Source organism: Lichenostomus cassidix, chromosome 15 (assembly GCF_008360975.1).
Source record: "Lichenostomus cassidix isolate B80296 chromosome 15, HeHo_3.0, whole genome shotgun sequence".
NCBI classification, from domain to species: domain Eukaryota; kingdom Metazoa; phylum Chordata; class Aves; order Passeriformes; family Meliphagidae; genus Lichenostomus; species Lichenostomus cassidix.
The window spans coordinates 12,858,583-12,999,765 of NC_139496.1; the positions used below are offsets into that span (position 1 = coordinate 12,858,583).

At 53.5% G+C, this 141,183-nt stretch overlaps 1 protein-coding gene and 3 long non-coding RNA genes across 4 annotated transcripts in view; 1 reads left to right on the forward strand and 3 right to left on the reverse strand.

Annotated features, from left to right (window-relative positions):
• Nucleotides 1-27,574: 27,574 nt before the first annotated feature.
• RTN4R (reticulon 4 receptor) lies at nt 27,575-107,826 on the reverse strand. Its single transcript, XM_085076298.1, has 2 exons — nt 107,205-107,826; nt 27,575-29,630 (listed from the first exon to the last, which is right to left on the reverse strand). The coding sequence occupies exons 1-2, from the start codon at nt 107,224-107,226 to the stop codon at nt 28,204-28,206; spliced, it is 1,449 nt and encodes a 482-aa protein (XP_084932424.1). The 5' UTR covers nt 107,227-107,826; the 3' UTR covers nt 27,575-28,203.
• On the reverse strand, nt 85,699-91,264 carry LOC146430492 (uncharacterized). Its single transcript, XR_014855376.1, has 3 exons — nt 90,026-91,264; nt 88,951-89,033; nt 85,699-88,629 (listed from the first exon to the last, which is right to left on the reverse strand). It is a non-coding gene; the product is annotated as an uncharacterized LOC146430492 (long non-coding RNA).
• An 8,096-nt stretch (nt 107,827-115,922) lies between the features above and the next one.
• Nucleotides 115,923-122,612, forward strand: LOC146430493 (uncharacterized). The gene is made up of 3 exons (XR_014855392.1): nt 115,923-116,030; nt 121,801-121,924; nt 122,065-122,612. It is a non-coding gene; the product is annotated as an uncharacterized LOC146430493 (long non-coding RNA).
• Nucleotides 122,613-138,390: 15,778 nt separating this feature from the next.
• The window catches only part of LOC146430494 (uncharacterized), a 6,091-nt gene continuing 3,298 nt past the window's right edge, over nt 138,391-141,183 (reverse strand). The window contains exon 2 of the long non-coding RNA XR_014855390.1: nt 138,391-138,715. This is a non-coding gene — a long non-coding RNA (uncharacterized LOC146430494). The remainder of the gene's footprint in view (nt 138,716-141,183) is intronic.

Consider the following 141,183-nt stretch of genomic DNA (forward strand, 5'->3'; position numbering starts at 1 on the left):
CTTGAGGTTAATTAAAAAAGGAGAGAGAGAGAAGAGGATGTCCCAGTTTTCAATTAAAATGTTTGTGGTTTGTCAAACTCATTTTCACTTGAACCAAAAGAAATTCTTCTTTGAGTTTTTGCTTTTCCGAAAATTTCGGTTTGGCTTTAGCTTGGAGTTGAGTTCTGTGATACTGTGAGAAATCTGGGTTTGTACAGAATTCAAGTTGCCACCAGATCCTCTCCTTTTGTGTTTTCCAGTTCCTCAGTGTGCATCCCAACTTTGGGGAGCTTTTGTCTTTAATTGCTCCAGTCTATTTTAATAAATACTCAGTCAGCAAATCAGTCTGAGGCTCCTCTCCTTCCTTTCTTCTTCCTTTCATCTGCCAAATCCAGATGAGATCTGCAGCAGGGCTGGGAACTGAAGGGCACAGGAAGGGATATTCTCCATTTCCAGCTACTTTTTCCTGTGAAAAGCCCTGGAAAATTGTCATGTTTGACATTTTGGCATTTGCTGGGGACGGGCCACGTGTGGGTCATTGTCCTCCCTCCCCAGATGTTCTCACCATCTCCCTGTGCTTAGAATGCTGGCCATGGATGGACCAGAGCTCATGGGACATCCTTGGGCCTTCCTGGGAGAGCCGTGGGGGTGAAGGGAAATCCCAGTGGAAAATGGGAGAAAGCAGAGGTTTTGGAGGAGGAGGCCAAGGAGATGAACACAACAATTCCCAGGAGCACTTCTCCACGTGCTGTTCACTGAAGAAACACCACAGCCAAGCCATGGGAGAAGGCCAAGGGCACTGGGACCACAGCATTGCTCCCCAGCATCCCTTGGTTCTCCTTCCCAGGCAGGAAGGATGGAGAGATCCAGACTGTGGAGCACAGCAGGTGCCTCCCAGCTCTTCCCCTAAGATTTCCATCACCCAGGAAGGCAAGAGAGTGTTTCCATTTCCTGGGCAGATGGTAATGGAGAAGAAAAAAAAAAAAAAAACAATGGAAAAAAAGAAGGAAGAAAGTGTGTAATGCCTGAATGAAGCTTCTGGAGTTTATCCTACATTTATTGTGGGAATAAAGTAAATATTTCTTTTTCCCAGGATCAGACAACCTTATTCATGCCCCCAGTCCTCCTGACAAAGCTGGATTTCGAGGTGGGAAATGCAAAGTCATGGCTGGGATTCAGTGGATTGGCCACCAAGGAGGAGAGGAAGACAAAGAGCTCCCAAACCACGGCTCCAGGGGCAGATTCCAAACCCTGGCTGCAGGTGGGATTGTTTTGGGGCTGGAGCTGTCCAGTGCCTTTGCTCTGAGATCCTCACTCCTTTGACAGCTCCAGTTTCACCTTGCAGAGACCAAGGACAGCCTGAGAGGACGGATTTGTGACCTGGACACCAAGGCCACTGCAGGCTTTTCCTTCTCAGAGGAGTTTCCCTCTCTCCTGACATCCAGCTGCTCTCATTTCTTCTTGCTTTCCTCCTTTTCCAAGTTCAGCAATTCTCAAACACCCGAGTGTCTGGTGAGGTTGGCACAACCCTGTCCCTGTGGCTGCCCGTGGTGGCTGTGTCTCACGGCTGGGGAAGCACCACAAAACATCACTAAATCCTTGAGTTCTAGTAGCTGAGGCAAATTCCATTTCCCATTTTATTTGTGAGGAGCTGCAGGTGTGAAGCTGGAGTGGGACAACCTGGACAAGGAGCACAGAGCCCCCCAGGGATGTGGGATGAGCTGTGCCACTCACCCTCCACCCAGGGAATTCACCAGGGCTCCTCCAGTCCTGCACCTGCTCTTCCAGGAGTAAACTGGGAACTGGGAGTGGGGTAAGGAAAAGAGAAATTTATCAACCCCAATTTATCCTTCGGCAGCCTCTGCCCTTGGAACCAACTGCAGAAAAATCCAGGTTTCAGCAGGAAAATCACAGCTTTTCCCTACACAGAGATCTCCCTGCTGGCAGTGCTGAGGGATTGATGGATCCCTGGCAGGGAGGATCCCTCACTGTTGACCAGGATGGGACTCTGATCATTACTGGGATGGAGATATCTCCACTCTGCCCCGGTGTGTGTGCAGGCAGACCCTGCCAGGCTCCTGATCCCTCCCACACCTGTGGGCAGCCAGAGGGACCCACATCCTCCCACTGTTGGAAGGGTCACATCCCATCCTTCCTACTGCCCTGCTCCCCATCCCTGTTCCCAGAGAAGCTGTGGCTGCCCCTGGATCCCTGGCAGTGTCCAAGGCCAGGTTGGACAGGGCTTGAAGCAGCCTGGGACAGTGGAAGGTGTCCCTGCCATGACAGGGAGTGGTACTGGATGGGATTTAAGGTCCTTCCAACCCAAACCATTCCATGACTCTGTGCCTCTTGCCCACAGCTCAGGGTAGGTTGTGTCCATGCAGCCTCTGGGTTCCCATCCCAGCTCCATCACAAGCCAGGTGAGCAGCTGGGACTAAAACTCCCCCTATTCCATAAAACCCATTAAAACCAACTCCCCCAGTATAAACCAAGCCCTTCTTTTCAGAGAAAGCTTTTCATTTGCATTTTACCCCACCAGGAGCAATTTCACTTCGCCAAATGACTGACTCTTCACTCTGTCAAGTCATAGTTTTGGGTCAGCCTCAAACAATTATTTTTTTCTGGATTGCTGACCAAATCCAGGGAACAATTCCTTGCAGATCCCTGCTCCTGACAATCTGACAAGGCAGCCTCACTCCCCATCTGCAAACAGCAGGAGGAGGTGGAAGATCTGAGCTGTCACCACCACACCCAGACTGCTGCCAGCTCCCTCTCTCAGGGCCCGCAAAAACAAGGGATTTTACAGGAAAGTGAATTATTTTCTGAGCTCCTTTGCCCAGAGCAGTGAGGGCGGGATGGGGCTGTGATTCAGGGAATGGATGTGGTTTGGAGATTCATGGAAAAGCTGGGGTGAGGGCAGGGAAATGAGATACAGCAGAGCCCCACGTCAGAGGCAGCATTGATGTTTCCAGGAAAGGAAGAGCAGGCCTCAATGAAAGCCCAGCACCTCCATTCAGGGCTGTTCCCAATTAGACTGGTTACAGAGGGGATCTAATCATGACGGATTCTGGCCCAGAGCTGTCCATAATTAAATATTTGCAGTTTCTTAGCGACATCCTGGGGATTTTTTCTGCTGCAGAACAGCTCTGTGCTTGTTGCTGCCATTGCTTTCGGCCAACAAGAGCACATAAATCTGAGAAATTCAGGAAACAGGAAGAAATGACATTGTGAGTTCTACAGAACAAAGGAGAAACCTTTTCCAAGGCTTTTAGCTGCAGATTCCAATCCTTTTTCTAGCAAATCCCACACCTCTCCTTCCCATGGGAGGATTCCCATAGGCAGAGAGCACAGAGGATGCTCTATGTCTGTTCAAGCCCCATCACCTGCAGAGTGATGATGGGGATGCAGATTCCAGGCAGGATGGATGGAAAGTGAGTTTTCCTCTTCACTCGTCATTCTTGGATTCATTTCCCATGGTTTCCACTTTTTCCTTGGGTTCTTCTGTGTCATTTCCATCTCCATGGAAAGGGGCAGTCTGTGGAACCAAATCATGTCTTGGAAGGATGGACTGACTCCAGCAGCTTGTTCTTCTTTGTCCTTGACTTTTATATCCATGATCAGGAGCTAATTCCTCCTGGTTCGAGGAATGCTGGCAGCAGGATGCACCCGAAATATTTGGGATTCAGAGCGAGGGAAGCAGCCTGGCATCCGACACAGCTTGACCTTGCTCCTTGTGCCTGAAATGTGAATTTATGGCAGAATTCCCTCCTTCCTTGAGCAAACTGAAGGATTGGGGTCCACCAAGACAACACCCAGGAACACGTGGGTGGCCCTGCCTCGGGCTGTAATTCAGGAATATCCAAAATTTCCTAAAATGCCATCTCAGGCTGCTGCCTAAACAACCTCTCACTCTGGGCTTTTTGTAGCCCCAGGGCTCTGGATTTTTATGGAAGATCCAACCCTTCCAACCTGGACCCCACAGTGCAGAGTGTGTCTAGTTTTTAGAGGTTCCAACAAAAGAACCCGAGCTTTTTAAAGCGTTCCTGTTATCAGGAATGGAGCCTGTGCGTCATTCCCAGCCTCAGCCTCCCATGCCTGCAATTTCCTACCCCTGGATCTTGATCTGTGCTTATCTGCAAAATTAGACATTGTTTTGCTATCAGGAATCTGCACCCTCTGGGGGGATTTTTGTGCTTTGCTATTATTCACCAACTTCACTTTAATAAACTGAAGGATGGAGCTGCTGCTGTTTGGCACACTCTGGTTTTCCAAGCCTCGACTCATCCTTGCCAGGCTTTGTCTCCCTTTTCCAGCTTGACAACGTGTTTGAACAATGGGGATATCAGCTCGAGGGGCACAGTTTATCTCTCCCCATTGTTGGACGCAGAAATCACAGAACCTCTTTCTCTCCACTTGGCATTTCCCAGTGAATAAATTCCTGGCTCCTGTTCACCATCCCCATTTCCTTATCTTGGAGTGAGCTCCTGTTAAGCTGTTATCTCTATTCATCTCCCAGTCATTTGTGGGGTCATGGCTTTATCATTTCTCATATCACAAATCTGATCTGTGCTGTCTGTGCTGTGATTTAGGCTCTGGTGTCTGGTGCATTTGGATGCACATTGTTCATGGAATTACAGAATCATGGAATATCCTGAGCTGGAGGCACCCACAGGATCACCCAGTGCAGCTCCTGCCCTGCCCAGACAGCCCAACAATCCCACCCTGTGCATCCCTGGCAGTGCTGTCCAAACCCTCCTGGAGCTCTGGCAGCCTCAGGCTGTGCCCATTCCCTGGGGAGCCTGGGCAGTGCCCAGCACCCTCTGGGGGAAGAACCTTTCCTGATCTCCAGCCTGACCTGCCCTGGCCCAGCTCCAGCCATTCCTGGGTGCTGTCCTGTCCCAGGGAGCAGAGATCAGAGCTGCCCTCGGGAGGAGCTGCAGCCCCTGGTGAAGTTCCCCCTCAGTCTGCTCCAGATAAACATTCCCAGTGCCCTCAGCTGCTCCATAAGGAATTGACCTTTCCCAACTGACCTGGATTTTCCAGTGTTTTTCCTGTAGCTCCCTCCAGCTCATCTGGGGAGGAGTTGAAAGGTTTGGGGCTGGAAACATCCCCAAAGCAGCAGAGGGTGGGGCAGCTCATAGCTAGAGCTGTGCAGGTCTGTGGGGATTTGTTACATCAGATTCCTGTATGGAATGACAGCTTGGGAAAGAAAGTGACTCCTCACCCTCTTCCTCAATGAGAGGAGGATTTTAAGTGATTCCTGTGTGCATTGAGAAGAAACTGTCAATTACTCATATCACACTTTTCTCCTGCCCTGCCCTGTGTTTTCCATCATGGGTTTTGCCAGGATGCTCCATCCTTCCCTTGTCACTGGAGAAGAACAAGTCCCAGGGCTCCTGGCTACTTTCCTCATGGCATCCCAGGCTTCTGGAGGAGGAAGGAGGCACTTGACAGCTCCAAATTGACACCCAGGCCCTGGTGCTGCAATCTGGTGCCTGTGGGGCTCCCAGGGAGCTGCTCTTTTGCCAGGATAAAGCCATGGGAGCCTCAGCATGGGCTCTGCTCCTCACCCAGACCAGGACAGGGCTCTGCGTGCACCACAGCCCTAGGAATGCTGCGCAGAAAACCCATCCAGCAGCTGCAGAAATTCCAGAGGAATGCCTAGCTTTGCTCCAGGGGGATATCAAGAGTGGCTGTGCAGCTTTGCTGAGAGCATCACCCCTGGGGTTTGATGAATCTCCAGCTGCGCCCAGGTGGGCACAGAAACACCCCAGCAGTGCCAGAACTCTCCCAAAAACTCCACATCAGCCAGCTCTCCTGAATTACCCCTTGGAAAGAGGCAACAAAACAGCACCTCCCTGGGAGAGGTTTTTGCAGGAACAGCAAAGGGGAGGAGAGAAGGGGTAAGGCATGCAGGAAGGGCAGCTCTGTCCCTCCAGCTGCAGCACCCATGCAAACTCAGCTCTCGAGACCAGAAGCACACTGGCATAATATTTAAATCTTAATCCCATCACATTAGGGAAGATTTTTGCTTTTAAGCATAATAATGTGCTTTAAAAGAGAAGAGAAGTGATTTGCAAGAGACCCCGTGGCCAGGGCCAGGAGCAGCCCCTGCCCTGCTGGGTGAGCCACGGCTGGGGCAGCAGCTGAGGGCAAAATCCCAGCAGTTTGTCCCTCATGCCAGGGCTGCTCCTGCCTGGCATCTGCCAGAGGAGAGCAGTGAATGGAGTGTCTGTGCTCCCTGTCACGGATTCCTCCCAGAGGGGACACTAATGCTGATCTTTTCCCGTCTCCTGCTGATCACCAGTGGCCATCCAGACCCTTTTTATGGCTCTGGGAGAACAGATGTTCCAGCAGGATGTTCAACCTTCCCCTAAATGCTCTGACTGCACAGAATCCTCCACCTTTGGAGGCTGGGGATGAACTTGTTCAAGGGGGAGCTCCTCCTCTCCTGCTCTTTGCTGCTTTGAGGGCCACTCTGTGCCCCCCAGAGCTCTGTCCTGGGTGGCAGAGACACCCCAAAACCCCCACGGCTCCTGTGCCCAGGAGAATTCAGTGCTGTGTTCCATTCCCACTGAGCTTTCCTCACTTCCCATGATTTCCAAGCGCTCTTCTTCCAAAGAACCCAAACCAACAAGTTTCCTGCTCCCTGCCTGCTTCCCATCCCTCCCCACACAAATGAGGCCTCACGAGCCTGTCTAATTCCCATGAATAATTTATGCAAAGGAAGAAGTTCCTGATAGCAATAAACAGAATAAATACAACTCCCAGAGACCACATTACGAAGCAGAATTCATTTTTACACAGATATAAAACTGTTATGATTGAGTAAGGGGAGAAATAATCTCCATCAATAACATTCCCTTATTTCCTCATTGTTTTATTTGCACAGGGCTCCATTTCCATGGAGTGGCCCATCCATCCAGCTGTCCTAGGGATGCCTAAGAAGCTATTCCAGCCAGGATTGGATTAATCATTTCTCATCAGCACCCAGACAGTGGTGGAGGCTGTTCTTGTTTCCCTCACAACATTAGATTGCTTTGAGACCAAGCAGGGTGAGACCTAAACTTATTGCCCAGGTGCTGAAAACCAGCCTTATTTATAAAAATCCATATTTTCCCGGTTAATTCCACACTGGCAGTCACTGCACAAGACATAAAACGTCATTACTGGACAGCAGGAGTGCTTGAATTCTGAGCTAAAAGTCACTGGAAATGCTCAGTGTCACTGGTGGCTTGATTAGATTTTTGCAGATGGGTTTTCCCATTTGGGTCCAGATTATCTTTTCCCATTATTTCCCAGCTTTGGCCATTTTATCATTCACTGAAGGGTTTGAGAGGCTCAACAGACACCTTTTGGGGCAGCATTTACTTAGCAGTGGCTGCATCCTGTGGACAATTCTAATATCCTGCCTTTCCGAAACAACCATTCCCCTCAAATGGATGTGGGAAAAGAGGCCTTTCCTGGGTAGCTGCTGCTTTTCCTCATGCTTTACCTGATTTTCTAAACTCTGAAAAGCACAGACTGGGCAACAATCACCTGAAATTTATGTGCTTTCATATTTTGACAGGGATTTGGGACTGGCAGTGGATAAAAAAAAATCAAAACCAATTTAATACTTTGCAACTTTTTAGCCTGAGCTCGGATTCCAGCAAGGACAACATTTCCTAATCAGCACAAATGAGCTCCCTCAGTGGGAATCTCTCTCCTGCTCAGCATGGAAAACATCAGGTCCCTTCGGAGGGGAAACACCTACCTCGGCAACTCTTAATTGCCACTGTTAATTGCCGGGCTGGAAGCACTGCCTGGCTGCGGATGATAAAGGCGAGATGAAAAGAGAACAAAGGCAGCGGCAAAGTGCAAAGCCTGGGAGCTTTGGGGGATGGAGCTGCGGGGACACAGCTGGGGACACAGCCGGGGGACACAGCCCATCCTGCCAGGCCCAGGAGGACTGGGAAAGGCAGGAGAATCCGCGTGGGAAGGCTGGGTTTGGAGGCAGAGGGTGAAGTCCCAAAGCATCCGTGGGGCTGCAGTTCCTGGGCTCCCTGCTGTGTCCTTGTCCTTTCTGCGCCTCCGAGCAGCAGCTCTGGGACCTGCTCCACCACAGGTTGTTGTGGGAAGGTGAGGAAGATGTTGGTGACACAGCCCAGCTGGTTTTGACCCGACAGGGGATGGAATCGCAAAATCATGGAGTCCTTAAGGCTGGAAAAGACCTCTGAGGTCATCAAACCCAACCTTCAACCACTGACCGCTGTCCCCAGGTGCCACCTCTGCTCATTCTTTGGACACCTCCAGGGGTGGGGACTCCATCCCTGCCCTGGGCAGCCCCTGCCGAGGTTCAGCCACTCATTCAGGGAAGGAATTTCCCCAATATCCAACCTGAGCCTCCCCTGGCCCAGCCTCAGGCTGTTCCCTCTCCTCCTGTCCCTGTTCCCTGGCAGCACAGCCTGACCCCCCAGCTGTCCCCTCCTGTCAGCAGTTGTGCAGAGCCACAAGGTCCCCCTGAGCCTCCTTTGCTCCAGGCTGAGCCCTGGAATTGCCCAGCTCTGCTCCCTGGGTAATTCCCAGACCACCCTTCCCAGGGTTTAATCCCACTGGAGGAGAGATAAATCTGATTTAATGCCCAAAGCTGTGGTGCCAGGGCAGGCTTTTCCCAAAAATAAAGGATTCCATAGCAATTATCAGGGATGCCTATCAGGAAACCTGCAGCTCACATTGTGCAGATGTTGGGAATAAATGCTGGGAATAAATTTGGTTTGTCTCCATCAGGAGTCAGAGAAAAAACTTGGAAAATCACTCAAAAATAATAACACTAAAACTGATAAGAAAACCAAGGTGGCCTCTGATTGGTTTTTTTCAATTTCAGCATTTTCAGGAAGAAATCTCTTTACAATTCCTTTCACAGGAAGATTTCATTTTCCTGTGTGGAGTTTGGGATATTCCTTCTCCTTTGAACTTTGCCCAGTTCAAAACCATGGGCAAGCAGAGGAGAGCTCCACATTTCTACAAAGTGATGCTTTGGGTTTAAATATTCACAATTTCATAAAGTTACCCTTGGAAAAAAGCTGATTTTATCAGGTGGGAGGTAATATTCACATGGGAGAACCTGAGTTTTCTCCATTTTCATGGGGTTTTTAGTGGCCAAAGAGAAGAACAATTGCCACACTCAACAAAATGCACTTTCAAATTCTTGCGAAATTTTGTTTCTTAAGCGTTTTGCTTAAAATAGAAGCACAGAATGAAAAAAAATAATTGAAAATTAGTGTCACTCCCTCAAAGCAATTTCCTCCAGAGAAACACTGGTTCTTGAATAAAAAAAGACATTTATTTTGGGAATTTTTTCATGCTTCTCCGATTAGCACCATCTAAACAAACACTTGTTTCTGATTTCAGGACAAAGCAGGCAAATCCACAACTACTGGATGTTTTACATTCCTACAGCAGTGGATCCTGCTCCTCTCTGTCCTCAGCCACTGATTGAAAATCCCAAGGGCATTTGCCTGGGGGAGTTGGGTTTATGACCCACCTCAAACCAAAGTTCTGTTCTTCTGGGATATTTCCTGATGCCACAACTTTTCCATGCAGAGCAGGGATGGATTTACAGCTCCTGCCAGGAATCTGTTCCCAACCCTTCACATTTGCTTCCCTCCCATCCTGAGGAGCTCAGCTGGGCACTGACCTTGGGTTCCTCCACAGCAGGATTGGATTCTGGATGGTTTTATCTTCAAATAGGGCCTAAGGTGGTTGGTCTGTGTTGTCTTCTGGAATGTCCTGGTGCTTTGAGCTCCTCTGGCAGGAGCAGCTCATGTTTTTGTGGCACCTTTAATTTCTCACTTTGTTAGCAGGCTGGGAGAGCTGGGGGTGTTCTCCTGGAGAAGAGAAGCTCCAGGGACACCTCAGAACTCCTTCCAGTGCCTAAAGGGGATCCAGAAGAGCTGGAGAGGGACATAGGACAAGGGATGGAGGGACAGGACACAGGGAATGGCTTCCCACTGCCAGAGGGCAGGGATGGATGGGATATTGGGAAGGAATTGTTCCCTGGGAGGGTGGGGAGGCCCTGGCACAGGGTGCCCAGAGAAGCTGTGGCTGCTCCTGGATCCCTGGAAGTGTCCAAGGCCAGGCTGGACAGGGCTTGGAGCAACCTGGGATAGTGGAAGCTGTCCCTGCCATGGCAGGGGGTGGCACTGGATGGGCTGTAAGGTTCCCTCCCATCCCAAACCACTCCAGGATTCTGTGCTGTGGACGCTCCACAGATCTGTCTGAAAGGCAGGATGGTAGAGGTGTCAGTCCCTCTCCCTGGACAGTCCCAACCTGCCCAGGGGTTCTGCCCCAGGGTGAGCATCTCTCCCACAGCCCCTCCTGGGATCTGCTTTGCAGCAGAATTCAAAGCAGCTTTTTTCACTCTCCGAAAGGATGATCAAAGCCTCCCTCCCCTGAGCTGATTCCAGCAATATTCCTCATCAAAAAGCAAGGCAAGAAAAAAAGAACATATTTGCCTGTGGTTGTCTTCTAAATAAATCCCCCTCTCTCAGGAGGCTTGGGGCTGCTGTCTCACCCCCAATCAGCTCAGGGGCTGCTGCTAAAATTCTTCTTTTCTCTCAAGCACCTCCAGAAAAAGAATCCCCCTATTGTAGGAATGGGAGATGTTTACATCTGCTTATCTTCCCTCTGATCTCAGGATCCCTGTAACATTCCAGCTCCCTCTTTAGCTGGATCATTAGTTCTGCACAGATGACTGAGAAAAGCCTCCTTGCAGAGCTTTGCCTCTGAAACCAGCCCAGCATCCCAGAGCATTCCCACCTTCCTCTCCTCTGCCCTCAGCTCCCTTTATTTATTTCTCTGGACAGCCTGGGAAAGGATTCCCACCCTGAGCAGCTCTGGTGGCAGTGGCTGCAGCCAGACCCTGTTCCTCCTCTGTCACCTCTATGGCTGCATGGACAGATTCTGCAAAACATGATATTCCTACTAAAATTCCTCTTTCAGAGGCACTTGCACTGTTGGTTTTCCAGGCACCTGCCTGTGCTGGAGCCCTGCATCCCTGCAAATGGCACTTTCCTTCCATCCCCGTGCTGATCAGGCAGAGGAAGGTCCAGCACTGGCCTCAAAGCTGAACAAGCTGTGCCTGATGTCACATCAGCTCCCTCCCAGGACATTTGTAACCTGCCACGGAGCAAGAACAGCCTTAAAACACAGAATTACAGGGCCCCTGGGACACAGCTTCAGCCAGGGCTGTTCCTACTCAGGTGTAAAATTGAAATGATTTAAATGCAACAGAGCTGAGACAAAATAGATCATCCCAAAGCCTCATTTAGGTCCCTTAGACCCAAAGCCATTCCATGATTCTATGATGCACTGAGGGACACTTTTAGAGTTATCTGCACCTGCACCATCAGGCTGGAGCATTCCCAGCTCCTGCTGGTCCTCAGGGATCCCACACTGGTGTCCACTGGGGTCCAACCTGCACACAGCCCTTGGGAAGGGAAAATGAGCTGAAAAGTTGTGTTTGGCTCTTCTCTGTTTCCCCAAGAGGACCAGAGGGAGCCCAGAGCTGTGTCCCACAGAGGGCTCTATGTCACCCAGTGGGGACCAGTGCCAGCCTGGGGCTGGGAGAGGTGTCCTGGTGCCTCCAAGCCAGATGGAAACACCTTCAGTGGTCCCATGTCTGTGCAGGGTACCCTGAGTGTTCCCTGTCACACAGCCCAGCACCAAACAGCCCTCCAGGGCCTTCTGGCAGGGATTTGGGGATTCAATCTCCCTGTCATTTCTGCCTAAGGGGATCTGCATCACCCCAAGGGCACAAGGAGCTGTCCAAAGCAGTGGCCCAGTTTGGCTGTGAGCTGCCAGCACCCTGCCCACCAGTAACACCAGTTACAGCCCCAGTTCATCCCACAGCATCAATATTCCTTGGAACTCTCTAAGCAGAGAGTACCAAAGGAAAAGCATCTTTCTACCAGTCCCAGCAGTGCCTTGCATAAAGCCAAAATTCCCTTTTCCCCCCTGTCCTGGATGCTGTGCAATCCCACCCCAAGGTGCTGTCCTGGCAGTGACACCCAGCACTGTCACTTGCCCTGCTCCCTGCCAGAGCTGCAGCCTCTGCAGCTGCAGGTGCTCTGCCCCAAACCATCCAACACTCATCTGCTGGTGAGAAAACACATTTTAATGGAGCAGCCCTGCTCCCGGGAATTATCTCAGGCTGCAGAGCTGCCTGCTTTTATCTGTACATCCATCCTGCCAGGCCTGATGTTATCTGCAAATTTTGCATTTATTTTTAGATAATTGATAGAAAAGTTGAAAAGTACAAAGGCTTCAGTGTTTCCTTGCGATCCCAACAGAAATGTCCCCATTCAGTGACAGTTCTGTGTTGATTACTCGTGTTCTGGAGTCTGTTGTCACTTCCCAACCCATTTCACATGGATTAGGTAATGCCCAATATTAATGTTTAAAAACAGAGGATGATGTCAGGTCCCTTTCATGGTTATATCTGTAAGCACCAAGCTGAGAGGGACTTCAGTGGCCTGGAGTCCAGTATTGTGTCCCTGTGTCCTGCTTTAGTCACACACAAAGGTCCTTGGACCTCACAACAGAACAGAAGCAAAAATCAAGGTCCTGGAAGTGTCCAAGGCCAGGCTGGACAGGGCTTGGAGCAGCCTGGGCTAGTGGAAGGTGTCTGTGCCCTGGGACAGGGTTGGAATGAAACGAGCTTTAAGGCCTCTTCCAACCCAAACCATTTGGGATTCTCTGATCTAAGTCCAGCCATTAATTCTCTCTGCCCTGAGGACTGGAGCAGAGCATCTGCTCCTCCTGAAGGAATTCTCATGGTCCCCCTGCAGCAGCACAACCTTTCTGCAAGACCTTGGCCTGTCCCTGTGCTTCTTTCAGCACGGTGAGTGGGTTATCCATGGGGAACAGGGAACGGAGCCCTGCAGGGATTGCACTCGGCAGCTCCACTCCTGCCCTGCCCCCAAAGTCACCCTGGCCTTTCTCCTGTCCCCAGAGTCCCCCTACAGCGCTGCAGCCCTGAGTGATGCCTGACACATCCCTGCATCCCTGGAATGATCCCCTCCTGCTGCTCAGCTCCCTCTGCCCATCCTGCCCACCCAGCAGGGAGCAGGGATGAGGCAGCTCTGCTGGGCTTCCTCTGACAGCTTCGTCTGCCTCACTGCAATTATTTCTCCCTGCTGTCCACCAGCTCCTGGAGGTGTAAACAGGGGCTGTGCCAGTGCCTGGCAGCGCTCCAGGACCAGCTCCGAGTGTCAGGATGCAACAGGGGATTTTTAGTTTTCTTCTTTATCGTCAAGCTCAGCTCCAAACAAAACCTTTAATTAATTCCTCCATGAAGTTCTGCTGAGCTCGTGGCCTCCAATTCCTCCGGGCTGCTAATTAACCTGATCTTCTCCCTTCCCTGCTTCTTCCTCGTGATTGTCAGTTTGCACTTGTTGAATCCTAATGCCTTTCCCTGGTGCAACAATCTGCTCCTGTTCCCCAGACGCCTTCGCCCCCGGAGCACAGGCTCCACTTCTATTTTGCCTCTATGAGCTCATGCTCCAGCTGCCTGAGGAACAGCAACAGCTCCCACTCCTTCGCAGCAAAATTCTACTTTCTTCAACATTTCCCCTTAGCGTTGGGAAAGGAAGTCACCCAGGACTTGCAGTTTTCCCCTAAAATTTTCATTTTTCTAAAGCTGTTGTCTTTTGGGTTGTTTTCAGTGACAGTTACAGTGCTGTGCAATCATGGAATCATGGGATAGTTTGGGTTGGAAGAGGCCTTAAAGCCCATCCATCCCACTCCTGCCATGGCAGGGACACCTTCCACTATCCCAGGCTGCTCCAAACCGTGTCCAACCTGGCCTTGGACACTGCCAGAGATCCAGGGGCAGCCACAGCTTCTCTGGGTACTCTGTGCCAGGGCCTCCCCAGCCATACAGGGAAGAATTTCTTTCCAATATCAAATTTAAATCTCCTTTCCTTCAGCTTAAAACCATTCCCCCTGTCCTGTCACTCTGTGCCCTTGTAAGAAATCCCTCAGCACGTTCCTGTTGCAAATATTTCCTGCATAAACTTGAGGAAAAGGAATCCAGACTCTTATCAGATTCACAGATGTCCACTGGCATTTTGGGCAAAAGCCTATTTTTTGGGGGGGAGGGGCAGATTTTTCCCTCAGCTCCATCTTGACCAAAAGCCTATTGATTTCAGGCAGGAGGCACCCAGATTGTTCTCAACACGCAAAAACATTTCTTGAGGCTGAAAAAAAAAAAGCTCCTGAAAGGAACTGAAATGTTTTGGAGACATTTTAATCTTCATGTGACTCAGTTCCCTGAGATTGATGTGGCAGCACTGAGCCTTCCAAGCTTCCATGTGTGGTGACACTGGGCACAAAAATGTTTGTGAAGCTGCAGGATTTCAGGGGAGGTTCAGGCTGGATATTAGGGGATATTTCTTCCCTGAAAGGATGGTCAGACCCTGGCACAGCTGCCAGGGTGGAGTCACCACCCCTCGAAGTGTTAGAAACATGAGGCGATTACTGGACATGGTCAAAGGTTGGACTTGATGGTCTTGGAGGTTTTTCCGAGCCTTAATGACTCTGTGATTGTTTCCGAGATTCAACAACAGCCGTGGGCATCATGTGGCCATGGCAATGCTGAGGGTGGAGCTGTGGGGGTGCAATTTGCACCCCAGGACCAGGGAGTCCATGTGGGACATGGCACCAGGGGACACTGAGGCACAGACCCACTTGTGTTCAGTGTGGAGGGCTCTGGAGAGAGGCAAGGCAAGGCCAAGGTGCAGCAGAGGCCCAGGGACAGGCAGGAATGCTCCCAGCAATATTCCCATGGGAAGAGCCTGGCACGGTGCTGCAGCTGGGGACAAAGATCCCATGGAGGAGGGAGCTGAGGGATTCCACACCAAGCCCAAGGTGCACCACAAGAAGAAGCAAAGGGGACTCCCTGGGACCTCTCCTCCCCCGCAGTGTCCCCTGCCCTGTCTGGCCACCGCTGAGCTCTCTCCCAGAGGGGCAGGAGCAGAGCAGGGAGGAGAGCTGTGTCCCCACCCTGGGCAGAGCTCCCTTGGGGACAGGAGGTGCCTCCAGCTGCCTCTCCCAAGGATTAGCACCTCAGTGCAGGCTGCTGGTACTGAGCTGCTGCTCCCACTGTCAGACCTGAAATAGAACCAATCCCACAGCTTTCCTTCTGTTGAACACACAGTTTTTGTCTTTCCAGTCCCCCTGAGGCAAAAAAAAAAAGTTGAATTTGGAAAAACGTTGATATTTCCATTGGGTCCAACTCTTCTGGCCTCAAGGATTACTGGGGTGTTGGGTGGCTCAGCTCCCTGCTGAGATTGAGGCAGGAGCACTGAGCTTTCCAAAGTGCCCCAGAAATGGCACTGGGAGAAAATATGCTAGATAAGCTCTGTGCACTGTGAGTGCCATGGAAATTCAGAGGGTTGGTGTGGAGTCCAAATTCAGGGAATGAAGCTGCACCCCAAAACACTCTGATTAGAGACATCTGCGGAATTTGCCCAGAGAAGCTGTGGCTGCCCCTGGAGCCCTGGCAGTGTCCAAGGCCAGGCTGGACAGGGCTTGGAGCAACCTGGGATAGTGGAAGGTGTCCCTGCCATGGCAGGGGTGGCACTGGATGGGCTTTAAAGGCCTCTCCCTGTATGCTACATCTCCCAACTCAAACCATTCCATGATTTTACAAATGCTGCCTGTTAGCTGAATGTTTGGGATGGAAAGAAATATCACAATACTGAGGGTTTGGTGTCTTTTGTTATCCCTGTGTGTTTTGTTTGGTTCTTTTTAACTTGTATGTCATTCCCAGAGCAGTCCAATCATGGATATTTTGTTTGCTGAAGGGGAGGAGCTTGGCAGCAGCTTCCTGGCACTTTGCTGCTCTGACAACCCAAACCCCTGGTGCGTTTTGGAGCAGATGAGAGGTCACCGGCACCCAACTCTCTAAGCACCTGGGAAAAAGCACTGCCTACAATGCTGAGAAAATAACCTCCCTATTTGACAACATTTAAAAACCTTCCTGGCTGGCTGGGAAGCGCTTAGATCCCACAGCAATGAGCAGCAGCCCCATTTTTAGTGCTGTATCCAGAGCAGGGCTGGGGGAAAGAGGCCACACATGAAACGGTGCCTGTGGGAAGCAGAACAGAGCTGCTCTTCCACCCCCGGTGCTCCCGAGGTGGAGTGAGGTGAGGCCACAGGGGAAAGGATGAGATCATTCCTTTCCTCATCTGAAGGAATGTTTGCCAGCAGTCTGACCCCATGAAGGAGCAGGCCTGGAATTCCTGCCTCATGCCACCGCAAGGTCATTCCCCAAGCCAGGCTTTCCAGCTCCAGCTGCCCATCCTGGGGGGGAAAATATCACCAAAATCCACTTATGCCTGATACATTCCTCTGAAATGAATGTGAAACATGAGAGCAAATGCAAAGGAGAAACTGTATAGAAATTAATTTGTATATTTTATATATCTGGGAAAGATGCTGATTGTTGCTCAGCTTAGGATTTAAATCCTGAATTTTATTTGAGCCCTTGATGAAAAGGCAGCAGTTGGAGCCCAAATCCCACTTCTACTCCCACCCTCTGGGGCCACCTGGGGCATTTTACCTACACAGAGCCTCCATTTCTCTGAGCAGTGACAATAAAGGGCTGAGGCCTTCCTGGAGGGAATGAGGTCTGGCAGAGCAGCTCTGCCTCTCCCTGTGACTCCTGTCACGCAGGGCTTTGGTGACTCTCTGCTTTGGCTCTTGCAGGTGGAAGAAAAGGTGCCAGGAGCCCTCATGGGTGCAAACACCTTCCCTGGACTGCTCCCATTCCCCAGGGAAGCTCCCATGTCCAGCACAGCACCTGGGCTCCATCCCCCAAAGCAGGAGCCACACCCAGGGGGAGCTGCCACATCTCAAGTGGGCCAACGCAAGGCAAAGCAGACCTGGAGCAGGGGAGAGGGGGAGGACAGACTTAAAATAAGATTCTTGGGGAAAGAAAAATAAAAAAGAAGCAAAAAAAAACCAAACCACCACGCCCCCTCTCCAACTGAAATGCTTTGGAAATGTGAGAGTTTCTCTGAGGCTGAGAGATGACAAAGAAGCAGCTCCAGGGAGAGGGGCTCGATGGGAAGGAGAGAGCCCCATGGAACAGCAGGTCTGGGAGATGCAGGGGGGTGCCAGTTATCCCATCACAGCACATTGAGCCCTTTGCTTCCGTGTTGTTGTCCTCCTGTTGCTGCAGCCATTAAAAGCAGCCTCTAAATAGCTCGGCGTGGTGATTTCCTAATTGAGTTAACTCGGCTGTGCTGCTGAGGGATGTGGCTGGTGATTAGATAAGAGCACTGCCCCTGCCAAACGAACACCCCATTAAGGGGTTTTTCTAGGTCAGGCCAGGCTGCTCAGCAAGCTCTCGCAGAGCCCAGAGCCGGTGGCCCCAGCCCAAGACAGACACTCATTACAGCTAATGAAGGGCTGTGCTCTCCTTCTCCCGGCGAGCACTGAGCCGGAGTGCAAAACAGCAGCACCTGCAAGCTGTAAGAAGTGTCCTCTGCCACAAAGTCCAGCGTGGAAACCTCAGGGTGCTTGGATTTTCCAGCTCTTGCTGGGCAGGTGCTGAGTGAGGGATTGCTGTGCTCTCAAGGGCTCTGAATTCCCCCAGGATCAATCCCTGGTCCTGCTGGGCAGGTGCTGAATGAGAGGTCCCTGTGCTCTCAGGGACTCTGAATTCCCCCAGGATCAATCCCTGGCCATGAACCTCAGTGCAGAGCACAACCCTAGAGTGGGATGGTTCTGCAGGGCAAGCCCTACTGCTCCCTCCCCTGCACGTCTGCTCAGTTTCTCCCCAGATGTGCCAGCCCCACACTGACCCCGGCCAAAACTCTTATTCCAGGAGCAGCAAACCCTGGGCCAGATTGTCCCTCCCTGGGCCAGATTGTCCCTCCCTGGGCTAGATTGTCCCTCCCTGGGCTAGATTGTCCCTCCCTGGGTCACATCCCAAATGCATCTCCCGGGTTGTTGAGAGCCAGCACAGATCCACATCAGGAGGACCCAAAGCTCCAGGCAGTCCCAGTGGTGCAGGACTTGGTGTCCAGATTCCCTGGGATGCCCAGAGGAGAGTTGGAGTTGTTGGATCATGGAATCACAGAATCATGGAACGGTTTGGGTTGGAAAGGACCTTAAAGCCCATCCAGTTCCCCCCCTGCCATGGCAGGGACACCTACCACCATCCCAGGCTGCTCCAAGCTCCAATGTCCATCCTGGCCTTGGACACTTCCAGGGATCCAGGGGCAGCCACAGCTTCTCTGGGCACCCTGTGCCAGGGCCTGCCCACCCTCACAGGGAACAATTCCTTCCCAATATCCCATCTCTCCCTGCTCTCTGGCAGTGGGAAGCCATTCCCTGTATCCTGTCCCTCCATCCCATGTCCCAAGTCCCTCTCCAGCTCTCCTGGAGCCCCTTTAGGCACTGGAAGGGCTCTGAGGTCTCCCTGGAGCTTCTCTTCTCCAGGTGAACACCACCAGCTCTCCCAGTCTGGCTCCAGAGCAGAGGAGCTCCAGCCCTTGGAGCATCTCTGTGGCCTCCTCTGGACTCTCTCCAGCAGCTCCAGGTCCTTCCTGTGCTGTTGGCTCCAGGGCTGGAGGCAGCTCTGCAGGTGGGGTCTCACCTGAGGGGGTAGAGGGGCAGAACCCCCTCTTTCCTGCTGCCCACGCAGGGGGCTCAGCCCAGGGCTCAGGGGGTTTCAGGGCCAGGACAGATCTGGTTCCCTCAGACTCAAACACTGACTGGGCATGGAACATGAAATAAAACCCTTTTAACAAGAACTGAAAGTTTTAAAGAGCGAAATCCTGTTTTCCCTGTCAGCCCAGAGCTGGAATTGGCAGCACATGAGCACCTGCCAGGGCTGGGCTGGAGTCATTAGCAGGATCAGAGCCCTGGCAGAGCAGCAGGAGCCTGGACTCGCTGACCTAATTTGCGTCCCTTCCAGCTCCGAGAGGCCTGTGATGTATTTTTAATGAAGCACACACAATAAACTGCTAACATAATATTAGAGGCTCACTTCAAAGCTCCACCAGGCAGGGAAATCAAGGTGAAAATTTCTGGATTCATCATTATTATGTGTCACTCATCTTCACTATGACAACCCCTGGGCACACCAGATGCTTCATTTCCAGCCTTTGGAACGTGGTTTGGAGCCCACTCTCCTCCTTTTTTTTTTTTTTTTTTTTTTTTCCCAAGCAAACCAAAAATAACTTGGAAAGTAGAAATCTTGACTACATACCTCTTATACACACATGCATTGTTCCAGCACCACAAAAGGTTTTGCAAGCAGCAAAATTTAGCAGCTCGGGAGAAGGCTGAACCACCTTAGATAAGTTTGAGGCCACCTGGGTGGCTTTTTGTTCTGCTCAGCCTTTCTGAGCTGAAGTCTGTGAGGTTTGTGAGGCTGTTCCCTCTGGGAAGGACAGGATTAGGATGCCACGACTGGAAAAGGCTCCTCCAGCCACAGCTTGTCCCACAGGACCTGAGAGAGGAAGCAAGACCAAGGGATGGTGGCCAGGCCCAGCCAGGAGTCCACCCAGCTCCAAGGGGAAGCCAGGGAGTCAATCCAGAGGTCAGGACAAGGTCAAGTAGGATCACAATGAGGTGACAGCTCCAAGCTATGGAATCACCCCATGGAGTGGCCAAGAGGGACATGGCAATGGCCACTGCAGACCAGCACAGGCCAGTCCCAGACCTGGGACTCCAGTGTGGCTTGGAGGCACCAGGGTGGACAAAACTGGAGCTCCTGGGCCCAGGGTTTGGTGGAGACACCAAACCAGGCTGGCCAGGACCAGGAGCAGCCAGAGTTACAGCAGAGCCCTGGCATGGGGGGAGCTGTACCAGGGGCACCATGGAAAATGGGGCTTCTGAGGGTCACTTTGCTCCTCCCCAGAACTCTCAGGCCACTTTTTTCCTCAAATGCTTTCTCCCACAAAGCCAGGCACAGTGTGGGATTGCTGGGGTGTCTGTGCAGGGCCAGGAGTTGGGCTGATGATCCTGGTGGGTCCTTCCAGCTCAGGATGTTCTGTGATTCTACAAAACCTCCATTCCTTCTGGGATGGCTCTGCTTCCCCCCGTGGCTGGAAATCATCTCTGAAGTTGTTTAAAGCCCATAAATCTGCTCGAAATAAAGGATGTATTCCAAGGGTGGGAACAAATCAAAAACTGAAGGGTCCTCTGACTTCACCTAAATATTCCTGACCCCTCCAGCTGACAAAAGTTGGCCAAGAAAAAGGTGGTCAAAGTCCAAGGCACCTCGCAGGTCCAACCCAACCAATAATTTAGAACTTACCCACACGGAGCGTGGAGGAAACTGGTATTGAACCCCTCTGGTGAGCTGGAATTGCTGGAGAATTCCTAAAAGTGACACACAAATTAAAACATACAGAGCAAAGTTAAACATCCCAGGGTTTTTCCACTCCCACCCCTATTTCACACAAATTAGGGGTGTGTGGGAATGCATTCCCAGATTTCAAGTTGCTTCTCCTTTGTCCCCACAGTCCCAGCAAGGTCAGTCTGGCAGCAAGGCAGGAAAAGAGCGAGGAAAAGGCACTTAGAGAAATACAGAATGTAACAGCCTTGCTCGGAAACCTCGTTAGAATTCCAAGTTTCACTGCCCAAAGCAAACGGGAACATTCAGTCCCGGAGTCTTGAAGTGAACTTGGAATTCGTGCGAGCGCCTTCCGCGGGGTGAGGAGTGCCTGCCCAGCCTGCCGCACCCCTCATTGGCATGCAGAGCCTCTCAGGTACCCCGTGCTAATTGGGGAGGGAGGCGGGGATGCTAACGAGGGAGCGATAGTGATTGATTCCTGTCTCGCAGTCAGGACACCGAATCCCTGTCAGGAAACACGGGAATGTCACAGGGATTTGTAAAGCGCTTGTAACTATTATATAAAGCACTCGGAGTAAGAATCACATAAGAGAACTTTCCGAGCCCGCTGCTCTGAGAGGGTGTTCATACAACCACCGGCTCTTCTTGACATTTCTGCAAACAGCTCATAAATATTCCATGGGAGCGGCTGCTCCCGCTGCCGCTGTTGTTGTGGTTTGAATGGAAATAGCGGGGAGGAAAGAGCAGTGCTGCCCTTCTTTATCAGCGTGCGGCTAAATGGGAGTCCTCAGGCAGCCACTCCAGGGCTGGGCTCCGGTGAGAACTGAGAACAGCCGAGCTCCTGCCCTTCTCCTGCTGCGGAGGGGCTTGGATGTGTCTGGAGACCCAATCCCACCGCACCCAGACGGGCCCTGGGAAGGGATTCGAGGACTCACCCAGGTGTGCAGGTGACACTGCTGGAGGCTGCAGCGTGTCGCCGGCTTTGCCCCAGGGCTCAGAGGCAAACGGAGCTCCTCGGGATCATGTCTGGGGGCAGCTCCACGTGGATTTGGGCGCTGTCCATGGTGCGAGCTGTGAAAGAAACGTGCTGGGCCCCTCCTGGCAGCCACGGGCGCAGCAGTGCCCAGCACAGCCCCTGCGCAGGGCAGCGCCAGGGTCCCCAGCCTGTCGGGCACATGCTGAAAGGTGCTTCTGTGCTCCTGCTGCCCGTCCCAGGAAACTCCTGCTCCTTCTCCAGAGGTGCTGGATCAGCCTGCACTGCAGAGGTGCAGAAAGCAGAGCAGGATGGCCCAGCTTGGCAGGGAGCTGTAGGAATTCCAGTTTAAAAACCCCAGCAACAAACACCACCACCTGAGAGGTGCAGCTGCACTGCTTCAAAACGTGAGCTGCCCACTCCCACGGAAAAGTCCAGCACTCCCTCCTCTCACCAGAGTTTGCAGCTTTTCCCTTCCTAGTTGGGATTCCAGGGATAACATTTCAGACCAGCCACGGAACAGCAAATGTAAGTAGGACCCAGCCCAAGCAGAGAGGAGCTGAGCCATCAGCAAACCACTGCCAACATGCCTGACCCACAAAGCAACCTCTGCACATGGATCTGGACACAAACAAACCCCTGCAGGTGGACGCTGACACCAGTGAAGCCATGCAGGTGGACACTGAGACCAGCAAATCAGTGCAGATGGACCCTGAGACCAGGAAATCAGAGCAGATGGACACTGACACCAGTAAGGCCCTGCAGGAGGACCCTGACAGCAGTAACTGGGTGCAGATGGAGCCGCCCACCCGCGAGAGGCTGCGAAGGAGCCCAGCCCGTGAGTCATGCGAGCAGCGCCCGTGTCGCTGCCGTGTGGAGTGCAGCAGGCTATCCAAAGCGATGATTTCATCCCCAAAAACCGTCCTGGTTTTGTGCTCGATGACAGCTGGGCCTTTTTGGTACCTGCTGACCTAGAACAAGTCTCTCCAACAGCACCGAAGGTGGGTCACTGTGGGATTTGAAGTGCCTCATCCTTCAGTGAGTGGGCAGGGTGCACCGTTATTTTCATTGTGCCTCTTTTTGCCAAGCCTCTGTTATCCCTATTTATAGATACCCTGGGATGCAATTCCAATAAGTCTCACCTGCCTCAGCAGTTCCCCCTGCAGTGTCCTACTTATGGCACAAATCAAGGGGGCTCTAATTAGAGTTTCTGGCCCAAGCCAGACTCAAATATTTGACTTTGGATTTATAGGAAAGGTTTTCACAGATTCCTTGCCCTTGCCGTGGTTGTAGGCAGAGTTCCTGCTGTCTCCAGAGCTTCCCACGAGCGATCCTGCACTGTGGTCCAATATCATCCCTAAAAAATTGTCTCTCCTGTCAGTTCTCTGCTCTCCTGCCCACCCCCAGCTCTCAACGACTCCAGTTTTTTTTAATCCTCTTCTGATTTTGAGAAGGAGGCAGAACAGCAATAACTCTACTCCCTGACTGCCTAATGATGGGGAACTAATCCAGAAACACAGCTTGGAATTAAAAACCCTTCCAGCCTTTATTATTTCTATGCATCATGTTTGTTTGGAGTGAAACTCAGCAGCTCGGATAATCTGCTCCGTGTCAGAGCAGAGCTGTGGAAACACAGCTTGCTCACAGAGTTATGGGGAATCTCTTTAGGAGTAGAGATCTCATCCCTGTGGAGTCACAGCCAGCTGGGAATTTGCCCCAGAATCATCTTTTGGGGAAGGCTGGAACAGAGATGCCACCTGCCTGCAGCCCAGGTGTCCCCACAGACAGGAGCCTGCAGAGCTCCCTGACTCAGCACTTCCAGCTCTTCTCCCTCCTGTGGGATTTGGGGTTTCTCTGTTGGTTCTCTGCCTTGCAGGAGGAGTGGGAGACTCCAGCCTCAGATGAGAAAAGCCTGGAAAAAGGACTCCAGGCCCAGAATGCAGCTAAGATGGACTTGGATAAGCTTTGTTAAAAGGAGTTGATTTCAGCTCGGGAAGCTGAGCAGGGGGAGAATCCAAGTGCTGCTCTTGGGGGAACTGCTTGGAAATGGGAGCTCCCTGTCCCAGGGGAAGGGCAGGAGAGGGAAAGGCAGCTCCTCCCACATCCAGAGGTGAAAGAGAGGGAAGTGGGGAAACAACATGTCTGAGGCAACTGTAGATTTCTCAACTCTGAAGCCAAGAGACATCACCAGAGCTGGCGAGGTGACCAGGACAGGACCCAGGAATCCTCCAGGACCCTGGAGCTGGACCAGGGCAGGGTCAGGCTGGAGATCAGGAAAGGTTGTTTATCCAGAGGGTGCTGGGCACTGCCCAGGCTCCCCAGGGAATGGGCACAGCCTGAGGCTGCCAGAGCTGCAGGAGTGTTTGGACAGCACTGCCAGGGATGCACAGGGTGGGATTGTTGGGGTGTCTGGGCAGGGCAGGGGCTGGTCTCCATGATCCTTGTCCCATCCAGCTCAGCATATTCCATGATTCTACCATTCTGCATGGAGCAAAATGCCTGGAACAGTCCTGGGAGCACAGCCTGCTGTGGGCAGTGGATGGAGGATGTCCCCCAGTGCCTGCCCATGGTCCCTTTGGCTGTCCCCTCGTGCTCCCAGTCTCTCCCAGTCACCTCCTGGGCTGTTCTCAGCAGAGCTGACTCAGCAGCTGCAGCCATGAGTTCCAGTCCCAGTCCCTGGTGCAAGGTCACTGCCCACACTCAGGTTGTTCAGATTCAGATTCCAAAGGCTTGGAGGGGCTCTGGACAGGGAACAGGGAGGAATCCTCAGGAGATCACAGCTTCCGTTGGAACTGCGTGAGCCACAGGAGTCAGAGCCACTCAGTCCTTCCCAATCCATGGCAGGATATACCTGATGAACCAGGCCATTAGTGGGGCTTCTTCCACGCTGCATAATCCCTCCCTTGCCTCCAGCTTTGATGGGAAAAGTCTTGCTGATGGAAATGACATCAGAGCCACAGCATCCCTCCATGAAGTTTTGATCCCGGTGAATCACAGTTATCCATTAACAAAGGGGAAAAAAAGCTGTCAAAACCAGCTGGATAAAATAACTTTTCCATCAAATTTTTCCACATCAGGACTTGCAGCTCGGCAGCAGAGATGGGGTCCCCTGTAGTGAGGGTCACCACACCTGTGTCAGGGACCCCATTTAGGATGGGACAAATCCCCACCTGCGCAGGCCTTTGGAATCCCCTTCCCCATCCAGAGGCAGAGGAACAGTCCATCCCCTCTGCAGGAGGATGGGAAGGTGGAGGGAGGGGCAGAGGATAAATATCCTTCCCAGTGACCATGACAAGGAGGGACACAATCATCTCCTTGCCAGCTTGGGTTGTCCTTCCAGATGGACCTGAAAACCTGGAAAAAGGGTTTCTCTTTTGGCTCTGTTCCTGCTTGGAACTACCAGCAAACAATCCCTGGAGACAAATTCTGGAGCACTAAGGATGAACACGATGTGTTCCCAGCACTGCTGGAGGCTCTGTGGTGCTGCTGCCTCTTCAGCACTGCCAGGGCTCTGCGTGGTGACAGTGCCAGGGGACAGTGGGGGCTGAGTGCTGTAGCTCTGTGCTGGTGATGGGGAGCCCATTCTTCCCAGGGAAACTTGGATCCCATCCCTCATCCATCCTGGCTCCTTGGTGCTGACTTTGTCTCTTTGATTTCCTTGCTGCCATCAGTGACAGCAGAGAATTGAGTGTGACTTGCACAGGACAAAGGAAGGGAAAGAAAAGATCCTGAGATGGGGAGCAGCCAACAAAGTCCTGAGCCCTGCTTGGTGAATCCCACTCAGCTCACTGACATCTGAGTGTAAAACATGGCTGGGAATATCCAGAAAAGTTGTGCCAACCCCAGCAAAGCACAAGGCAGAAGAGAAACTCCCTTTATTGGAACTCCCTCCCTGCCCTCACCAATACCAGAGCTCAGCCTTTCCCTCTTCCAAGCTCCTATGGGAATTCCTGCTGCCCACTGCATCCCCTTCTTCAATATTTGTCATTCCAGTGGCCTTCTAGTGCCTGTAAACACAGGAATTGGCATCTGGACAGCAGGAAATCTAGGAAATTAGCACGAGGGACTCTTCTGGGCTTGTGGCCAATGTATAGTCCTAGGAGCCACTGAAAGCACGGCAGAGTTGAGCTCTAGAAAGCGGGAATGGTGTCACTGGGTTGGCAGAGTGCAGCTCGTGCCCCACTCAGGATAAGTGACAGGAATTCCTTGTCTGCTTTGCATTATCCACAGAGAAAAAAGCTCCCCAAGATCCTGACTGGGGCAGGGCAAGCCCAGCTCCCATCAGCTGCTGGGGGAAAAAGCCACAATGGTCTCTTTTTTTCTCTATTTTTTTCTTTCAGGTTCATCCTGAATTTTTGTCACCTCTTCTGGTTTCCTTGTACCCCTGGAGCAGGAATTTGGACCAAAAGATTCCCTAATTACTGTACAAGGGAGTCCCTGAGCCTATGACCCAAACAGGAGATTCCACAGGAGCCTGTCACAGCATCCAGCAAATCTTCCGGCTTTTCCATGGACCTTGAGGCGGTGCTGACCCCTTGGGCAAGCTGCTCTCTGCTGCTGAGCTTTGGATTCCAGTGTGGGTGTGAATCCTTCAAGAGTCTCAAGGATGCTCTGGGGTGAGTAGGAGAGGACCGGGAATGCAGGACCTTGGAAAATCCTTGAGTGCTGGCTTGATGGGACAAATCCAAGCAGGAACGGCAGGAAGTGGCTGGGAAGGTCCCAGTGCCTGGCCTGTGAGTTGGACATGTGCACACAAAGCTGGGCACACAGCAGGGCTGGCAGGGCTGGCCAGATCAGCCTGGCACTGTCCCAGCACAGGGCACTGATTTCCTGCTCCATCCCTTGGGCAGGACAATGAATTTGCCCCACAACACACCTGGATCCTGTGCAGAGGCTGCTCATGGAGCTGGGCTGCCAGGAGTCAGAGCTGCTGGGATGCCAGGGCTGTTCTGCAGCAGCTCCTGCCTAGCTGGGCTGGACAGACCTGTCCCCATCTCGGTGACACCAGGGAGCTGCTCCCTCCCAGGGCTCTGTGCCACACCTTCCTGGCAGGCCCAGGGGTGGATTTGGAGACAGATGAAGAATGCAGCACTTTGGACACTCCCTGTCACTCAGCCAGGTGGGAACAGGCTGTGGCAGAGGTGGGAACAGCACCCAGGTGGGAACAGAGATTGGGACCAGCAGCATCCCTGGAGTGAGGCCCAGACCCTGCCACGCTGCCCCACAGCACCCCAGGGTGAGACACTGGCCATCCAAGCATCCTCCTGCTCCTTCCCATGGTCACTGCTCCTCCTCATGAGCCATCAGGCCTAGGACAAGGCTGGAAGGAAGTCATGGCCCTGCTGATGGCCTTCACTCCTGGCTGGCAGTGCCTCCCTCCTTCTGGGAAGCTCAGCACCAGTCCCAGGGCTGGGAATCCCAAGGGCTGGTGCAGCCTGGAGCCCCTCAGTCTGATTTCCTCACATAATCCTGGAGTCCCTGTGTCCATGGTGGCCCTGCCTTTCTCTGGCCCCCATCCTGTGCCACCTGTGTGACACACTGCTCCTGCCTGCACAGATCTCCAAATTCCAACAGCAGAGAGTGGAACTGGAGAAACCCTGGAGTTGGATTATCTCCTGATAATCTCTGTGCCCAGACCTTCCTAGCCTGGCACAGGGGTGGCTGCAGGGCCAGGAGGGCACAGCCACCTCCACTTTATGGCCCACTGGGTCCTATGGGGGTGACATCTACCGTTTGTGGCCACGAGTGGTTCATTTTTCAACATCCCAAGGTCACCCTGGAGATGAAGGCAGTGGCATGGTGACCCCAGGGATGGACATCTGAGCTGCCAGGCTGGGGGCTGTGGTTTTGGGGAGAGACCCCCTATTTCCTAATTCCCTGAGTGCTGCTTCACTCAGGATCTACCACAGAGCTGAGCCCATCTGTGCAGAGCAGGAGAAAAATGAGCCTGCCCAAATCTTGGGATTGTTTCTGACATTCCTCCCCAGCTCTGAGGGGCTGGGCCAACATTTCCTTCTCTTCTGAGAATCCTGGAATTGGAATGATGCTGGGAGAAGGTGGGACAGTTTGAAGGGAAACAGGAGCATTAGCAGGGCATGTTTCACACAAGCAAACCCTTTGCTGGCACCAGTTACAGGTTGCATAACCATCCAAAAATGTCTTATTTATCACTGTTGTGTTCAATGCTCAGATCACACTCCACATCCTTTCAAATTTTCAGCTTTTCAGCTGCTCCGAGTCCTTCACCCCTCGCAGATGACAACCACTTAGGAAAAAGAAATCTTTATTTTATAGTTTTTTTGTATACTTGTACACAAGTAAAATAAAATGCATATCTATATATACTGCAATCTTGTGAAGGGGAAGGCAGCATTCTTTAACAAATGCTGCCCATAAACGTGGTGTGAAGGATGGAATGGAGACGGAAAAACTGCAAGAGTCATCAACATAGGATTAAAACAGCATCAAATCCATTACCTCTGCAAATGGGAACCTGCAACATTGTTCAGTGTGATGGTGAGTTACAAACAGATTTTAGACATTCTTTTCAGAGCATTTCTTACACTTCTTTTTTTTTTTTTTTTCCTGTAAATAAACCATATTTCTTTACCATCTGCTGTAGCAAAAGCTGCTTTGTGGGCAAGTGCAGTTCTGAAGACCAAAGGTATAATTCACAGGTTTCAGGACAAATAAATTATGTACATCTCGGTATTTGTCTTTTGTTTTGATTTGTTTTTTGTTTGTTTGTTTGTTTTTTTAATAAAGGCATCCAGTTAAGTTTTGTGTAACAAAGCTTTCTCAGGGTGGATGGGAGTTCTGCTTTTGTTTGCAACATTTACGGAGGTCAGCAAAAGTCGAGTATTAAAGTGTCATCAACCCAGGAAAAGAGTTAATTTTAGCAGAATAACAGTAAGCTCCACACCAAGGGGGGGATCAAAAGGCTTAGGCTGAGCTGTAACGTGGAGCTGTTCCCCTGCTGGGTGAGGCGGCACTGCGCCTTTGATCTGTTCTTTTTAGAGCAGCCCTGCCTCTTTTTGGTTGGGACTGTGGAAGGTTCAATGGGCTCTAGAAATTCGGGTCTCAACTTGGTCAAAGGAGGGTCTACAATGCTGGGGAAGGTCCCAAAGGGGGAATCGTTTATCTGCTTGTTGCTGCCGTTTTTGGAAGGGTCCGTCTCCATGTACTTGGGTCTGGACATGTTCTCCTTCTCCTTGAGGTGGTTGTTGGACGAGCGGCTGCTGTGGGAAGAGGGCCCTGCCTTGCCTTTCGCTTCGTAAATGAAAGACTTGTCCATCTCGGGCTGGCAGCACTTGGAGGAGCCGTCGTGGGAGCCCAGAGGGGGCAGCCCCGTGGGGAGCTTCCCCAGCCTGGTTTTGGTGCTGAAAACGCTGGTTCGGATCTGGTTGAAGGAGTCCACGCAGCCCTCCAGGTCGGAGCTCTGCAGCCTCTTGAGGTCCCTCCCCGCCAGGCGAGGGGGGAGGTGGCACTCCAGCTCCGAGGAGGATCCTTTGAACTGCTTAAACCAGTTCCAGAGGGAGCGGGCCTGGCAGTCGCAGATCCACTGGTTGCCGTTGAGGCGCAGGTACTGCAGGGACACCAGCGGGGCCATGGTGTCCCCCGTGAGCACGGTCAGGTTGTTGTTGAACAGGTACAGCGTCAGCACCTTGCCCAGGTCGTGGAAGGCGCGCCGGTGCACCAGGCTGACCCTGTTCTGGTGCAGCAGCAGCCGGTCCAGGTTGATCAGCCCCCGGAAGACATTCTCCGACAAGCTCTTGATTTTGTTCCCGTGCAAAAACAGGTACGTGAGGTTCGCCAGGTCGATGAAGGTGTCGTCCAGCAAGATCTGGAGGTTATTATCCTGAAGGTAGAGGTACTGCAAGGAGAACAACCCTCGGAAAAGCCCTGTGGAGAGCTCCAGGAGGCCGCAGCGATCCAGGTGTAAGGTGTGGAGGTGCACGAGCCCCCGGAAGGTGACGGGGTTGATGGATTTCAGGTTCGTGTTGTCGCTGAGGTCCAGCTCCTCCAGTTTGGTGAGCCCGTAGAAGGCGCCGGGCTCGATGAGGCTGATGTTGTTGGAGTGGATCCACAGGATGGTCATGTTGCGGCAGGAGGTGAAGCTGGTGGCTCTCACCAGGGTGATCCTGTTGTTGTGCAGGAAGATGCGCTGGCTCTGGATGGGGATCTCCGTGGGGATGGAGGTCAGCCCCTGCTGCTGGCAGCTGATGGTGATCTTGGGTTCACTGTAGCATACACACGCCCCGGGGCAGGACTCCACTGCTGATGGGATGTTCAAGCAAAGCACCAAAATCAGCAGTTTGCTTCCTGAGGAATGACAGAAATGGGATGGGAATTAGGTGGCATCATGGAAAGTGCTTCTCTCTGCAGAGGAGCCTGAAATCCCCCCTGCAATGTGGCACCACCAGCCACAAGCAACAGATGCCAGGGCAGCCAACAATTAAAATGCAGGATTCAAAATGTTCTACCAATTAACTCAAGAGCTTAAACCACTTTCACTTTTAGAGATGAAGTCTGGGCACCTCCTCAGCCCTGAACCCTTGGGAGGTGAAAGAGAGGGATCAGCGCCATGGATTTGCACATCCAACAGCAGCCTTGTCCCCAGGATCTTACCTGTGAGCACAGAGACCAAATTCTGGGGCATTTTCCTCTGCCATGGGCACACCTGGCACAGCTCAGCCACTGGAAAAGCACCTGGGATGTACCAGGAAACTCCAGATCCCATCCCAGCAGTGTCACCAACTCCTTCCCTTTCAGGGTCACTGAACAACTCTTCCAAACAAGCAGGTGTCCCCACACTGCTCTCAAAACATAACTGACTTTCCACAAATAATTCTGGACTGATTTGGTCTTCCTGGGAGAAATAACTGTGAGACATTCCCAGAATAACTTCCAGGTCAGATCTGCCTGGAGAAGTCTCAGGGCCAAGAAGATCCTTTCCTTCTCCTGGTCAAAACTTTAAGCCACCTATTCCTGCTTCCTCTCTACCCATTTTTTTTTCCCCTTGAACCTGTGCAGCGACCAAGGAAGAGGAGGAAACAGCAGGATTTTCCACTGGGGTGGTGCTGTTGTAGGAGAAAGTCAGGTGCAAGGTTTCATTCAGGGATCCCACAAAGTTTGCAAGGCAGGAGCAGATTCCATGTGTCCCAAACAGGCAGGCAGCCTCATGGGGCTGAAAAAACCCCTGAGAGGAACAGCTTTTCCTGGTGATGCCCAGGAGCTGCACTAGAATCACAAGGAAGCATTTTGGTTCACCGAATTCCCCAGCTGGGAAGGGGAGGGACAGGAGGGACAGAAGGGACTGGAAGGAGGGCAGGGAGGGCAGGGATGGACAGAGCAGCACCTTCTGCAAAGGGAGAGTGGAGATCCCACTGAGAGACCTGAGGAGAGCCCTGCTGTTCCCTGCTCCCGGTGGGGAAGGAAAGCAGAGCCAGCAGTGCTTTCCCAGCAATTAGCAGCCAGTAATTAGTCTGATTCCTCCAAATGGGAGCTAAATTGAATGGGCAGCAGCCAGAGCAGCGGGAGGCTCCATTAGAGAATGCCTCATGTGAGCAGGGACACTGTGTCCCCTTCCCAGCTGGTCACAGCACCCCTGGCAGAAGGACACGTCCTCCCCACGGCTGGGGATCTCCAGCCCAGGGACAAGAGCAGCTTTGCCTCTGTTGTGGGAGGGTTTTTCCTTCTTTGAACCACTCAGAATATCCTTCAGGAATGTTGATGCCTTATTGCAAAGAAAGGCAGAAAAGCAGAGTTCAGAAAGTCAGGCAGAAAAGCCCAGTGGTGCAGAATGGGATCAAGTGGGGAGACTGGAGCTGCATCCTGCCTCGCAAATTCCCAAGGGAGAATCCAAAGGCAGCAGCTGTGCTTCCCTTAGAGCCTGGCAGGTGCTCATGTGGCCAATGGAATCACATCAAACACCAACAATTACAGATTAAATCACATGGAAACCTCATCAAATGTTTTCTGAAGGAATAACAATTGGAAAAGCTGAGGTGGGAAAGTCGCTTTCCTGCAAAGACAGGCCAGGATCCCAGGTTTGGGTGTCAGTCTGGTCAAAATGATTCACCACATGTGGTTAATAAATCTGCTGTGATCCAACAGGCCAACACAGGCAGGAGACTCCCATCTATCACATTCCACATGGGAGAAAAAGCCCAGCTCAGCATGCAGAGATAATTGGAGCCTGATGTTATCAGCTGCTGAGCAGCCCTGCAAGGCAGAGTTTGAGTGCAGTGTTGTGACACATTTTGGCTGCCTTGTCATGTTTCAACGTGTCACGTCCCATTGGATGAAGCACAGCAACACGAGACAACTGAAATTCCCTGCTGGAGCCATGACACACCAAGAGGAGCCTCCTGGGAAATTAAAACAGTGCTGGCGACTCTCTGGCCATTTGTCTGCAGCTGATAATGAAACCCCATGGGCACAGAAATGGGACTTTCTGGAGCCTCTTCCTTCAGCTCCATGATTGGGATGATGAGGACAGGGTGACACTGGGGCAATGGGAGTCACCTCCTCATGCAACACCTCCCACTACAGCAAAACAGCTCAGACTGGGACCTTGTCCCCAGCTGCACCTCCCTGCCAAGGCCTGGGGAAAACCCAGCCACAGCCTGAGTGCATCCCACATGCCCTAGGAATATATGGGAAACAGCAGAAGGGATGCAAAGACCCATTCCCATGCAAGAGCAATTGCAGTGACAACATTCCTGTCCCAGCTCCAGCCAAGGGCACCATGAATCCATGTAAATCCATGTAGACACGGAGAGAGGAGAGGACAGGAAGCAGCTGGCAGAGGATGAGCCATGAACATGCCCAAGAGCCTGCCCTGTGCCACCCATCCCAACAGCTGAGTGAGCACAAGGGATCCAGAGGATCTCTGTTCCCATGGGAAGCTCCTGGGCCAGCAGTGAGGTCCTGTCTCAGCTCCTGGCTGTGCCCAGAGCTGGAACACTGCGGCTCCTCCCAAACACAGAGCAGGAGGGAAGGGGCACATCCTGCTCTGCTCCTCAGCACGGCTCTCCCTGTCCCACTTCGATGCCCCGGAGGCTGCCAGGAGCGGTGAGTCAGTGGCACCAAGAGCGCTGCCAGCCAGCAGCACCGGGAAATTAATTACAGCGGGGCCAGGCTGTGCGCTTTAATTAGGGACCTGGTGTTCATGAGCTGCTCGGATTAGCTGCTTCCACCGAGACAGTTCTGTCAATCATCCCCCAAAGCCTTTTTCCACTGACTTTCCCACCGTGCAGCTCAGCCGTGTCCTGACTGATCCATGACAAAGCCTGGCCGCTGTCATTCCCCACCCCATTCCCCAGGGCAGGGCCAGAGGGAAGGGCAGCAGTGGATGAAGCTGTGGGAAGGCAAGGTGACCCTTTTTGTCCCCAGCCAGGCTGGGTGTGCTGAGAGCCCCGAGGGACCCTGCTGTGGCTTTTCTGCTTCTCCAAAATCCTTCTCCAGCACCTGCTGTTCCCCCAGCAGCTGTGCCTGCTGTCACTGTGTCCCACACCCCAGCAGCCAACGAGTGCCATGAGCTGCCCAGACCTTGCACCAGGATATTTTCATTCGTTTGTTTTCCTGGAGCACTGGGTTCAGCTCAGCTCTGGGCTCCTTCCTTTTTCAGGAAAAACACGCTCTGTCCTTAGGCCAGAAGTACAGGAGATATTCAAGGCCAGGTTGGATGGGGCTTGGGGTAACCTGGGATAGCAGAAGGGTTGGGGTGGGGAATGAGATGAGCTTTTAGGTCCCTCCCAACCCAGAGCATTCCATAATTCTGTGATTCACGGGTGTCTCAGGGAGCAGGGAGATCAGAAGGTTCACTCTGTGCCAATTCCCAAATGAACACATCAAGCTCAGCTCCTAGTAGGGAACTACAGCATCCTCCCTGAGCCTTCCAGATAAATCCATCCCAGCTTTTGGATCTGCAGTGAGCTCCCACCACCTCTGGACACTGGACCTTCCACCTCTGGCTGGATTCTTCCACCTCAGGATCCATCTCAGAGCCCATCCCTGAGGGAAAGGCTCTTGGAATGACATCCAACCCCTCCTCTCTTAGCTGAAAACCATTCCTCCCGCTTTCACAGCATGATTAAAACTTAACTCAAGAGTTCCTGTCACATGCAAAAGATGAAAGAAATTCCAGCACCTGGAACCTTCAGTCCCTCCAAGACTTTGGCTTTGAGTTTAGCATTTGTCCCTCCAGAGCTTTCTTAAAAGCCAGAAAGCTCCTTCAGTCAAGCTGCAGCACTTCCCCTTTGCCATCCCCAGCGCTCTGACTCATGGAACTGGAAGCAATTAAAGTGGGTCCATTATCTGCCTCTCCGCTGCTCTCCCAGGCCATCGCCTTGTCAAACGTGGCAATTAGAAAGAAAAGGCTCCGGGGGCCTCCAACAGATGCTTTACAAACTTTTTGCAGGAGGCCGAAGCGAGCTGCAGTTTGGTGCCGTTTGCAGAGCCGTGGCCTCTCCCTGCTGCTCTGCTCTGGTCTCTATCGATTCGGAGATATTCTAATGTGCCTTTCCTGCAGCGGAGGGTCAATAATCATCTGAATTCTCTCCTGCTCGGACATAAAGGGAGTACTTTACAATGCAAAGCCTTTTGCTGATGCACACAGCGTTTTGCCTTTGTTTATAGTAGGGACACTCTGGAACTGCCGAATTCCCTGCTCGGAGTGGGCATCATTTGAAATTCCGTTTGAAATTGAGCACTTGGCTGCTCCTGGTGCCTCCCGCTTTGTCCTGTGGCCAAAGGTGGGGCTGTGCCTGTGCCAAAGGGAAGAGGGCAGCGCTTTGATGCATTTCAAGGGAAGGTGAATTGAGAGGTCAATGAGGAAGGAGAATTGGCTCAGAGTAGTCTGGAGTTTCCCTCCCTTCTGCTGCGGAGAGGAAGGATGGAGCACCATGGTGCAGCTGGAGCAGCTCCAGCTGGGAAAAGGGGACAGGAGTGAGGCTTTGGCCCCATGAAACACCTGGGACAGGCACAGAGCAGGTCCCAGCCACACTCATTTTGGGGCTGAAGCAGGTCCTGGGGCACATCTGCATCTCCACAGGGATGTTAGGGTGTCAGGCACCCCTCTTGGATGGGACAGTCAGCGAGGTCACTGCAGTGAGAGAGCTCCGGGGTGCTGAGCTGCTCCCCAGACCCTGCTGGGGACACTCCATGTCCAGGGGCTGAAGCTCGAGTTCCAGCTCACCTCGAAACACCGATGATGAATCCCAGCTGCCTAAAAATAGGGAGCCAATTCCCTTTTGGACACCCCTGGGGGCCTGAGGCAGCAAGAATGGTGCAGGAAGGTTTGGCACAGCTCCTGTGCTAGACCTGCGCCAGACCTGCCTGGAGCTGGTGGGATATGAGTGGCAGTAGGGGCAGCAATTTAGGCACCCGAACCCCAGCCCTGGCTTGTCCCTGACCCCACATCCCCTGGGATACATCCAGACCCATTAACCTTTGGGACTGTGGTGCTCTTGCTTGCCTTTGGCAGCACAGCCCCTCTGGAACACCCGGGCTGTGCCCTGAGCAGGATTTCAGCAGGAAAAATCCCAGCTGTGGTCAGAACTGAAAGGTCATTTCCGTAATGCATCCCGGCAGGGAGGCAGGCAATAGATGAGCCATTTCCTCACTTCGGGGTGTTCATCTTTTCCTCCTAAATCACACTCTCTTAATGTGATTTTTGGACTTAATATTGCAGGGGTATTTTGAAGGGAAGAAGGTAAAAATGAGTTATATCTTGTGCAATTCTTCCAACCCATCCTCCTAAACCTCCAGGGGGGTTTGAATGCTGAATCTTCAGCATCGCTCGGGGCTGAGCTCCACAACTCATTTCAGGAGCTCAGGGCAGCACAAACCTTCCCTGGGACAGCTCCATCCTTTCCTGGGATATGACAAAGCAACTCCCAGTTTTCAGGTCTTCCCACCCCTGCCAGTGCCTCTCCCTCTCTCCCAAAATTTTGGCAGCAGCATGGATTTAGGCCGAGAACATTTGGTCAGGGTTATGCTTTTGGTGCTTTGCCAGCATTTCCCTCTGCAGCAGCAGGGAGAGGAAGGAGAAGGGGAGAGTGAACAGTTTGTATGTCAGCCCATTTGAATGAGAACTCGACAAGGAGCAAAAGAAATTAAAGTTTCTCCTGCAGCCAGAGGGTTTTTATCCTGCTGAATTCCCAAGGCTTGCTGCAAGGCATGGAGGTGTGAGAGCCTCTCAGAGAAAAGGTCACCAGAACCCTTCTGAGGGGAAATACCAAGGGATGTAACCCCAGGAGTGATCAGGTCCAACACACAATAACAATTATTAATTATTACAGCCCAGGAATGCCCTGGGATGCCAGGGAGTGGGAAAAGTCCTGATTCCAATAAAAGAAGGTGAGAAGAGCTGCAGGGAGCCAGAGCAGGGACATTTGGGCTGGGCTGAGATGGGATTCAGGAGCAGACTGAGGTGGGAGTGCAACTCTAAATAGTGGGAGTACTTCCTTAGCACCTTTTCCAAGCCCTGGGTAACCAGTGGCCTGAGGCAGAGCTTCCCTGGCTCCCTAACAGACATAAAACCTTCTTTCCTCTCTCTCAGGATTTCCCCAAGGCCTAGGTCCCTGTAGGAATGTTGCTCCAGATGGTTTTGCTGTACTTCACAGCTTTCTTCTCTTCACTGCAGGGGTGGGAGGATGATACTTGGGATGCAGAGGCTCAGATGGACAATTCCAGAGGTTCAGATGGACAACTCCAGAGGTTCAGATGGAATTTTGCAGAACTTCAGAAGGACAATTGCAGACATCCAGATGGACTTTTGCAGATTTTCAGATGGACAATTGCAGAGGTTTAGGTGGACTTTTGCAGAGGTTCAGATGGAAAATTGCAGTTTCAGAAGGACAATTGAAGACATTCAGATGGACACTTCCAGAGGTTCAGACAGACTTTTACAGAGGTTCAAAAGGACTTTTGCAGTGTTTTAGATGGACTTTTGCAGAGGTTCAGAGGGCCAGTTGCAGGGGTTCAGATGGACTTTGCAGAGGCTCAGGTGTTCTGCTGTGTCCCTTAGAGCCTCTGCACTCTCCCTGCCACTGCAGGCCCCAAGCTGGGCATTCCAGAGATCCTCCCCGAAGTCCCTGAGCTCCTTTGGGGAGTGGCAGCAGCTCATTCCCAGCCCCTCTCTGTGCTTGTTCAGGGGGGGCTGCCAGGGTCAGTTATTTGGGATTTAGAAATGCCGAATTGCAGCTGGGGTTGGGAATTTCACCATGAACCCCTCGGTGCAGCAAATCCTGTGCCCAAATATCCACTGCCATTCATGCAGGAATGTTATCCCTGCTCATAGTGCCCAGATCTTCAAATGTCACCCAGGTGTGAGCAGGGACATCTCCCTGATCCTTCAGCCAAGCTGCAGCAGGGGGTCACAGAAACAGCCATGGGATCACAGAATTATGGGATGGTTTGGTCTGGGAGGGACCTTAAAGTAATCTCATCCCCCCCCTGCCATGGGCAGGGACACCTTCCACCATCCCAGGCTGCTCCAAGCCCTGTCCAGCCTGGCCTTGGACACTTCCAGGGATCCAGGGGCAGCCACAGCTTCTCTGGGCACCCTGTGCCAGGGCCTGCCCACCCTCCCAGGGAAGAATAAATGAGGACTTGACCATCCCCACACAGGTTAAAGATAGTCTTTAAAATTGTTTTCATGAAAACAGGAATAATCTTTGAGGTTCTTCTCTTAAGCACTGAAAACCTGACCCTGTTTCCTATGGATAGACACAGGAAAATCCTATGGATACATCAGGCCATCCTCCAGTGAGTGCTCCTGCCAGTGCTGTGCTCTGCCCCTCACCTGCTGGGGCTCTCTCTGCCAGTTCAATCAGCAGCAGCAGAATTTCAGCTCTTCTCATGTAGTATGGAATAAATCTGCCTGGTTTCCACCTGTCCCGTTCCCATCTGTGGCATATCTGAAAGGAAAATCTCCTGACCTTTCAAAGGGAGAAGATTATGAGCTTAAAGTAAAACTTGGAGAATTCCTGTGGAAAAGGCCTCTTTTTTCCTTTTTTGGTGGAACAAACCACAAAAAAAGGTGGGTTTGTTCCAGTCCTGGGCTTGACACTGTCCAACCCTGGTCCTTTCCATGCAGACAGTGCAGGTCCCAGATGCTGCTGGCCCCTCCAAACTCCCAGTATTCCCTTTTCTTCCTCAGATGTGAACCAGTTTCCCCACTGCATACAGGAGTGTGGCCCTTTTCAGGATGTGATCACGTGTGGAGCTGGAATAACCATGGATATGTTCAGCTCTCCTAAACACAGAATGCAAAGTCTTGTCCTGACCCTCTCTGGTGTCCTCTCCACCAGTGTCACACCACAAAGTCCCTGCACCACAGCAGCAGTCTGTGGACTCCTTGGAGCACGTGGGATTTGCAGGGATTTGGCTCCAAGCAGGTGAGTTTGACACCTTGCCAGGCACCAAATTCCACAGTGACAGCAGGAGCAGAGCCCAAAATCTCTGGGAGGTGCACAGAGCAGGGGACAGGCTGTGACAAAGGCAGGGATCCAACACTGTGGGAGTTGGGTGAGAGGCAGAAAACACCCAGTGACCAGGAGTTATCCCTGGTGAAAGGGAAGGTGAAAGCACGTGGCCTGGAATGTGCATTTGGAGAGCCTGAGGCACTCCCAGGAAAAATGGGCACAAAAAGGGGAAGAGAATGGGCAGAAAGGCTGCAGGACACTGGGAGGTCCCTGAAATCCTGCAGGTACTTGCTGAGCTCTCCAAATCCACCTGAATCCATCTTGGACAGCACCTCTGAGTAACTGCTGGGATCCTGGTCCACCTCCCAGGGCTGCCTGGGCTGCCAGGCTGGGCTTGGCCACACTGAGCACAGGGAGCTGAGGAGGAGGGGGAGCTCCTCCCTCACAGCCTGGGAGAACCAGATGGGCTGGAATGAGTTCTTCTTGGAGGTGTCTTCCCACCCAAACTGTTCCAGGGTTATATGAAATGTCACAGCTGCACTTTCTCCAAGTGACAGCCACCAATGGCTATGGCATTGTCACAGCTCTCAGAGGATTATGGAATGGTTCGGGTGGGGAGGACCTTAAATCCCATCCAGTGCCACCCCTGCCATGGGCACCTTCCACTGTCCCATGGTGCTCCAAGCCCTGTCCAGCCTGGCCTTGGACACTTCCAGGGATCCAGGGGCAGCCACAGCTTCTCTGGGCACCCTGTGCCAGGGCCTGCCCACCCTCCCAGGGAACAATTCCTTCCCCAAATGTGTCACTGTCCTGCTGCCTTTTGCCAAGAGTCACACGACCAAAACCCACACTCAGCCCAGTAAAGCCAAACCCAGCAGATCCCTAAGAACAAGACCAGAAAAGCCATGCCTGGTTCCAGTGCTGTGCTGAGGGCATCGTAAGTGGTCCCAATCCTCATTCCCATCTTATCCAGATGGGATGCATCCAGCACACTGCACGAACAGGATCACGTGTGATCCTGTCACCATTCCATCCCCATGCTGGGAAGAGTGAAGTGACAAAATATTCATTGAGAATCACAAGCAGCTCCTCCAGACGTCAGGATTATGTGTGCCATATCTGTAAAAAATCAGGGACAAACAGGTGTCCAAAGGAAGGAAAGTCAGGTTCCTGAGATGACTTAGATCTCCCATGGAGCACAAAGAACCTCAGGAATGCTTCAAAAGCTTCTTAGGAAGAAGGAGAGTTTCCTGCAGCTCCAAACCTGGCGTTGGTGGCTGCTCTGTGTGTGAGTGACTCAGAGAGAGGAGAGGTGAAGCTCCAGATGGAATTTACACCTGCTGCCCCCCAGCCATCTGGGACTGCACCCCCTGCCAGCTGCAGATCCCACCCCCACAGCTTCTGGAAGAGCCCCCTTGCCCCAGGCAGCATTTTCCTCGGGTTTTCTTGAAAATAACATTTATCTCAGTTTTTGCTCATAGCCTCAGCATCTGCATGATGTGGAGTGGAGGGATAAAGTTTAGGAAAGAGCCTGGAAGGAAAAGTTGTTCCAAACACACTCCGCAACCTCAGCTGGGTTGTGTGCATGGATGCAGAGTGACCCACCAGCCCTGGGCAGCTCAGGCAGGACAGGGAGAGGGAGAACATTCCAACTGCAACTTCCCACACTGCCCTGTTCCCAAAGCACAGCTGGGAATGAACACAGGAGAGAGCAGACGTGGGGCACTGAGGATTAGAGTTCTCTGCCCTGCTCACAGCTTGTTGCTCCCCTTGCTGAGCCTAGAGGATCAGAGCTCCCCAGACACCCCAGGAGTTGTCACAGGGAAGAGTGGAGGAGCAGCACAGGAGCAGAGCTGTGCAATGATCTGGGAGGTCTCCACCTCATTGTTCCCTTCAGCAGGTTCAGGATATTTGTCATCCCCCTGGGACAACTGGCCCCTCCTGCCTGGCCATGCTCCCCTCTCCCTCCCTTCCCCTTTGCCCTCAGCATCCCTCCCAGCTCCTGACTTGTGCTTGCATTCCCAGATAAAGCTGGGACTGGTTTTCGATGAGTGTGTTTCCCAGGTGAGAGCAGCTCACTCAGCCATGCTCCCCAGGTGAGCAGCAACACCCACAGCTCTAGAAATAAATATAGTCCTCCAAATAGAACTCTAGAAATAAATACATTTCCTCTGAAATGTGCAGCTCCGTGAAGCCAAGCTAAACAAGGACACAACAGGCTGCTAATGAGACAATTTCCCGTTTTCCTGGAAATCGGGAAGTGAGCAATGGAGAGAGGATCCTGCAGCCCAGCAGGGTTTGAACCCCTGGTGCAGGGCTGAGCTGCCCTCATCTCACACCCACCCCGAGATCCCAGAGAATTCCACCAGCAATTCACACCAGATTTCCATACCCAAAGCCCTCAGATCAAGGTCTCATTACAGCCAGAGAGATGACAGCCCCTTCCTGCTTTTATTCCAGGTGGATATTTTATATTTTACTCCAGCTCCCTGCAGCCTCTCCTCACCCATCCCCATGTCCATCCATTTCCCACTACATGACATTAAATGTCCATAATCACCTGGTATCCAGCATGGCCTTAAATCAATTTTAGACCCTGCAGCTCCCAGGCTGCCAGAGTGATCCCCATTCCCTGCTCCCAGACGGATGGCTGAGCATTTGGCTGGATTCAAATTCCTGTTGTTTCCCTGTTGCCAGTCTCCCAAGCAGTTGCAGTTGCTCTGCATTAGAGCCCTGCCTTCAGCTTTATTTATCACAGCAAAATCCCAGTCAGCTGCGAACTTTACGGGCAGTAATTTATAGATATTTTCCGGATCATTCATGAAAATAGGGAAATACAGCAGGGTGGAAGCTGAATCCTGCAAAGCTCCCGTGCAAGCAGCTTGTTCTGCACTGATCCTCTACCAACAATCGCATTTTGAGGACTTTAAGCTGCCTGTTTCTTAATCCATTTAATAACTGTCCATTGATTCCATAGACAGGATATTCCCCACCATGGAAATCAAGTGCTTGACATAAATCTGAATTTATTATGATAATCCAGACCCATGAGCAGAGACTGGGGGGGGTTTGTGCACATCTCATCCACCAGGACATTGGTCCATGCCTGGGGCTTGCTGGCATCGAGGTGATGCCATCAATAAATAATTGTGACAGCAATATCTTTAAAAACAGTATCAGAAACAAAAAAAAAAAAAAGAAGACGAAGTCGACTGGGCTGAAGAATATTCTCTGGGAAATCTAGCAGCAGAAATTATTGGCATCTCATGGAATCAGAGAATCAATAAGGTTGGAAAAGAAAGCCTTCTAAGATTTCCAAGTCCAAGTGTCAACCCAGTACCACTGAAGTGTCCCCAGGTGCCACATCCAGATGTTTCTGGAGGACTTCCAGGGATGGTGACTCCCTGGGCAGCCTGTTCCAGTGCTTTTCCATATGTTTTTCTCTGGATTTCTATGCCTTTGATCCTTAGCTCTGTTAACATCTCCTCTTTCTCCACAGCACATCCCAAGCTGAGCAGCCTCTCCTCACCTCCCAGGCTTTCCCACTTGCTGCTCCCAACCTTCCCTGGCATTCCCTGCCTCTGGAACTGCCCTGGTTTTCAGGTTTATCAGGAATTAGAACAAACGGCCTTGTCAGCTAATTCTGGCCATGCTCCCACACACACTCCTCAGAAAGGGGCTTGAGCATCCATCCATGTGGGATCATTGTCCATAAACCATCCTTGGTGGATGGGGTCTCATCCCAGCTGGGCACCCCTCTCCACAGACAAGTTGTTTAAGCATTCAGGATCATTTCAGAGGAAAGAAAAGATTTCCTTGAGTAAAGGATAATATTTTCTCCTTTCCACGGGATTTGTTTTTCCCCAGGACTGGGCATTCCTGGCACCCCCATGCCCTGATGGCAGGGTCACCTTTCCTTTCTCTCCCACACCGAGCACACAGGGTGAGGCTGTCCCTGAGTTCAGCTCCTGCAGCTCATTTCTTAACTCAAAGATCCAAACCATGAAGCTGGTTGAAGACAATCATCATCCCACAGCCAGGCCCTGCAAATCTCCAGGGGCACAGAGACTTCCTTCCCTCCAGCAGAGCCCTTCCAGAGCAGCAGGGCTCACTTCCCCTAAGTGCCTGTTAATATTTCATGGGACTAAGTGAATTTTTTTCCATTTCATTTGCCATCTTTGTTTAATTCACCTCCTTCAGCGTGGAAGGGAGACCAAGGACCAACTGCTGATGTGGGGGAAATATGAATCATCTTGTCAAAGGAAAGAACTCAAGTGAAAAAGAGGAGATATTGGACAAATTATGAATAGAAAGTACAGCAGTATCACAAAAATGCCACTGGAAATCTCAAGCCAGTAGAAGAAATAATGTCAGGCATCCAAATGGCATCTGATAGGAAAGATATTAATTTCCAAGCAGAATATCCCATCTCTTCCAGCCTGGAAAAGCCTCATCCGAGCATATTCACTGTTACTTTCTCTGGGATTTCTCACAGGATGCACATCAAGGAAAAAGAAGAGTAAATCTGGTGGATTGTAAGACAGAAGAAAACATCTCCTCATGTTCTCCTGCTCTTTTTTCCCTGGCAAAGTGGAAGCCAACTCTCCTTTCCCGGGGGAAATTGCTTGTGCAGCTTCTGACAGGAGCAAGGACAAGGAGCACAAACCCTGCTGCTTCCAGTGGGAACTGTCCAGACATCACTTCCCAAAATGTGCTTGGTGCCAGCCTTGCTTTCCAAACCTGCTCACTATTCCCACCTCCCAACCTCAAAACTCCACAGAAAGCACCCAGCAAATCCCCCCAGACTCATGTGGGGCATCAGGCCCAGTACCTCTCACATGAAAACCAGGAAAACTTTGGAGTACAGCTGGGAATTCCAAATTGTCCTTTTCTTCTGGTGCCTCTGTCTCTGCCTTCCCTTCCTTAAGGACTTTTTCAGAGTAAGCTCAGCCAATCTCTCAGTGATTCCAGAGTCCAAATCCTACATCACTGGAAATGTTTCCTCCCAGGACTTGGATGCTGCTGGTTCTGCTTCACCACCTGTGGTGTCTCCCTTCCTATTTTCCTCCTAAGATGTTATTTGGGGTGACTACCCCCTCACACAGCTTTTTCTGGGAAAACAGCCCAGACCCTCCTCCCTTGCTGCAGAGCCTAGGGCAGCACCAAGCTCTGGGGGAAGTGCCAGAGCAAACCAGGGTGACAACAAAGAAACCAGGGACAAATGCTGCTCTGACAGTTCTGTGCCTGTCCTGGGCTGATCCCACAGAGCAGGAGACCAAGGCAGGGGGTTCTACCCCTCTGCCCTGCTCAGGTGAGACCCAACCTGCAGAGCTGCCTCCAGCCCTGGGGCCAACAGCACAGGAAAGACCTGGAGCTGCTGGAGAGAGTCCAGAGGAGGCCATGGAGATGCTCCAAGGGCTGGAGCCCCTCTGCTCTGGAGCCAGGCTGGGAGAGCTGGGGGTGATCACCTGGAGAGGAGAAGGATCCAGGGAGAACTCAGAGACCTTTCAGTGCCTAAAGGGGCTGCAGGAGAGCTGGAGAGGGACTTGGGACAAGGGATGGAGGGACAGGACACAGGGAATGGCTTCCCACTGCCAGAGGGCAGGGAGAGATGGGATATTGGGAAGGAATTATTCCCTGGGAGGGTGGGCAGGCCCTGGCACAGGGTGCCCAGAGAAGCTGTGGCTGCTCCTGGATCCCTGGAAGTGTCCAAGGCCAGGTTGAAGAGGACTTGGAGCAGCCTGGGACAGTGGAAGGTGTCCCTGCCCATGGACTACATGACATTTCAATTGTCCCTTCCAGTCCCAGCTGCATGGTTACATGAGTGAAGCAGCAGCAGGGACCTGTCCTGGGGACAAGGAGCCTCTGTAGTGGCAAATGTCCCCAGGAGCTGCCAGCACCTGAACTGCAGCTGCCACTGCACATCTCCAACTCATCCCAGCTGCCTGCAAAGTGGAGGTATTCAATTTAGATGAGATTTCAGTGACCCTTCTGGCACATAAATTCTGTTGCACCCACCACTCACATTTCCACTTCCAGGAGTCGATGGACTGAGCATGCAGGGTTTGCTTGGCCAGCTGGTGGCTTCCAGAGGTGTCTTGGGGTGTGTCACCATTCTTGAACCATTCCCAAGGCACCCAGGAGCCCAGCTGAGGCAGATCTGTCTGTTTTATCCTTCCAATGCCAGGCTTGAGGCAGAGCCCAGCACCTTCCCCCCTCAGCCAGGACCAACCAACTCTGCAGCATCAACCAACTCATTCCTGACACTTCCTGCTGGACTGGGGGAATGACTTCTCCATGTCATCCCATGGAGGAATGACCACTTCTGCCTGGAAGATCCCAACTTAATGTGAAGAGGCTGATGTATGGAGAGGGGGACACGTGCTGTGACAGGCCACTGGGACCATCATCACACCCAGACTCATTAGAGCGCTCATTAATAATCTAATGAGAGTGGGAGAAAATAGCAGGTTAATTAAATCTGCCCCTCTTGAGCTGGGGAAGGTTTCAGCTTTAGTGGGGATGGATGAGTGACAGGGAGGGCTGTGGTAAGAGCTGGCAGATTGTTCCAGGCTGGAAAACTGCTCCTTGTGGGGAAAATGAGCCTCCTTCCACCTCATCAGGCTGAAGGGGAAAGGCTGGAGATAAAAGAGCTGTGTGTGAGGAGCTGCCAGGAGCTGGGAGATGATGCCTGATAATGAGACAGGGGAAGGTGGGGGACTCAGGAGGGAATTTTTGCTCTGTGCTTGTATTGCCAAATGTTACTCCTTGCCTGGGGCTCCTGGAGCCGATCAGAAAGAATCCAATTGTTATTATTGATCCCTGTTCCAACAGCTCTCAGGGGCTGATGTTCTTCCTTAACCAAACCAAACCAAACTTACAGAAATGGGGAGAGAAAGAGCTTTATCCACAGGTGAATTTGGAGCAGCACAGGTGGAAATGTCTTAATTGTGTGCCCAAAGAGCTGGAGGATTCTGGAAATCCAGGAAGGAAGCAGTGTGGCACAGTGAATTGACTGAGCTGGAGGAGGAGGAGCTGCACTTCCAGGACTTCCAGGGCTCCTCAGCAAGAAGATATGGAAAAACTGCAGGGAAAAATGCTGTGTGATCTGTCTAGTTCAAATTTACCTCCCAAATGAGCTGTGCCATGGCAGAGAACCCCATGGTACCACAAGGACACAGAGCAAAGGTGCCCCAGGAAAACCTCTGCAAAGAGCTGGGAAAACAAAATAACCCAGGAAATTGTGGGCAAAATCATCCCAGGTTAATTGCTGTGTTACACTGGGACAGAGCAACTGGAAGTGTCCAAGGCCAGGTTGGACAGGGCTTGGAGCAACCTGGCATAGTGGAATGTCCCTGCCCTCAGCAGAGGATGGAATTTCATGATCTTTAAGGTCCCTTCCAACCCAAACCATTCTGGGATTCTGTGATTTGGTGTAAAATCATCCTCAGACCAGCACAGCACCACAGGTCGGTGTAATTTGGCCTCCTTTTTGTCACCCCTCTGTATGGGAAAGGAAGGAAAGGACATTTGGTGCTCAACAAAGAGAAATCTTTCAGGAGAAGATGCTTGGAGAAAAGGGCACAAAATGTCCCCTTTCCAAGGTAGAAATGTCTGCAGTGTGTGTGTGCCTGTCCCTAGTTCTGCTCTCTCCAGAGTCAGAACTTCCCTGGAATCCTCCAACTTAAACCAGCTGCAGTCCAAGTGCTCTCTGAAACCACAGCAGTGAAAGACTAAATGACTTAAACCTTTTTCTAAAGGCAGGGACTTCAAACAAGAGGGAGAAGATATTCAAGGCAAATGTGGAAGTCTGACTACTTAAAACAGCTCCTGAAGAGCAGAGACGGCAACAAAGCAAGCTCTGAAAAAAAAGGTGTTAAGGCTTGAGAGCAGCATTAATGCACAAAATCAAAGCAATTTCTCTAAGCTGTCAAAATAATCCCTGGATGTTGGGAGGAGCAGACCCACAATTTGAGAAGGAAGGGATCCCTCCTGCCTGGGGGGAGGGAATTCAACCATTCCTGACAATCACAATAGGAGCAAAGCCCATGGCTGAGTGACATTTACAGGAGACTGAGAAGAAAATCTAAATGAGAAAGAAAGAATTGAAAAGCCCTGGCAAGCAGGGACACAAAAGGTTTCTGTTGAGATGCTTGTAAGCCTTGGTGCATCTGAGACGTGCAGGAATTAATAAACCAGTGGTGTAGGGCTCTGATTAAAAAAATAAACCCATATATAAATAAGTGGTTGTCAGTGCCTGAGCACTCACTGGAATCCACCTTGTGTCACCACTGATCAGATCTCACCCAGCACGAGCAATGCAGCACCAGAGTGAAATTAAAAGGCATGAAATCAGCATTTCTGATTTATGAGCTTGTTATGAACTCCCCAGTCCAAGAGGAGAAACCCTCCAGGATAAGATGGGTAGACCAGGAGACTTCAGCTGAGTTCTGGGTTGGGCTGGAGATCCCGGAGGCTGTGGAGATGATTTAGGGCCTGCAGCATCTGGGTGCCCAGCAAAGGCTGAGGGAGCTGGGGCTGCTCAGCCTGCAGAGGAGCCTAGCTGAGAGGAGCCCTCAGGCCTGGCTGGCCCTGGCTGCAGGGAGCTCAGAGCAGGCCAGCCTCTGCTCCGGGGGCACCAATGGCACCAGAGGAACGGCAGCGACTGAGCCCAGGGAGCTGCGCTGCACAGGAGGCACAGCTTCTTCCCTGGGCAGGCTGAGCTGGAACAGAGCCAGAGAGGGCTGCAGTCTCCTCCTGGGGACATTGCAGAGCTGTGGGGACACACTGCTGTGCCCTGAGCTCTGGGATGGCACCAGTGACCCTCTGTGGTCCTTCCAGCCTTACCCACTCTGAGATTTTGTGACTGTGACATGGGAGACACTGAGAACCTGGGGCACTTCAAAGGACGTTTCAATGGGCTCTGATGGAGCAGAGGATCCCACCTGGCTTTCCCCACAGTGGGATATCAGCTGAAAGGGCACATCCCCACCTCTGCCTCTTCTGCATTTCCCTGTCCCACCTGAGGTGTGGAGATCGGCAGGAGCCCAGGATAAGTTTTCCATCCCTCTCCCTGTCGCTAGGACTGTCTGGAATGACAGGCAGGGGGAGAAAAGGGGCCACAGCTCTGCCTGAGATCATTACCAACATTTGCATGAAGGCCCAACCTTTAAGAGGAATGGTCTGAGCTGACCTTCAGCTGAAATCGCTGCCCCAATATCCCCCAGAGGAAGCACAAACAATATGACATTTCAGAGCACGGCCTCTGCGGCAACTCTGACATTACTGAGTGAGAAAACAACTTCAGACTGCGAGGAAAGTTTACATCACCTCCCAAACCTCGGTGGACTGCAAACAAGCAGGGCTGGTGGCAGCCCAGCCCCTGTCCCAGCACTGGGGTGACAGTCTGGGCTGGGGAGGGTGGCCAAGCACAGCACATCACAGACAAACCCAGATGCTATGGGCTCCATCCCTAAGCAAAAATGAAGATGTAAATTGAGAGATTCTTGCATATGAGGAGGTCTAAATGTTTTAGACACCTTTAACAGTGAGTCCGTGGCACAGCATGGGGCAGATCCTAGAAAAATGGGAAGGGGATTTAAGAGGGTGGAAAGCAAAGCCAAGCCCCTGGGCGTAAATTGTGATCTTCTAACAACCAAGCCCCTCCTTGGATGAGCTCTGTCACAGCACCACGGGATGAAGCTCTGCACACACTGGCCACACTCTCACAACTGCTGGCCCCACAGCTGCCCAGAGAGAAGAGCCATCCCTCAGGTGCCCTCCAAGGCACAGCAATCCTGGGAGCAGAGCTCCATTTAAGCACATGGAGGTTAAAAATCACCAGTTTCTTGCGAAAGACAGCACCAGCATTGATTCACAGTGGCAATGTTGATGCCAGAGTGTCACAGCACGAGGAGAGGCTCCTCCACAGACCTGGTGTCCTATAAAACTCTTGTCTACCTGCACTTCCCAGGCGAATTCCCAAGTTTAAAGCTGTCCCTGGGCATCCCTGAGCATCTCAGTGCTCACTGGGAGGCTCCAGGGATATCAGGGCCACTCAGGCATGCAGCTCTTCAGCTCATAGCCACATCCAAGTGGATTCAAGAGGAGCTGGTGAAGGGCTGGGTCAGGAACCTCAGCAGGAAGGGCTGAAAATTGAACCAGTTCTGCCATGACAAATACAACCAGAGCTCACACAAAATGAGGCGGGAGATGAACTTGAGAGCAGGACAGAGAGCAGAGGGAGAAGGTTTATTTCAGGCCCTGCTCTGAGGACTGCTCCTGTATCTGACATGACACAGCTGGGAATTAAACACCAGAAATGTTCTGCAGAGAAGGAAGGAGGGAAAAGGGCTCCCTCCCCTCCTGTGTGCTCCTGCTGTCCTCTGCCTGCTCCCTCGGAACCCCTGCACTGCCGGATGAGCCTGGCATGGGAAGGAGAAGCTGCAGAGCAACACTTCCATTCCCTCACCTCAACAGTCCATCACTTGGGATGGCTGCTGGCAGCGTCCTAGACCAGGGACCTCCTGCCTCTGCCTTGGCTCCTGCATCTCAGACTGATGGCAAAGCACAGGCAGCTGTCACCCTCAGGCTGCCACCAGTTCTTTGGAGTTCATTCCTTGCTGACCTCTGCTCTACCTGGAGCACTGCATCCAACTCTGGGCTCCAACAGCAGACAGATGTGGAACTGCTGGAGAGTCCAGAGGAGGCCATGGAGGTGCTCCAAAGGCTGGAGCCCCTCTGCTCTGGAGCCAGGCTGGGAGAGCTGGGGGTGTTCATCTGGAGAAGAGAAGCTCCAGGGAGAGCTCAGAGCTCCTTCCAGTGCCTAAAGGGGCTCCAGGAGAGCTGGAGAGGGACTTGAGACAAGGGACAGAGGGACAGGACACAGGGAATGGCTTCCCACTGCCAGAGGGCAGGGATAGATGGGATCTTGGGAAGGAATTGTTCCCTGGGAGGGTGGTCAGGCCCTGGCACAGGGTGCCCAGAGAAGCTGTGGCTGCCCCTGGATCCCTGGCAGTGTCCAAGGCCAGGTTGGACACTGGGGCTTGGAGCAATCTGGGACAGTGGAAGGTGTCCCTGCCCATGGTAGGGGTGGCACAGGATGGGCTTTAAGGCCTCCTGGGGGAGGGATGACATTTTCTCGCCACTCCCCTGACATTACAGATAAGAGGGAACTCTGAAATGCCTTTAAACCAGGAGAATTCAGAGAAGGAACTCCAAACATCACCTGTGGTTTCCTTGACTTAGCCTGACCCACAGGATCACTTCTCCCAGGGAGATCATGGAGCTGTCACTCACTGCCACCACCAGCAGGGAAAAGATGGGATCAGGCTGCTGGGAGTGTCCTGTGTTCCTGCTAAACACAGGCTGCTCCGAGCCCTGGTGTGCCTCACTGGGACAGGAGGAGAGGCAGGAGAGGGGACAGGAGCCCCCCTGAGCTCAGCCCAAAGGCAGGAGGGTGTTGGCATTCCCATGCTGCAGCTCTCACCCATTTTCAGGGTTTGGCACTGAACTGATGGTATTGAGCAAATTTTTTGAGGTCACACCTTCTAGACTCTATAACTTTCTTTATAATGCCTTTTTTTTTTTCCCTGGCAAAGATGAAAACATGAACTCTACCCAGACCTCAGAGAGAAGGAGGGGTAGGAAATATCCCAAACTGTACTCTGGGAATCTCCTTCCCTATGCCCAGCTGAGGTTTGCAGCTGCTGTTTGCAAACAGGGTAGGTGAGGGAAGACTCAGGGACAGATTCCTCAGGAACAGGGCACCATTTTCCATGATTTTCTGCTTTCAGCTGGGCTCCAAGCAGGGCATGGGAAGAGCTAGAGAAGGGCTCAGAACCAGAGCCTGAGCACTGAAGAGGATTTGAAAGGACAGAGAATGGTGTGGAAAGACAGGCGATGGTTTGAAAGGACAGAGAATGGTGTGGAAGGACAGGCAATGGTTTGAAAGGACAGGGGATGGTTTAAAAGGACAGAGGATGGTTTGAAAAGCCAGCAGGGAGGGAGGACAATGCTGCCAATCCTCCAGCACAGGCTCAGCTCAAGGCTGCGCTCAGCCGACCCGCGGGCTCTGATTTACAGGGTTGCACCTTCTGGAGTGCAGATGACCAATAAGTGCTCGTCGCTTTTAAGAAAGCCCTTGTGCCTCGCAATAACTCAGCGCTGATTGCCCGCATTTCCTTAAAAGAGCTCATTTAGGGTTGATTTAAGCACTCCTGGGGAGGGCAGGCAGGAGGGGGAGGTGATTTACAGAGCTGGAGGAGCTGCAGAGGCAGCTCAGGCTTTCCTGCCTGAAATGTGGCACTGGCTGGAGGATGGGAGAGCCAAGGACTCCCCAGAAAGGGTCCTGGAGAGGATCCTTGGGAATTATAAATTCTTTCCCCCCTTTTTAAGGGCCAACAAGCGTGGATTTGCTGTGCACCTCAGATGTCAGAGGCCGGGTGGTGTTTGCCTTTGCATTTCACCACTCCAGTTTGGGAGAAGGCATCCATCCAGGGCTCCAGGCTCTGGGAAACTGCAGTTCAGGAGGAAACAGCATGCCCTGGACTCCACTGAGTGCAAAGGTGACCTGCAGCGACTTCCCAATGGTCAAACCAATGTCCCTGGACAAGGAGATTGGATGTACACATCCCCATGGGGCTGATCCATGGGTTTTTTTTTTGGAAGTGACACCCCTTCAAGAGCATCCAGTGAGGTCCTGTGGATCCTGAGAGGAGGAAGTTTTGCCCCCTAGTTTTACAAAGCCTCCTCCCTGTTGTGTCCTGGCTCTGCAGGGCACTGCTCCAGCCTGGACAGCCCTGGAAGCAGAGACTTGGGAATAGGGGCAGACAAAGCCCCGAAGGGTTCTCCCATTCCTGAGCTCTGCAGAACATTCCTGCGATGACAGAGGTGTCTGAGAATGACAGGAAAATGATCCTCAGGACTGGCCAGCTCTTCCTGCTCAGCCACAGCCACTGACATCCCCAGGAGCTGCCTGGCAGGTCCCTGCCATGCTCCTGGCAACAAGCAGAAAAGCAGGAATAATCCAAACTTTTAATGACACATCTCCTCATTTTCCAAGCGTGCTGCCTCTTTAACACACTGCCTGGTATTTCTGTGCATCCCTGTCTGGAAGAACTGAAGAAGACTAGGGAGAGAAATAACGAGGAGAAAAGGACCAATTCAGAAATGAGCAGAATGGGAGAATTCTGCTGTGTCGAGTCCCCCTCTCCATTCCCACCCTCCCAAATTGGGAGCAAGGCCAGAAAACCAATGCACTGCCTGCCGTGTGCCCCAGCGAGGTGCAGCAGAGGCTCGGTGTCTCTCTCCTGCTCCTTGTTGCCCACCCTGGAGCCCTGTGTGTGATTCCTGGCTGGCTGAGGGCTGCCGAGCTGGCAGAGCAGGGCTTGGTTTCCATAGCAAAGCTGGCGCTTGCAGATGGAGAGGCTCAGCCCTGCGTTTAGCAGAGCTGAAAAGAAAAGCGTTTATTCCCCCGCAAGCATGAAGGGCATGGAGAACTCTAATGCCACGTGTGGTTTAGAGTCCGTGAGATTCTTCAAAGCAGGAAGAGCCTGTGAGCCAGGGCCTGCTGGCAGCTTTTCTCTCCAGCTCAATCCAGGGGTTGAAGCTTTTGCAGTTCCGAGCTGAGTTTTGCTCCCAATTTATGGGATTGTTGCTCTCCTGAAGGATCCCAGGCTGTGTCCAGGGGGAGGATGGGCTGCTCCTGCCCCAAGGAGCAGACAGGGAAACCTACCCCAGGGCTAAAGGCAGTGAAGGCAGCAGGAATTCCTGGCAGGTGTGGAAGAATGGGATGGAGGAGAGATGGAGATGGCCAAGAGTGCTGTGTTCAGTGGGAGACAGGGAAAAACAAGGTCCAGACAGGTGGGATGAAGGCCCTGGAAAGCTCCCAGGGAGGGGCTGGGCGTTGTCAGGCCAAACGGTGAGAGTCCCTGGGTCAGGTGGGACACTCCCGTTGTGGCTGTGCCCTGTCCCACCCTGCTCCTGGGATGCTGAGGCTGCACCCGGGGGGTTCCATCCTGCCACAGCTCCGGGCCAGCAGCACAGGGGCCACACTGCCCCTCAGGCACTGCAGGGTCACTGTCACCCTCCTGCATTCCTGCTTCTCGTGCCAAGCTGCCCGCACAGGGACACACCCGTGTGTTTGGCTCTGGCTCTGCCCAGCTCCATGGAAAATGGAGCACACCCTTCCCACATCCATCTCCCCATGGCCAGATCCAAGCACCCACCAGCTCGTGGCATTTCCTGCGGCTCACCAGTGCTGTGGGGCTGGTGAGTTGTGGTTCTGCTGCGGAAATCCAAAGGGCTGAGCTATTTCATCTCTTCCCACTGCCACCCTGACCATAAACTGCTTCCAGAATCACAGCCCTGCTCCCAGCAGGCTCCAGTTTTCCACACAGGATGGGGCTGCAGAGGGCTGGGTTGGGAAGATTTTTTTAGCTGACAGAGGATAGGAAGAGGGATAAACTTCCAAGGCCATAAAGGGTTACAGAAAGCAAGGGGACTTATTTTTCTCCCCTTTGTGGCTGGGGATCCCCAGCTCACTTCACCCAGGCTGCGTGCCAGGCAGTCCCTGCGGTGTCCCCTGCAAAGCTTTGGGGACTGGCAAAGGCTGTGGGATGGTGGGGACATCTCTGCCTGTACAGGGGCCTGTTCCCACTCCCAGGAGCACATGGGAATCCATCCATCCCTGGACTGGTCCTTGGCGTGAAGCACTTGTCTCCCAGGAGCAGAGGGATCAGCAGGCAGCAGTGGCAGTCCTGTCCCGCCGTGTCCCCTGGGCAGCAGCCAAGGGTTGTGTCCCTGTCCTCCAGGGCAGCTTCCTGAGCACAGCAGGCAGAGCAGGCCTCACCCCTCACACAGATGCAGAGATCTGCATTTGCAGTGGACATTAAATCACAGCAAAGATAAAAAAGAAAAACTGTGCTGCAGCCATAAAGCTCCTTCCCTCAGCCAGAGCCCTGGGAGTGCCTGTGGTTACAGGGACACTGGCCAGGCAGGGAGAGGCAGGAGGGGACAAGGGGTGTCCTCTGAGAGGTGTCACCTTTGTCACAACCACCCCAGGGCAGGACAAGCATCCAGCTCTTCCCATGCTGAATTCCTGCGCAGGAATGCAGCAGAACACTGGGAACGTGCTGGCAAGAATTCCCTCAGCCCCAGCTCCCCCGGGGCTTTTCCCTGGCTCTGGAATGAGCATTCTGCAGGTGGAACACTCCATTTCCCAGCTGGATGTTGGACAGCAGCTGCTTCCTGCTGCCTCTGCCCCATAAATTCCCTTTTTTCCTCATAAATTCCTATTCCAGGTGGGAATAGCCTGTCCTGCAGGCCAATCCTGGGCTGGGAACAGACCCCCAGCTCTGGTGCAGAAGGAGAATTCCAAACTCATTTCCAAATGGTTGATTAAAGAAAGGCAGTGAAGAAGGGAAGATGCTCTTTTATGTATTAATTACACATTAACTAATTTGCTCTAGAGCTACACCAGGAACACATGAAGAATTACTGCATTAATTAGGGAGTAAATGACCCTGAACTCATCCCTGACAGGGTCCCAGCCCTGGCAGCCGTTGGTTACCAGCAAGGAAAAGCCCCAGATTTCATTGCAGAGCAGAACAACGAGCGACCACACACTCAGCACTTCAGCATTCCCCTGCCAGAGCACTGGGAACTCATCTGTCCCCCTGGAATCAGCCAGAGCTGCTCCATATAACGCTCCTTGCATCTCACACCTTTGATTTTGGGACCAAGAGATTTTTCCTCCAGCTGAAAATCTCTGCAGCAGCACATCAGAGCAATGACCAGGGGCAGCTTTCACTCTTGCACAGCTCATCCCCAGCCAGAGCCCCAGCAGCCTGTGCATCCTTAATTGACAGAATTAGGAAGCTTATTTGAAGAATACTTGAGTCCTCAGAGTCTAATTTCCTGCTGTATAAATAATACATCAGCAACAGCAGGCTCCGGGAAAACCAAATAAATAAATAAATAAATAAATATAAAAAAACCAAAGGAGCCCAGATGAATATTCCAGCTTCCATCACACTGTGAGAAACCCTTTGCAGAGGCTTTTCACAATAGCCCCCAACTGCATTGTAGCATTTCTCGCCTTGTCTGCTGGAACGAAGGGGATGGGAGCTGAAAATGATTCTTGGGGGCCTCTCTCTGCAGGCGTGATCACACCTTGTGATGAGCACAGCTGGTGCTGAGCTGGCCAAAATAAACATTCCAGCCTCCTGGAGCCCTGCCTTCGGCTCTACATCTACAAAAAAAAAACACCAGCAGCATTCCCAGGAGACCCACAGCCCCTCTGCCATGGGCAAAAGGGCTCAGGACAGCTAAACACCAGGAATTTCCCACGTGGTGCCATCCTCAGTGCTCCCACTTCAGCCACAGAATCCCTGGTTGGGAAGGAACTTAAAGCTCATTCCCACCCCTGCCATGGCAGGGACATCTTCCACCATCCCAGGTTGCTCCAAGCCCTGTCCAACCTGGCCTTGGACACTGCCAGGGATCCAGGGGCAGCCACAGCTTCTCTGGGCACCCTGTGCCAGGGCCTGCCCACCCTCACAGGGAACAATTTCTTCTTAAAACCTAATCCAGATCTCTCCTCTTTAAATTCAAGGCCATTTCCCCCTTTTCCTGCTCCTGTAAAAGCAGCTCCAAGGCCCACAGACCGGAAAGCACAACAAGCCTGTGAAAGGCTGAAAGGAATTGAGCAGGGAAGCTCCAGGACTTCATGGGAAGTGTTTCTGCAGCACAAATATTTGTATTCCTCTGCTGTGGGATTTACAAGCACACACTCAACTCCAGCAGGGAGAGCCTGCAAACATAGGCAAGGTTTCTATGTACTCACCACTTGCTCCTGCCTTTCTCCCTCCCTCTGGCTTCTGTCTCACATTCTCTCCATTTTTTCCAGTGCCTAAACCAGGGAATTGTGGTTTCTGGCCAGAGGAAACTATCACTGGGTGCTTTCACCACACACAAAGCAGCTCCTGCAAAGGGGAGCACACAGGGGTGCCTGGCTGCAGTGTAACCACTCAGACTGTCCCTTTCCTTCCTGCAATCATGGATTCACAGGGTCATTAAGGTTTGAAAAGCCCTCTAAGATCATCAAGTCTAACTGTCAGCTCAACACTGCCAAGACCACTGCTGCCCCATGTCCCCAAGTGCCACATTCTCACAGTTGTTAAATCCCTGCAGGGATGGGGACTCCAGCACTGCCCTGGGCAAGTGTGCCAGGGTCTGACCACCCTTTCCATAAATAAATTTTCCCAATATCCAACCTGAGCCTCCCCTGGCCCAGCCTGAGGCTGTTCCCTCTCCTCCTGTCCCTGTTCCCTGCCAGCACAGCCTGACCCCCCAGCTGTCCCCTCCTGTCAGCAGCTGTGCAGAGCCACAAGGTCCCCCTGAGCCTCCTTTTCTCCAGGCTGAGCTCCTTTCCCAGCTCCCTCAGCCTCTCCTGGGGCTCCAGCCCCTTCCCAGCTCTGTTCCCTTCCCCTCCAGCCCCTCCCATGTCCTGAGGGGCCCACAACTGCCCCAGCAGTGCAAGCTCAGGGGGATGTGGAGAAATTCCCAGCGCTCAGGTCTGGTGCAGGGATTGGGTGGGACATGGGGACAGAGGTGCCAGGCACCCTGAGCAGCCCTGTGACTGTCCTGCTGCAGACACCACCATCCCCACAGGAACCTCACTCACAGAATCCCCAGGGTTGGAAAAGAGCTCCAGGATCATCGAGCCCAGCCTTGGACCCAACACCTTCAGCTCCCTCTCCACCAGCAGCCCCACAGCTTCCAGGAATTCCCGTTGTTCCCACCTGGCAGAGTGGAACGGGCAGGGCTGTGGGCCATGGAGCTGTTCCTGTCCCCAGCTCCCCAGCAGCCTCATCTCCACCTGGGAGCACTGAAATGTGGAGCAAACAGCGCAGACAAAGGGCCCTGTTAGAACCAGCGCTGCCAATAAATAATTCATGGGAGAGAAGTGGGGAGTCTCCAGGGAGCCAGCGCAGGGATCTGTGAATCTGGATGAGTTTGCAGTGCTTTAATTATGCAAATTGACAAATGTCTCTACACTGAGAAATTCTGCTAGCCCTGCAAAAGAGCAAGAGCTGGAAAATAGCAAGAATTTCCCAAGGCCGCATGCCCAGCCAGCTGCCAGCCACAGCTGGCAGGGGAGCCTCCCCCAGGCCCCTGTGGAGCTGGCTGTGCTCCTTGGAAGGGCAGCCAGGAGTGCTCTCCATGCAGGAAATGGGGGCAGTGCCTGACAGCTCCACCTGTGCTGCACAGCCATGGCCTCAGACCCTCTCCTGCTCCAGCTCCTTTGTTCCCAGCCCGCTCAGGGAGAGCAGATGAACATCCAGCTCAGGACTGCTCTGGGGTCACAGGCTATGGGGCCTTAGAATCACAGAATATACTGAGCTGGAAGGAAGCCACATGGACCATCCAGTGCAGCTCCTGGCCCTGCCCAGACAGCCCAACAATCCCACCCTGTGCATCCCTGGCAGAGCTGTCCAAACACTCCTGTGACCTCCCTGGGGGCTGCAGCTCCTCCCGAGGGCAGCTCTGAGCTCTGCTCCCTGGGACAGGGACAGGGACAGGAACGGCTGGAGCTCTGGCAGCCTCAGGCTGTGCCCATTCCCTGGGGAGCCTGGGCAGTGCCCAGCACCCTCTGGGGGAAGAACCTTTCCTGATCTCCAGCCTGACCTGCCCTGGCCCAGCTCCAGCCATTCCTGTCCCTGATCCTGTCCCAGGGAGCAGAGATCAGAGCTGCCCTTGGGAGGAGCTGCAGCCCCCAGGGAGGTCTGAGCTCAGCCTCCTCTGGTCCAGCTGAACATTCCAAGTGCCCTTGGAGTCCCCACACTGGCCCTGAGCCCTTCACCAGTGGAGCTCAGCACCCAAAGGATGAAGGACCCACAGGTGATGCTCTTTTGTTCCCAGGCACATCCACGGAAGATCCACCACAGCTTGGAGAAGCAAAGCCTTTGCCTGTGGAGGAGAGTTTTGGAAAGCTGAGCCTGCCTTGGCACCTCGATGGGCCAGGCAGAAATAGGGCAGAGGAAGCTGAATCCAGGGCACCAGGGGCTGGCTTGTTCCCAGCAGCAGGCAGCCCACGTGGGACCTGTGGGAATGTGCTCCATTCCAGAGCTGGTGTCCCCTGGGACCCAGACAGTGCCTCCTCCCTCCTCTGCCCAACACCGTCTGCCACCAGAGCAGATTAATTAGGTGCCTTAATTAGGTGCCTCATCCAGCCTCATTAGGATCAAACCAAGGCCTGGGCAGAGAGCAGGAGATGGGCAGAGGAAATCCCAGCACAGAAAAGGCACCGTGGGCTCTGGGTCATGAGGAAGAGGAAGGACTCGAGAGCAGGGACACTGCTGTCCCCTCCCTGTGCTCAGGACTGAGGGGCTGTGGGACACAGCATCCCCCATTTCTCTCTGCAAGCCCTTCACCAGAGAGTTCTGATACCCCTACTCCATTACCAGCTGATGGTTCCATTTCTGAAAACTGACTTTTCCTCTGTTTGGAGGGAAAATATTTGATTTTTCTCTCAAAATATGCAGTCCTCTGTTACCCAAAGCCAGACACTTTCACTGAAAAATTAACACTGCCTCTGAATTATTTTTGTGCATGTCTCTTTGGAAGAAAGTGGGAGAAGGAAGGAAGGGAAGTGTATCATTGAAAAAAAAAATGGGGAAATGTCAATGCAAACAATATTTCATGCAGAAACGCCTGCTTTGATTGAAAATCCATTTTCTTGCAAAATAAATTTTTCATGGAAACTGTGTCAGTGCCAGATCCAAAGAGGGACAATCTGGAGTGGAGACAAGTCTCCTTGTTCCTCTGCTGCTGATTTATGCCAGGCTGGGAGCAGGAGCTGGTTGCAGCTGCCTTGACCTGTCACATGCTGAAAAAGTGGTTGAACCTCGCAATGCCAAGGCTCTGGATTTTGCTCGGGTTCTTCCCAGCATCCTGGCATTGCATTGCTGGCTGCACTGATGCCTCCCTAAGGAAACCATCCTCTCCTGTCACATTTTTGGGGTGCTGCTGGTGGGGCAGGATGAGGGCAATGAGATGAAAGCTCACTTCAGGGGGATCTGCTGTGTATTGGTGAGGCACAGCCCAGCCCCACATGGTGCCCACTGCTCCTCAGAGGGCACTGGGAGACATGGAAAGGGTGGCACCCCCAGAATTCTCGTGCTCCACACAGTGGCAGAGCTCCTCTGAGGCTGCTGCAGTTCCCAGTGCTCCCATCTCTGTGGGGATGGAAAAAGCTGCTCCTGACGTGCCCTCAGGGCTGCGGCAGCAGCGTGTGACACATCCCACTCTGCCAATGCCTCTGGAAATGTTCAATCCCAGCGGGAGGAGCAGCCAGGGCACGTCAGGGCACAGGGAATGCTGCGGGATCAGCTCCGTGCTGGGGGCTGGTTGCTTGCAGTTGGAATCTCCATTTCCCAGACACTGCCCTGGGGGGTTTTCCAACAGCTACTGCTGCGGTGAACAACCATCCATCCCTCACTGCAGGCTGGGCTCAGCAGCCACCAGGCCAGGATGGAGTTTGGGAGGAATTTGGGAGGAGTTTGGGAGGATCTCCCAACAGGGTCTCCCAACACCCACAGGAGCTCCGGCCAGGGACAAAGCACACACATCCCAAAATTCCAAGGGTGGTCACTGGCACTGCTGGTCACACAGAGAACAGGGAATGAAGGAATTTAGGAGAACAAGGAATGAAGACATTTAGGCACTGCTGAGGCCCCTCGAGTGCTGTGTCCAGTTGTGGGCCCCACAATTCAGGAAGGACATTGAGGTGCTGAATGTGTCCAGAGAAGGGAACAGAGCTGGGAAGGGGCTGGAGCCCCAGGAGAGGCTGAGGGAGCTGGGAAAGGAGCTCAGCCTGAAGAAAAGGAGGCTCAGGGGGACCTTGTGGCTCTGCACAACTGCTGACAGGAGGGGACAGCTTGGGGGGTCAGGTTGTGCTGCCAGGGAACAGGGACAGGAGGAGAAGGAACAGCCTCAGGCTGGGCTAGGGAGGGTCAGGTTGGACACCATGAGGAATTTCTCCATGGAAAAGGTGGTCAGGCATTAGCAGGGGCTGTCCAGGGAGGTTTGCAGTCCCCATCCCTGCAGGTGTCCGAGGAATGCTTTGCTCTGGCACTCAGTGCTCTGGGCTGGTGACAAGGTGGGGATCAGGCACAGCTTGGACTCCATGGGCTTGGAGGGCTTTTCCAACGTCAGTGATTCTGGGATTCTGTGACTACAAATGACACATGAGAGAGGAGTTCTGGCCACAGCCCCTCCCTGGTGATCAGCTCCCACACCCTGGTTATGCCCTGCACCCCCGATGTACCACAAGAGCCAGACATGGGTTATCCTCTGACCTGCAAGCAAAGGTTTGGATATCACACTGTGCCAGTAGCCCCAGGACAGGATGCCAGAGCCTTGACTGGACTGGGGTAATTCCTTGGTGGATTATTTTTGTGCATCTTTAGGTCTCTGCACTGTCATTCATCTGTCAAAGCCATCATCTCTAGGAATGCATCAGCTCCAGCCACCCTTCCTGCTGCTCTTGTCCCCGGGCAGGGAGATGAGAGCTCCCCTGTGCCAGCATCCCTGTGTCCCCGAGAGCACAAAGGCACCAGAGCTCCCCACCAGTACCTGTCCAGCACCAGAACTGCAACAGGAGTTGAGGGACACAGCATGGTCCCACTGCAGAGCCAGCGTCTGTCCTGACAGAGCTGCTCCTTTCTCTGAAACCAGGCGAGAATCTCATTGCAGCACTGGATCCAAGGAATCACAGAATCTTGGAATGGTTTGTGTTGGAAGGACCTTAAAGCCCATCCAGTGCCACCCCTGCCATGTCAGGGACACCTTCCACTAGCCCAGGCTGCTCCAAACCCTGTCCAACCTGGCCTTGGACACTGCCAGGGATCCAGGGGCAGCCACAGCTTCTCTGGGCACCCTGTGCCAGGGCCTCCCCACCCTCCCAGGGAACAATTCCTTCCCAATATCCCATCTAAATCTACACTCTCCCAGTTTAAAGCCACTTTTGCCAGTTCTATCACCCCATGCCCTTGTCCAAAGCCGATGGCCACATTTCCTGAGGGCCACGGAAGCCTTTGCAAGGCTGCACTGGCAGCTCTGGCTCTTCTGTCTGCCCTCTGCTCCTCCTCCCCAGGGAGAGTCCCTAGGGATCCCTGCCAGGCCCTGGGGGTGGCCCAGCCTGATCCTGCAGCTCTGTGTGGCAGCTTGGCCAGATGAGAGGGAAAAGCTGCCCTTGAGTTGGTATCCCAGGTCAGTGCTCTGTGCTCCATTGGCCCAAAGAGGAGAAGACCCCAATATTTTCTGCCTCAGCACTGGAGACAGACAGCAGCACCTTAAAACGGGATTCTCTCATCAATCATTTATTGGATTTATGCAGCTTCACTTAGGAATCTGATTTATATTTCCTCTCAATTTACTGCGTTTGAATTGTTTGCAAATAGGCACGTGAATCATCGGTTGGAGAGGGAAAAAAAGCTATTTTCAAGCTTCATTTAGGCCTTTCCAAGCATTAATTTTTAGTTGCAAAGGCTATTTTTTGCTAAATTGGTTTTTAGATCTTGTCTTCCTTGTGCTGGGTTATAAATTTAGTGCTGCTGGAGCAAAAATGAGCAGAATTGGATTTTTTTCAGCCTTCTGAGGCATGTGCAAGGGCCCAACTCTGTGCTGGCTTGCACTGCAGGACAAAAGGAGAGAATTTGACAGAAATACCCACCCTGCCCCAAGCACAGTTCAGCACAGGAGATGGAGGACAAGCCCTGTGCACACTCCTTTGTCTTTTCTTGGTATCAGGATTTGATCTTTTCTTCAAGAAGATTCTGAATCCTTCAGCTGCACTCCAAGGGTGCTCTCGGAGCATCACCTCGGAATGCAGCAGGAGAAAAGCCTTCAGCTCAGCTGTTTTAAAGGTGAACTTGTTCCAGGGCCACAGCCTCCAGCAGCTTGTGTGGGTGGCTGGTGGCTGATGTTTTATTTAAACACAAAGCCATGAGATTCCAGCTCAGTTAAACAAATCCTTTGCTGGGAAAATATGCACATATTTTTGACACAAATCTGTCCGCGGCTCCATTAATTCTCCACCAAAGTGCTTTACCTGCTGGAGCAGATGATAATTCAGCAATGTAAACAGAGCCTTTTAATTTCATTTTGGGATCACGAAGGGAAACAAACTGATTAACAAAAGCAGGGTAAACAATGGTTCTGCCTCCTCCTGTTAGGATTAATATTCGCCTGGAATTGATGCTGCTCTCCCGGGAGCTGGTGCTGCACGATGCTGTGCCCTGCGCTGGGCCTGGCACATCCAAGGGCATGGGGCAGGGCCAGCAGGGTGGATTTGCTGCCTGGAGACAGGGACAGTGCCTTGTCCACACTGGGATCCACCAGCACAGAGGGAATGCATCCCCTCGGCTTCAGCAGAGCCCCTAGGAGCTCTTTGTCCCTGCTGCCAGGGCTGCCCCACCATCCACAGCCCCAGGTCATGGAATGACCACAGAATCATGGAATGGTTTGGGTTGGAAGGGCCTTCAAGCTCCTTGAGATGGTGTGTGGGATATGGATGGATATGATTCCAGAGTCCCCAGGGTATCACTGGATCCTGCATGTGAGATTTGTGGTTCTCCCTGCCAAGAGCACATATGAGAAGCCACAGAGCCACAGAATCTTGGAATGGTTTGGGTTGGAAGGACCCTAAAGCCCATCTCATTCCAACCCCTGCCATGGCAGGGACACATTCCATTATCCCAAGCTGCTCCAAGCCCCAATGTCCAACCTGGCCTGGAACACTTCCAGGGATCCAGGGGCAGCCACAGCTGCTCTGAGCACCCTGTGCCAGGGCCTCACCATCCTCACAGGGAGCAATTCCTTCCCAATATCCCATCTACACTGACTATCAGTGGGAATCCCTTCCCTCTTGTCCTGGCACTCCAGGCCCTTTAAATTGTCTCCCTTCATCTTTCCTGTTACCCCTTCAGGCAATGGAAAGTCACTTCCCTGCACACCCAGTCAGACACTGTCAGGGAGAGGCTCTGAGGTGGGACATGAAAGTCCAGAGTGGGATTGTTGGGGTGTCTGTGCAGACCCAGGAGTTGGACTGGATGATTCCCATGGGTCCCTTCCAGCTCAGGATATCTCATAGTTATATTATTTGCTTGGCAGGTGAGCCTTCAGCCATCCCAAAAGGGGGTTTTGGTAGATAAAGCTCTACCCACAAAGGTTTTGTCCCTGAGAGCAGTGTGGGGTGGCAGCCCCAGCCCCAGCCCTGGCTGATCCAGGAACACTCCAGAGATGCAGGAAGTGCTGGGAGTGCCACAGCTCCTCTCCAGGGGTCAGGAGTCACCCGTGGGTTCAGTGCAAACGTGGGCAAGTGACAAAATGTTATCCCAGCTGGAGCAAGGGACAGGGAGGTGCCCAGAGCTCTCGTTCTGGACACCTCATCCCACACTGCAAACCCAACATCAAGGGAAGAGCTGGGGACCCCAGGGAATGCAGGGCCCAGTGGGGCTGGAGACAGGGAATGTGCACCCAACATCCAGGGAAGAGCTGGATTGTCCAGGGATGGCAGGACACAGTAGGGCTGGGGACAGGGAGCATCACAGCTGCTCCTTCTCCTGAGCAACAAAAGACAGTTCAAGCAATAAAATACAGCAAGGTGTGGCTTCTGCCTGGACAACAACCCCATCCCATCCAGCTAGCTGGAATCTGATCCTGCTGAGCCACAGGCAGCGAGGCAGATGGAGAAGGGAAAGGGTTGCAGGACAAGTACAGAGATCATGTTCAAGCCAGAGGCTGAATTAAATCTTGATGATCTGGTTTGTGCTGCAGCTGCCAGAGGAGGGAAACCCAGAAGGCAGCAAAGTTTTGGTGCTACAAACACAGCTTTTTCTTGCTTGGTTTTGATGCTGCTGTTTGAGTCTTTGCTTTGGAGAATGCCAGGCTGGGCCTCTGCAAGACAGAGCAGGGGAACATCTCCCACCACACTTGGGAACCCAGAGTGAGCCATGGGCACCATGGTGGCACCAGGATGGCAGAGCTGGGCTGGAGAGCACAAGCACTGACATCAAACAGGGAGTGCTTGTGGCACCATGTCCCCTGGGAAGGGATCCCTTGGAAGCCCCAAAGGAAGTGTTTGTGTGTGGACAAGGAGAAGAAGAGGAGAAGCCTGCTGGGCTCATATGGGGTGCTGGGTGCTCAAAGGAGGTGAAGGGAAGGCACAGCACCCGCACCTGGCTCTGCTGGGCCTGGCCTTAAGGAGGGGATGCCCAGAGCAAGAGCTCACTGAGACAGCTCACACAGATATCCAAACCTTTGGATGCAAAGAACAGATTTCCCTGGCTGTGGCAGAGTGGTTGCCTCATCCTGGGTACTCCAAGGTGTTCAGTCAGAAGCCTGGGTGAGATCAGCAGGACATCCAGATGCTCCAAGGGCTGGAGCTCCTCTGCTCTGGAGCCAAGCTGGGAGAGCTGGGGGTGTTCACCTGGAGAAAAGAAGCTCCAGGGAGACCTCAGAGTCCCTTCCAGTGCCTAAAGTGGCTCCAGAAGAGCTGGAGAGGGACTTGGGACAAGGAATGGAAGGACAGGACACAGGGAATGGCTTCCCACTGCCAGAGGGCAGGGAGAGATGGGATATTGGGAAGGAATTGTTCCCTGGGAGGGTGGAGAGGCCCTGGCACAGGGAAGCTGTGGCTGCCCCTGGATCCCTGGAAGTGTCCAAGGCCAGGTTGGACAGGGCTTGGAGCAGCCTGGGATGGTGGAAGGTGTGGGACTGGAAGAGCTTTGAGGTTCCTTTGCACCCAAAGCAGTCCATGTATCCATTGGCTTCCTGCTCAAACTGTGGCAAGTCCAGGTGAAGGGAACAACTCCCACTCCTGCCTGAGGATTTGAGGAAAAGGATGGGAGGAAATTCATAGAGAATGGTGAAGTACAGAGCTCTTAGGCAACACCAGAGCTTTGTAATGCAACCATGAAAAGTAAGGGCTGCAGGAAGGTAATTTAGGAATTGTGTGGGAACAAAGTAGCCACCTGTGTGCTCGTTTGTTGCAACTTAATTTGCATTCCAAGGTTGTCATAAATATTGAATAAACAATGATTTCTGAAATGCTCTTATTGCAAGTCCTTTGTGAAGGAATGCAAAGGTTCCTGTTGAAAGGCGAGAAGGAGAAAAATGAGCTCAAATGAATGGGCCCTCTGAGGGCCTCGTGCAGTGTGTGAGCTGCAAAGTGCCACAGCACCTTCTTCCCACTGCAGCTCAACTGCCTCTTGCAAGGAGAGGCAAACGGGCAGGAAATCAGCACTTGAGGGCTCATTTTCTTATCCAAGAGATTCCTTCTCAATTCCACTGAAGAGCATGTCCTCAGCAGGCCCTCAGGAGCTCAAGGGGCGGCAGCAGGATGCCAATAGAAGGAAGTTCCAACAGCAGTAGAATGAAAAGCTCCTTGAGATGGTGTCTGGGATGGGCGTGGATGTGATTCCAGAGGGCCAGGACATCTCTGGATCCTGGACATGAGCTCTGTGGTTCTCCCACAGAGAGCACACATGAGAAGTCACAGAACCATGGACTGGTTTGGGCTGGAAGGGACCCTAAACCTCATCCAGTCCCACCCCTGCCATGGGCAGGGACACTTTCCACTATCCCAGGCTGCTCCAAGCCCTGTCCAGCCTGGCCTTGGACACTTCCAGGGATCCAGGGGCAGCCACAGCTTCTCTGGGCACCCTGTGCCAGGGCCTGCCCACCCTCCCAGGGAACAATTCCTTCCCAATATCCCATCCATCCCTGCCCTCTGGCAGTGGGAAGCCATTCCCTGTGTCCTGTCCCTCCATCCCTTGTCCCACGTCCCTCTCCAGCTCTCCTGGAGCTCCTTTAGGCACTGGAAGGGACTCTGAGGTGTCCCCGGAGCATTCCCTTCTCCAGGTGAACACCCCCAGCTCTCCCAGCCTGGCTCCAGAGCAGAGTCCACCAGTCCAAAAAAAAAGACTTGGCGTCTCCACGCTCATTTTGCTGAGGACAGGCTGGGGCAGGTGCTGGTGGAGCAGAGGCTGAGAGGAGTCCTCTAGACAGAGCTGGGGGTGGAACTGGGCTGGCTGGTTGGGTTCAGCAACATGGAACATTCTGGGAGCTTCTTGCAGCAGGGGCTTAAGAGCTGCCATGAGGAGCATCTCTTTGGTGGGATAAGCTAAACTTCCTTTTCTCTCTGTAACCCCACAGAGAGGTGGGTGTGATCTCCAGGCCAGGCTGGCACACACAGATGTTGTGGTTTTACCCCAGCCAGCCAAGTAGCTCCCTGACCCACTGGTGTGATGGGAAGGAGATTAAGGAAAGAAAAAAATAAACCCCAAAAGAACCAAGTGATGCACATTACAAACAATCATAGATTCGAGGTTGGAAAAGACCCCCAAGGCATTGAGTTCAGTCACTGATCTCATTAACCAAACATTGCCCAGGCCACCACTGAACTCTGTCGCTCCATCACCACATCTGCACCTGCAGGGATGGTGACTCCAGCCCTCCCCTGTTTCCTACACCGAGCAGGACCTTCTGTGGTGTGGGATATCCCTCTGGCCAGTGCAGGTCACCTCTCCTGGCCGTGTCCCATGCCAGCTTCTTGTGCCCCTGCTCATGGGCAGAGCCTGGGATCCTGAAAACTCCTGGATCTGGAGTAAGCACAGCTTGGCACCAACCAAAACCTCAGTGTGTTATCAACGTCATCCTCACACCAAATCCCAAACACAGCCCTGCACCAACTCCAGGAAGGAGTCAATCCTATCCCAGCCCAAACCAAGACAGCAGGACAGTGGTGACAGCAGGACAGTGGTGACAGCAGGACAGCGGTGACAGCAGGACAGCGGTGACAGCAGGACAGCGGTGACAGCATTTGCTGAAGGTGCCACATGGTCCAGCCAGAGCCACCCCAATCCCAGCACACACAGTGAGGGGATGGAAAGCTGGGACAGATTTGTCACCATCCTGCATTTGTGGACTGGTGACATCGGATGTCCTGAGCACAGAAATGTCCTCTGCAGGTGACAGCCAGGCCCTGGCTCAGAGCAAGCTTAGGGAAGGAGAGTTCCTGCTCCCATCCCACTCCCAGCAAAGCTTCCAGATGAGAGCAGAGAGCACAGAGAACTGGGAAGGTCAACAGTGTTATTTGGCATCTTTAGTTTAAAAAGAATTCCATCTGTTTCAGAATACCTGCAATGATTTAGGATACTTAGGATCCCTATGACTGGCACAGAGAAGCTGTGGCTGCCCTTGGATCGCTGGCAGTGTCCAAGTCCAGGCTGGACACTGGGGCTTGGAGCAGCCTGGGCTAGTGGAAGGCGTCCTTGCCATGGCTGGGGTGGCACTGGATGGGCTGTAAGGTCCCTTCCAACCCAAACCATTCCGGGATTCTGTGACATTCATTTCACCAAGCAGCTGCAGGGTCTGTCTGTCTCTGGAGACCAAGCAGGGAGCAACAACGTGCTGTGGATTTTCACACTGACACACAATAAACCAATCAGAAATCCACCATCTGTGGGTGCTTTTTGGTAATTTTAGAAAACCATTTAAAAAAAAAAACAAAAAACAGACGAGAGCCAGGACAAAATCTTCAGCTTCTAAAAGTTAAATCCCTGTTTCTGCAGCACCCGAGCAGCTCTGAATCTGGGTCTTGGCTGCTCCTGTGAGCCCTTTTAAAATTCTTTTTTTGTACAAGCATTGGAATATTGAAGCACTACAAAGATCATGGGGCTTTCATCCTGCTCTGGCACAGCCGGAGTCTCCACGTGGGCCTGAGCAGGTGAGACAGGGCAGAGTGTGACAGCTCTGCCCTGTCACACTGCCAGAGGGAACAGGCAGCACTTTGGAGACTTCCAAACTTGGGATCATTCACATGCACCACCCTCTCCATGGCCACAATGGATCCCAAAAAACACTTTGCCTTTCCTGTCTTTAAACTCACTCTGTCCTTTGCTTCTAGGGCAAGGCCCTCCAGAAGTGATGGATTTGCCAGGAGGTTCCAGCCTCACCTTTTCCCTGAGTGCCACCAGGGTTAAAAATGTGACCAATTCCTCGGTGTCCCCCTGCCCTGCCCTGGACACCTCTGGCACAAAGCTCTCCAAAAGTGTAAAACCTCTCTGTGGATCCTTCCCTGTCATGTCCTCTGATCACCCTGGCTGCCCTTCTCAGCAGCTTTTCCTTTACTCCAGCATCTTTTCCGAGGCAGGACAATGAGAAATCCATGGATTATTCAAACCGTGGACATAGCATAAGGCTTATTATATCCATATTTAAAACCCTTCTCTCTTAGTGGCATAAAATCTTTGCACATTCCAAACAAATTGATTCCTTGTTAGCATTAAAAAGTGATCTCAGCTTGCAAGGCACAAAGTGGCTGTGAAATCCCTGTACGCTTGGGCTGACATTTCCAAAGGGAGCAGGATAAAATCAGCCTCATACTCCAGCCAAAGGGAACAGGGAAAGGTTGAAGCATTGCACTGCTTGAGGAGCTGAAGTCCCAGTAAGATCAGCCTCTAAACTCTGATGGGATACAGAGCCATGGAATCATGGAATGGTTTGGGTTGGAAGGAACTTAAATCTCATCCCATCCCACCCCCTGCCATGGCAGGGACACCTTCCACTATCCCAGGCTGCTCCAAGCCCTGTCCAGCCTGGCCTTGGACACTGCCAGGGATCCAGGGGCAGCCACAGCTTCTCTGTGCCAGGGCCTCTCCACCCTTGCAGGGAACAATTCCTCCCCAATATCCCATCTCTCCCTGCCCTCTGGCAGTGGGAAGCCATTCCCTGTGTCCTGTCCCTCCATCCCTTGTCCCAAGTCCCTCTCCAGCTCTTCTGGAGCCCCTTTAGGCACTGGAAGAGGATCTAAGCTCTGTCCAGAGCCTTCTTTTCTCCAGTTGAACAATCCCAATCTCTCAGCCTTTCCTAACAGGAAAAGTGCTTCAGCCCTCTGATCATCTTTGTGATGATCAGTGATTGATGATTGATGATTATCAATCTTTGTGACCTATAAGGTCACTCAGTGCATCAGAACTGGACACTGAGGCTCAGCAAACATTTCTGCATCATTCCCACAGCCAAGCTTTCCCTTTCACTTCATGCTATTCCGTATGGATGAGCTTTTTTAAGCCTAACCTTAAGAAATCAACTTCAGAAGAAGAACAAGTCTCTATAGGAAAGCTGGGAAGCTGCTAAGAAACTAATTAAAGGAACAAGCACAAAACAACCACTTCAGCACTAGCAGCCTCTAAGAGGAGCAGAAAATGAGGAAAAGCAAATGCAGCCCTGCAACATGAAAAGAAATAAAACTCATTTAAATTTTAAAAACTGCCCCCCCCCAGTTGCTTTGTGCTTGCCCTGGGTTTCTCTGCATACAACAGCCCTGGGCCACAGCTCAACCACTGTCACCTCACACACAGGGAGTTCTGTGCAAAGCTGGATTTTGAAATCCATTTGGACCATCAGATCCTCCAGTGGGGTCAGGAACAGTGTCCAAGACAATCCTTCATGGAGGAACTTCCCACTCTTGGCATGTGGCCAGAGAGTCATGGAATCATTAAGGTTGGAAAAGCCCTCTTAAGACCACCAGGTCCAACCATTCCCAGCCCTCTGGGGATGGAGCCATGGCCTGGGTACAGATCTGCAGCTCCTGTGTGTGCCAGGGTGAGCAGGGAACTGGGAATGCAGGAGGGAAAACCCTGCAGCAGCACTCCTGCCTGGAATCACTGGACAGCTCTAGGAGAGATCTCTTTTTCTGACCTGAAATGTTCACACAGCAAAACTCCCTGGATTTAATTGTTTCACAGCTGGTCAAGAGAGAAATTCCAACTCTGCCCTCTGAACCAGCTGCCCCATACCTTCCCTGCCCTTGTCCCAGCACCACCTCCTGCTGCCCAAACATGGCTTTTGGCTCCAGTTGCTGACATCAACCCCTGCCTGACCTTGTCCCACCCACCTGAGGAGCTCTTTGCACTTAGGGGTCTCAGCCTTTGAGCCCTTCCAAAGTCCTCCATTTCCAAGGTGGGATCTGAGCTGGGGCTGGCCTGGCCATGGTGGGATGGGACCCCAGCTCTGGGCAAGACCTTCTGGGAAGAGATCCTGCCCCACACAGCCCCTGCCTCTGCATGGTGTCAGTGTGAGCTCCTCCAGCAGTTTGGAATCACAGAATCATGGAATCCTTAAGGTTAGCAAAGAGCTCCAGGATAACCAAGTCCAATCCGTGGCTGATCCCCATCTTGTCCCCAGCCCAGAGCACTGAGTGCCACATCCAGGGCACCTCCAAGGGTGGGGACTCCACCACCTCCCTGGGCAGCCCTTTCCAGGAAGAAATTCCTGCTGATGTCCAACCTGACCCTCCCCTGGCCCAGCCTGAGGCTGTTCCCTCTCCTTCTGTCCCTGTTCCCTGGGAGCACAGCCTGACTCTCCCAGCTGTCCCCTCCTGTCAGGAGCTGTGGAGTTCCCCAGGTGTGCTCATCACACATCCCAGGGGCCTCCTGCCTCCTCCAGCTCCCAGTGCCACATTCCCAGGACCCCTGAGCTTCTCTGAATTCATCCAGGGAAACTCAGAGACCCAAACCAGCAGCACAACACAGTATGACCCAGTAATACCCAGCATGACCCAGCACAACCCAGTGTGACCCCATGTGACCCAGCACGAGTCAGTATGACCCAGTATGATCCAGTGTGATGCAGTACAACCCACTACAACCCAGCACAACCCAGCATGACCCAGTACAACTCAGCACAACCCAGCATGACCCAGCCCACCCAGTCTGACCCAGCAGGACCCACCACACTGTGTGTTCCTGGGGCAGCCCCAGCACCCGTGGCAGAACCATGTGTGGACGTCAGAGAGCACTTTTCAGCACCACTCATGCAAAGGGTGGCCCAGGTGTCCCCAGATGCCCTCACGAGCAGCAGCTGGGGATGCCAGGGAGGTCCTTCAGGTCCAGCTGCAGCTCCACTCTCTGCCAAGCACAGGCTGCCAGGGGTCAGAAGCATTCCCAGGCAGTTCCCAGCCTGAGCCTTGCACTCAGGAATTGCAGCAAGATGGGAAAGGTCGAGCATTAAGAGCCCTTGATGGGATTCTTTGCTAAACCACTCTAGAAGCTGAAAACACTCAGCCTGCTATTTACAGAGGGGACTTTCCCAGGAGACAGGTCTGGAGCAGACAGTGCGAGAGGATGGAGTTATTACCCAAAGTTATTACTTTGTCTAGGAGAGCCTCCCTGGCCTAAAACCCATGGAAACACCTGAAATGGATGTTGCAGAACCTGTACAGGAGGGGATTCCTGCAGGAAACATGGCCAGGCATGGGAAAGGAACAAGCAGTGCCTGCTTGGAGGTTTGTGCAGAGCCAAGTGTCACTCACTGTCTGTCACCTGGAGCAGGAACAGCCCTTGGCTGAGAGATGTGGATGTGATCAGCAGGGATCACCAGGAGATGTGGAGCTCCCTGCAGCTGAGGGACGTTCTCCTTGCTGGTGGGGACAGATCATCCATGGAGGAAACAGGGAACAGGGAAAGTGAAGCTCAGAGTCACCAAGGACACCACCACCAAAGAGCCCAGCACAGGAGGACACCCTTGGGTAAACCATGGGTCAGAGGGTGCTTTCCCTCCTGGGATGGAGGTTTTGTAGGGATTTGAGACTGTTCTATCCAAAATCAAACTGTTCTGCCCAACTTCCTGAGCTTTGTGTCCTCCTGACACAAGCAAAGGCACCAGCTCTGCACCCTTGTGCCCCTGCTGGAACCCAGCAGACTGGGCCAGCCAGGACAGGGCAGCAGAGGGAGAGATCAGGGATTCTGGGATCCAGGGTTGTCCTGGAAGCCCCAGGGAAAGCCACCCAATGTGTGAAGTCTGCCCCAGGGTGCTTGCAGCCTCAGGAAAAGGCCCTGTGCCAAAGAAGAGGGGCTGACTCCTATTCCCAAGGCCCCTGGTTCACCTCCAGCCCTGCTCATCTGTTCATCCCCTGCCCTGGGTGCTGTGAAAATACTGGCTTTTCACTTTCATGGAATCCCAGAATGGTCTAGGTTGAAACGTATATAGTGCCTTGACATGGGCAGGGACACCTTCCACTATCCCAGGCTGCTCCAACCCTTTCCAACCTGGCCTTGGACACTTCCAGGGATGAGGAATGTGGTTTTCATCAGAGAAACGGTGTGTTTCTGTGAAACACCCAGAGCTCAGTGTGAGCAGAGGATGAGAATAAGCAGAGCCAGCAGGATTTTCACTGGAGAGATTTGCAGGGCAGGGGAAGAACCTGGAGCAGCTCTGTGCAGGCTCACACCAGCCCTGGTTACACACTTGCTGTGCTCACACGCCCTGCGTTTCCTACCACATCCCTGACATTCAGACACCAGCTATTTTCCCCCTCAAACTTAAAACTGGACATTAAAACTGTCACTGCCCTGAAAGCACTGCTGAAGGACCCTGATGGATTTAGCTCCACGTCCTAGGATAGCCTTGTCCTGGGAATTTCTCATGGACCTACCACAGCACCCATTGGCAGAACAATCAGAGGGATCTGAGAACCCACTGATCCAATCCTGGCTCCAATTGATGGCAGAGGAAAGGGCTCTGAGAGGACAACTGAGCAGTGATGTCCAGCTTGGGAGGAACAGGAGGTGGCAGAGAATGCCCAGGGCAAGTTGGTCCCAAGTCAGTTCTTGTCCAAGGCTTGGTGCTGCCCTCCTGTCACTGTTGAGCCACTAGCAGAGAAGGAAAGCCCTGATTCTCAGCGTGGCATAGAAAAAAGTGCTTTATTGTTTGAATCCAACATATATATAGAGTTTTCAAAGGTCACCCAGATTGGTCAGCCAGAAACCTCCCGCTAGGCCTGATCGGCCAGGCCTGCACTGTCCAAATCTTGAGACACTGTTTTTAATAACATCCAAACTTTATCTTTGTTTATAAAACACAAAAAGAATTCTCATGGGAAAGACCTGTGCTAGCCACACCCTCCCTCACCATTCCTGAGGTATCCTTGCTCTCTGCAGCAGGAGAAGGGAGCTGGGATGCTGATGGCTCTCCAGCTTAGAGCTAGGGATGCAGCAGGCAAGATCCCCATCCCAGCAGCCTGGGCTGCACAAGTAGTTCCCTGCTTTGGCCATGGTCCCCAGCTCTCTTGGGTGGGCAAAGGCCCTGGAATGCCTTCTCTCTCCAGCTGAGCCTGCTTTTCTGCCAGGAGAATGACATTTCCGCCCTTCACCCAAGAAGCCTCAGGATGCAGCTTCCTCCAGCTGCCACAAACAGGCCAGGAGCCAGCTGCTCCGTGGGAGACACAGCCAGCTCATGGCTTTGGGTCTCAGAGAGATTGGGAGTCACTCCTTGGTGCAGGGAACTGGGATGGAGCTCAGCCCTGCCTTTGCCACCCTGTGTTGGATGTCCTCAAATGAGCCCTGAGCCAAGTCTCAGCTGCACAGCTTCACAGAGAGGGGAATAAGGTAAAATAAAACTTCATTTTCCGTGTCAAAACACAGCAGATCCAGCTCTTCCTGCTCCACACATCCACAAGTCTGGCACAGTATATTCAAAACCAGCAACTGCTCATAAAAGTGCAGCATCCAGCCAGTGTCAGCTCAAATGACAGCACTGGGACTGAACTCCAAAATTGGAGAAGGCCACTCCCACGTGGGCAGCCTTCTGCAAGTCCAGAGGGGAACTGGCCCACGCTGCACCAAAAGGAAGGCAGGATTAGAATATTGCTCCAGTGGAAAACAATCCCAAGGGAGTGCAGGGAAAGGCACAAGACTGAGACCAGTTGTAAAGAAGAGCCTAAAATGACATCAACAGCCAGGACAAATGGTGTGAGGTGGAAGACACCTGATCTGAAGAAAAGCTCAAAAGTGACCTGATGACAGCACTCTAGCACTTCCAGGGAAGGAAACCACTGGCCACTCGCAGGCTCTTTAATCTAGAGGAAGGTGGCAAAGCAAGATCCATGTTGCAGCCAGGGAATTCAGTTTAGGAGTGAGTCAATGATTAGCCACAGAGGCTGCAGGGGAACAGCAGCTGCTCCATCAGCCAGTGCCTCCCAAGCCAGACTGTCCAATACCCAACCTGTATTCCTGCACCCAATCCCTATGGCTGTGCCTGCCTGCTGAGCCTCATTCATGGCTCTGCTCCCGAGCTTATCAATGGGATCCAGGAAGCCTTGCCCTCCCAGAGAGCATTTGCTGATGCACAGCCCTGGCACAGAGGCAGGGGAGGCTCTGGGCCTGCCTGTGTAAGAGTTTTCCTGTTCTCCCATGGCACAGAATCACAGAATCATGGGTTGGAAAGGACCGTAAAGCTCATCTCATCCCCCTCTGCCATGGGTAGGGACACCTGCCACTATCCCAGGCTGCTCCAAGCCCTGTCCAGCCTGGCCTTGGACACTGCCAGGGATCCAGGGGCAGCCACAGCTTCTCTGGGCACCCTGTGCCAAGGCCTCAGCATCCTCACAGGGAACAATTCCTTCCCAATATCCCATCTCTCCCTGCCCTCTGGCAGTGGGAAGCCATTCCCTGTGTCCTGTCCCTCCACTGGGACACTGCACTGCTGGCCCCTGCACTGTCCCTCTTCCAGCAAAGCCCCTCAGGAGAGGTGTGAGGCTGCAACCACCAAGCCCAGGGCTGACCCAGCACCTGCAGCTCCCTCATCAGAGGGCCCTGCTCTGGATCCTCAAGGAGATGTCCCAGCCCTGTTTCTATCACAGCCAGTGCCTGACACCCCAAAACCACCCCTTCCAAGGTGGGACCTCCAACGCTCGGGGTCCCTTTCTCTCCTAGAAGCAGAGGTGGGGCAGAGAGCAAAGCCCAGCACTGCTCACAGCTCCTTCTGCAGTGACAGGACAAGGGCCCTGCTCATGCCTGCTGCCTTCTGCACTCCCAGGTTTCCAGGATTTTGCTGGAATTCCAGTGTAGCAGTGGGCTAAGTGACCCCGATGTGCAGGGATGTTCAGCACATGCATCAAGCGGCGAGCACCAAGTTCCATGGCCAGCTTTGCCCCGGGCCATTTGTTGCCCAGCGGAGCACGATCCCATGGCGCCGGGTTTTCCAGCCTCTCCCGGGCTGCCATCGCCTTGCGGCACCTCTGAGCTCCGCAGCATCTGCGCTGCCCCGGGGGCTGCCCTGCCTCCCGCCGCTCGCTAATGCAGCTGCAAATGAGATCGCGAGTGCCGAGCGCAGCCCCCGGCAGCCTCTGCTCCTTGTGGCAGCTCCCGAACCATCCCGAGACAAAGGGTTCAGCAATCTCCACCTTGCCCAGGCTCTTCATTTCGTGATCCCAGTCTCAAGGGTGGAGCGACTGGAGGGGCTTTTCCCATGGCATTCAGAAGGGCACTCTGAGGGATCATACCTCTTTTGGTAGAGCTCCCTAGACAAACACCTCAACACAATTTGCTTCACTTTCCCAGTTTCCTGAGCATCAACTCCAAAATGGATCCTGTTGCTGCATTTTCATTGGTGCAAAGCCTGCATACCCCCCTGCTTGGGAAGCACAGAGTGAGATGGTCTTGTGTTTGCAAAGCAGCTGAGATCACATTTCCATGGGAAAACTTAGAGAGTTATTTTTGTTCTTCCCTGGGAAATCTGGGGTGGGGAGAAGAGGAGCTAATATTGGAATCTCCCAAAGAATACAAATGCGGGGTTTTCAGCATCTCTCCTGAATAGCAATCCCGTTATCTTAGCAGGATTAATTCCTGATAATCACAGAGTCGAGTTTGCCCTGGGATCAGCTCTTTGCTCAGCCCTTTTTCCTGAGCTTAGCAGTGTCAGAGAAGCAGTGCCATGAGGTGTCCTGCAGCAGGATTGGGTTCCAGGGTGCCAAGAGCTGGAGCTGCTGTCCAGGGAAGAGGCCCATTCCTACCAGGAGGTGCACACTGCAGTGCCTGTGTTCCCAGTCCCACTGAGCTGCAGACACCGTGCTTCCCTCTCCCTCAAAATTCCTGCGGGAGGAGGCTCTAGTTACACAGCTGGACCAAAGGAGCAGCATCCAGCATGCTCAGGGAAATGGCCTTGTTTGTCTCCCTGTTTCAAGGACATGGCTCTGCCCTGCCACCCCAGGGAGTCATTCAGGGAATTTGGGGCTCAGCTTCTGCAGTGGCTTCCCCAGAGGAGTTCAAAGCTCCACTGCAAGAAATGTCCTCTGGGACCTTGTGCCACCACCCATGTTTGTCATGCAGGAGCTCCACACGGCTGCCTTGGGCCCAGCATATCCAGGTTCTGCCCCCATTCCCTGGTTCACCAGCGGTGGAAGTTGGCACCAGGCTCTCACTGCTGCCCAGGGCCACCCTGGCTGCCTGGCAGACCAGCACCAGCTTTTTCCTGCCCCAGCCTAGGGGAGATGTCTCCATCAGGAAAAGTGCATCATCCTCACCTGAGCACAGCCATGTGACAGGGCAGGCAACAAACACACCTGGGGTGGAGGGAGCCATCCTGGCTCCCTGCTGGGTGAGCAGGGCAAAGGGATCCTGCAGTTTTCTCCATGGCCAGGGCTCTGCAGGGTTGTGGACATGAAGGTCCAGGACTGGCTCTGGCCAGCTCAGATTCCCAGTGTGGGGGAGCTCCAGGACACAGCCAGGGAGGATTTCTGTGCCTGGAGAGGGAAGGTGAATTCACAGCTCAGCAGAACACAACAGCATCCAACTGACTGGAGCACATCTTCTGTTTGTCAAAATAAAATGTAGATGCTTAATAATTAATCAGCTCATATGCAAAATAGGTATCATAGCAGAAGGGGGGGAGGGGGGAACGCATTGTTCCTTTAGAATAAATATTTAACATGATACAGAACAGCATGAATTTTTAAAGACAAGTTTTTGTAACTGCTGAGGCTCCGTTAAAGAAGCAGAACATCTTCAAGCAGCAGTGCCAACTTCTCGAGTGGGCACAGCCATTTCCACACAGGGACTGCAGAGAGGGATGAGGAGGTGGAGGAGGAAGGACAGGAGAGTGTGGGCCCCAGGAATAGCAGATTTGCAGCCCCCTCCTCCTACAGCCACAGCAAAGCAGCTCAGAAAGTGCAGCCCCAGCTGTGGGGCAGCTGGAAGGGAAAGGCCTCAGCCTGCCCTGCTGGGCCTGTGAAGAAACCCAAGCAATATCTGCTGATTTCAGGCTTTTGAGCATTTCAGTGAGAGCAAAGCCTCAGGGAGCCTCATTTTTGCTTTTTGGGATGTGTGGGGATGGTTTGTCCTCTCTATCCTGTGTGGGGCTGGTGGGTGCAGCAGCAGTGCCTGGGACCCTGATTAACCCACCCATGCTCTCACCTTTCCCTCTCCCCACACCTTCCACTGCCTCAGCACCAGCAGCTGCTCCAGGCCCTGCCTGCAGCCTCGGGAATGAGTCAGAAAGGGATTTATCCTGCAGGGAATGCAGCCTGTTCCAGCCCTCACAGTCCTCATGGCCCTCCAGCCCCAGCCTGCCAGCACTGAACCCAGCAGAGCTTTTGCCAGCCCTGGGCTGCTCCAGGCTCCCACTGGGATTCTGCTGTGGTATCCAGCAACTGCTGGGATCTTCATCTCCAGCCCAACTCCCACTGGGACGCTGCTGCTGCAGCCAGGAGCTGCTGGGATCTCTGTCACCAGTCCAGCAGCTCCCACTGGGATTCTGCTGTGGTATCCAGCAGTTGCTGGCATTCCCAGCTCCCAGAGGAACTTCCAGCTCTCCATACCTGCTGCTGGATGCAGCCAGGACACTGTTCTGCAGATGATTCTAGCCGCCACCAGCTCAGGTCTCCTGCTGGGCTCCTCCCCAGCCAGGGCAGCCCCTGGCACATCACTCTGTGGGGGGACAATGGGGCACAGCACCCCGGGGCAGGGAGAAGGACAGAGATCACCCCCACAGCTCCATCCCCACCCTCCCAAGGGCTCCAGGCTGCTCTGAAAGAGCTTTGGGAATGGGAAGGGAAACAGGAGCCAAGCTGCCCCTTCAGCTTTCTGCCTGTCCCACGAACCAAGGGCCACTGAGACCATTTCCACGGGCAGGAGCAGCAGGAGATGACAGTGCCTGAAGGGACACCCTGGGGCAGGAGCAGCAGGAGGTGACAGTGCCTGAAGGGACACCCTAGGGCAGGTCCCCAGGGCTGGGCCAAAAGGCAGAGAGAGCCGAGCAGCTGCAGCACCAGCTCTGGGGATGAGCAGGGAGAGATAGGAATGACAAACTGCCCACAGTGGGGGTCAGGAGCATGGAGAGAGGGTGGGCAGGGACAGGGCACTGCAGGAAGGTCCCACAGGAAAGACAGGGAGTTGGGCAGGTTGGGCTTTGGGAAATCTCCCCTTTTTCAGTTTCCCATTCACTGCCAGAAGCCAAAGGGCTTTGGATCCCACTTCCAGCTTCGTCCCAGCACAGGTTCAACACTGCAGGGCACTGTGGGGCAGAGGCAGGATTGTCCCTTTCCTGCTCCTGAGTGAAGGAGTTAAAGCAGTGGCACAGTAAGTGTTCCCACAGCTGTCCCTGTCCCAGAGATTTCAGGATGTTCCACCCCCCCGGAGATGTGCCACAGGAAAGGTATTGCACTGTGCCTTGATATATACCTCCCATAAATCCAGGGACCATAAATTAGGGTAACCTTCTGCTTTAAGGGCTGTCTGAGTCTGCAAAGACATCCCAAAGTCAGGCACATCCTTGCAGGAGACACAGGAACTCTGTCCTCACTTTCCTTGGGAACAGAGCCCTGGGATAAGGGACAAACATGCTCCAGCCTGGGGACAGCTGTGTTTGCTCAGGGCTTGGGGAATCCCCCAGTTTCTGTCCTCAGAGGGGACAGGTGCTGGTGTTGGGCTACTCCTGGTGTCCCCAGGGCCTGTAACCCCTTGGAATGCAGCTCCTTTGTCCCTGTGCCCCTGGTTTGGTCTCATCAGGTGTGTGGGAATGAGCTCCTCAGAGGTCAAGGAAAAGGGCTATGAAAAGGATGCAGAACTTCCCTGCTGCTCTCTGGAAGCACCTCACCCTACAATAACACTCCTGTGTGTCCTGGCAGGAGCAGAGGCAGTGCTGGGCCACCACAGAGCCTCTCCTCCTCGTCCTTCTCCTCCTCCTCATTCTCTTCCTCATCCTCATCCTCCTGCTCCTCCTCCACCAGAGCTAGGTGGTCACTGTGGCCTCGTGCCATGTCCATGCTCAGGATCCAGCCCCAGGCTGACCCTCACTGCACCAGGGCTGCCTGAGCACCCTCTGCTCTGTCCCATTCTCCCCTCCACCCCACATCCCCCACACCATCCTAGGCTGTGCTGGGAGCCCCAGCGTTGAGAGCAACACAAATGAAAACAGACCCAAAATGGGATTTCCCCTCCTGGATCCAGCTCCAGGCTGATGGCAGGAATAACAACCCTGACCATAGCCCCATGGGAAGAGGATCCAGCAGTCCCCACTGCCCTGGGGCAGCTGAAACTCCTCATGCAGTTGCAATTCTTTGACTTTCATGTCATTCCATCCCAATTTGTTCTTGCTGCTCCTGGGGCATTTTCCCGCCACCAGAAATTAGTCATAGAATTATGGAATTGCTCAGGTTGGAAGGGACCTTAAAAGTTCCAAAGCCCCTGCCGTGGACTGGGACACTCCCATTCTCTCAGGCTGGAGGAGTTGGGAGGTGACGATCCAGATTTCATGCCTGAGAAAATCTTGCTTTCCCAGCATCAGGAAAAGTTGGAAGGTGGAAGCCCCAGGAAGTTTGCAGGAGCTCCAAATACAGGAGAGCACAGCCAGGGCATGAAGGAGCAGATCCCCATCACCACAGTGCCAGAAAATCAGAGGTCCAAGGCAATCCTGCCTAGATCCCTGTGGGATTGACACGTCACATTCCCGGGCTGTGAGGAAGTGGCATCAGGGATGAAGGGGACAGGCCCTAGATCTAGAGCATCCCAGTGTGAAACCCCTGCATGGGCCAGTCTTGCTCCTGGCCCTGGAGCTGCCATCCAGCCTGTCTGCATTTACCACACACCAACATTCAAAGCTGAAACGAAATAGGATCAGCTTCCTGACAGAAAACACCCCCCAAACCCAGCTTGCTCATCTGCTCCTGGATGAGAAATCTAATAAAGTCATTGAGGTGAGTTCGGGCTGGACACCATTATTCTGCCCCAATTTGAGCTGTCAGTCCCTTGTAAAACATGACATATGGCTCTGAAAATTCATCTTGGGCACCAAACTGGATTTATTCTGCTGTAAAAAAGAAAGAGACAGTGAACAGTGGCCCAGGGACCTCCACACCACTGCAAACACACCAGCACGGCTCTCAGCAAACAATTTATTTGATTCCCCACCACCGCCATCCGTCTCCGCTCCATCCATTGCCTGACCAGGCTGGCAGGAGAAGATGAGTTTTAAAGGTCACCACTTAATGATGTTAAGGAGCCATCCTCCCTCCCAGATAAAATACGGATCAATCTGTAATATTTCTGACGGGACTCTGCTCACAGAGAAGATGCAGGGGGATTCTGTTCTTTATGTTTCCTATAAACTTAGAGCCTTTGCTGACACCAGGCTGAAGCCAGACCTAGCTGGAGGTGGCACATCCCAGGTGCAGGGAGCAGGCAGGAGGGGAATGAAGTTGGGATTGCTCTGCAGCATGAAGTGCTGTTAAATCCTTACATAACTTAATGTATCAACCTTTGGTCTTGTTTTTCCTGTCACCTGTGGAGAATGAGAACAGTTGGAGCAGCTCTGGACCCACTTTTCCCCTTGATTTCCACGCCCTGGGTGCCCAGAAGGGGCTCACACCCAGCTCAGAGGTGCTGCTGCTGCTGCAGCTGCTCTGTGCTCAACAGACCTGGAGCATCATCTCCCATATGGATTTGGGATGTTTGGGATGCTGAGCAGGCTCAGGGACAGCAGCATCCCCACTCTGAGTGGGGCACCCCAGGGATTTCCGGTCATGAGGCAGGGCTGGGCTGCAAAATGTCCCCAGTGAGGCTCCTTGCTCTGGAGAGATCTTCCCAAATCCTCGCTGAGCCATTTCCAGGCTGTTCCCAAAGCACAGCACCCACCAAGGGTTTGTGGGACAGCTCTGGTTCCCTACAGCCAGTCCCTGCTCCGAGGAGATCCAGCAGCATCCCGGAGCCCATGCCAAGGGATGCCCAGGGAGCCCTCCCACAGCCCAGCCCTGCCACCTGGGCTCTCCTGGCTCTGGAAAGGCTCCTGAGCCCTCTTTCACTCACCTTGTCCCACCCTCCCTCCCCAGCCAGGCTCCCAGGCAGAGGTTCCCATCCTGAGCAGCCTGAGAAGAAGGTAAGTACTCTGAATCCACAAGCTTCGAACTGAAGCGAACGTCTGCATTCGATATTGCACTGAAGAGGATTTAATTTGCTTTTGGCTGTGCAGCCTCTGCCCGAGGATGGTGTTTATAATTTATTCAGCAGCCAGAGCATTTCCGAGTCTGTCAGAAGTTCCTCACAAAGAAAGCCACGAGGGGGGTGGGGTGGGGGGGTGCAGCAGAATTTTATTTATATTTTAATTTTTTTTAAACAAAGCAAGCAGGGTCAGCTCTGAATTTCTAAAGCATCTGCGAAGTGTGCAGACTTTCAAAGCTCTCCTGAGAGAGCACTCACATCTTTTCTTCCACGCCGGCTCGTTTTGCTCTGCAAAGTCGATCCCTCCAACTTTGTTTTGCAAACAAACCAACACAAACCTGCCTGCCTCGCTCATGGAGCAGCCAGGCTCCAAACCCCCCGTGGTTCCTTTAGCAAAAACAAAGAGCAAATTAACACCCCAGACCTCTCTTTACTCTCAAACAATTCCACAGGAAAACAATTTAGCTTTTACTAATCGAGGCCAGGAGTTTAAAGCAGCCGAGGAGCTGGGGCTGTGCACAGCAAACTAAAACAGGTCAGGTTTTTCCCTCTTTTCCCTCTGGCGGGGTTTCAGAGGAGCTCCCAAAGGCTGATGCAGCTCCAGTTGAGGCTGTATGAGCCTGCATCAGAGAGGGCTGGAAAGATCCTGAGCCCCAGAGGCCTTGTGGATGCCCCATGGAGGGTGGGATGTGTGCCACAGCTTCCCGAATCCACTCCCCCCATGTCCTTGTCTCCCAGAACTTCCAGAACCACCCTGGGGATGCAGCCAAACCTCCAAGCTCCACCTTTCTCCTGCCCCAGCACAGAGGTAAAAACAAGACAGAGCACTTTTAAGACATCTTAATTCAGACACAACCCAAAAGGCTTTTTCCAGAAGTACCTGGCAGGGACATGGAATTATCAGTGCAGCCTGGGAGCTGCTCTGGATGCAGCTGAGCTCAGTTTCAGCTCCCTCAGTCACTGGCAGGGGCTCCTTGATCAGCAGGGATTGTGGGCAGCAGGGAAGGGGAGACTCTGCCCCTCTGCCCTGCTCAGGTGAGACCCTGCAGAGCTGCTCCAGCCCTGGGGCCAACAGCACAGGAAGGACCTGGAGCTGCTGGAGAGAGTCCAGAGGAGGCCATGGAGATGTTCCAAGGGCTGGAGCCCCTCTGCTCTGGAGCCAGGCTGGGAGAGCTGGGGGTGTTCACCTGGAGAAAGCTCCAGGGAGACCTTAGAGCCTCTTCCAGTGCCTAAAGGAGCTCCAGGAGAGCTGGAGAGGGACTTGGGACAAGGGCTGGAGGGACAGGACACAGGGAATGGCTTCCCACTGCCAGAGGGCAGGGAGAGATTGGATATTGGGTGGGGAGGCCCTGGCACAGGGAAGTGTCCAAGGCCAGGTTGGACACTGGGGCTTGGAGCAGCCTGGGCTAGTGGAAGGTGTCCCTGCCGATGGCAGGGGTGGCACTGGATGAGGTCCTCTCTGACCCAAACCAGTCTGGGATTCTGTGATTTTACAGGTGGAATCCCAGACCAAAGCCAGACTCCATTCTGTCCAGTGCTCCTACAGACACAATCCCTGTGAAAAAGAACTGGATTAATCCCAGGTGAGGGGTCTGGAGGCAGCTCCCAGGGCTGGCAGGAGCTGTAGCACACCTCCCAGGCCAGCTGCTGCAGCTCAGGGACAAAGGGGTGAGGTGGCCCCAGTTCTCACAGGCACGGCAGGGACAAGGCCTGTGGTTTGGGAATAAACAGGAGCTGAAATCTTCAGGGTTACCGTCATGACTTCAGCCCTTCTCTCTGCTGGAACAAAGGCTCCAGCTGGCCAGAGAGCACAGGATTTGCTGCAGGTGTGCACAGAACTACACCAGGGACTGTCTCAACATCTGTACCCCCAAGGGAATCCCTGGTGGAGAGCTAGGGGTAGTCTTGGGATTTGTGAAGAGAAAAATCTCCCAGATAACTCTGTGACCCAAAACCTGCCAACCCACAAATCCGTGGGGTATCCACCTGCCAGAGCCAACTCCTTTCCAGCCATGGAGCTTGCTGGGCCTTTAGCAACAGTGGGATTCCCAGAGCAAATTGCACACAGGGAATTTGTAACTCAGGCAGGAAAGGGCCTCTGTGGAGGTGAGACTGGAACAGACACTGCTGCTGCCACACCAGGGAGGGCAGAAAACATCAAATTGGTAAAATCAGTTGGAAAAGCCCTCTGAGATGATCAAGGCCACCACAGCCCCATGTCCCCAAGTGCCACATCCCCACAGCTGTTAAATTCCTCCAGGGATGGGGATCCATCCCTGCCCTGGGCAGCTGTGCCAGGGCTTGATTTCCTTCTTGAGCACATCCAGGTGTTCCCCCAGATCCTCCCCAGGCTCAGGGCCTAGATCCCACTGGCTGCACCTCAGACCCCAAATAATCAGGAATAAGGAATAAAAATAAGGAATTCCTTAAATAATAAGGAATAATAAAAATAAGGAATTCCTTAAATAATAAGGAATGAGTTCTGGTTGCTGAAGTCAGCCCTGGATCCCAGCACAGACACTGAGCATCCTCCCTCTCTGGAGGGATCCTGCTGCTTCCACCTGACCCAGGAAAGCAGCTTAGGTGTAAGCATGGAGCTGAGTGCCAGGGCAGGGCCAGCACTGCCGAATTAGCTGCCCAAAGGAAAGGGGATTACACACTCCAACCTGTCCTGGGAGCACAGCAGCACTCAGGGCTGGCAGGGAAGAGCTGCCTGGGAATGGGAAGAATGAAAAAGTCAGGGCTGGGCTGGGCAGGAAGGGTGGCAGTGACATGAGGCTGCAGCCCCTGTCCCCAAGAAGGGCTGTCCCTGCTGACAGTGCTCCCGTTCCCAAGCAGCTGTCCCAGCTCTGCTCCATTCTCCTCAGAGAAACCAGGATGCTGAGCACTCCTCCTGAGTGAGAAGGAAAAGGTGCTCATGCCATGGCCCAGGGAGCAGCACCAACAGAACAGGAGATCCAGGTGGACGTGGAAGAGCTGCATTTCCCAGCAATATCCCAACTCCAGAGCAGTGTGAATAGAAAAGAAGGCCTTAAATATGACAGATTAATGGGCTAGACCTGAAATATGAGATTAGAAATTTCAGAATATGCCTGCATATTCCAGGTGCTCTTTAAATTTGTACAATCCAGTTACTCTATTATGTGCAATTTAATTGCCTAAGAAATCCATATCACTCCATGCTCTCAGCAGCCGGAGCAGGGGCTCCTTATTTCTGCAATCTTTATTCAGGTTGGTTTTAAAGATTGAAATGTGAGCTCTCCTGGGTGCAGGGAGTTTACTAAATCAAGTACCAGCCCTAGGCTGGAGCACAAAAGGACATGTCCAACAGCAGAAGGAGGCAGGGTCTGCACAGCCAGACTGCCCAGTAGTGCTTGGGGTTAAGATAATCCATGGAATGATAGAATCATGGAATGGTCTGGGTTGGAAAAGCTCATCCATTCTCACCCCTGCCATGGGCAGGGACACCTGCCACTATCCCAGGCTGCTCCAAGCCCTGTCCAACCTGGCCTTGGACACTTGCAGGGATCCAGGGGCAGCCACAGCTTCTCTGGGCACCCTGTGCCAGGGCCTGCCCACCCTCCCAGGGAACAATTCCTTCCCAATATCCCATCCATCCCTGCCCTCTGGCAGTGGGAAGCCATTCCCTCTGTCCTGTCCCTCCATCCCTTGTCCCAAGCCCCTCTCCAGCTCTTCTGGAGCCCCCCTGGAAGGGCTCTGAGGTCTCCCTGGAGCATTCTCTTCTCCAGGTGAACACCCCCAGCTCTCCCAGCGTGGCTCCAGAGTAGAGGGGATCCAGCCTTTGGGACATCTCCTTGGTCTCCTATGGACCCAAAATGAGCAGGTTTGGGCTAGCCTGGGCAGTAGAGCAGGACTGGTACAGCAGCAGGACCCCAGACACAGGAGTGTTCAGGGGCTTCTGCTGCCCAGCTTTGGGTTGTGCTGAGCAGGGACTGAGGGGACTCAGCCACACCCCAGAGCCCCCAGAGTGAGCCCAGCAGCACTCAGCCCTTCAGCTCTGCCCCCATGAGCAGAGGGATGCAGAGAGGGCTCAGAGTCTGTGGGATCACAGGACTCCCTGACAGTCGCTCTGAGCTCCAGCAGCCCTGTCTGAGAAAATCCCATCTCCTGTGTCTGATCCGTGAGGATGGGAGGATCAGGGCTGATCCCAGACTGGGCAAGGAGCCCATTTGGATGGGAAGGAGCCTCTCAGCAGGGGCTGAATGCATCAGGCTGTGAGCCATGTCCATGGATAGCAAGCATCCCAGAATCTCATCCACAGCCTCCCTTCTCCAGGACTCACTGTATCCTGCTGGACTTGGGACAAGGGCTGGAGGGACAGGACACAGGGAATGGCTTCCCACTGCCAGAGGGCAGGGAGAGATGGGATATTGGGAAGGAATTGTTCCCTGGGAGGGTGGGGAGGCCCTGGCACAGGGTGCCCAGAGAAGCTGTGGCTGCCCCTGGATCCCTGGCAGTGTTCCAGGCCAGGTTGGACAGTGAACTCTCCCTCCTTGTCCCTGAGAGCATTCCATGGTTCTGGGGGATATCAGGCACTGAACAGCAATCCCTGAGCTGGAAATCTTGCCTGCAAATTCCCTCAGGCCCCTTTTGGAGTCACTGGGCAGAGCCAGGCCTGTGCAGAGAGATCTCTGTGAATAATCCTCTCTGCAGACACTCAGCTTGCAGAAGCAGAGCAACCAGCTGAGGGATATTTAAGGTTGCTCCTGAGCACTTAATATAGTTTATATTTACAGCTTAATGGCTTTTCAGCATCACTAACTTCCACTCCAGCAAAAAGACTTCTACTGTATTGCCTCAACTTAAGTGCTAACGACATCTTCACATTAATAAATATTTTAAAACAGTGGAACTCGAAACTCCTCTGGCACCGAGCCGGCATCCGCTCAGCTGGAGATTGCATTTGCACATGAGGGAAAACAGACGGAAAAACACCTTCCGGATCCCTGGAGCACAACAGCCAGGGTCTCTCCAGGCCTGAGCAGGGCAGCCCTACCTGGGGGATCTGCCTTCTTCCCTCTCCTCATCCCGGCATGTGACCACAGGGATCCCTGCTCCCTGCTCTGCACGCCACACTGCCTTGCATGCTCCCAGCCTCTGCTGACACTTCACTTCCCAGGAATTTCCTGGGATTCACTCCTGGCTTGAGGAGGCCAAGCCCTAAGATCTGTCCTGCTGTTGCTCCGCAAAATTCCCCTTCCCCTTCCTTGCACCCACTCATCCCTTGCTTGCCTGAGCTCTGGTGCTGGGAATGGCAGGAGGGCCTTCTGGGTGTGCTCCCAGCCCCCACAGACACCCTAAACTTCCACACACACCCCAAAGCCTCCACATACACCCCAAAACCTTCACACAGATCCCAGGCCTTCACATATACCCCAATACTTCCACATACACCCCAAGGCCTCCACATACACCCCAAAGCTCCCTCCAACACTCCAATCCCCACATACACCCCAAACATTCACATACATCTCAATGCGCCCCCCCTACACCCCAAACCTTGACATACACCCCAAAGGTTCCACATACCCCCCAAATCTCCACAGACACCCCAAATTCCCCGCAAAGCCCCAGAGGGCAGAGCCATGGAGCCTTCTCCCAGCAGCCACAGGAGTTCTGTGCCTCCAGTGCCAGGGCCTGGGGTGGGGTGTCCTCAGACTGTCCCCAAGACTGAGATGTCCCCGGGATCCCAACAGAACCATGGGGAAGGGCACCATGTCCAGCCAGGCTGAGCCCTCAGCCAGGAACTCAGCAAGTCCCAGGAGATCCTGTGGTTCTCCCACAGGGACGGAGCTGCCATGGAGCAGGACAAGGACAAGGACAAGGAGGGCTCTTGGCACACAGAGGGCTCCGCTGCTCCACAGAATCCTCCTGCGCTGAAATCAGCATGCTCTGCTCCTCCAGAAGCTCTGGATCCTCTCCCAGATCCAGGTCCTGAGGAACATAGAGCTGGAGTGAACAGGGGGTTTCCTCTCCTCGCTGGAAACCCCAAATTCCTCAGCTCCTCAGCTGGGGTGAGGCTGCCCTGTGCTAACCCCAGCAGCCTTTCCAAATCCTCACCTCCTGCTGGGAACTCCCCCTTGGGATCACCCTGGGGGATCCCTCTGTCATGGGAACGGCTCGGGATCATCTCTGCGTCCCTTCATGGGGACAATGGCACCAGAGCCTCGGCCACACCCTCCTCTGCGACTCCAGCGAGTGGCTGGGAATACCAAACACACATCAAGCACAGGCTGGGTCAGCTCTGCTTGGAATTCTGGGGATGCTTTCCTACAGGAGGGAGGGAAAAACCCCACCCCACCTGGCTCTGAAGGATCCAGCTCTGTAGCAACATTGTGTTGGGATTGTACAGGAAATTTTACAAAGCTCAGCTGAAGGAAAGCCTTGGCTTGTACAGGGAGAGATAAAAATCCTCACAAATGAATGTTCACATCTGCTGTGCACAGCATTATCTTGCTCAAAGAGGGGAGAAAAGAAAGAAAGGAAAAGGGAAAAAAAGAAGAAAGTGAATGGAACTTTGGATGCTTTTCATTTCCCAACAATGTGCAGCAAACCGTGATTCCTATTCATTAAGAGAGAAGATTGACATTCATTAGAGTGAGCATTAAAGCCCTCATTCTTCTTCTCTCCTCAAAATTAATCCACAGAGGGTCATAACCAGTCGTTTTGATATTGAATTTCTAGGAACTACAGTGGGGTTTTTCCCAAATAACCCAGGCAATTACAATAGGATACACTTCTCCCTGGAATGGGGAAACAGCCAGTGCCATCTGAACCCTCTGCAGCTTCCCTTTGCAGCTGCAGCTCCACATGTGCACCAGCAGCTCATGTTTGCTCCTGAAGGAATTTGGGAAGCAACAGCTCTGCCCCAGAGCTCAGAAGCTCAAAATCACAGATTCAGAGACTGGTTTGGGTGGGAAGGGACCTTAAAGCTCATCCAGTGCTGCCCTCTGCCATGGCAGAGACACCTTCCACTATCCCAGGCTGCTCCAAGCCCCAGTGTCCAACCTGGCCTTGGACACTTGCAGGGACATGGTCAGGAGAGGGTGCAAGGACAGGAATGGGCACGGATGGACATGAGGGTTGCTGAGGAGCACAGCCAGCAGAGGACAGAGCAGTTTTCCTGCCCCAGGGTGGGTGGAGAAGAGAGTCTGTTCTAGAAAGCACCTGTTGGAGCTGTCAGGGCTCTCAGATGTGACCTGAGGATTGTTTAGATTTTGTCTCTGTGCCTGGCAAGTTCTTCTGTAGCCCTGCTGGTTCCTGAGCTCAGCACCAGGCCCTTTTCACACGGCAGGGACACAAACTGGGAGCACGTGGGAAGCCTGGACAAGGAGTGCTGCACAAGGAGCTCCAACAGCACTCTGGCAGGATCAGCCACCTCATCAGGGACATCCAGGCCTCTAAGGCTACCAAGCAAGGGGACAGCTCCCTTCTTGCTCCTGAAGGAGCTGCAGCACCAGTGCCAACACAGGAATTGGGATAGCTTAAGCAGAAATTGGGATGCTCCTTTGGCCCTACAGGAATGCTCCTGCCCTCTTAGCTACCGATTCCTAAAGACACCGGAGATCAGGAAAGCCCAGCCCATCCAGAGGAATTACAGAATCATTAAGGTTGAAAAAGCCCTCTAAGACCTTCATGTCCAACCTCCAGCACTGCCAAGGCCACCACCAACCCATGCCCCCACGTGCCACATCCACATGGCTGTGAAATCCCTGCGGGGATGGGGACTCCAGCACTGCCCTGGGTAGGACAGCCCTTTCCATGAGGACATTTGCCCTACTATCCAACCCAAAGCTTCCCTGGAACAACTTGAGGCTGTTTCCTCTCCTCCTGTCCCTGTTCCCCGTGAGAAGAGCCCAGGCCCCACCCTTGCCCAGAAGGACCACATGAGAAAGGGGCAGGGGAGCAGCTGTGCTGTGCTCTGACTCCTTTTCCCGAGGCTGAGGCACAGTGCTGTGAGTGGAAATGTCCCAGCCCTGTGGCAGCATGTCACTGTAGTGGTGACACCTGCACAGCACCCAGCTCTGGGAGAGGCAACACTTCCTGGAATGGGAATACTCCTCAGGAGCTGCTGCACAGAGACTTGGAGTCAGAGGAGAGGAAACTGCCCCATGTCACTCAGAGAGCCTGTGGCCTCCCCTGCCAGCTCCCAGAGGACAAGGTGGGGATAAAGACCCTGCTCTCAGGACCCAAGTTCCCTGAAAGCCAAGGGATTTCCTTGAAATGGACCCCTGTACTGGAGTAAATCTCTGCACAGTTTTCCAGGGACATAATCCCACACAATGGGGAATGTGGGTGTCCCACCCAGGCAGCCACCTCCTTCTGGCAACCGTGGATTGACCCCACCTGCAGCTCAAACTGCAGTGTCCTCTCTTTAGGGAATGATGTCTCCTCTTCCCAGAGGTGGGTTTCAATCAGGAAATGTGAATATGGTGGCAACTCTGTGTATTAGTGATGGTTTCAGGAAAACTTGATGGGGAAGGGGTGTACCAGACCTGAGAGGTGCTGATGGTCAAGGATCATACAAAGTCCAAAGCTGCTCCTGGGGTCAAGGCACTGATCCAGTCTCTGGGCCAGTTCAGATCCCTGTTATCCAGTGAGGAGAGAATCATGGAATCATGGAGTGGTTTGGGTAGAAATGGACCTTAAAGCCCATCCAGTGCCACCTCTGCCACGTCAGGGACACCTTCCACTGTCCCCCCAGGCTGCTCCAAGCCCTGTCCAGCCTGGCCTTGGACACTGCCAGGGATCCAGGGGCAGCCACAGCTTCTCTGGGCACCCTGTGCCAGGGCCTGCCCACCCTTTGAGCAAAGAATAAATCAAGCCTTGGCCATCTCCACCCATCAATACAAGTTAAAGATGCTCCTTAAAATGGTTTACATAAAAAGAGGAATAAACTTTGCTCACATCTTTGAGTTGAGGTTCTTCTCTCAGGCATTGAGCAGCTGACCTGGTTCTTACTGTTGCCTATGGATAGGCCCTGGAAAATCCTATGGATAACATAGCCATGCTCCAGGGAGTGCTGTGCCCCTCAGCTGGGCAGGGAATGTTCCACACCAGCCACTGCTGTCAGGTGGAAATTCTCCAGTCCCCACCTGCATTTGGGGCCATTCCCCCTTTGTGTCAATAATCCAACACCTTGCAGAGTCTGCCTGGCCCTGGGAGGGGCTGTCCCTGCTCTACTCCAAGGCCTCTTGTCCCTCAGGAGCCTGACCCAGTGTCCCCTGAGGGGCACCACCACTGGCCATGTGCTCTCAGGTTGCACAGGACACAGAAACCCATCCCTGCTCTGCTCCCATCTTCCCAGCCCCCAGCAGCCCCAGGGATGGGCTCAGCTGATGCTGGCAACACCAAGGTTCAATCCCAGCATGGGCCATTCACTTCAGAGTTGGACTGCATGATCCTTGTGGGTCCCTTCCAGCTCAGAATATTCCATGATCTGGCAGATCCAAGGGCTCTGGAAGTTGCATATGAGCTGTGAGAGCAGCAGCTTTCCCATGTGGATTCTGCCATAGCCCCTTGTTTCACTGCCTTGCTCCTGGGGATGAGGACCAGCAGCACCCCCACCTCTCACTGCTCCATGACTTCATCCCCATCCCTGCCCTGCATCCCTCCACAGCACTCCCAGCCCTTCTGCCAGGGACTGCTGAGTTTATTGGTTATTAATTAAGGAGGTTTGAAGACACCTTGTGATGGATTTGTAATTGCTCTTATCTGAATGTACAGAACTGCAGCACACAAGGCACAGCTCTGACCTTCTCCTAATTAGCAGCCAAAAGCCAGGAGCACAGCAGATCCAGGGATCCACAAGGCCCCACACTCCTCCCAGAGCCACTGGAGATGTGAGTGCAATCCCAAACAACTCAGGCTGCTCGGAAGGGCACCTCCAAGGCATTTGTCATCACTTCCAAACCCTTGTTTGCTATTTCCCAAATTCCCTCAGGGAGATGGGAAATGAATCCATTCTCCTGTTGGAACCCACCATGTGGACATCCTGCCTTGCTCATTTTGGGATCCTTGTGAAGGCACCTGCTCTGGCTTTCCAGGGTTCTGTTGGCCCAGAGCCACCCATGCTGGTTCTGGAGGAGAGCCTTGGCCTGTCCTTGGAGAGCTCCTGCCCTGCTGACCCCCAGGATTTGTCCCACACGAGAGACAGACCTGAGGTGGCAGCTGAAGTCACTCTGCAGAGGACACAGCACCAGGGCCACCCACCCTGAGCCTCTCTAGGTATGCTCTGCCTGCCCAAACTACAGCTGGAGCTGGCACAGCCCACATGGAATCACAGAATTGTCTGGGTTGGGAAAAACCTCTGTGATTGTTGAGTCCAACCCTCAGCCCAGCAGCACCACCACATTCACTACTAACCCATGTCCCCAGTGCCACGTCCACACAAGTTTTTGAGCTTTTCAAGGGATGTGGACAGCCTGTGCCAATGCCTGAGCACCCTTTCCAAGCATAAATTTTCCCTAATATCCAATCTAAACCTCCCCTGGCCCAGCCTGAGGCTGTTCCCTCTCCTCCTGTCCCTGTTCCCTGGCAGCACAGCCTGACTCCCCTGGCTGTCCCCTCTTGTCAGGAGTTGTGCAGAGCCACAAGGTCCCCCTGAGCCTCCTTTGCTCCAGGCTGAGCTCCTTTCCCAGCTCCCTCAGCCTCTCCTCAGTGGAATCATGGAATTATTCCATGGGCATGGTGGAAATGCTGTGGAGATCCAGCACATCCATCCTGGCAGGGGCTGCCCAAAGTCATGGAGCTGATGTGGCAGGAAAGGCTTTGCCCTGGGATGGTCCAGCAACCAGGGCAAAGCTCTCCAGGGATGTTAATAAAGTCTTGGGTTATTCCTGTGCTGATATTATTCTCCTTCCCACAGCTACTCCTGCCCCACTGGAATCACACCTTTGTTTGTCCCACAGGTGCCTCCCAGGAAATTCAACCCTTCATCCCAGTCTGGTTTGGGACAGTCCCATCAGCCACTGCCAACTCTGCCAGCTGCGATTCCCTTCCTTTCTCCAAGGGAACAGGGATCTCCCTCCTGCCACAGCAGCACCCTCTGGATGCATCCCTGGAGCACAGGAGTCTCCCCAGCACAGTGCTGGCTCCCAAGCCTCTCCCAGCAGCAGGAGATGTGTCAGTGCTGACAGCTCCCCCAGCCATGGGGACACGAGAGACACAACCCTCCCTATGTCACTCAGGAGCTGGCTCCAGTTACCGGAATGTTCCACCCATCCCATCCCATCCCATCCCATCCCATCCCATCCCATCCCATCCCATCCCATCCCATCCCATCCCATCCCATCCCTGCTGACAGAAGGGCACAGCAGCTCCTGGTGCTCCCAGAGCACTGAAGGTGCCCTGGAGGAGGCAGCTCCGTGCTGGCTGGCTGGATGATTCCTGGCTGGATCATCCCAGGAACTGGGCACACACCCCTGATGCTCATTGCCCCAATCCCAGGAGTAGGAGATTCCAGCTTGGTGCCCCCAGTGACATTTCCCAGGAAAAGAACAGCACAGTAAATTCAAAGGTTAAATTTGCATATTCCCTGAGCTGCTCCAAGGAGCCAGGCAGACATCCAGGAGGAACTGCTGCCAGCCTGGGGCACGGGGAGCACCTGTGCCTGTGCCACCAGGGCTCAGGGACCTGCTCAGGTGGCACCAGGCACCTTCCTGGAGAAGTGGGAAAGGGGAAATGGCCTCAAGCTGCACCAAGGGAGGTTCACGTTGGAAATTAGGAAAAATTTGTTCACTGAAAGAGTGGTCAGGCTCTGGAGCAGGCTGCCTATGGCAGTGGTGGAATCACAGTCCCTGAAGTGTTCCAAAAATAAGTACATGTGACACGTCACAATAGGGTTTGGTGGACATGGGGGTGTTGGTCAAAGGTTGGATTTGACGATCTTGGAGATCCTTTCCAGCCCTAATGATTCCATGACTCTCCAAAGGGACCTTTGGTTCTGGGAGGGAGCAAAGCAAGGGACCACAGGCAGAGGAGGGGACACAGTTGTGGCCCTGCCTCTGTAGAGCAGCTCAGGGCAGGGAGGAGGAAGCCACAATCACCTCTTGTCCCCTTGTGAGGGACAGCGTGGACACATCCTGGGAAGGGCCATGGAGCCACCTCTGCATTAACCAGCACAGCAGCTGCTTCCAACAGTGTCCCTGGAACTGCAGCACTCCAGGGTGTCCAGGGAGCCCAAAATAACCTCCCCAAGAGAGCTCCAAAGGCTCCAGATTCAGCACAATGATCCCATTAAACACTTCATGGAGTGGTTACAAACCCAAAGGAGCAATCCGCAAGTGAATTGCCCAGCAGGGAAGGGTGGGAAGGGCTGGCTCTGGCCAAGCAGGAGTAAAGCAGGGAGGGCTCTCTCCAAAAGCTCCTAAAGCACAGGAGAACCCTTGGACAGCTCCCGTGGTGGGAGGGACAGAGGGTTCCCTCCAGGGTGGGCACAGGACCCCCCAGCTCAGAGCAGTCATGGAATCACAGCATCACCGAGGCTGGAAAAGCCCTCCAACTTCATGGAGTTCATCCCTCGATCCTTCGGCACCACTAAACTATTAAAAGAGCATTCCAGATCCATCATTTCCTATCCCCTTTTGCTTCCCAAGCCTTGGCTGTTCCTCCAGGTGTTTGTGTTATGCTCAGAGGGATCAATCCCCCATTCCCTGTCTCACCTCCTTAGGAACCTCCTCTGGAACACAAACCAAGGTGGCAATGCTTGAGAGGGAGCAGAGTTTGGGGATGTCCCTGAGCCCAGAACTGTCACCTGAGGAGAAAACAGGGTCCCCAGAGGGGCAGAGGGCACCAGCTGCTGATTTTCCAAGAGGAGCTGCTCTGGTGGGCAGCGCTGGTGACCCTCCTTTCACTCCTGCAGGGAGCAGAGCTCTCTCTAAGCCTCAGCTGTCCTGCAGCCCTGCCAGAGATGGAAGAGCTGCAGGCTGGATGCTGGGTGGGCTCTGAAAACAGAAGCTGGTGGTCCTTGCTGCAGCTCCTGTCGACTGGAGCTCAGGAGGCCTGTCCTGCTCACCAAACACACTCCTGTGACATCTGCCACCACCCTGTCTCTGTACACTGTCCCGTTTGTCCATCTCCCTTTGCAGCTCCAGCCCCTGTGAGCCCTGCCCATGCCAAAGTCTTGGGGTGTCTTCAGCATTTTCAGTCTTTTTTGAGAGAAGGGAGTGGAAGGAATCATAATTATTTAAGGGAGGAGGAGAGGAGAGGAGAGGAGAGGAGAGGAGAGGAGAGGAGAGGAGAGGAGAGGAGAGGAGAGGAGAGGAGAGGAGAGGAGAGGAGAGGAGAGGAGGATTTTCACCCCTGTTCCATGACAGATCAAGGTCAGCCCCTGATGCAGCTCTCCCCATGCCCTGCCTGCTCCCCCAGCCCCACGTGTGTGCAGTGTCACACCCCCAGGATGTCCCCACTCTGTGATTTTGGCTTTACAGCCGTGCCCAGCACCAGAATCCCTCCAGGTCCCCCCACAGCTGCACAAGTGTGCCCCTGGCCTGGCCAGGCTGTACCCATCCCCTCCTCCTGGCCAAGCATGAAGGGTTTCGGGAGGCAAGAGGGACAGCTCTGGCAGGGTGACCCCAAAGGTGGCTCAGGGCTCTTTCCCAGGAGCTGTGGGGGTGCCCTTGCCAACCCTGCTCAGTCCTTTTCCTCTCTGCCCACTCTGACACTCGCAGTGAGGTTCTGGCTCCCATCACAGTGAGAGATTCCTGTGCCATTACAGCCCTGTCTCCATTATCACTTCCCACCTCGCCCCATGCCAAGTGTTGGGCTCCTTCCTCTCATTCACAGGATCTCTCAGGATCAGAGAGCCCAGCAAACACCAGCTCTGCAAGCAGGGAGGGCTTTTGGAGCTGTGACTCCTGGTTTAGAGCAGCTGGCCCTGTCCCTGCAGTGCCACAGGTCACCCCAGCTCCTCCCCTGGGCACATTCAGCCTGTTCGGGGTTGTGGGGACAGGCAGGGCACTCAGACACGCTGATGTCACCTCCCCTCTGGGCTGAAAGGCTGGGATAAGCTGGCAGGGATTTATCAGGAGGGCCTCGTGCTCTGCCACATGCAGGGGAGGTGGCAGGGGGGGCTGCTGGCCCGTGGTGGCCTCCGTGTGTCACTCACCAAATCATTGTCCTGACCTCCCGCCCCATGCCAGTGACCCCAGTGCCAGCACAGCCTCACTGCACACATCCCCCTGCACAGGGGGGCAGAACAACCTCCAGACTCATCCCACAGAGTGTTTAGGAGCTCTCACATCAGTGTTGCCTCACTGAGCCTTATGGTGTGGCTTTAGGAACAGGACTCAGGGCACAAACTGAGCAAGGGAGCCATGCTCAGATGGGCCACGGTGAAGCCTTCATTTTAGGAAGAAAGGAGCAAGTTAGAAACGCTCAGAAACCCAGGTGTGACCAATAGAGCTCCAGCACTTCCAGAGGAACCATCCCAGCTGCAATGAGAGGAAGGAGGAGTGTGCACAGCACCCGGCAGCTGCCTTGGCTGGCTCCCTCTGGGTGTTTGTCAGGGGAAACGGCTCCAAAGGCAGGCAGGGATTGTGTCAGAGGGCACATCCAGCAGCAGAGCAGAGCCCCTGCAGGAGTCCCAGGGATCCCAGCACAGCTCCTGCCATCCTGCAGATGATCCATCAAGGCTCAATCCCAAGACATTTCACCTAAAGCTGTGCAGGGAGCAGGGCTGGAGCAGGCATTGGCTGAGCTGGGGGGTTTTCATGGCAATAAAAACAGAATCACAGAATCATGGAATGGTTTGGATGGGAAAGGATCTTAAAGCTCATTCAGTCCCAACCCCTGCCATGGCAGGGACACCTTCCACTAGCCCAGGCTGCTCCAAGCCCTGTCCAGCCTGGCCTTGGACACTTCCAGGGATCCAGGGGCAGCCACAGCTTCTCTGGGCACCCTGTGCCAGGGCCTGCCCACCCTCCCAGGGAACAATTCCTTCCCAAGATCCCAAAATCTCTCCTATCCTAGTTTAAACCATCCCCCTTTTCCTGTCCCCATCCACTGGTGCAAGAACCTGTCAGGTGCCCCTGGGTGGGCCAGACCCAGCTCTGACACCCTGCCAAGGTGCCACCAGCCCATCCCCAGGTGACACCCATTTGGGTTCCTTCCCCAGCTGCTGCCTCTCCCGAGGGACAGCACATTCCCTGTGCAGCTGATGAGGGAGTGCCAAGGGGCTTCTCCCTGTGCAGGCTGCAGCCACAGAGACCTGTTCTCATGGAACCACAGAATCACAGAGTCACTGAATCACAGAGCCACAGAAACATAGAATCAGAGAAACATGGAATCATAGAATCATACGATTCCTATGGAATTATAGAACCACAGAACCACAGAGCCACAGAGTCATAGAAACACAGAATCACAGAATCAAAGAACCAAAGAATCAAAGAATCACAGAATCACAGAATCACAGTCACGGAATCACAGAGTCACAGAAAAATGGAATCATAGAATCATAGAATAATGGAAACATGTAATCCTAGAACCTCAGAGCCACAGAATCATAGAATTAAAGAATCACAGAATTACAGAATCAGAGAATCACCAAATGTTTTAGGTCAGAAGGTACCCAAAGACCATCCAACCCTCCTGTCATGGGCAGGGACGCCTTCCCCTGCCCCAGCTGTCTCTCCATCCAAAGTACTGCATGCCCAGGCCCCAGGTGTCCCCAGGTTAAGATATTCCAAGCTCCCAGTAAGTCCAAGGCCCTCAGGAAATGACCAAACCAAGTGTTCTGAGGCAGACTTTGTCCCCGAAGCCCAGCTGGCCGCCCAGAAGCTCAGGATTAATTGTAAGCCTTGCCAAACTCTAGGAAAGCCAAAAATAAACACAGAAAAAAGCAAAGCATTTCCCACTGAAAAGCCATGGCCCAGGAAAGGCTCTCCTGGGCTGACTCCTAGGGGGCAGCTTGCAGTCATTGATTGTGCCACTGGTATAAATGTCTTTCTTTGGCTGTGCTGCTCCCTTGGAGCTCCTTCCAGCCTGGGAGAGAAGGGGACAGGGACTGGACATGATCCTGGGCCAGCAGCACCCCCAGCCCCTCACAGAGCCCCTTGCCAGGGCCTGGGACCACACTGCACCCAGCAGCCTCAGGAAAACAGGAACAGAAGGCTGGAATAGTGGGGATGATGTTTGAACTGCCACTGCCTGATTTCCAGACACCTCGTTGCCCTCAGAGCCTCAGCAGCAAGATTTGCCTCATGGTAGAAAGCAATCTTGCTAAAAAAGCCTGGGAGAAATGGCTTCTTGGTCTTGAGGGTGACAGCAAACCCAAGGATGGCACCTCGGATGTCACCTGAAGGTGAAGCCACAGCCCCTCAGCCAAGCTCTGCCTGCAAGCCCAGCTGAAGTCTCCTCTCACTTCACCCTATGATGTCAGAATTCCAGGTTTAAATCCAACTCATCAAGGCCCACAGGAGCTGAGCCTGGGAGGGCAGAATCCCTTTGCTGCCCACCCAGAAGGGCTAAAATCCATTTTGTGGCCTGAAATGGGACAAGGCAAGTGAGGAATTCAGCAGCTGTTTGGTCTGCACAGAGGAGAGCAAATGTGGGGAGCAGGATGGGGTGAGGGATGCAGCGCAGGAACCCAGCCCAGGCAGCGTCCCAGGCCAAGTTGGACAGGGCTTGGAGCAGCCTGGGATAGTGGAAGGTGTCCCTGCCATGGCAGGGGTGGCACTGGATGGGCTTTCTGGTCCCTCCTAACCCAAACCATTCCCCATTTCTGGGATCCCTGAATTACCCTGCCTGGCTGGCACACAGGCAGGGCACAGGAGTTCTGTGCCAGGAGGGTTCAGGTGGTGCCCCTAGCCTGGGAACAGGGCCAGGGCCATCCAGAGGCCCATCTCAGGCCCTCAGTGTGGGGACATGGCTGTCCTGAGCCCCGGGGACAGGAGGCCCCAGCAGCTCCCACTGCTGCTGCTCCTGCCCCAGCCATGGTGCTTCCCCATGCAGAGCAGCTCCAACAGCTCCATGTCCCTCTCCCCCAGTCCCACCACCCAGCACTGGGGTCATTGCCACCACTCAGAGCCACTGTCATCTCCATCATTAACCCTCTTCTTCAGGACTCATTAGGGGCAAATTCAGGGAGGGAAAGAAGTCCCTGGAGTTCATAAATCAACTTGTCTAAATCTGCACTTCAGAGTGTGCTGGACACAGCACAGGGCTCCCAGTACCCACCAGTGCCTCCCCTCTGCTCATCCCTGGCCACCCCAGCTCATTCCCCCCTGCCCCCCAGCCCTGCTCACTGGGACAGACCCTTGGGCAGGGTCCAGGGACTTGACTGCTCTCAGTTATCACCACTTTTGTCCAAACGGAGCCAAACCTTGACTGCTCAGACATCCAGGGACAGGAAAAACAGTGCCACAAATGCAGTTGGCATGAAGCACATGGGAGTCACTTGTGTTGAGGCTGGAATTCTCCAGGCAGTTTAAGGACAAGCCTGAATTCAAACCAGGTCTGTCAGGCAAAGGCAAACCTCAGCTGGTTGCATCTTTACCTGAGTTAAAGCCAGACTAGATGGCAGTGAGTGGGAACAGAATTGAACAAACCAATTTAATTAAACCAGCAGGAAATTGTGCCAGGGCAGGGTCAGGCTGGAGATCAGGAAAGGTTCTTCCCCCAGAGGGTGCTGGGCACTGCCCAGGCTCCCCAGGGAATGGGCACAGCCTGAGGCTGCCAGAGCTCCAGGAGTGTTTGGACAGCACTGCCAGGGATGCACAGGGTGGGATTGTTGGGGTGTCTGGGCAGGGCAGGAGCTGCACTGGGTGATCCTGTGGGTGCCTCCAGCTCAGGATATTCTGTGATTCCATGAAAGCTGTGACAGCAGTGACCTAAAGCCACTCTTCTTCATGGTGGCAATGTCCCCACAGAGGTCCCAGCCCTGCAGGTGACAGGAGAGCCAGAGGAGCCATCCCAGCTGAACCTTCAGGCAGAAGCTGCCAGATCTCTTTCCTCTGGGACACTGCAAAGCCTTCTGCAGCCCCCAGGAGCCATTTCCAAAGCAATTCATGTCCAAGTCACTCCACAGCTGGATATGCAGATGCTCACCAGTGCAGGGCACCAGCAGGAAATGCCACACTCCTGGAAACCCAGAGCATCCCTGTGCCAACACTCAGTGCTGTCACTCCTGACAGGGGCCTGGACAAACAGGAGGGGAAGGAAAGCTGGTTGGAAATTGCTGCTTCCTGCAGGAAGGTGCTGAGCTGGGCAGGGTGAAGCCAGAGAGGCTTCACTTCAGCCAGGCAAACAGCTCCAAAGTGCCTCCAGCCCAGGGCAGAGATGTTCTGAGCAGCACAGAGGGCAGAGCTGAGCAGCAAACAGCAGCCTGCAGCACATTCCCCACCTGGCAGGATGGGATGCTGTTAAATTGAGGGATCCTGTGATCAGAACATTCCCGGCACACGGGCTGTGCTCCGAAGGGAAAGGGACAGACAGCCCTCTAGTGTAAAGCCAATGCTAACCGTGTTTGCACGGGCGTGGAGAGCATTCATCAAGGCCAGAGCCACGTGGGTGTGTGCTTGGGAAGGAACCTGGAGACAGTGAGATGGATTGGCTCCCACCACAGCTCCCACTGCCCCTCAAAACCTGCTGATGCCAAGGGGACGTGCAATCCCAGAATTCCAGAATGGTTTGGGTTGGGAGGGACCTTAAAGCCCATCCAGTGCCACTCCCTGCCATGAGCAGGGACACCTTCCACTATCCCAGGCTGCTCCAAGCCCTGTCCAGCCTGACCTTGGACACTGCCAGGGATCCAGGAGCAGCCACAGCTTCTCTGGGCACCCTGTGCCAGGGCCTCCCCACCCTCCCATGAGAGAATCTTTCCTGATATCCAGTCTAAACCCTCCCTCTGTCAGTTTAAAGCCATTCCCCCTTGTCCTGTCCCTCCAGGCCCTTGTAGTCCAAGTCCTACACATCCTGGTGGCTTCCAGGTGACCATTTCTGTCTGCAGAGACAAATCCCACATTCCCAACCTCTAGATTTGCTCTTAGGTTTTCCAAAAACCCCTCTGGTCAGGGGAGGGTATGGAGCCCTCCCAGCCTTACCCCAGCACCCCCAAAGGGTTTCTGAGAGTCCCAGTTGCCCAGAAGCTCATGGCACATCCCTGACAAAGTCCCCCTGGGAGCAGGGAAAGCTGAATTTGGGGCCTCCAAAGACAATTTCCTTTCCTCTCCTTCCCCTCTGCTGAAGAGCCAGGCTCAGTTCCCATCTCATGGAGCACATGGCTGTGCTGTGCTCACCGATTATTGTCCGTAGCTCCCACCATCACTCACAGCCTTAAGAAAGACGCACAATTAAAATCAATATTTCAAGTCATCAAACAAGCAGAGGCAAATTTGAACAGCCCCACAATTCACTGTGACATAACAACCCAGGATGCAGGGCTGAGCGCTGAGCTGCAGCGCCGAGAGCACAGTTCTGCCCACAGTCTTCAAAATTTAATGAAAACACACCAGTTTGAAACACTTCCCCAAATCCAGCTCGCAAAATCTGTCACTTTGATGTGAATGGTCCCAGTCTCAGACTAATCAGTCACTTTTACTTCCTCTTTAGTAGCTAAAGACGCAAATGAACTCCCAGCAAACCGCACAGCTCCGGGAGGAGAATTTAGCAGCCAGATGGTTCTTGCAAAAGATTGGTTTTTAACAAAAAAATAAAAGTGAACCCATTTCCCCCATGAGCAGCTCACGGGAGATGAGGTGACACATCTCAAGTCATTGCCAAGTGTGACATGAGAGCATCACTTCTGCCACAGAAATGCCCCTTCCTAAAGCACCATGTAAATTAGAATTATCACTAATAACTGATCAATTAGTGCAAGGCACTGTAATTATCCTGTGCACTCAGGGAAGAAAGGGAAGCGTCACACTGGAATGCAAACATCCCTTTGTTTCCAGAGGAAGGTGCAGCACAGAGAGAGAAAACAAAGCCCAAGTGCTGGAAGGGCACCAGGATTCCAAGAGTCACAGCAGGGAATGTGTCCAGCTCCCACGAGATGGAGAAAAGCTAGGATGGACTGGAAATTCCCATCCAGGCAATGAACCTCCCTATATTGCTGTATGGACAATTGTTATCTCCATGAGGAATTGCTCTGATCAGTAGGCAATAGAAAATCTATCTGGCAATAGAAACTCTCCAGACCTCCGTGGATTAAGGAGAAGAATGCTGGAAAAGGAAGTTTCCATGAGTCAGCTCCCGAAATGAACACCAAAACAAGGCAAAAGGGTTTGGATCCCCTCAGGATGCAGATCGTGGAAGGAAGAAGGAGCCCATGTCCAGCCCTTGTCCTTAGGTGTCTGGGCTGGAACTGGGGCAGCAGCACAGGGAACAAATCCTTATTCCACAGGTGATTTAGACAAGTGCAGGATGGGAACCCTGGACTCCTTCAGATGTTCCTGATGCACTGCTGAATAATTCCTCAGCACCATAAAGAGAGAAATCACGTGCAGGGTACCCAAATGTCAGAGCATTCTGAATGAGTGAAAGGGGACAGGATTAAAGAGCAACATTATCATAGTGGGACAGGAAGTGCAGGAAGTTCTGCTCCTGGTGCTCCAGCCCCTTCCCAGCTCCATTCCCTTCCCTGGACACCTCCAGCCCCTGCAGGTCTCTCTTGTCAGGAGGGTCCCAGAGCTCCCCCAGCACTGAGGTGCCCCAGCAGTGCCAGCTCAGGGGACAGGCACTGCCCTGCTCCTGCTGCCACCCCAGGGCTGCCACAGCCCAGGACAACCCGAGATGGTCAAAAGAATGTCAAAAGAACCATAGAACCATATGGTCAAAAGAACCATAGAACCACAGAATCCTAGAATAGGAAGGGACCTCAAAACTCATCTCATCCAACCCCCTGCCATGGTCAGGGACACCTTCCACTATCCCAGGCTGCTGCAAGCCTTGTCCAACCTGGCCTTGGACACTGCCAGGGATCCAGGGGCAGCCACAGCTTCTCTGGGCACCCTGTGCCAGGGCCTGCACATCCTCCCAGGGAACAATTCCTTCCCAATATATGTTCTACTATGTCATACAGGGTCAGGCAGAGGGAATTAGGATGGTTTGGCTGAGCAAAGAGAAGGTAAAGGGTGATCTAATTTCAGCTTCCAGCTACTCCAAGGTAGTTGAAAGGATGGCAGAACTAACACAGCTTTGTGTGGCCAGGTGACACAGCAAGGGGTCATGGTCAACAACTACAGCTTGGGAGGTTCATTAGGAAAAGATTTTTAATCAGTTCCAGTACTGGAAAGAGCCAGCGAGGTTCCAGCACTGGAGGTTTCCAAAGCTTGGCTAGAGAAATCCATGGCAGACCTGAACTGATGTTCTGGACCCTCCCAGCAGCACTCCCAGCATTTTGGGATCTGGCCATGTTTGTGTGTTCTCAGAGAGGTCCCTGTGTGTCCTCAGAGAGGTCCCTGCCCTTGCAGGGTGTCAGGAAAGGCTTCCAGCACAGGGTGCATCTGAGGACTGCAGAGCTCCAGGGAAGCTGTGCTGTAATTACCATCGATGTGGGACACCAGGCTGGGGCAGCTGGAACCAGTCCACACCCTGTTGGCCAGGGGCTTCGTCCCCAGGAGCAACCAGCAAAGCAAAAACCAGCACAGGACAATGTCTGCAAGTGTCTGCTGCCATCCTGAGTGTCCCTGGCTGTGACCCCCTTCCCAGCTCCTCCTTGATACCTCCCCCAGCAGCCCAGGGACCCAGACCAATTTCCACCATCACCCCTGCCCTAGCCCTGCCTCGCCCAGGGACAGACCAAGGTACCCCCACCTTGCCAAAGGGACATGGGCCACCCATGGTGCTGGCCTGGGCCGGGTGACAAAGGGCTTGGGCTGCCTTGGCCAGACAGGCCAGGGAGTCTGAGCTGTGGAGGAGGACAGGGTATCTCTGTCCTTGGGAAGACATCCAGCCTTGGAAAGACAGCTGTCCTTTGGAAGGCATCCATCCCATACAGGACAAACCCCTGAGCAACCAGACCTGGCTTTGAAATCACGTGTGCTTTGAGCAAGAGGTTCTTTAGATACCTCCAGAGGTACTCGAGGGGTATCCAGGTGATTCCTCCAAACTATTCTGTGATTTCATGAAAGCAAATATTCTGAACCCTGCCTTCATGCCTGACCCATGAAGAGACAACCCAACACTGGTACTGTGTGTTACTTGACAGTCATCAGGGTGATGCCTCAGACTACTGAGCTCTCCAGAAATGGAACTAAAAATCCCCACACTGGAGTGGTTTTTTTGTTTCCAACATCCTTAATGCTTTGCACGTGCTTGTGGAGTGTTTCTGCTTTCCTTGACAACCAGGGAGGATTCCAAATAAAACTCAAGTGCTTTTCCTGGTTCCAGGGGAGGGACAATAAATGCTGTAAAATCTGCTGGGGCTGTTGATCAGCTGTGGTGTGAAGGTTGGGAGGAATGTGGGCCAGCCCAGAAACACAAACCTGCTGTGGATGCAGCATCACCCCTCAGGAGATCGTCATCAGCCTTGTCACCTGCCACTGTGTCACTGCTAAAGAAGTGATCAGTGACCTCCAGAGTTCAGCTCTGGGCTGAATTTAAGCATATCCTGGGTCCCCTGGGAGATAACTCAGCATCACTCTCCAAGGGATGGAGCTGGGAAAGCTGAGACTACATCACAGAAAGGCCCATTGACCTGGCCAAGGATACAAAGAAGACAGAAGCAGGGCCAAGCCCAGACTCCAGAGCTTCTAGGAGCTCTCTAAAAGCAAAGCAAGCATGGCTAGAGTCTGTGCCACACCACGAGATGTGCTCTGCCCACACAGGCAGGGCCAGGCTTGGAACTGCACACAGCCCATGGGAAACACCTGCATCACCTGGTGGCACCTGAGCCCACACAGCCCTCTGAACACCTCACAAAGGGTAACCAGCCACTCCCAAACTCCCAATCCCCGTGTGTCCCAGCAGCCCCAGTCACACACAGCTCAGGCTGAGGTGAGTTTGCATATTTGAGCAAACTCTGCGTGAATTCCTCCGGCATCTCTGCGCAAGCACGGCAGGATCCACCCTCAACCTCTTTTAGCTGATTAAGACTTTTCAGTACAATTGTCCCCTTTTCCCTCAGCTCTGGAAACCTCCAGGAGTTGCAACCACAGCAGGAAAGGGGAGGAGAGGCTGGGCTTTGTGTCTCACCAACCTCACTCCTCCCTCCCACACATCTGTGTGTCTGTGATGGAGAAGCTCTGACACCTTGCTACTCACAAATCCCAGACAGATCCATTTGGCTCTGGGACACTGCAGAGAGCTTTCCACATGGCCAGGAGGGACAAACCCTCCCAGAAACTCCCAGCTCTTGCACGCCCTAAGCTGAGATGCTTCCTCTCACAGCCCTTCTGTGCAGTGGTGCAGGATGCTCCTGTTCCACTGGGGCTGCGCTTCCTGCATACAGGGAAAACCTCTTCAGGAACATCAAAAGAGGTGCATGGCACTCAGAAATTTGTCTTAATGAAGGTGACAGCAGCAGAGAGAGCAGTGCAAATCCAAGGGGAAGAGGACACACACACCTAATTAGACCAGCTCCTTTCTTGTCCCTGCAGGGTGAATGCCAGGGCTGCAGTTCCAGCCTTCCCAGCGGGATGAGCTCCCAGCACAGCGGGGCTGAGCCACCGGAGCCACTGGCACAGCAGCTGAGGGCAGGCTCAGAGCAGAGATTAGAGCTCAGCGCTTTGCAATCTTCCTTGTCCTGCTTTGTGTCGAGGCTCTGGCTCAAGCGATTTTCCCTCTCCTTCCACACGGCTTGGGAGGATGGGAAGGGAAGGAGACTCAGCCCTGCCCAGGGCGGACCCCACTGCCCACAGGCAGCAGCACTGTGCATGCAGGGGGTGCAGCAGCCTCGCAGCATCCTTGCCCTCCCTGCCCCCAGCTCACAGGCTCCTTGCTGTTTCCGAGATGAAAAATGTGGAAAATTCACATCTGTGCTGCTGCATTTTGTGGATTTTGCTGATTCCTCTGGAAGGCTCAATGGCCAAGTCACTGGTGTCAGAAGAGGATTACACAGCACAGGGCCTGTGTCAGCAGCCACTGAGTGGCACAAGGAATGTGGGATCTCAGTTGTGTGCCCCCATGTCCCTTGCCAGCTTCCAGCTCCACAGGAGGAGTGAATGGAGCAACAACCATTCCCCTACCCTCCCATTTCAGGCCCTGGGAGTAGGGCAGGAAGCAGGGAAGAGCAGAGGGAGACACACTGTGTCACAAACTGTCCCCTTGCTCCTTCTCACCAGTGACTCCTGCTCCTTCCCACTCCTTTAAGGACAGGACAGGCTGCCAGGAGGTTTTCCCAAGTCAAGCCCAGAGCTCTTGAGCTCGGGATGGAGGGAATTAATGAGGGGCCTGGCTGTTTCAGCTCCCTGTGCTGGTGGAGCTCAGCATGCACTGCCCACAGCCCACAGCATTTTCTCTCTGCTTCTCATTAACTCATCCTCTGGACCAGCTTTGTCTGGGAAAACATCCCAGATCCCACAGGGAACAATGACATCTGCACCAGTTCAATGCCCAGGCACCAAGTGGTGCAACAGCACCTCCGCCTTTTTGCCCTAAAATTCCTCTTTAAGCACATTCCTCTTTAGAAAACCTCTCCAAACACACCCTTTGTTGGGCTCATGGAATACAGATCTGGGGTCTGTGCTGCCTGCTGGGGATGAAGGGACAAAGCCCAGAAAATGCAGCGGCCTCTTGATAAAAAAATTAACATTATAAAGACAGGAAATACAAAATATACAAGAAAAAAATAGACAGGAAATACAATGAATGGTGTTTTCTCTCAAGAGGAAAAAAAAAAAAAGCTGCTCACATATCAGTGATGTTGATGGAGGTTCTCATATTACAGGGTTTTGTATTCCAGTTAAAAAAAAAGAAAAAAAAAAGAAAAAGAATAAGCATAGAAAGCCCTTTTTCAGAAAAAATGAATTGAGTTAATAAGGTAGCAAGTGCTGAGAACAGGGAAAGCTCTGCCTGTCCAACTGCCCCTGGTGGCTATTTCTGGCTTACAAGGCACTTGAAGCATCCTGGCAGCCCACAGTGGGAAATGTAGTCCAGATCCAGCAGGATGGACACTCAGCTAAACAGAATCTCCCAGGTTCATAAGGACTTTCCAGCCAAACCTGCCAGCAAGCCAGGCTTCCCAGCCTCTCACAGGAGCAATTCATAAACTGCAGCAAAAAAGCAAATAATTCAACCCCAAACCCCTCCAAGCCTTGTTCTATAAATAAAGCCGTTGTAACACAGTTTTTATATTTCATTATCCTCTGTGTTGTTCCACACAATGCTGGCGGCAGCCGGGAATGTCACAGTGTGGGGAGAGCGCGGAGCTGCGGCAGCACCGGGGATGGGAGCGGAGGGGATGGCAGAGGGGATCGGGGTGTCTGCACCACACCCAGCACCGCCAGCACCGCGGGGGTGACCGAGAGGCCCCGGGCCGGCCTGGCACCGGCGGGCTGGGCACAGGCACGGAGCCGCCGGGCTCACATCCATGAGAAACCCTGCGCCGGGCACGGCACCCGGCAAATGGAGGCTCAGATATCAAGATCCCCTCAGGGCCCGGGGAGAAGCTGGCACAGGAACCTGCTCCCAAGGTGTTCCCCAAACAGGAATAAATTGGCCATTTCACGTTTCGGATCGCCACAAAGCCTCCCAAGGAGGCGGTGTGCTGTGCGGATCACAGCTTGGATGTGTCCTTTGATCGTCACAAATAAATCAGCCAGAGTGCCCTCCGAAATAGAAAGGAAAAGAGAACGATATCTGTGCCACTGACGGGAGCGGGAAGCAGGCTGGAGACAGCACAGCCGGGAACAGACTCCGTGCAGCCAGAGGCTCCTCATGCCCAAATCTCCCCTGCCCGGCAGCCTGGCCAGCCCTGGAGCTCCCACGATGGGCTGCTCCCCCCAGTTAAAAACTGCAATCCGTGGGCTGGGCTCCCAGCGAGCACACCTGGCTGGCACACGCTGCTCCGCGCGGGCTGAACCCGCAGCCTGCCAGCGAGTGTCCCTCCCGAGCTGGGGTCGCGTTCCCCTTCCCCCGGAGCCTCCGCAGGCGGCCGGGGCACGGCGGGACCGGGGGCTCCGAGAGACCGGGGGCTCCGAGAGCCGCCTTAGCCCCTGGCCGCCGTGCAGCCCTGCCCCAGCCCCAGCCCGCACAGCGAGAGCCGGGAAGCAAAGATTATGGCCAAAGTCCCTGGAAAAGGCTGGTTCAGGCAGAGCTCGGACTGTGCCAGGCTGCAAGCTCCGTTCCTCTCCCCCGGCGCAGCGAGCGGAAAGGGGGTCCAGCCCCTGCACCCCCAGCCAAGCACCACCCGGGAACCACGCGGGGGGACCCTGAGGGAGGGGCTCTGTGGGGAGCCCTCAGCGCACCCCGGGACCCGCTGTCCCTGCGGGGCACCCGGAGCCTCCGCGAACTTCCCCGTCCGGAGGCATCGCCAGCGGGACGGGCTCGGGGAGCGGGGCCGGTGCTCCCCCGGCGGCCGGGCTGGGAGCGGGGGAAGCCGGGCTGCCACATCCCCTCTCCGCCAGTCCCGGCCCCCTCCGCCGCGGGATGCGGGCTGGGGATGCGCTTCTCCCGGAGGCACCAACTTCGCCCGGTCACCCCAAGGCCGAGCTGAGCCAAGCACAGGCTGGGCGGCGGCTGGAGGGGGCTCAGCCCGCTGCTCCCCTTACATCCCGCTGTCCTCCTTCCATCCTGCTCCTCCACTTCCATCCTGCTTCTCCCCTTCCATCCCGCTGCTCCTCTTCCATCCCTCTGTCCTCCTTCCATCCTGCTGTCCTCCTTCCCTCCTGCTGCTCCACTTCCATCCTGCTTTTTCCCTTCCATCCTGCTGCTCCCCTTCCATCCCCCAGTCCTTCCATCCCTCTGCCGTGCTCAGCTGGAGCCGAGCCGTGCCCGGTGCTCGCTTCCCCTCCGGCCTCGCCTGCGCTCCTCTCCCGCAGCCTCGGCGCTCCCGCTCCCCCCGCGCCCTCCCCGCCGCCTCTCCCGTCCCCAGCGCTCGCTCCCGGCCCGGCCCCCGGTCCCTGTTGCCCTCGTGGGACCCTGGCCGCTCCCGAAGACGCCACGGGGAAAAAAAAGTTGTAGCGAGGGAAGTTCCCGGCGCGGGGCGAAGTTGGGGCCGCGGCCGCCGCGCCCTGCCCGGGAGAGCCGCGGCGGCGGAGGGGGGACCGGGATGCACCTACCTTCAGCTATCGCCCTCTTCATCTTAGGGGTCGGGGAAGGCACGTCTGGAGGCGCAAAGTGGAGCGGCAGCGGTACAATCCTTGGGAAAGCGGGGCAAATCCCGGCGCCAAACTTCAGCCCGAGCGGGGAGCGGCGGCGCACGGGGAGGGGGGGGCGCTCCCGGTGCCGGCGCCCTCGCTCATCGGGGGAATGAGCAGCCCCCGAGCTGGAGTCAGCATCCAGGCGAGGCTCCCCCTCCCTGCCTCGCCTTGCCTCGCCTGCCTCCTCCTCCCTCCGCCCGCCCGCCCGCCGCACGCACGGGGCCGGGGCTGCGGCGGATCCCGCGGCGGGGAGCGGAGCCGGCTGCGCTGTATCCCGGGAGCGAGCGGCGAGCGAGCGGGGATGGAGAGGCGATGAATGTTTTATGGGATCATGTGGTTTGACGTGAGAGGAATCAGCCTAGATCGGATTTACTGGCTAGAGGAGTGAGCGGGAGGACGGGGGAGCCGGGCACGGGCTGGCGGGGGGGAGGAGGGGCCGCTCCGACGGCGGCGGCTCCGCGGCGGAGCCCCCGCGGTGCGCGGCCGCGGCCCGAGCAGGGCTGCGCGGGGCGGGAGCCTCATTCCTGGAGGAGAGGTGCCACCTAAAGGAAGCGGCGGAGAGGGACGCCCAGGCGGCGGCGGGCACTGGGCCCGCTCCCTCTTCTCCACCTCCCGCCGCAGCCGCGTCCGCACCGCCCCGGGGGCCGCGGGGGCCACGGCTCGGAGCCCCTCGGGAGGCACCGGAGCCCTCGGAGGGTGTTCTTCCCCTGCTCTGGATCTGCGCACTGGGGAGGCGGCGAGAGACACCCGAACCCGCGACGCCTCCTCTTCTTCACCGGATTCTGCTGCTGCGGGTGCGGAGCCGCCGCTTTCCCGAGGGAAGGATGTCAAAGAGCCCCTTGGGTACAGCCCGAAGGAAAACTCTTCAGTGCGGCTGAGCTCTCTCGCCATCCCTAACCCCTTTGGGATCACTCTCCCGCGGGCAGGAAGGACAGCAGCTTGCCTCAGTTTACCCAAAGAGCACGAGGGTTACACTGTAGATGCAGCAGGGTGAAGCTGGATTCCCATCCCGCTGAGCCCTCCGGCAGCCTTCCCCGTCCTGGAGGGACAAGGGCTCCCTGCACAGGCATATCCCATCTGCAGCTGTCCTGGGAAGCAGAAAGGTGGATTTTCATTAAGTGAACTCATTTGCTCAGTGGGGAAAGGAGGAGGGAAGGATGGTGCCAGGGAAAGCTGAACATCCACAATATGGAGAAGTGGTGGTTCTATCCCTGCCAGTCAGAGGTTCAGTTGCCACCAGATCTATGTATAATGTGTGTATTTTCTGTATCTATGTGAAATCCCACTTGGAATTCTGCATACAGCCCTCGTGCCCCCAACACATGGGACATGGAACTGTGGGAGCAAGTCCAGAGGAGGACAAGAAGTTGCTCAGGGGACTGAAGTACCTCCCTTGGAGAGAGACTGGGAGTTGGGATCGTTCAGCCCGGAGAGAAGGTTGTGGGGAGACCTCATAGCACCTTCCAAGGTCTAAAGGGGATACAAGGAAGCCAGAGAGGGACTTTTTATCAAGAACTGGAGGGACAGGACACAAGGAATGGCTTCCCACTGCCAGAGGACAGGGAGAGATGGGATATGGGGAAGGAATTGTTCCCTGGGAGGGTGGGCAGGCTCTGGCACAGGGTGCCCAGAGAAGCTGTGGCTGCCCCTGGATCCCTGGAAGTGTCCAAGGCCAGGCTGGACAGGGCTTGGAGCAACCTGGGATAGTGGAAGGTGTCCCTGCCCATGTCAGGGGTGGCACTGGATAGGTTTTGAGGTCCCTTCCATCCATCCCAAACCATTCTGCCATTCTCTGGTGTGTGTATTGTTCCCTGCATACACCCAGGTATAGAAATGCTACTGAACCTTCATTCCTCACTTATGGTTTGTCACCCCAATATTGGCCATCTCTTCCAGCTTGCCCTTAGGGTTCACGTCACAACCTCATTTCTCCAAGGCTTGCCCAGTTTGCACCTTTCCATGTAGGCATCAGTCCAAGGTGAGCCAGGGGTCTGTTTCTCCCATGTACAATAACCTGCTCACCTCACCCAGAAGCTGGGGATGCCTCACATTGACCCCACAATCATCTACAGAAAAAAGAAATGTAACCAGAGGAAGGCCTACCTGGACACTTGAGGCAGATGGAGGTGATTTACAAAGTGTGGGCTTTATTTGTGCACACAGCCTCAGCTGGCCCAAGGTAGCAGGCTTAGAATCACAGACTCATAGGATGGTTTGGGTTAGAAGGCACCTTAAAGCTCACCTCATTCCAACCCCACCACCATGGGCAGGGACACCTTCACTGCATCCTTGAAGTCCCATCTGCAAGTGATCCATTAGAACTGTCCAGACACCCTTGAACTGTCCAAACGTGAAGTTCTGTACAGCCTAATGCCTGCAGCCCCTTCCTGCAGCCCCCTGGAGAGGCGAGATGGCACCTGGGGAAGGCAGGGGGCTCCCTGTCCCTCTGGCCACTCTCCTTCTGCCCTTCCAGAATGCAAAGGTGCAGAGATGATTCCCTAATCCTCTTTCCCCACTGCTCCAGCCACACCCCTACCTGGATCCCAGCTCAGGCATCCACTGACCTTCTCTACCCCTTTTGCCCTGCCTGCTGCCTGCCCTCTATTTGCCCTGCACAAGGGTGATTCCCAGCTGTGTTCTGCCCATCCTGTGCTTCCCAGGAGCCGTGTACACACTTAATGAACAGAATAGCACTTAATGTGCTGCCAGAGGAGCACTGTGTCCACAGGGACACAGCTGGGACACAGCTGCCTCTCTCTGGGCCATTCCATGGCAGGTCTGCTCTGAAGAAACAGAAGGGTTTTCTGGGAATGCCAGGATAGGTGAGGTCTGGGAAGAGACAAGGAATGTTCCTGTGCAATCTGCTGGCAGCACAGTTTGTTGTTGATTTATGGACATCTTCTGGGAGGAAGGATGATCCCATCCTGCCCTGCTGTTCCTGCAGTGGCAGCCCAGCTACCTCAGGTTAGGAATGTGCTGCTCCTCACTTTTGAACCCACCTTCGAGCACTCCTGTTTCAGCAGTGCCCTTTGACTCTGCCATCCCAAGTGGTGCAAGCAGGAGAGAGAGGTCACTGACATGCAGGGCATGAAAATAGCTGCAGAAGAAAGGACCCTGGAGCTGGAATTTCCTGGGAGAGGGCTGGAAGGTGAGCAGGAGCACTGAAGGAGTTAATTGAAGATCTAGTCACAGGCCTGAAAATTCCAGGTTGTACTGGGGAGGCGGTGGCTGCGTGAGGCTGTTTGGCTGACATTTCTGAAAGGTTAATCTGGAAACGCAGAGAGCACATCTGTACAGGGCTGGGGCTGACTCTTCCTGCAGATTCCTGCGCCTCCTTGGGCTGGTTTGACCCAGCAGTTGTTACACAGAGGTCACCGGGAGGCAGCATGGTGGATGTGACCTTGGCATGCAGCGATACTCCACAGTGTCCTCGGAGCAGCTCTGCTTCCCAGCCCGTGTGATGAGGCACAGGAAACTGGCTCTGCTCTGTGCCTCGTGTTGGACACCTGTGCTTCCCATTTCTCCACATGCCAAGGGATTCTCCAATAAGAACTGGGTGAAGGAAGAGTGTCCCAAGCAGGAGATCTCCTGGGGAAAGTGGGGTGCTGGCAGTTGCAGTGGGAGTAATCCTGTGCAGCTCCTGGAAAGGAGCCAACCTTCCCTGAGATGAAGACACCTTGCTTTGACTGGATAATTATATGTTCGTCTCTGCCTAATGCTTAATCACACTTGGATCAATTCTCTTCCTTCGGATTGGGAGTCTTGTTTGCAAAGTGTCAGCCCTCCCTGCTCTCTGTGACCCGGGGCTGTGAGCACAGCAGTCCCAACGCTTTCGGGGCACATTCTGGGGCTGTGGGTAGTGAGGAGAGAGGCGGGGGAGGTGGATGTGGGGAAACAGAGAGGGCACATGAAATGGGAATTCACTGCCCTTTGCTGTGCCTTTTTCTTCTTTTTAATAATGGAATCGACTCCTGAATCCCGATATGGAATGAAGTGTAGCTTGTTCTGGTCCAGTAAAGGCTTTTCACCTTTCTCCCCACGGCCTTGCGGCTGCAGCTGTCCTGTGTCTGATGTGGCTGTGAGCACCTCAAAACATCTCTGAGAGGAGCAAGGAGGCAGGAAAAGGGCAACAAAAGACCAGATTTTTTGCTCTTTCTAATGGAAGGGGAGTTGGAACAAGATGATCTTTTAAGGTTCCTTCCAGCCCAAACCATCCTGGAACTCTGTGCTATCTCTGCCAAGTTCTGGCACTGCCTGTATCTGCAGGAGACAGGAGCAGATGTGAGCACATGGTGCAGCCTGGGCAATCAGCAGCAGAGGAAATTTGACCTTCTCCAGTGGATAACGATCTCTCTGGACCTCTGGGAGAGCCACCCTTCGGAGAGCCAAGAATATGTTAAAGCAATGTCCACCTGCTCTGAGGCCAGGCATGGGCACACCATGGGGCAGACTCAAACACGAACCCAGAAGGGCTCCCTAGACCCACCGCCCCGGGATTATTGACAAAGCTGATGTCTGACACCCTCTGCCTGTTGACTTGTGTGAAGGACACAAAGATCACAGCTCTCTCCTGAACATTTCCAGCAGCTGAAAAACAGCCCCTGGAGCCTGGGAGGCACAGGGAGGCTCTACAGCAGCAGGGCTCCTCTGCCAGGGGAGCACAGGAGGATGATCTGTGCTGAGAGGATTTATCCAGGCACCCAGAGTAGCTACTGCTCCATTTCAGGACCTGAGCTGATGCACTCCAGTGAGCAGAGAGGAGTCACTCTGTGCTGGCAGAGAGACTCTTCCAGCAGCCCAGAGTAGCAGGATTGGGTCATCCGACCTGCACACCAAATACATATAAATTTATATTTATATATGTTAGCAGTTGATATGAAGTTGTGGCAGGTAGGACCTGATTCTGGGATCATTCTCCAGAACTACTCAGCTCCCACAGGAAGTGCAGCACAGAGAGAAGGAGCTCAGGTGTGCACAGGAGGAATTTCTCAGGGAAGAGGAGGGGGCAGGCACTGAGCTCTGCTCTGTGGTGAGCAGGGACAGCACCCAGGAATGGCTGGAGCTGGGCCAGGGCAGGTCAGGCTGGAGATCAGGAAAGGTTCTTCCCCCAGAGGGTGCTGGGCACTGCCCAGGCTGCCCAGGGAATGGGCACAGCCTGAGGCTGCCAGAGCTCCAGGAGTGTTTGGACAGCACTGCCAGGGATGCACAGGGTGGGATTGTTGGGGTGTCTGGGCAGGGCCAGGAGTGGGACTGGGTGATCCCTGTGCATCCCTTCCAGCTCTCTCAGGTGATGTGCCAGTTCTGGTTTCTCCCCTGCAGTTGGATGTGCCCTGAGTACCAGAGCACCTCAGAAGCTGCACAGGACCAGCTCCCTACAGGGACAGCCCAGTGACCAGAGGACTGAGGGATGCCTGCCACCTTTGCATCCTTTGCAGTGATACAGGACATGGCAGGAGCTGCTGGCTGACCTGGGACCCTGAGCTCTGCCTGGCTCCAGCCCCAGCAGGCAGGGCACTGCTTCTTTGCCAGCTGCTCAGCTCATTACCAGATGTCGTTAGCTCAGGAAAAGGCACTGAGTGTCTGAGCTGTTCCATGGGCTGCTTTGCTGCTCCTGCCATGGCAAACTGCACCAGAGCCTTGCACAGCCTGGCTGGGCAGGGCAGAGAGGCAAAAGCTCCCCCTCTGCCAGTGCCTCCACTCCATGCACTGCCAGCAATTCCCCCTGGATGCTGCTTCTCCCAGCAGTGAATTATGACCCTGACGGCTCCTGCTCTGTGATTTCGCTCACATTTCAGGCCTCTCCTGCCTGAGCAATGGGGTCGGTGTGGACGAGTTGTTCCTGTAAATCATCCCAGCACTGCTGCAGCCTGACACATCAATCCCCTCTGTAAAAGGTTCCCACCTGGTCCTGGTGGTGCTGCTGAGATTGGGATGTGCCAGGAATCCTTCAGAGGGCTCTGCAGGAAGGGCTGCAGATTTATTCAGGTGTCTCTTGCAGAAAGCTGCTCCCTTTCCAGCCTTGGGAGACTCATTGGCTGAGGGCTGGAACCTGGCTTGGAGCTGCCCTGCTCACCCTGCACTGACTGAGAAGCAGCTGGGAACAATCAGAGAATCCCAGAATGGTTTGGGCTGGAAGCTCATCCAGTTCACCCCCAGCCATGTCAGGGACATCTTCCACTATCCCAAGCTGCTGCAAGCCCTGTCCAGCCTGGCCTTGGGCACTGCCAGGGATCCAGGTGCAGCCACAGCTTCTCTGGGCACCCTGTGCCAGGGCCTGCCCACCCTCACAGGGAACAATTCCTTCCCAATATCCCATCTCTCCCTGCCCTCTGGCAGTGGGAAGCCATTCCCTGTGTCCTGTCCCTCCATCCCTTGTCCCAAGTCCCTCTCCAGCTCTCCTGGAGCCCTTTTAGGCACTGGAAGGGCTCTGAGCTCTCCCTGGATCCTTCTCTTCTCCAGATGAACACCACCAGCTCTCCCAGCCTGGCTCCAGAGCAGAGAGCCCAGGAAGGAGGGAGGGATGGGGGAAAGCTTTTTATAAGATTTATTTTATTCTCCTTATCCTCCTCTGACTTTTTGGTAATAAATTCAGTTAACATCCCCAAGTTCTGCCTGTTGTGCCCAGGATGGTGAGGGATCTCTCCCAGTTTTTATCCCAACTCATGAACCTCTCCCTTTATTTTGTTTCCTTTTTCCAGTTGCAGAGGGCACTGATAAAGCAGCTTTGATGGGCACCCAACATCCAGCTGGGACCAACCCACCCCAGAGATTCTGCGTGTGCAGAGGGAGCCAAGGGGAGAGGGAGAAGTGCAGCAAAATCTGAATAAGGAGCAAACAGTAAAAGCTGCTCCTCCCCGGAGCTGAGCCAGGGGAGCCCTGTGCATTCCATGGGTGTTGGCTGCTGGCTGGACTGGGAATGCTGTGTGTCCCAAAGGCCATCCCAGGCTCCTGGTCCATAGAGCCCAACACAGCCATGGCCTCTCCATTTCTCTACTGGCAGCTCTCATCCCCACCCAGTGAACACCAGACCTCCAGGAGGACACAGAATCAGAACAGAGCAGGTTTTTGGGATGAAAAGCCCTCGCAGCACCCTCCAGTCAGACCTGATGGGCACATCCTGCACAGTCTGGGCTGTGTCCCTGCAGCACCAGCACGTGTTGTACACAGTGCCGAGGAGTGGGAAGAGTCCTGGGAGCAGCAGCTGAGGAATGGCCTCTCCATCCCAGCTGATGCCTGAAGACTTTTGCTTTTATGTATTTTTCATATATTAGTAGTTTTGTAGACCATTAATACAGCTCCTGGTATTTTTCCTACACTTTCTCTTGAATTAATAAGCTCTCTTGGAGTAATAAGCTAACCTTCTAACATATTCCTGAAATACTGTTTAGTCTTATTTTCAAGTAGAGGACCTACAAGAAGAACATTCCATTTGCTAATCAGAATTTGAGAAGATATAACAAGAAGTGGGGCAAAGAAGCCCTGGACCAACTCCAACAGGACAGTACCTTGGAGAAAAATTATCTAAGCAATTTCTCTTCTAATTGGTCAATGTTTGTTAGATATGATAATTTGTTAAACTTATAAAAATCATAGAAATTCGATACTGGGTGTGCCCATGACCACTGGGACACCTGACAGCTTCCAAATAAATGTCTGCTTTTTATTTTACTGTTTTAACACTGCTGCACTCTTGATTGTAAGAAACACAGTCACACCAGTAGGATGCAGTTGGGGTCACCTCCCAGGTCCTGTAACTGCTCCAGGCTCTGCATTCCAGGAGCTCTGCTGTTCCCAGGGGCAGCACATGATGGGTGGGCTTCAATCCATGTGTTATCCACGTGTTCTTTGAGGGCTCAGCTTTGTGTTTTCCTCCAATCCAACGGTGCCTCCACTGGGATGGAGCCAGGGATGAACATTGCTGCCCAGAGTTCCTCTGAATTGAGTTACAGGGACTTGGTTTCTTCTCAGGTGAGGAGAAGCCTTTGGTGTTTGTTTGTTTGTTTGTTTGTTTGTTTGTTTTCCAGTCCCTCGTGTATTTTTAAGGCTGACTCCTCCTCTCCTGATGCACCTGGCTGTCCTGGCAGGGCAGCTGCAGGGACTTACAGGAAGGCTGCTGGAGAGCCCTGGCAGAAAATGAACATGGAATTTGTGACCAGGAGCAGCCGCCCTTGCAGTCCCATTCCGAACGTCACCGAGATTTCATGAGGAATGAGAGCATGGCAGCACCACCTGACCAGTCACAACAGCTCTGATTTCAGATCTGCAGAGCTCCCAGCAGAGTTAGCAAATGAGTTGCAGACCGGGAACTATCTGCAAATAGTTTCCAATAATGAATTGAGGTGCGAAAGCTGCAATCTGCTCCCAGACAATCTGTAAACAGAGGGAAGGAAAATTCACCAAAATAAATTATTCATTTTGGATTACTCCTCTAGCTCATGTCTTAACTTGAAAATCTCCAGGGCCTGCAGAGATTTCCAGGGATGCTCCTGCACCTTGAGCAGAGCTGTGTTGGGGCAGGCACAGGGATGTCAGACGGATCAGGGTGTCCTATCAACACCTGGCCAGCTCTTGTCCCCCCAGCTGATGGGGATTTGCTACAAAACATGGACCAGCTCCATGGGATGTCCAAAGGCACTGAGGGTAAAGCTAGTCCAGGCCAAAAATTGGACTCTTCCCTTCTCACTGCTGCCATCAACAAAGAGATGGAGGAAAAGGAGCCACCCTGGAGCAGGAAGCAAAGCAGAGGTGGGATGGGGAACGGAGGGAAGGAGAGCACACAGTGATAGGGGAGCAGGGCAGGCTGGAGGCAAATCCCAGCTTCAAGCTGGACCAGACCATGTGGGACACGCAGATGTGCCCACTGTGGCATGGCACTCCTGGATAAGGGCACTGGGTGTGCTGGGTGCTGTGGGATGCACCAGGAACTGCTCCCAGCCATCCTTTGGAAACCTTCTAAACAGACTGAGGAGGAGATATTGGCCCTGAAGAAGAAGGAGATCTACAAGAGCAGCCTGAGGTTCCCTGGGGGCACAACAGGACAAACCCCCTGACCCCAGGCCAGGGGAGCCATGAGCAGGCTGTGCCTAAGGGATGTGAGGGACTCAGTGTCCACAGCCCTGCACAGCTTCCTGGTGAGTCTGGCACTTGGCACAGCACTTGGCATGGCTTGGTGCTGGAGAAACTGGCTAAAGAGCAGAAAAACTGCACATGGAGAAGAGAAACATAGGGAGATGGAAGAAAGTGCAAGATGGGAAGCTGGGGTAGAGCAGTGATTATCTGTTATCTGCAAAGATTGCTCCCTCTGAAGGGGCTTGAGCTGCTCCTGTCCTCCTAGGCAGGATCCTCAGCTGGGACAGGCTGGGTTTAAGCAGTTGTGCCCCATGGACCTCCAGATGCCACAGCCTGGCTCTTTAGTTTTTAGCACTTCCACTGCAGTCCCAAGTATTCAACTTCACCATGGAAAGCAGCAGAGTGGACTAGAGCACACTGAGGTGTTTCACAGAGAGGTGTGAGAAATATTGTCTTCCTTAGTCAGAATCAAACAAGTAAACAAAATTCTAGTGTGTGTTTTCCTGAAAACATAATGTGGGGGACTACAGGGAAGGGCAAAGTTGAGAGCAGAATTTTCCAGTTCTGATCATGCCAAACTGGGCAGAAGATTGGAGAACCAAGGTATTGCTCACACTCTGAGGAGGTTTTAGATTAAACCTGACCCCAGCCATCACCTGGAGCTGGACTTTTTCAAACCTTGTTTTCTGCCCTGAAAATTGTTTTATATTCAGGGAAGTGCAGGAATACTTGAACACTGAGCTCAAATCTGGTGGATTTGTCTTTGATCCAGTTTGGCAATTATTGTCCCAAACTCCCATGATCCCAGCAAATGCCAGGGTTTGGCCTTTCAGAGCTGCTAGTGTTACAGCCCAGCTAACCCTGCTCACCAGCCATGGAATTACCAGGGCATTATTGCTGCTCTGCACCACAGAGGTTTTCCAGGGGATGTGCTGGAACTTCCAAGGCTTTATAAAAAGCATTTCAGCTTTAAGAAATAACCCCAGGAAAATGCTGCAGTGCTGTTCAACCAACTCTTAATGAAGGCTTTAGAAACATCCCTGTCACGGCCATGGCTTTGCTCTGCTGGCAGAGGGCAGAGGAATATTTGGACACCCAATCCCACAGGGGAAGCGGCAAATGAAAGTCATGGAATTGAGCATTTTGGCAAAAAAGCACCGAGTACAGTGAGAGGGAGGTGTGGTTTTGGCGGTGGCCTGAGCCTAGAAGAGCTCCTGGGATTAGGCCACCTCCTGACCCCACTGATCTGGTGGCCTCTCCATCATCCTCCTTCCACAGAGCAGTGGAGACACTCCAGTGTCAGCTGAGAACCGTTCCTGCAGTGTCCCCAGGAAGAACGAAGTGCCCACGTAGTTTCCTAAAGCAAGTGGTTTTCAGGAAAAGACAGAAGGCTGCAGGAAAACAGAATGCAACTCTGTGGGAAGGCTCAAGGCCCATGGAAATCAGCTCCTCTCATTGAAAACTTGACTCTCTGCAGAGCAGCTGCTTGGTTCAGAGCTCTGGCAGCAGCACCAAGAGCGGGAATGCAGCATCCTTGTTCCCATCTCCTGCAGAAGAAGCGCTGCTGAGGCTGTGCTGGCCAGTCCTTGAGGAGGTGACAGCACTCAGGACACTCAAGCCATGCTGCTCCTCCAGGGTAAATGTCATAAATTTTGTCCTAAGAGCTGAACTCCCACCAGGAACACTGAAGGATGCTGTGGGAATGAGGCACACAAATCCCATCTCCAGCAAACCCTTCCACATTCCTGAACCAGAGTAACCTCCATGAGGCTGCTGCTTGCCCTGAATGCTGCTGCTTGTGCCACTTCTTGACTACGGATGTAAAATGAGCAGCACAAAGATACTGGTTTGGTTTTTTTTTTTTTTGTTCCAGAGACCTCAAAACACTGAAGAGCATCTCAGGATTTCCCCCCCAGTGCAGCCTCAGGAGCTCAGGGAGCTGGTGCAGGTGTTACAGATGTGCCTGAGTGCGAGCTGGAGGGGTTTCTGGCACTGCAGGCGCTGCTTGGATTGGGAACGACAGGGCTGTGCTGCTGCCTTGCTGAGCAATGTGTCCCCATTAGTGGCACCCCTGAAGCCCTCGGAGGGTGCTGGCACCAGGGCTGTGCTCAGGTGTGAACTTGGCTTTGAACCATGATGCCAAACGGTGCAGAGCCAGTGCTGCCCGTCCCTTCACAACGAAATAATCTTCTGTTTTCTGACTGTTTGCAATTAGCCTCCTGCAGCAGATGAATAATCTGTTCTTGTTGATTCGACAGAGACGCTTGGAAAAGGGACAAACAGCGCGTTCCGCCTCGCCCGGCAATCACAGGCATTAAGGGAGGAAAACACGGACACACCACTAATTCCCAGCAACAATCCCATAAATTTAGCAGCGCGGGCACAAGGCAGGCGACAAATGCAACAAACAGGGATTGGAGGAGCCACAAAACTGCTGCCACCAGGCAGAGCAGCCCCCAGGCACCGAGCGTGGCTGGAGAAGAGGGGTCAGGAGGGGAAGGGCAGCCCCTGGCCCGGGCTGCTCAGAGCCGGGGGTGCCAGCCCACGGCCCCACAACCCCCGTGGGAGAGCTGCTTTCTCGCCGTCAGAAAATCAAAGCCATTTTCAGAAGGCGAACAGATTTTGGTTGGGAGGTGAAAGAAGCGGAGGGCCAAGAATAGAAGGGAACAGTGGGCGGAATTCTGACTCCCTGCTGCATTCAAAGTAAAGTATGGGACAAGTTTCAAGGAAGCAGCGGGGCAGCCCTCGGGGGAGCTGGCAGGGACAGAGGAGCCTGGCAAGGTGCTGGGAGCAGACCCTGCTGCCCCGGGGGACGCGGGAGGGCAGCGGGGCAGGGGCAGCACAAAGCAGAGCTGCAGAGCTGCACGGAATCAGGGTCCAGAGGCAGCAATCACAGCCCCCGTAGCCGGGATTTGAAGGTAGACGGGGATTTGGAAGCAGGAGATGATGCTGGGGGGCAGCGGTGAAGTGGATTATAAGCGCGACAGAGCTGAGCATGAAACGGAGAGAAATCACTCAGGTCACCGAGCGCTGAGCGCTGTCCAAACACGGCATTTTGGGGAATTTATCTCTGTGTCCACAGAGCCCGCCGGCCCCGCAGAGCCGCGCTCACACGGCCCGGCACAACGCGCGGCTCCGCGGCAGCGCAGCTCAACGCCATCTGTGCGGCCGCGGCAGGAATTGCATTGGACCGGCCGGGAATTCCGGAATGGAGAGATGAGGGAAAGCAGGAATTGCATTGGACCGGCCGGGAATTCAGGGATGGAGGGATAAGGGAAAGCAGGAATGGCACTGGACCGGCTGGGAGCTCAGGGGTAGCAGGATGAGGGAGACAGGAACTGCACCAGGCTGGCCCCTAGCTCAGGGATGGAGGGATGAGGGGAGGGCATCACTTTGTGCTGCGCTGTCACCTCTGCCTCTTCCAAGAGCAGCACTGTCAGGGCTTGGCATGGGGCTGCTGGGATGGGCTTTGAGTGTTGATCCATGAGCTTCTGGGAACATCAGCCAAAGCCAGCACATGGCTGAGGCAGCTGCAGGTGCCAGGCAAGACAGCCCTGAGCATTTCCATGCGGCACAAACTGCAGTTTTGGCTTCTTTTCTCCATGAGAGATTCCTGCAGGGCTGGGGGCTTTGCCCAGAGGCTGCTGGAAAGGATCACCTTGGCTTTATTCACAAAATCCCAGAATCCCTGAGGTTGGAAAAGACCTCCAAGGTCATTGAGTCCAACCTGTGGCCAATCCCCACCTTGTGCAGCAGAGCACTGAGTGCCACGTCCAGTCCTTCCTTGGACACCTCCAGGCATGGGGACTCCAAACCTCCCTGGGCAGCCCCTGCCAATGTCTGACCACCCTCTCCAGGAAGAAATTCCTCCTGATGTCCAGCCTGACATTTTTGCTCAGCACTGCAGCCCTGGGGTGGTTGTTTGTAGGTGGGCTGGAGGCAGAGGCAGTGTGGAAAATGTGCTGCTGCCCTGGGCATCCCGGGGATGATGGGCAGGGCTGGGAGGGCCTTTTCCCTGTGGAACATGGCCGTGGTGCTGAGACCATATCCCAGCTTCATCTCTGCCAGTGAGCAGGATCGATGCCCAGGGAGCAGGGCAGGAACAGGGTGTGCAGGAGACAACCCCTGGCAGCCCCTGCAGATGGATGCTGGCATGGCAAGGAGAGCAGTGATTCCTTATCCCTCCTCCTGAGGTTTTTCCAAGCCCAGAGCCCAGCTGGCCCTTTGGCTAATGCTCCACCCTCATGCCTTTCCCACTTTTCACAGTTCTGCTCTTCCTTTCTTGACACTTCCCTTTTCTGCTGGGCTGCAGTCCCAAGGACAGGGAGTCAAGGAGAACAATTACACCATGAAGGAGCCTGGCTGAGGCTCAATCCCACCCAGTTTTAACTCCTCACATGCAATTTATCACCTCAGAATGGGCAGAGGGCAGGAAAATGGGACTAAGCAGGTGCCCAGCTCTGTGTGTCCCGTTGGTCTCACCTGTGACTGTCTGAATTCCCACCAGAGCAGCAGCAGGAGGCCTGCTGGGAACTCCTCCGTCTCCCACAGCTGTTTCCATGGACCACGCTCTGCTCTGGTCCAACAGACCCTTATGGAGAGGGGCTGTGCCCTGGAAAACTGCAGCCTGAGGAGCTCTTGCACCCCTGCTTGAGTGTGGAAGGACTTTTGGTGTCTGGGGCTGCTCTTCCTCCCGCTCCAGAGGGGCTGTGAATCACACAGACAACTTGATGTTACCCTAAAGCCACAGAGGAGCCATCTCTGAAGGGCACCTTCCTGTGTACGTGTGACAAAGTGCTCTGAAATACAGAAAACATTTTCAGAATGAGGAAGATCACTGAGAGCTTTACCACAATTGACTTGAAAAGCTGTTTCAAAGCATTGCGAGTGGAGCTTGCAAATATCTGGCCGTGTTTGCTGTTCCCTGGGAGGAGTGGGTGGTGGGTGCCTTGTGCAGTGCTCCTGAGGAGCTGCTGGCAATAGCCGAGCTCTGCAAACCGCACTGGGGAAGCATCCCTGGGATGACAGCCCTGCTGGGTGGGTGTCACTGGAGAGGGAAGATGGGCTCCAGGAGGACAGGGAAGCCTTTAAGTCAGGCTGAACATCTCACCAGCCCTTCAGCTCATGGCAGGAGCACTTTTCCCCCTTAAACTGGATGGAATAGCTGATGCTCATGGCTGGGTTGGCCCCCAAACCAGGATGGTGATGCATTGGAAAATAGAAAACCAGGAGGGAACCTCCCTTAGCATCCAGTTTTGGGATCTTGTGGCAGCCCCCTGGAGCTGTTCCCCTTCCCAGGGAGGTGGGAAGGACTGGGGGGGGTTTCCTGTTGAAACAGGGTTGAGCTGAGCTGAGAGCACCTGTGAAGGAGAAGTGGGGCTGGGGGAAGTTCCCAAAGCTGCTGACAGCTCATGGTGTCTCCTGTGTCCCCTCTGGGGTTTTCCAGGCAGTCCTGTCTGACTGCCTAGACTGCAGCAGGTCCTGAACTGGGCTTAGATCACCCGAGATTTTGGATCACCCTGCAGCATGTCCAGAACCTCACCCAGAGTGTTCCCTGCCCCATATGGGTGGTGAGCATCCTGCCAGCCTCACAGCTCCTGGCAAACACAGCTCCCCATTCACTCCTGATAACAACAGCCTGGAAAAAAAAAATTTTAAAAAAATTTTAAAAAAAAGGAAAGAAAATGGATTTTCCCCCTTCCTTTTTCAGGAATTCTGGCAAGATGTCAAAATGCTCCACTGCCACTCAGAGTGGAGAGCGTTGCCCAGCTCTTCCCCGTGCTTGTCTGCCGGGCCTGGAGCGACTGCAGAGCTTATTTTCGGCAGCTGAACCGGCAGCGGGAGCGGGAGGAGAAGGCTCGGCTATCAGTCATCGGGAGATGCTGCTCACTCCCACGGAGGTGTTTACAGGAGGGGTGTGAGCGCGAGCTGGAGCTGCTGCCATTAGCATTGCAGATCGGGCACTTGTTAGCAGAGTGCTTCGCCCCTGCTTTACAATTTGCTAATAATAAAGCATTTGTTCCCGGCAAACAAACGCCCAGATTTATGTCTTGCTCACAAAGGACTCCAATAGATATATTGATACCTTGTGGAGCTGCAGTGGGGAGAGGGATTGAAAAGCTGCTGTTTACTTGACTCCATCGAGCTCCTCTATTGATGACTGGGAGGCATTTATTTCACCGAGGATAGAGCACTCAGAACTGCGAACTCTCTGTTGCCAATAGTGCCATATTTAGGGTTATTATATCACCATAAAACAGCTTTATGGAGCCATGAATATCGGGGCACGTCGATACCCACAACTGCACCACGGCTGTGCCTTCTGCCTGGCAGGGCTGGCAGAGCCCAGGTAGCCCTAGAGCCCAGAAACCAGGGAATAATAGGTTTCAGGGGAGAAATAGGCACAGGAAGAGGTCTTGGAGCTTTCACCTTCCCTGCTGTTGAGCCCAGTGAGGAGAGCTACTGTGCAGACCTGTTTTGGCACTGGGAACTCAGTTTCCCAGCACATCGAGGCAACGCAGGGATGCCGATCCTCTGGGAATGGCTGGGAATGTGCCAGGCACCAAAAAATAAGGGGATAGGGGTTCCAGTCCTCCTCCCTAGCCACGGCTGCAGGGTCACGGTGAGGGCTGGAGTGCTCATGGTGCTGCCAGCCCAGCACTGATGGGACCTGCCAGAGCAATGTCCTTTGTTCTCCTGTTTGGCAGGAACCTTGTCTTTGGATCATTCTCCAGAGCTCCTCAGCTCCTAGGGGCAGCACAGCACGGAGGGAAGGAGCTCAGGTGTGCACAGGAGGAATTTCTCAGGGAAGAGGAAGGACAAGCATTGAGCTTTGCTCTCTGGGACAGGGACAGCACCCAGGAATGGCTGGAGCTGGGCCAGGGCAGGTCAGGCTGGAGAGCAGGAAAGGTTCTTCCCCCAGAGGGTGCTGGGCACTGCCCAGGCTCCCCAGGGAATGGGCACAGCCTGAGGCTGCCAGAGCTCCAGGAGTGTTTGGACAGCACTGCCAGGGATGCACAGGGTGGGATTGTTGGGCTGTCTGGGCAGGGCAGGAGCTGCACTGGATGATCCTGGTGGATCTCTTCCAGCTCAGGATATTCCATGACTCTGTGATTCTTCATGAGAGGAGTGCCAGCCCCAGGAGGGACAGACAGGCCCTGCTGGGATCCCACTGGAGGAGTTGTACAGCCCCAGCTAAGACCTTCCCCAGCCCAAACACCCCCCTGGGTCTGGGCTCTCCCTTCCCACCTCATTCCCATGTTCAACCGCTGCATCCACAGCCCCAGGGGAGCCCTCATTCCTGGTGATCCATGAAATCTGGAGTGAGCTGTGTGGGTGCAGAAGGAAGCACAGCCCTGTAACTGCTCCAGCACAGGCTCTTTCTGTCAGCTCCCATCCTCTCTTACATTTTAACTGCTAAATAATGCACTAATGGAAAAGGAAACCTTAGCCAGGGCATACAGATTAAGATGCAGAGCAACCACAGCTTTTAGCTTTCATTTTCTGGCTCCAACTGATGCACTCCTTAACTTTATTTTTATGCATTTTTGTTCTTGGTGGGGTTTTTTTGCATGGGCTTTCCAAGAAGATAAGACAGATTTTGACTGCAGCACTTGAACTCTTGCTATCAATGTTCTCCTTGCAATGAATTTTGGCTTCAACAGGAAGCTGCTGGATCTAAGAAATCACAGAGGAACCAAAGCACAGAAAAGACTGAGAGGTGTCTTCAGCTTTTTGAGAAGACTCCTAAGATAGTTTAACTCTTGGATTATATTTTAGCCTGCGTCTCTTTCTGCTCACTGCTGTGTTCACCTTCAAGGGGGAGTGGCCTTTCTCTTTACAACCTGAGAGAGTTTTATTTTGACTATTAAATTAATAATTAGCACTTCATTTAGCCAGGATCTCCAGTGCCCAGACAGTATTGATTTGTCAGAGATGGAAAGATGGAGCCTCTTTCCCTGCAGTTTTGGGCACAAAGTCAAGGGGGCTTCTCAGCTATTTAAAGGTGCATTTCCCATGCAGAGGGCAGGCAGGTTGGGACAGAGGGGCCAGGGAGGGTTTGTCATTGCAGATGTCTCATACCTGCACTGTTCTGCCCAAATCCCACCTGGAAAACTGTCCCTGGGCAGGACACAGAAGCTGGAGGCACCCCAGGGCTGCAGGTGACATCCCATTCCCAGCATGGCACAGTCATTTGTGTTTCTCCTGCTCTTCCAACCCCCACAGGCAGACCATTCTCAGAATCCTTGGGACAAAACCCCCTCTCCTGCAAGGCTGTGCTACCTAAGGAGGACTCCAGGCTCAGGGCTCACCTCAACTGGGCCAGGAATCACCAGAGTCACCTGTGTGTTTTAACAAGAGCTTGTGATTTCTCTGGAGAGTTCTCAGCTGGTTCTGAAGTGAAAAATGAGTGTAGGAACTTGGCTGAGGAAAGCCAGAGCCATGGTGGAGTCCCATAGTCAAAGAATGACCAGAAGTGGCACTTGGGGACATGGTTTAGTGGCCATGGTGGGATTTGGTCAAAGGTTGGACTTGATGATTTTGGAGGCCTTTTCCAAGGTAGCGATTCCATGGATCTGGGGAAGGAGTCTTGCTGATGTTTTGTGTGTCATATTCACTCTTCTTTCACCTGAAGTTTAAACCAGAGCATAGCTCAGCACCACCACCCAAAAGCTGGGCTCAATCCCAAGCACTCAGCAAATATTTCATTTGAAGCAGCCATTTATGAACTGATAAAGCATCACTGAGGAATTGTGGCAAACTCAGATGAGGAGACTGCCAGAGACCAGGGCAGGAGGCAGGAGGTTCCAGAGCTCCATGTGAGCATCTGCAAACCAGCACAGGAGAGCTCTTGTCATGGTGACCATGATGATCCTGGTGGGTCCCTCCAGCTCAGGACATTCTGTGAATTCCTTTCGGAGTCAGGTTACAGAATTACACAGCCATGTCCTATGTGGAAGGACTCACAGAATCACCCAGCCCAGCCCAGCTCCTGCCCTGCCCAGACACCCCAACAATCCCACCCTGTGCATCCCTGGCAGTGCTGTCCAAACCCTCCTGGAGCTCTGGCAGCCTCAGGCTGTGCCCATTCCCTGGGGAGCCTGGGCAGTGCCAGCACCTCTGGGGGAAGAACCCAACACAGCTGGGGCACAGCTGGACTGCAGGCCCATGGAAGGGGACCAAAGGCATGGAAACAGTGGAGGCTCAACAGGAGGTTCTGCTGGAGTTCAAATGCAGGAAGTAGGATGCTCTGAGCAGCCAGGGATGCCCAGGCTGGCAGGAGCAGCACATCAGCCAGCACAGCTGTGCAGGGGATTAGCAGTTCAGAGAGGCTTTACCCACAGCTGTGCAACACAAGGGCAAACATATGTAAAGAAAAAGCCTTTGCAAATAACCCTAATCTAATCTGGGACGGCAGACTCTCTACACTTACCCACAATCACATCACAGCAGGGAAGCAAAGGGTGTTCCAGGGCCCTGTGCTGCTCACAGCCTGGCTCAGAGGTTGTCAAGTGCCACAGCCACATCCTCTTGGGTCACAGGAACTGGCCATTGTCACACTGGGCATCTGCCTCTCACTTGCAGCACCACCCACCCCTGGCACTGCCCAAGAGCAGCTTAGTGAGGATCCAAACAGCACAAATTTACAAGATGCCATCTCGAGATAAAGCCTGGAGACATTTAAGGGATTAAAGGGACTTAATTTATCCACAACAGCTGATCATCTTTCCATGGAAGAGCAGCTCCCATGGTCCCTCCAGTGGGGTGGAGGGATGTGAGAAATTGTTCTGGGAAGTTGTGGGGTTTTTAACTTTACAGAATCACAGAAAGGTTTGGGTTGGAAGGGACATTAAAGCCCATCCAGTGCCACCCCTGCCATGGGCAGGGACACCTTCCACTGTCCAAGGCTGCTCCAAGCCCCAGTGTCCAACCTGGCCTTGGACACTTCCAGGGATCCAGGGGCAGCCACAGCTTCTCTGTGCCAGTGCCTCGTAAACCTTCTTGCATCAGGGACGTCACCTGCAGCTCACCTAAAACTTTTGGGAGATTGGTCTGAGCAAGGATTTAAACCCTGGAGATCTGACCATCAAATATCCTAAAGGCAGGGGGAGAAAGACACTACGCCTCCGGCTTTGAGCCCCTTGGACAGGAGCAGGGAGCTGCAGGAAGAGTCAAAGCCAAGGAAAGCTGGACTGACCACTAGTGTTCTTTGTCAGACATGGACAGGATGGGCCTGAGCAGCTCAGAAACCCAGGGAGCAGCTGGCTGGGCTGAGAGCAGTGCTCAGTGTGGAGTGGACAGGAGGAGCCGTAGGTGTGTTCTCTGCTGGGCTGTCCTGCTCTCCTGGGTGACCTAAAAGCCCTAACCTGGTTTCCCTGGCACTGGGTAGAGGTGGGGCTGTCCTGGGGTGGTCACTGGGCAACCCAGGAGACAAAAGCCCTGATTGCACCATGCCAGGTACCTCCCAGCAGTTCAGAGAATTGTGGGCAAACTGTGCCACTGGGAACTCACTGAAAATCCATAAAATGACAGAAAAAAAACCCCCAAACTGTTGTGTTTCAAGCTAATTAACCCAATTATTAATTGAACCAAATTTGCAAGCACAGGCCCAGTCCCCATCTCCTGCACTTGGGGGGCTGCTGGGATGCAAGAAGGAGTGAGGAATTGTCTGGCAAGGGGGGAGCTGAGCAGCAGCCAGGATGGGCTTTTCCGATCTGGCCTCAGCATCCCAGATGGACTCGGGACCTCCCCAGGCTCCCACAGAAGCTGCTCCCCAGCTGGTGCGTGGTGCTCACAGGCTGCTCGTTTCCTGCTCAGGGCCCCTGGCTGCTGCCATCAGCAGAGTCAACAGGAGTCCTACAAATACTTCAAACAGCTTGGAGTTAAATTTGTGGATATTTGTGGCTATTGGGAACGGGCTTTAGCTTTTAGGGAGGTGGCAAGGCTCAGGCGTAGGGGAGGAAGGAGAGAAAGAGGGCAGAAGAAAAAAAAGATCTGTAAAATTCAAGGATATTTGGAAAAATCTCTGGAAAAAATCTGATTATTTTTAAGTCAGCCTCCTCATTTTTGAGGACTTTTTTGAAAGATAATTTTTGAACTCTCAGGTTGCTTGAGCTTTCACAGGAGAAACAGAAAAACCTTGGTATTCTGGGTAAGTAGGAAAGAAAAACTGGATTTATCCATCAAAATCTGCACATTTTTTTCTCTGTGAAGCACCTGAAAGTAGGTTCTAAAAGTAATCCTGCTAATCCTGTTCTCCTAAATACAGGGAAATATTCCAGATAATGCCAGAAAAAACAGGTCTGTAAGGAGAATCACAGAATATCCTGAGTTGGAAGGCAACCACCAGGATCATCCAGTCCCACTCCTGGCCCTGCCCAGACAGCCCAGCAATCCCACCCTGAGCATCCCTGGCAGTGCTGTCCAAACACTCCTGGAGCTCTGGCAGCCTCAGGCTGTGCCCATTCCCTGGGGAGCCTGGGCAGTGCCCAGCACCCTCTGGGGGAAGAACCTTTCCTGATCTCCAGCCTGACCTGCCCTGGCCCAGCTCCAGCCATTCCTGGGTGCTGTCCTGTCCCAGGGAGCAGAGATTAGAGCTGTTCCTGCTTAGGGGACAAATGTCAGTGAATATGGTGACATGACCTGATGTGTAATTCAGGCTGTGGGGACAGAGGTGGAATGAACCCTGCTAAGAAGAACTGTGGGTGTCTGGGGAGGATGGTCCAGGCAGAGGTCAGTGGAACAATTTGGGTGATGTCTGACTCCCCTTCAGAACAAGAGGAAGGTCCCAGGGACACCGCAGGAAGAGCAGTGGGACACTGGCAGAGGTTGAGGGCTCCTGTCAAAGATTTCCAGGGCACAAGGGCAGAGACAGGGACTGGAGGCCCCAGAGCTGCCAGGCTGAGTTGGGTGTTGGTTGTGGATCTACAAAGAGAAGGATGAAGCTGGAAGTTCTGTGGCTTGGTCACCTACAAAAAACACATTTATCTTTATATATATATATTTATATATTTAGCACATATATATATATATATATATATTTAGCACATTTATTTGTCCTATAAAAACACATTTAAATGCTGCTGAAAAGCCAGACTTTAAAGCCAAGGCATTTTTTTCACAAGCAAATCCCTCAGATGTCTCTGGCATTGGCCTTTTGCTCCTGGATGGGCTTCGTGTGTTGTGTGCTTAGAGACATTTTAATAGAATCATGGAATCACTGAGGCTGGAAAGCCCTCCCCACCCATCGAGTCCAACCTGTGCCTGATGCACACCTTGTCACCAGCCCAGAGAACTGAGTGCCATGTCTGGGCCTTCCTTGGACACCTCCAGGGATGGGGACTTCAGCCTGGGCAGGTCCAATGCCTGACCACCCTTTCCATGCAGAAATTCCTCCTGATGTCCTACCTGAGCCTCCCCTGGCCCAGCCTGAGGCTGTTCCCTCTCCTCCTGTCCCTGTTCCCTGGCAGCACAGCCTGACCCCCCCGGCTGTCCCCTCCTGTCAGCAGTTGTGCAGAGCCACAAGGTCCCCCTGAGCCTCCTTTGCTCCAGGCTGAGCTCCTTTCCCAGCTCCCTCAGCCTCTCCTGGGGCTCCAGACTCCATTTTATAATGTGGAGTTTGAGGAAATCAGGCACAGCCCAGTCTGGGGCTGAATTTTCCATAGCTGAGCTCTGGCTCCACTACATGAGTTATGTCCCAGTGGCTCTGCAGGTTTGCAGTGACACAAACCAGGAGTGTTTGGCCCATTCAGATCAATTCCTTGGGGGTTTCCATGGGCTATCTGGTCCTGCGAAGGATATCTTTGTAAATACACCTGCCTGGAGCAGGTGGGTGCTGCTGTCAGCGCTCTGGGGAAGGAAGCAGTTAAGGACATTGAGAATAAATGTCAAGAAATTGCAAGGAGAGTCACCTGCTCATTATTTTTATCAGTCTTTGCTGAAAGAATGCAGCTTTAGGTAGCACAAAACGGTGCTGTGAGAAGCTTCAAATGTCACATCTTTTTCCCTTAATTCACAGCAGGCGAAGGCAGCTGCCCGTTACAAGTTCCTGCTAATGAAGGACATGCAAGAGTGACCACCCAGAGCCCTGGCTACCACGCTCAGCATTCCCTGGGCATTCATTACAAAGCCAGCCGTGCCTGCTGCAAACTCCTCCTGCCCATGGCTGCTCTGCTGCTTCTTTGGGATCACTGAGCCAGTGCAGAGCTTTGGGCTCAGAGGGAACACAGTGGCACTCCAAGCACTTTGCACTTATCCCAAGCAGTGGTGGGGGCAGGAGGGGCAGGGCTGCAATCAATAGGATGTGTCTGGACTGGGGAAACAGGAGAGAAGAGCATTCCCTGTGCCCCCTTCCTGCAGCCTGAAGTGGGGCTTTGATGAGGATGTGGTACCCATTTGCTCTAAGCATAAAGAGGCCTCTCCCAGCTTTGGGAACAGCCAGGCAGGGAGCAGGAAGTTTGGGTGTGCAGGAAAAGGGGGATCAGGACCTCAGTGCCACAGAATCACAGAATCATGGAATGGGCTGGGTTGGAAGGGACATTAAAGCCCATCCAGTGCCACCCCTGCCAGGGACAGGGACACCTTCCACTGTCCCAGGTTGCTCCCAGCCCCAGTGTCCAACCTGGCCTTGGACACTTCCAGGGATCCAGGGGCAGCCAGAGCTTCTGTGGGCACCCTGTGCCAGGGCCTCACTGGGTACCATGCCCTACTGCCATGGCCAGCAGCTCCTCTTCTCTCTGCCACTCTGTAAACTCCTGATATCCCTCCCTGTCACCAGACTGATTTCCACCCTTAAGGTCACCAAGGTCATGTTTGACCCTGCATTGCCTGGAGACACGTTGATTCCTAGAACAGTTGGAAAGGAAAAGTTTCTTTGTCCTGGGGGGTTTTGCAGGACTGGCATGGCAGGCCCAAGGTCTGAGTGGTGTGTGGAGAAATTCCAGAAATGTCTGTCTACTCCTCTCTGTGGAGCCAGACTGGGAGAGCTGGGAAGGTTTACTGGAGAAGAAAAGGCTCCAGGGACACCTCAGAGCTCCTACCAGTGCCTAAAGGCTGTGGAGATGATTTAGGGCCTGCAGCATCTGCGTGCCCAGCAAAGGCTGAGGGAGCTGGGGCTGCTCAGCCTGCAGAGGAGCCCAGCTGAGAGGAGCCCTCAGGCCTGGCTGGCCCTGGCTGCAGGGAGCTCAGAGCAGGCCAGCCTCTGCTCCGGGGGCACCAATGGCACCAGAGGAACGGCAGCGACTGAGCCCAGGGAGCTGCGCTGCACAGGAGGCACAGCTTCTTCCCTGGGCAGGCTGAGCTGGAACAGAGCCAGAGAGGGCTGCAGTCTCCTCCTGGGGACATTGCAGAGCTGTGGGGACACACTGCTGTGCCCTGAGCTCTGGGATGGCACCAGTGACCCTCTGTGGTCCTTCCAGCCTGAATCATTCTGTGAGTCTGTCATCCCAGAGGTGGCTGAAGCTGTGATGTGGCTACTGTGTCTGCTCTGGTTTCTGCTGGATCCTACACAGGACCATTCCCCAGCACCTCCACGTGCCTCTAGCAGTGCATCAAGCATTGCCACCCTGCCACTTCCAAGCAGGAATTGTGTCTTGGGGATGACAGCAGGGGAGAAGCCAGTGGGGTCTTTCCTGTTAATCCAACTCTGTTTGAGGCTCCTTCTCTTGGAGCAGCAGAGACTCGAGGATGTGTCATTGCCTGCATCCCTGAGATGGAGCCTGGAGGTGGGAAAACATCTTTTGTGAGTAAGAAAACTCACACAGTGTCTCTTTTCCAGCAGAAAACACCAACAACTGCAGTTCTGCTACCTCCTGACGCTGTCTGGTGCTCACTTGCTTCAAGGCCTCTGTTTGATTTCAGAGCTGGGGAGATTCCCTGGCAGTGCCCCTATGTCCACACTGATGTGACCTGGAGCAGGAGCAACCACAGCTGAACAAACACACGGCACCACCAGCATGAGCATGGCCTGATCAGCTCCACAGAAATCCAGAGTGCTTTTCAGCACCCCAGGGCCTGATGCCACCAGGACACTGATGCCCACAGCTATTCCAGCAGCAGCAACCAGCAGGCACTTCTGGAAGAGCTGGAATTGGGCCAGCAGCCAGCCTGGAGGGGCTGCAGGGGCCTGGCAGGGTGGCCAGAGCCCTCTGGGCCCTGGGGAGCATGGGGGATGTTCCTCTCCCTTTGCCAAGCTTTGGGGTGAAGATAATTCCCAAATCAGGAAGGGACACAAATCCCCTCCTGCAATGCTCCCTGATTCCATCAGCCCCCTCAGGCCCCACTGGGACACCGTGAAGGTGCAATGTCCTGTTCCCATCCCCACAAAGGACTGGGATGAGCAGGGAGCTCCCTCTGCCCATCCCAGCCCTGCTCAGGCTGCCATCCTGACTCCTCTCACAGCACTGATCTCAGCAGGGATGGAGCCCAGCTGCAGCTTTTGTCCCCTGATGAGCTGGGATTGGCTCTGTTGGTCAGAGCATGCTGCTGGTAATGCCACTGAGGGTTTCAGCCCCAAATGGGCCACTCACTACAGAACTGGACTCCATCCTTTGGTCCCTTCATACTCAGAACATTCTGTGAGTCTGTGGAAATCACCTAAAACTTCCCCCTCTGAACACACATTCCCTTCCAAGCTCCTCAGTTGCCCATCTGTGCCTGGTTTGGAGGAGACTGCTCCCACCCTGTTCCCATCCCAGCACTTACTGGGACACTCTGGGACCCAGCTGCTGGGTCAGGATCATTCCCATGCTCAGCACAGCCAGACGGTCACGGCTGAACATTTAATCAAATGCTGCCGTCCTGCACCCGGCCAGAGCTCCTGATAGCACTCGAGGAGATGGAAATGTAACATTTGAGTGAATGGCCCTTTAATTACGCCATCCCTGCCCTGATCTTTCTCTTCCCGCTGCAGAAAGCCCAGGGAATGTTAATGGAGCAGCTCCGCAGGGCTCTCCCAGCCCGCTCCTGCTGCTGATGCCTGCACTGAGCAGCAGTTCAGCAATTAAGCAATTAAGGCAAACGAGGTGTCTCCTGGTCTGCAGACCCGGGGAAATGCTCCCGTCCAGGACTGGGGACCCTCTCAGAGCACCTGTCCTTGGTGTAAATCCAGTTTAAGCTCCTGAATCCGTGCAAAAGCCCAGCAGGAGCAGTTGTGTTTTAGTCAGGGAAATGGAGCATTTGAGCTGCGCAATGAACCCGGCTCTTCCAGGGATTTCAACCAAGCACAGGCTTGGCCTGACCTTTTCTTCCTTTTTTTTTTGTTTTATTTTTTTTTTTCTGGGGTGAAGCTCACTCTGATCAGAGAGAAGCGCCATTGGAGCAGAATACAAAAGCTTTAAAAAAACTCCCAAAGCCAAACATTTCTAAAACTCCTTTGTAATCCTCAGTTGGGAAGGGAATTTGCTGTGCCCAGGCCAGCTGAGGTGTCCCAGGGAGCCCTGGGGGTGACATGGCACACACCTCTCCTTGCCAGGCTGACAGGGATTGATGCTGCACCTCTGCTCCTTTGGGAGAACACCAACACCTGAAGGGGCTCCAGGAGAGCTGGAGAGGGACTTGGGACAAGGGCTGGAGGGACAGGACACAGGGAATGGCTTCCCACTGCCAGAGGGCAGGGCTAGATGGGATATTGGGAAGGAATTGTTCCCTGGGAGGGTGGGGAGGCCCTGGCACAGGGTGCCCAGAGAAGCTGTGGCTGCCCCTGGATCCCTGGCAGTGTCCAAGGTCAGGTTGGACATTGGGGCTTGGAGCAGCCTGGGATAGTGGAAGGTGTCCCTGCCCCTGGCAGGGGCTGGAATGAGATGAGTTGTGATGTTCCTTCTAACCCAAACCATACCATGATTCTGTGAATGTGGGAAAGGCTGTGGAAGTCTAGGATTTATCTCACTGCTGTTTAGTGGGGGAAGGAAATGGAGATAAAACATCAGCCAGGGTTTGACTTGAGACCTTGGAGACTTTGCTGTTCTCCTTTCAGCTAAATGAAGAGAGAAGATGACTAGGAGCCAAGAGCTTAGATAGTGAATTGTTAATTGATGGGGAAGAGTGTCTCTAGCAGCCAACCTGGCTTCCCTTCCCTTCCCTTCCCTTCCCTTCCCTTCCCTTCCCTTCCCTTCCCTTCCCTTCCCTTCCCTTCCCTTCCCTTCCCTTCCCTTCCCTTCCCTTCCCTTCCCTTCCCCCCATGGGCAATCCTGGGCACTGTGGAAAGAAAAAATATCTACCTGAGAAATACCTGTACATTAATGAAAATTTCTTCATTCAATCCCAGGGAGTAGCAGGGCTGGGAGAGAATTTTTGCTATGCAGGTGCATGCAGCCTGAGAAAAGAGGAATCTGGGGATACAGCTCTGTATGTCCAAAAACTTTATGATCTTTTTCATGCAAATAGGGAAAACTACTTAAAACCTTCACAAGTGTGAAAACCAGGATCAGTGACCTAGAAAACATCTCCTGCTGGGATAAGGAATTCACTCAGTCAACCATGGCCTTCCAAAGCAGGGGAGCTGTTAGAAGTGCTGGAGAGGGTTGGTCAAAGAGCAGAGACCAGGATCTCACCCCTCAGGAGGGGAATGGAATCCTGCAGCCATTCTGGTTGGCCTGAGGGATTGTCCCTTTTGGAGGACACTGGATTTCCTCTGTCAGCTTCTCTGAAGTTTTTTTGCCTTCTCCACAGCTGCTCCTTCTCTCCTGAACTTTTCAGACCCTAAGGCATGGAATTGTGGAGTACTGGAATGGTATGGGTTGCAAGGAACCTCAGAGCTCATCCCATTCCACCCCCTTCCAGGGTCAAGGACCTCTTCCCCTATCCCAGGTTGCTCCAAGCCCTGTCCAACCCAGCCAGGAACAGCTGAGGGTGGCAAATGTCCAGCTGAGTTGTTGTCACAGAATAATAGAGAGATTTTGGTTGTCAGGGACCTCTGGAGGTCTCTCCTTGCCTCTTCTGCTCTGAGCAGGGCTAATTCTAGAGCTGGACCAGTCTTCTCAGTGCCTGTCTAGAAAATTTCCAGGCACCGAGATTTTTCCTGCCTCTCTGGTCCTGAAAATGAAGAATATTGTCCTGGAAATTTTCCCAGTTACAACTCATGCCCATTCTCAGTTAAATCTCATTATGCAGCCCTGGGAAGAGTTTCACTCTATCCTCTCCATGGGCCCTTTTAGGTGACTGTTTTTAGAGCGTTTGCATTTCATCAGAGCCACTTTAGTTTGAATCCTGCCCTTCATTCCAGCTGGGCATTCTTCACGGGGCTGGAAGCAGCCTCCCCATTCCATCCTGTAAACCAGGAATTAAAACTGAAAACAGGATCACTCTCAGGCCAACCCTGTCTGAACAGCCCTCCTGGTTTGACAGAGCTTTGGAGGAGCTGTTTGAGAGCAACCTTTGCCTGCTTGCACCCCCATCCTCTCAAGAAATCTGGATCTGTTTCCCTGCTTTGCTCAGGGAACACCCTGTTGTGCACTTAACAGCCTTAAAGTCAAGAGATTTCGCATCTATTGCCTCTCTTTATCCACCAGGCCCGTTACTGTCAAAAAAATGGCTCTGATTTGAAATTATTTGTTTCTGACAAATCCCAACTGGTTCTTTTTCATCACCCAGAGATATCAAATGTGCTCTAAACTGCAGTCTTGGCCCTTGTTCTATCTGTGCTGTCAGCGCAGGGCTGAGGCTGTGACGCCGATTTCCCCCTCCCTGCTGCCCCTGCTCTCCCCCAGCCCTGCCCAGCACCACCAGGGGCTCTGCAAGGTGTTTGTTCAGAGCTGGCAGCATCTGGGCCAGGTTCTCCAGGCCCTGGCACCTTCACACATCCTGCTCCAGAGTAGTCTGAGCAGGCTGCGGCTCCAGCTCCTCCTCCATCCCCTCCTCCAGACCTGGCTGTGGCCAAAGGCTCCCTGCAGCTCTTTCACCTTCCAAAGAAGTTACAGAGTGGGCTGGCAGTGCCATTTTCTGGCTCCTGAGCACCCTAAATATGTCCTGTTTTGTCTGAGGTTGCTTCAGATTCCTCAAGGGATTCCTGACTTGTTCCCCCTCTGGCACCAAGAGTTCTCCTGGAAACTCTAAGCCCCAAAGTCCTGGCAGTACTTGTCAGTCGAAACAGATGGAAAGGAGGCATTGATTGAGCCTCTTCTGCATCCCTGTCACTCCATGACCCATCCCACTCCTAGCCCCCTTGGTTATCCCTGCCCTTCTCATGGTCATGCCTGACATCCCTGGGAGCCTTCAGTTCAAGGTGAGCTTTGGCTTTCCCAAGACCTCACCAGCATCCTGGGACAATGTTTCCATATCCCACTTTTCCCAGCCCTTCCACCTCCTCTGTGTGTTCTCCCATGCTGGAGCTCAGGCAGGAGCTCCCTCTTTAGCCAAACTGAACTTCTGATTCTACTGAATGTTGGAAAGAATCATTCTCCTGCCATCCTGGAACACCTGCCAGCTCTCCTTAGCTCCTTTAAAACTCCCACCCATGGGATCTCACCTACCAGTTCTCCCAAAAGCCAGAGGTGCTTCCCAGGCCTTCCCTGTCTTGTGGTCACTGCCTCAGTGGCATCCCCAGAATATCCAAGGCCCCTGAGAAGGTCCAGAGCTCCTGTGCCACAGCTGAGGGGAGCAGAGCTGTGTCCATCCTGCACAGGAGTGAACCTGGGATGAGCAGCACCAGCAGCTCTTCCTGCTCCTTGGGCTTTGTTCAGGTCTGGCTGAAACCTCCCCTCATGGGCTTTGGTCCCTTTTTTGGGCACAAAGATTTGTTCAGGTGTCGTTGAAACCTCCCTTTGTGGGCTCTACTCCCTTTCTTGGATATAAAGGTTTGTCCAGGCCTGTCTGTGACCTCCCTGTACAGGCTCTGGTCCCTTTTCTGGACACAAAGGTTCTGCGGCATTTTGCTCACCCAGCCCAGCAGAGCAAGGCCACTATTCCCCTGCTGCCTGAAGCCACCAAGTGCCACAAGTGCCCCAAGTGCCCAGTCTCAGCCAATCTTCATCCAGAATCCTCCTAGCCCCATCTCCTACTGTCCCACCTCCCTTTCCTCACAGGCCTCAGGCTCTTTTTTCTCTTTAAATCTTCCCAAAGCCCGTGTCACTCCTGTGTTCATCCTTCCTGCAACAGCCTCTTTGTGTCCCCAGCTCCTTCCTGTGCCAAACCAGGCTCTCAGCTGGCATTTGCCTCCCTCCGGGTGCCACCAACCCCCAGCCCCAGGAGAGGCCCCAGCAGCCACAGCCCATTGGTGCAAACCTTTTTAATGAGGGATCTCCCCACTGGGAACAGACAACAGAGGCACTGAGCTGGAGAAGCCTCTGATGGTACCGGAAGGAAACAGAAGTGACAAATTAGATTTGATAAAAAACCCAAAACTGAGACAGCCGATGGAAAAATAGAGCTAAAAAGAGTGGTAGATGGACAGAGAGACAGAAAAATCTATCAACCAATGCACCCATGGAACAACTGCATGGGAGGTGTGAGAGAGGAAAAAAAAAATCACCTGAAGTCCCTTAATTAAATAAATAAAAAACAGTGAAAATGAGCCACCAAAAATCTGAACAACGACTACGAAAACAACTACAACTACAACTACAATAACAATAACAGTTTTTTAAAAGCTGCTGGCCCCAAAACAGTCCCAAAAAAATGGACTAGCTAACTAATAAGTACAATAATAAGCTCTAATTTTTCCCCCTTGCCCTATGCCAGTGTATCCCTGTGGTGTCCCCTCAGTTTCCACACCTAAAGAACAGCCAGCATTGCAGGGAACACTGAATTTAGGAACAGGAACAAGGAAGGTTCACACAGGTCTGTGCTGTGCAGGGGGAAATGCCAGGATGGAGAGGCAAATCAGCCCTGTCAAGTCAGAATCCAGCACACAGAATCCTGATTTTTTTACCCCAGCTGACACCTACCCAACAAATGGTGTGTGGGACAGGCAGCTCATGCCCCACGGACTGGGCTCACCAGGGACTCAGAGTGGTTGTGCTGGACAGGATCTCTCCTCATTTCCTTGACCAGCTGCAAAATCAGAAGGTGGATGGAAAGTTTTTTGTCCCTTCAATGAATTAATTTTTTCTTTGAAGAGAATTATTTTCTCTATAATGAATACTGGGATAACAAGGCTTGTGAGGATGGAGCACAAGTCTGATGAAGAGTGGTAGAGGGAGCTGGGAAAGGAGCTCAGCCTGGAGCAAAGGAGGCTCAGGGGGACCTTGTGGCTCTGCACAACTGCTGACAGGAGGGGACAGCCAGGGGGTCAGGCTGTGCTGCCAGGGAACAGGGACAGGAGGAGAGGGAACAGCCTCAGGCTGGGCCAGGGGAGGGACAGGTTAGATATCATGGAAAATGTCTCCACTGAAAGGGTGCTCAGGCATTAGAACAGGCTCCCCAGAGCAGTGGTGGAATCATCATTCCTGGAAGTGTTCAAAAAACTAGTGGATGTGGCGCTGGGGGACAGGGGTTGGTGGGTTGGTGGGTTTGGTGGTCCTGGCAGTGCTGGATTCATGGTTGGACTCAAAGATCTTAGAGGGCTTTTCCAACCTTAATTATTCAATGACTCTATGTTCATACATAATCAAATTTATGTTATGAATGGATGTATTTCTGTATTACATACACAGGTCCCTCTGGGGCCTCTCAGACTGTGAACTGAGCTGTGCTATAAATTGCAAAGTTTTCTATGCTCAGCAGTGATCTGAGAAACCTTTACCTGTCCCTGCATCTCAGTGAGGAGCTCTCTGCCTGCTCCAGCCCTGCTGGGCCCAGGGCTTCAGCTCTTCACCCACCTGGCTGAGGTACAAATCCCGCTGCAGGTGTCTGTCAGCAGGGAAAGGCTGCCCAGGGCTCACCCCAGCCCAAAGGAGCAAGGTTCAGGGAGTTTATAACTGCTGCTTTTTCAGCCACAAGTCCCAAGCCCAATGCTCGGCTCTGGAGCACTGCCTGCCTCGCAGTGGGCTGGCAGGAACCTTGGAATCCGGCCAGGCTGATGTCAGGGTTTTCTTCTCCCAGGGGGACGTGCTGCCGTGTGGGAATCTGCATTATCCATTCTGACAGCATGGCAAAGCAAAAGAGGAATAAAACTGACTTTAATCCATCACAGCACCATCAAACCCTGGCTGTGCAGTTTGTCAGGGATACAAAACAGGAAACAAATATGTGCACAAATGTTGACATTTACCAAAGATCCTTTTCTTTAAGGTCTTTGCTCTGGGGACTGCGGAGAGATCCTGGAGCTGATCCAGGCCGGGATGAGTCAGAGCTGCTCCCGCATGGCTGCAGAGGTCCTGGGCTGGACAGGAGCCCTGATACCTGGCTGGACACTCCTGTTCATCCTGGGGAAAGCAGGAATCTCCAGGGACAGCAGCAGCCTCTCTCCTTTCCAGGCCTGTTTGTTTCTAGAGTACAAACAAAAAGAAATGGACACTGAGAGGGGTCAGCACACATTTATTGCAGAAGGATGTTATGTTGAGACTTCAGAGAATTCCAGAAAGGTTTGGGCTGGAAGGGACCTTAAAGCTCATCCTGTGCCACCCCCTGCCATGGGCAGGGACATCTTCCACTAGCCCAGGCTGCTCCAAACCCTGTCCTGCCTGGCCTTGGACACTTCCAGGGATCCAGGGGCAGCCACAGCTTCTCTGGGCAACCTCTTCATCTCACTTCTCAGCTTTCAGAAAGAAAAAAATCAATTGTCTTGTTGAGCTTCTCAGCAAATCTGTCTGACTGGGGCTGAAGGAGAAGCACAGGACTGAATCCCATCCTTTGCAGTGGTGAACACTCAGAAAGGCATCGGTCCTGGACACAGCAGTGACGTAAGGACAAGGAGGGGGACAGCTGTGGAGCCTGCTCTGCTCCTTTGGGGAAATAAAGGGTCCCCAGCAGTACAGGCATGGGGAGGAAGTGAACTCACAGTGGAAGAAGGGCAAAGGACAAGTGAGAATTTGGTGTTACTCATTGGGCAAATGCATGAATTTACTGAAATTCATCGAGCTTTTGAGGTCTCCCCATCCCTGGAAGCATCCAAGGTCAGGCTGGATGGAGCGCTGAGTAACCTGGGATAGTGGAAGGTGTCCCCGCTCACAGTAAGGGTGGACAGGATGAGCTTTAAGATCCCTTCCAACCCAAACCATTCCATGATTCCATGATGTAGGATTGTTTGGCTGTTCCCAGCTCCACATCACAGCCAAAAGCCAGCACACATTGGCTTTGCCATCACAGGCAGAGAAGTCACTTCCCTCTATGGCAGCAGCAGGCAGGCAGGACCAGGCAGGTCCTCCTGACTTCCCTGTGAGAGCCTCAAACCCTGCCTAGCCTGTGGGTCTAGGAATGCTCTGTCCCATCCCATGGTGAGGAGTTATATCCTGGGATTTGCTGAGGAGCAGAAACCCCCCCTGTGCCACAGGCAGGATCACAAAAGCCAGAGGTGAAGCCTTTGCAGGTGAAGGGGTTCATTAATTTCCAATTCCAAGTCAGCAGTGTTCTCAGGAGCATCCCCATCCCCATCCCTATCCCCATCCCCATCCCCATCCCCATCCCCATCCCCATCCCCATCCCCATCCCCATCCCCATCCCCATCCCCATCATTTCTCCTTTCCAGAGAAGGCTGCCCAGGACTGGCAGCTCTGATGATTCAGCCCTCAGAAAGCTGTTCTTTTCTCACAGCTCCAGCTGCAGGAGTCAGGGGATTACACAAGACATTTGGTCCTGAATGGAAATCACATCAGAGCCAAACTTGTGACTGCGGAGAAAAGCTGGAAACACAACTCCTAACATCAAAAAAAAAAAAAAAGGAAAAAAAAAGGAAAATAAACAGCGCCTGAGTTGATTAATTTTTAAAATCTCATTATTTTTGGACAGCATAATGTTGTCAGAGACCTCAGTCAAGTGTTTGGAGCGGCGGGAGTTGATGAGGGAGCTCTGCATCCATTGCATGCAGAGAATGAGCTGCACATGGGCTCCTCTTGAAGCCACCAGAGCTGTCCCTGTTCCCTGCCAGTGTTCCTGGTGCGGAGCTGGGAATGCTCCCTGGTTAGGGTGATGGTGGGCTGGGTGTCCATGCAGGGGATGGAGAAGGAGGTGGATCAAGGTGTGGCACACCCACACTCTCATCTCATCATCGCTGTGCTGAAGAGTCCATTCCATGTCAGCATGGCAATCCCTGAGCCATCCCAGTCACTGGGATGTTCTCCCACGAGGACATTTACCAAGAGCTTGACAGCTCCAGGGGCCCCAGGAGTGCTCCGGGTGAGGTGAAAAATAGAATTGTTGGAAAAATTGAATTGTTGGTTCTTAGCTTGGCTGTGCTGGGCCCCATCTGCCCCTCTGGCTGCCCCTCGTGGGTCAGGATGGGCTGTGAGGACAGGGCAGAGCACAGCTGGTCATGGGCAGGGCACTGCTGTGTGCCACTAGGGCACAGGGACACAGCTGGGATCCCCCTCCTGTCCCTCCCCTGTCCCCAGGGCTGCTGCCAGCTCTGATTGTCACCAGCAGTGTGGGAAAGCATTGAGCAGCTCAAGGAGCAGCTGTGCAGAAAAACTGCACCACTGGAAATGCAGGAGAAGAGGAGGAGCTTCCCTTCACTCATCTCACCCAGAGCACCCTTGGGACCCCTGGAGCTCCAGGGACATCCCAGTGGATGGGATGGCTCTGGGATTGCCACGCTGACCCGAAAGGAATTTATTCTGCACCTCCATGTCCTGGGTGAAACTCATGTCTGGTTTAAACAAGAGGAAGATGAGGGCTCTTTCCAGCAGGAATTCCCCTCAGGGCTGGAGCAGCCTGAGCCCTCCTGGGTCCTGCTGGAACCCTTTGCTCACAGGTGGGTTTTTGTTGGAGGTGATTATTCAGTACAGAAGTCACATGCTTT

Coding starts and splice junctions, on each gene's coding strand:
- RTN4R (XM_085076298.1), bottom strand. CDS start 107,226: ATGAAGAGGGCGATAGCTGAAG. Junction 29,631..107,204: donor GAAGAGGGCGATAGCTGAAG/GTAGGTGCATCC, acceptor GTCATTCCTCAG/GAAGCAAACTGCTGATTTTG.